The 144,179-nt window shown below is 42.1% G+C and overlaps 2 protein-coding genes across 6 annotated transcripts; both read left to right on the top strand.

Moving 5' to 3' along the window:
- The first annotated feature begins 29,523 nt into the window (after nucleotides 1-29,523).
- Spz1 (spermatogenic leucine zipper 1) lies at nucleotides 29,524-31,178 on the top strand. Its single transcript, XM_006980488.4, has one exon. The coding sequence runs from the start codon at nucleotides 29,837-29,839 to the stop codon at nucleotides 30,983-30,985; it is 1,149 nt and encodes a 382-aa protein (XP_006980550.2). The 5' UTR covers nucleotides 29,524-29,836; the 3' UTR covers nucleotides 30,986-31,178.
- Nucleotides 31,179-70,184: 39,006 nt separating this feature from the next.
- On the top strand, nucleotides 70,185-134,265 carry Zfyve16 (zinc finger FYVE-type containing 16). Of its 5 annotated transcripts, none has more exons than XM_015998998.3 (19): nucleotides 70,185-70,349; nucleotides 72,925-73,044; nucleotides 85,944-86,052; nucleotides 87,079-89,321; nucleotides 90,913-91,009; nucleotides 93,612-93,773; nucleotides 96,182-96,324; nucleotides 98,514-98,892; nucleotides 100,412-100,534; nucleotides 101,846-102,001; nucleotides 102,635-102,859; nucleotides 106,183-106,265; nucleotides 107,733-107,837; nucleotides 108,158-108,305; nucleotides 113,913-113,993; nucleotides 126,343-126,505; nucleotides 127,457-127,562; nucleotides 128,519-128,686; nucleotides 131,842-134,265. In XM_015998998.3, the coding sequence occupies exons 3-19, from the start codon at nucleotides 85,983-85,985 to the stop codon at nucleotides 132,001-132,003; spliced, it is 4,614 nt and encodes a 1,537-aa protein (XP_015854484.1). In that variant the 5' UTR covers nucleotides 70,185-70,349; nucleotides 72,925-73,044; nucleotides 85,944-85,982; the 3' UTR covers nucleotides 132,004-134,265. The 5 variants fall into 5 exon arrangements, with proteins under 5 accessions (XP_015854484.1, XP_015854483.1, XP_006980549.1 ...); XM_006980487.4 differs by having other exon boundaries at nucleotides 70,204-70,349; nucleotides 72,995-73,044; XM_015998997.3 differs by lacking the exon at nucleotides 72,925-73,044.
- Nucleotides 134,266-144,179: the final 9,914 nt, after the last annotated feature.

The following is a 144,179-nucleotide window of genomic DNA, read 5'->3' as shown; positions in this document are numbered from 1 at the left end:
CTATCTTATAGATGTACCCCATGAGGCTGAGCTCCCCATAATCTATGGTTCTCCATTCACCGTTGTGGGAATGCAAACTAGTGCAGACACTCTAAAAGTCAGTATGAAGAATCTTCAAAAGACTAAAAATAAACCTAGCACATACCCAACTACACCATCCCTTGGCATATGTCCAAAGGACTCAACATCTTACTTCACTGATACTTGTTCAGCGAGGTTCATTGCCACTCCATTCCCAATAGCTAGGAAATGGAAAAGTCTAACTGCCCTTCAACAAATGAATGGATAACGAAAATGTGGTACACATACACAATGGAATACTGTTCAGCTGTAAAGAAAAATAAGGTTGAAAATTTTTTTTCAGGGGTTCAAGGTAAGCCCCTACTGCTGAAGACACTGAACACTTAGGACACAACCTGGAAGATCTGAACCATGTTTAACCTGAAGCCTTCCTTTCCACACTCTGACTTCTACAGTGTCATAAAATACTACCTTACTGCCAAGGGAGAACCAACACTAGTCCTATCCAGCTGTGATGCCTAGGAACCACAACAATGGCCAGCGTGGCAGGATAGCCCTAAAGGTGCACTCCCGTGCTGGCAGGAACCAACAGCTGCCTGATGGGATTTAAGGCCCATTCCACAGGACGAAATAACTGCCTTCCCTGTTTTCTTCCTCTCCGATACCAACAAATTGTCCTCAAGTTCTTCCTGAATCCATTTTCAAGTTATTTTGTCAGGAAGCCTAAGAATCTGCAAGGAGGATCCTGTGTCCCCTCCGACAATTGTTGATGAATGCATTTTGCGTCCCCTGTGACAACTGTTGATTAATACATTTTGTATTCTATTTGTATTCTATGCTCGGGGAGCAAAGTATTCGGGGAAGAGCAAACCCTTTTGAAGAAATGGGTTTATGATGCAGTCACAGGGCTGGGAGGAACAATAAATGTTGGCGGCAAATCAAAATATTGGAAAGCAAAGACTGTGTAGGGCTGGGGATGTGGCTCAGTCAGTGGAGTACTTGCCCAGTATGCATGGAGCCCTGGGTTCGAGCCCCAGCACTTCATAAAACTGGACCTGGAGATGCACACCTAGAATCCCAGCACGTCAGAGGTGGAGGCAGGCGAATCAGTTCCGGGTCACGGGTCATGCTTGGCTGCATGTCACGTGTGAACTTTAGGCAAGCTTCAGCTAGTGACACTTTGTCTCAAAACAGCAACAACAAAAACTTAGGGACACTGCTGGTTTTTACAAAGACTTCTGAGAAACTTCAGAAGGAAAAGCTCCCTTAGTGGAGTTCATCCAGGAGACAAAAATCTCAACTCTAAAAAGTTAAAAATCATGCACCAAAGTTAAGCTACTGAGTATTTTTGCCTTGACTTTCATTATTTCCTTCCCTCCGCTGACTTGGAGCTTAGTTTGCACTCTTCTTCTAGTTTCTTGATGTGTGGAATATAAAGTTAGGTTGTTCACGTGATGATATTTTTATTTTTAGTGCGCGTGCGTGCGTGCGTGCGTGCGTGTGTGTGTGTGTGTGTGTGTGTGTTTGATGTGAAGGTGGCTGTGTGAGCCATGGGAGGTCAGTGCTCTCCTTCCTGTGGGTTCCGGGTTCAAACCCAGGTCATGAAGCTTGTACAGCAGGTGTCTTTACCCTCCGAGCCGCCTCAGGTTGCTGGAGAGTCTCTCTCTCCTTTGTAAAAACGGGCTCTCTTCATGTAGCCCAGCCGGACCTCCTGCATGCTCTTGGGTAGCCTGTGGTCCTGCCTCAGCTCCTGGGTGCTCACCTCGTTTTCCATGGTGTACCGCTGCAAACCTCTGTCAGCAATGCTTCAGCTACAGCACATCACTTTTGACACAGTGTGCATTCTTTTTTCTCTCCAGATTACTCTTTTTTTTTTTTTTCAATGTTAGGAATCCAGCCCAGGGCCTCCTGTTTGATAAGCTTGCTATGACTGAACTGCAGCTGCCTGGGCGTTTAAAGAAAGGCTCAGGCTGTCACTGCGGCTTCCCTCTTGGGGTCTCAGTCTTGTTAACGAATAAATTTAGAGACAGACCCGGAAGGAAGTTTGAGGGCAATTTTATTAGTGTCTGGGAGAAACAGGACAGGTCAGACAGGTTGTGAATCTCAGCAGCTGCCAGGAAGGAGACAAGGACAGAAGGAAGAGAGAAGTCGAGCCTTTTTGACTGAGGGTCCAGGACAGCCAGCCTGTTCAGAAAATGGAGGTTGGCAATCAGCTTTGTGGCAGAAAAGGCAAAGAGGCTTGAGAGAGCAAGTGAGGAAATCCAGAGTGTCAGGGAAAGCATGCTTAAGATTCGGGCCAGTGTCTGTAAAAGGACCAAGGCCGGTGGTGGTGGTGGCGCAAGCCTTTAATCCCAGCACTCAGGAGGCAGAGCCAGGCGGATCTCTGTGAGTTTGAGGCCAGCCTGGGCTACAGAGTGAGATCCAGGAAAGCCACAAAGCTACACAGAGAAACACTGCCTCGAAAAACCAAAAAAAAAAAAAAAAAAAAAGAAAGAAAGAAAGAAAGAAAGAAAGAAAGAAAGAAAGAAAAAAGAAAGAAAGAAAGAAAAAAGAAAAAGAAAAAGAAAAAGGACCAGAAACGGCAAGGGGAATGTTGACTCTTTTGACTTAGAATCAGAAAAGCAGACAGGTTTAGCAGTGCTGCTTGATGGGAGTGCTCTGAAAACAGCTACCCTGAGATAACGTTCTCTTATTGAAGGAATAAATATTCTTCCCATCAGCTTCTCCTCAGGTGAGTCAGCTTTCCTGTGAACTAGTCCCCTGTCCAGATGATCAGCAGGCCCAGCTGGAATCATTATTAAGGGAGGAGACAATGGTATATAATGTTTTCACCTTTGAAGCAGATTGGAATGCATGTCTCTATCCAAGGCCTGAAGTAGAGTTCATTCTTTTGACCAGGAGGAAGCAGTTTTCCATTCATGAGCCCAACAAGACCCTAATCCTCAGATGGGCAAAGCTGAAGCTTACTTTCTAGTGTTACCAGGGAAATGGAGGTGGGGTCCAAAGCCAACCATGAGGAAGGGGTGGATCCTTGATGGCCTCTAGGTCTGCTAATCTCTGTCACATCCCATCTTCAAGATTTGAAATCCTAAAGCCATCTGGGGCACAGTAGTCACTGTTCTCTTGCTGTGAAGAGACACCATGACTAAGGCAACTCTTATAAGAGAAAGCATTTAACTGGGGGCTGGCTTACCGTTTCAGAGATTTAGTCCATTATCATCATGGCAAGGAGCGTGGTGGAATGCAGGCAGGTGCTGGAACAGCTACACCCTGATCTGGAGGCAGAGAGAGAAACATAGAGACTGGGCTTGGCATGGCCATGGTGTCTCTTCACAGCAACAGAACAGTGACTAAGACAGCAAGCTTTAGAGGCTTCATTCCTGCTAACTTTCAGGCCTGGGGGGTGAGCACGGACAGATGGACTTAGATGTCAGTAGGGTCATCTACGTGCAGCTTGAACGGGAGTAAGAGGAGATAAAATTAAAGCGCCAGGTGAGTAAACAAGCTCCAGAGGTTGATGGCATCACTAGTAGATTTTTTAAGATTTTTACTATGGAAATCCAGAGATCCAATTCCAGAACTAGTCAAGACAAGTGTTCATTTAAGAGAAGAGGAGAGGAGAGGAGGGGAGGTGAAGGGAGGGGAGGGGAGGAAGAAGAAGAAGAAGAAGAAGAAGAAGAAGAAGAAGAAGAAGAAGAAGAAGAAGAAGAAGAAGAAGAAAGGAGAGGAGAGGAGAGGAGAGGAGAGGAGAGGAGAGGAGAGGAGAGGAGAGGAGAGGAGAGGAGAGGAGAGGAGAGGAGAGGAGAGGAAGAGAAGAGAGAAAGGGAGGGGAGGGGAGGGGAGGAAAAGAGTAAGAAACAAGAGCTCCTTCTGGTATTCCCAGCCTCTAGCCAGGACAGAACAAGGTCATTTCCAGCTCCTGACCAAGGACAAATGTCAAAACCGCTAGCTTTGAGGATCTCTGCCCCCAAACTGCATGGCCGGTTTTTATCTCCTGTTTTGGCTATGTAGTTCAAACTGGTCTTGGGTTTGCAACCCTCCTGCCTCTGCATCCTGGATCCTGGGATTGTAGGCCTGTGCCACCATGACTAGCTCTGCCTGATAGTGAGTCTAGTTTCATGTGGTCAGAAAAGGAACTTGAGATGCAATCTTCTTCTGTTTGTTGGGACTTGTTTCATGGCTCAGTATGTGATCTGTCCTGGAGAATGTTCCATGTGCATTTAAGAAGAACACGCACTTCATTCCTGTTGGACAGGGTGTTCCATATGTGTCTGTTATGTTCATTTAACCTATACTGTTAGTCAAATATTCAGTTTCTGTCTGTATGATCTATTGACTGATGAAAGTCAATACAGTAGTATTGCTAATTCTCAATTTTAAATCCTTAGACATTCTAATGTCATATACATATGTATTTACAATTGTCACATCCTCTCAATGTATTGCTCCTTTAGTATTTAATTAAAAATTTGAATTAGTATTTTGTGTGTAGGGGTGTTTTGGCTGAATTTGTCTGTACACAGTATGCATGTCTAGTGCCCTTGGAGGCCAGAAGATGATGTCAGATCCCCTGGGCCTGGAGTCATCAGACGGGTGCTGGGAATTGAACCCAGGTCCTCTGGTAGGGCAGCCAGTGCTCTGAACCACTGAGCCATCTCTCCAGGCCCTTCTTGTAACATTTTACACTAGCCTTTTGTCTCATGGAGTAGCCTGTCTTGACTAAGTGTAGTTAGTGTTCCTGTTCCTTTTGAGTACCACTTACAAGAACTCCTTTCTTCTCCTTCACTCAATCCTTGTGTGTCCTGAAGGCTGAAAATTTTGTTGGAACTCGCTTTTTAAAAATATATATTTAGAGCCGGGCGTTGGTGGTGCACGCCTTTAATCCCAGCACTCGGGAGGCAGAGCCAGGCGGATCTCTGTGAGTTCGAGGCCAGCCTGGGCTACCAAGTGAGCTCCAGGAAAGGCGCAAAGCTACACAGAGAAACCCTGTCTCGAAAAACCAAAAAAAAAAAAAATATATATATATATATATATATATATATATATATATATATATATTTAGGCACTGAGCGTCTGATTACACATTCAACTCATTTATGTTTAAAGTAATACTATTTAATAATTTTTGAAGAGGTAGAAGTCACTTACTGTAATTATTGATAGATAGGGGCTTACTGTTGTCAATTTGTTAATTATTTACAATTTTATAGCCTTTTGTCCCAACCTTACTGTCTCCCACTGTGGCTTGTCTAATTTTTGTGGTGGCTGCTCTGACTCTTTCCTTTCTGCTTTTTGTATGCCTATTACAGATTCCTTGTGATTACAAGGCTTATACAAAACAGCTAACATTCTAGTTTAGGCTTATAATGACTTCAATTGCATATAAAAACTCGGTGGTTTTACTCTCCCCATAAACATACCTTAGCATTCACAATGAACTATCTGAAAAAAGAAATTAAGAAAATCACGTCATTTTTAATATCAAGAATAATAAATAATTAGGAATATGCTTAATGAATAGGTGAAAGATCTGTGTAGAGCAAACATTATTAAAGGAAACCAAAGAAGGTAAAAAAAATCAATGGAAATTTAAAATGGATTAGAAGAATCAATTTTGTTTATATGCTACCCACATCATCTATAGGATTCAATGTAGTCCCTATCTAAATTACAACAGCAGTTTTCTCAGAAATTGAAAATACCCTAAAGTTTATGTGAAACTACAAAAGAATCTAAATGTCCAAAGCAATCTTGAGAAAGAGGAAAAACAAAGTTGGGATCATCATACAATACTACAAAGCTATTGTAGTCAGCATACTAAAGTAAACAGAGACCAATGAACGGACCAGGATAGGCATCCCAGAGATAACTCATTCCTGCGATCGACTAATCTTGGTCAGGCCACAAGAACGGGCTAAGGATAGAGGTGAGCCTGGTGGCAGCGGCGGCGGCAGCGGCCTTTAATCCCAGCACTCCGGGGGCAGAGGCAGGTGGATCTCTGAGTTTGAGTCCAGCCTGGGCTACAGAGCGAGTTCCAGGACAGGCTCCAAAGCTACACAGAGAAACAGTCTTGGGGAAAAAAAATGGATGTGAGGAAAGTCTTCAGCAAAACCAGACAGGAGTAAGGCTGACCAAACACAACAATACCAGGGCCCCATATTCTCCTGTGTGGATGCTGACTTCGTATCTTTTGTGTGTTTTGCCAGGAGTACACGTGAAGCCAGGAAACTGGAAACATGTCCAAAAAGAGGAGGGACATTCAGGGAGGAAGGACTGCTGTGGGATGACCCCTCTGTGTGCTGTGAATGTGTTTATTACCATTGGTTAATAAGGAAGCTGCTTTGGCCTATAGCAAGGCAGGATAGATCCAGGTAGGAAACCCAAGCAGAGATACAGGGAGAAGAAGGGTGGAGTCAGAGGCAGATGCCGCCGGCTGCCGGAGAAACAAGATGTACTAGAGAACAGATAACACCACAAAAATCACATGGCAAAATACAGATCGATAGAAATGGGTTAACTTAAGTTGTAATCACTAGTTAGTAATAAGCCTGTGCAATAGGCCAAATGGTTTATAATTAACATTAAACCTCTGAGTGATTATTTTAAAAGCACCTGTGGCACTGGGAGGGACAGAAAAGCCTCCATTTACAAAGGACAGAAAACACAGAAAATAAGAGTACTGAGGGAAAGGCAGAAGTTTCGGAGGGAAGTTTAAAGACTCTATGGGGCCATTGCGTATTTTGAGTTAAGTGGATCTCTGTGAGTTTGAGGCCAGCCTGGTCTACAGAGCGAGATCCCTGACAGGCACCAAGACTACACAGAGAAAAAACAAAAAACAAACAAACAAACAAACAAAGAATCTGTGGTTCTGTTCAGCTGGGACTGAAGCATCGGCCGTGAAATACAAGAGACCAGAACCACGGAAGTAAAACCTTTGCTTAGCTAGAACAGTGGATGCTGGTCAGTGGGAGCCGAAGAACCAGCTGTGATGAGGAGATTGACATCATTGAGGTGAAGTCTTCCAAGAAGTATTTCCCAGAGTCAGTGTTCCAGAGGAAACTGTGTTCCAGAGGAGGCCAAGGCTGTAGCTCACACTGGTACATGCTATAGCTCACGCTGTAGCTTCAGCAGAACTTGGTCACATGTAAGAGTCTCCCAGGTGGGACTGGCTTTGAAGGTAGAAAGGGGTCTTGGAGAACAGCTGAGTCTTGGCATTGTGAGAGGCCAGGAGAGGCCATTGGTGCAGCCTCAGTAGCAGTTGAAGGCCCAGGACTGAAGGGGTCGTGTGGAGAAGCTGGGCCTTGGCACCATGAAGAGAGCCTAGTAGAGGCTATTGGTGAAAGCGCAGCCTCGTTGGAGCCGAGACCCCAGCGTTTTGGAGATGCCAGTACCATGGATGACCACCAAGAACAGCAGCAGCAGTGGAGTGGAGCCTGCCCGAGCTTAGGAGACAGGCTGTGTGTGCTGAAGAGGGCGGAGCTGGAGAAGGGACCCAAGTCCTTCGCAGGAGCCCAGAAGATCGTGAGTGAGTCACAGACATTGGACACTGATTTAGTTACACTGTTGAGTCTGGTTTTCCTTTGTTCAGATTGTGACTGTGCCCTGGTTCTTTCCTCTTGAAGTAAAAAAGTATTTATTTTTGATTTTACATGAGCCCACAGTTGAGAGACTTTAATTTTTTTTTTTTCTAATACAGGGTCTCACTATGTAGCCCTGGCTGCGCTCACAGGCCTACCTCTGCCTCCTGAGTGCTGGAATTAAAGGGATGTGCCACCATGCCTGGTTGAGGTAATTTAAATTAAAAAAAGGATTTTGGAGTTTTACAGAGATTTGGATTTTAAAAGAGAATGTATATTTTTAGAGACAACTTTTAAAGTATTTTGTGGGGCGGGGGAGGCTACCCACCACCCCCACATTTTCCCAGAGTACTCTTGAGTGAGAGTAGCAGGAAATATTAGATAGAAGGATTTAGAGTGTGGAGATAAACAGATAGAAAATCCAGGATAGCCTTGAGAGGGCCTGGAACCGATTCCAACCAGTCCTGACAGTCTCTGCCCTAGGGTATTTATAGAAACACAAAGGAGTGGAGCAAAAGTCCTCCCCCCAGCAAAGCCAAGTGCTGACCATCTCAGACACCTGCACTCAGACCCATGGTCCTGATCATCCTCTATGCAGACCTGCTAGGTAAAGCCACGACGAACCTGAAAATGGGCTCCCACAGTGTTTGAATCTGTAAGACTATGGAACTTTTTGAGTTTGTAAAATGTTGTATATTGTGGTGTTTATATTAATGTCTGATCTTGGGGATAAACAAGAAAGGAAAGGTTGTGGCTTTCCAGTAATGTGTGTCAAGTTGACAAGGGGTCAATTGTGCTGGATAGTTTCATGTCAACCCGACACAAGCTAAAGTCATCTGAGAGGAGGAATCCTCAAATAAAAAAATGCCTCCATGAGATCAGCCTGTAGGCAAGCCTATAAGGCATTTTCTTAATTAGTGGTTGGGGGGGGGTCCAGCCCATTGTGGGTGTTGCTAGCCTGGCTTGGTGGTCCTGGGTTCTAAAAGAAAGCAGGCTGAGCAGGCCATGGGAAGCAAGCCAGTAAGCAGCACCCCTCCACGGCCTCTGCATCAGCTCCTGCATCCAGGTTCCTGTCCTGACATCCTTCAATGATGATGTGATCTTTCAGTGATGTGGAAGCATAAGCCAAATAAACCCTTTCCTCCCAAATTCGCTTTGGTCATGGTGCTTCATTCCAGCAATAGAAGCTCTAACTCAGACAATGACCAAGATAGATGTATACATATATGAAATTTAAAAGGAATTTTAAAAAAAGATTCCAGATATCCATATGAAAAAGAATGGAAGTGAACCTTTATTTTACCCCATACATAGAGATCAACCTAAAGCATGTTAAATACTTAAATGAGAAACTTGAAATGCTAAATTCCTAGAAGAGAGCTGAGCATGCAGCTCGGTGGTAGAATGCTTGCCTGTCATGCATGATGCAGGAGCACAAGAGCAAAACCTCTTAGAAGGAAAGATCCAGTTGCCAAGTATGAGCAACTCATAGTGCTCAGCTTAGGACAAGTCATCTGCATAACCCCCCCAACCCACATCCAAGGGGGGAACATCACTGAAGAGGCTGAGAAAAAAATGTAGGAAGCTAGAAGATGTGGAGGACAGCTGTGAAATGCTGTCCTCTGGACATAACATGGCTATTGGACACATGTTCCCACAGCAGCTGTGTTACCTGCACAAGATGAAAGCAAGATTATGCCAGTCAGAATTCCATCATGGGCAGAGGAGGGGCCCTCAAAGCCTCATCCTTAGCAGAAAGGCTCATGGCATTTGGAGGCTGTTGAGGGTGAATCACTCTTTTTTTGGAGACTGAGCATCTGGTAGACATCCTATGCCCTAGTGGATGGTCCCCCACCCATACACATGTGACCAACACAAACTGGGCTCAGGAAATTACTAGTAGTAGAAAGAGAACATGCAATTGGGAGGCAAATGGGTAGGGGGCACTAAAAAGAGTTGGAGGAAGTAGTAGATGGATATGATAAAAAAAGCAATATGTGCAATTTTCAAAGAATAACTAAATATCTATTATTTATTTGTTGAGACAGGATCTTACTGTGTAGCCCTGGCTGGCCTCAAACTCACAGAGATCTGTCTGCCTCTGCCTCCTGAGTGCTGGGATTAAAGGCATGCACAACTATGCCTACATTTTTAAAATAAAAAATATTTTAAAAGAAAACATCCCTAATAGATAGAAATAAACCAGATTGCAGTTAAAAAAAAAAAGAAAGCATCCCACAATCCCTCTTTGGAGTATATAGCCAAACCAAATGATTAAAAATCTCATAAAACTAAAAGCACCCCACGCTCATGGCAACACTGTTCACAACACCATGGCATGGAAACAACCTAAGATTATATGGCTCATGAAGGAATAAAGAAAATGTACACACAATGGAGTGTTATTCAGCATCAAAAGAAGTGAATCCATGCAATGTAACAGTATTGATGTAAATATAGGACATTCTGATGAGTGGAATAAGTCAGGCTTCCCAAACACAAACCCTGTACCATTTCACGTACAGGTGGAACCTGAAATTCAAACTGTCCAAACTGTGTCAGGAGATATGTACAAAACAAGACATGACAGTGCACATATGGAATCCCAACATTTGGGAGGTGGATGTAGGTCAGGAGTTCAAAGCCATCCTTGGCTATGTGGTAAGTTTGAGGCCCACCTGGGCTGGGTAATACCCTGACTCAAAAAAAATCAACAGACAAAAAAAAAAATCCCAAATCATAAAAGTTTTGGAAACCCAGTATACTGCAATGGTTCTACTGAATGTGCTATTAATTTATTTGTTACATAAAATATACTCATATCAAATCAGGTTGTATACCCAATTTTAAGTGTTGTGTGTGTGCATGCTTGTATGTATGTCGTTGCACACGTGGAGGTCAGAGGACAGCTTGAGAGAGTCAGTTCTCTTCTTCCAGTATGTGGGTCCCAGGAATTGAACTCAGGTCATCCGGCTTGGTGGCAAACTCCTTCACCTGTTGATCCATCTCACCACATAATCTTTATAGGCAAATTAAATCCATATTAAATATTTGTACTGCTCTGGGGATATAGCTCAGTTTGTACAGTTGGTAGAGTGCCTGCCTCTCATGCAGGAAGCCCCAGCAGTATGTGGTGGGACACACTTATAACCCCAGCACCCAGGAGGTGGGGGCAGGAGGCCCAGGAGTTCAAGATCATCCTCAGCGTTATGTGGAATCTGAGGCTACAGAAGACCCTGTCTCAAAACCAAACTAAACTAAACTCAATGATTATTTGCTGCTGCAGATTCTAGGCCTTATAGGCAACATTCTATTGCTTCAGCCACAGCCGTGTGTGTGTGTGTGTGTGTGTGTGTGTGTGTGTGTGTGTATACGTGCAGCATGTGCATGTGGGCACATGTGTGTGTTTAAAGAGAGACTTGAATATTTATAACAAACAGAAGACTGAAGTGAGTGCCATGAGCCAAATAGCATTGTCAGAAAATTCCAAAACATAGCAAGTACTCTCACAAAGAAAAGGGAATTCAGGTTCTGAGTTTCCGTGCCGTGCAGCTGAAGTTGCTGGCAGGTGACCAGGTTTGGAAGGTGAAGGCAGATGATGGATGTCTCACAAAAGCAGGTTTTGTTAACCGTGGCTGAAGAAGGATGAAAGGCCAGTTCCAACCCCGACTGAATGGAAGTCGAGTTGATAGCTCAGCACAGACTGGAAACAGAAGTGCAGCACAATCTCGCTCACTGTGTTAAGCCAAAACTTTGCTGGAAAATGAACACAAAACATTGGAAAGACTGATATCCTTTATAAACTGCTCAGCAGAAAGTCAACACTCTTCCAATAAAGCTCTCTCAGGAAGAATAAAAAAAAAATAGGAGAAGAAGAATCAGAAATTCCAGCTGGAGAAAAAAAAAATCCTACAAGCAGAGACTTCAGAGTGGAGGGTGAGGCACAGAAAACAGATTGTAGCCAGATTTCTCTTCCTGTTAAGCAAGGTCATCATGACAGCAGGCTGGTTCGAGCAGACTGAAAAATGGGCTCCAGCCAGTAGGAAGGTACAAGCTGCTGACCTGAGACAGACTCACATGCCTCAAAAGTCAGCACCTTCTAAAAAACACAGGGAATGCACCAAATTCCAAAAGGACCACGATAAACCTTTCTGAGAGGCTCACTGTGTCAAGGTTGCTGGTTGGCCTGGCCTTTGAAACTGGTGGAAGCCTCTGTGGTTACTGATATGGTCTCACCTGGGGGGTCTTATTGTCTTTCTGGAAAGATGGGCTGAAGTGAGCCAGTGTCCCTGCATGGTCCTATGCCTAGTCCTAGGTGGCCATTTAAATAAAGTACTCTAAACACACTATTTTCTTCTCCTCTTCTTTTTTCTCCTTCCTCCTCCTGCCTCCTCTTCCTCTACCTTATCGGATCTAAGACAGAGTCTCACACTATAGCCTGGGTTGACTCTGAACTCATGACAACTTATTTCTTATGTGAGGATGACTCATCAACAGACTTTGCTTGGTCAACTCACCAACATTTATTCATCCATACCACAAGAGGTATATAGTAAATGTCTTTTGTGAGTCATGAATTTAATAAGTTTCGGGAAACAAGACAAAATGTTGCCTCTGTGGAGTTCACACTCTAATAGAGCAGTGGTTCTCAACCTTCCTAATGCTGTGACCCTTTAACACAGTTTCTCATGTTGTGGTGACCCCCAACCATAAAATTATTTTTGTTGCTTCTTCATAACTGTAGTTTTGCTGATGTTATGAATCATAATGTAAACATCGGATGTGCAGGCTACCTGATACGTGACTTCTGTGAAAGGGTCAGTAGAACCCCCCTTAATGGATCACAACCCACATATTAAAAACTGCTATGATAGAGGAAACAAAGTAATAAACCCACCAAAGCAGTACAGGACTATAATCCCATACACTGGAAGCTGAGGCAGGAGGATCTTAAATTCATGGCCAGCCTGGGCTGTGTAGTGAGTTTCTGATAATAACAGTGATAATAATAATGAAAAGAAAAGAAATTGACAACAACTATAATTTTGATGGGATAGGGTTGGACAATAACTGTAATTTTGGTGGTATAAGGGTTGGAGAAAGCAAATGAGAAAAAATAAGCTATATTTTCATGTGTGTGAGGGGATAACATTTCTAATGTCTCTGAGATATTGGGCAAGAGGGTAATTTGGAGGGTAACCATACACTAATGTACCTTATGTCCCACCCCATCAAAGACTTGGAGCTTCAGTATAATGTTTATTATACTGTGATCTGTGGAGCCCTTACTGCAGTGTATCAGGACAGTACATTGTTATTTGCAACAGCCGGGATGCTGAATGTCCTCCAAAGTCCCATGCGGCAAAGGTTTGGGTTTAAGGAGGCGGCTACTCAGAGGTGGTGTAAAAGTCTTAGAGGGCACAGCCTAGAGGGCTAGCAGGTGGTCCTTGGATCACTAGGGATATATATATATATATATATATATATATATATTTGTATATGTGTTGTGTGCACATGTGCATGTGTGTGTGCTTGTGAGTGTGCATGCACACATGTGTATGTATGTGTGCATGCACACATGTGCATGTATGTGTGCTCACCCTCAGAAGCTAGAAGCACCTGATCCTCCTGGAGCTGCCATGTTAAACAGTAGTGAGCCCCATGACTTTTGTATAATATTAGAGGGATCGGCCTTAATATTGTACATATTCCTGTCCAGGGGCTCAGGAGAGAGACTGCAAACAGCAAGGACTATTTTGGGGAAAACAGAATCTCAGCACATTGAGCTCTTCAGTCCATTCACTTTAATTCATCTGTCATAACATCCTATTTACACAGCTTCAGTTCTGTTCTCATTCCTAGCTCCTTTCTTGCCCAATTTCTCTCTATATTTATCTACTGCTGCCTCTAAGTTCTATCTTAATTCTGCCTCATCTAGATCCTTTTCCTCTTGTTCTTACCTAGCGAATACTTCCCCATCTGACTCTTCTTCATCTTCCATCTCATCCACACATTCTCTTTGGTCAAAATCCTCCTTATCCCTCTCCATTCTCCATCTCTAAGTTCTCCCCAAGTCTCTCAGGAGTCCAGTTATAAACCCAAGCAATAGCAGTCCCCTGCTCGAGCAAGGTCACCAGGCTTGAATTCTACAGGGTCACAAAGGTAGGGAAGAATTTTCCTCAGGCAGTGACCACCAGACTTCCAGGGTCAAACGGCCGGGTGATAAGAATCACATAGAGGGGCAGTAATTGTTAATTATCAATTGCAACCCAAAAGGGAAGTGACTAATGAATTAACTAATGGCTAAATTTGGGTAATATCAAAGAAGCGGGATCTTATGTGCTCAACTATAATCTTAAACGTGATTGGTAGAAAATGTTAAGAATCTATAAGTTGCTAGGTCAATGGGAGAAAATAAAACTGTCTTCTTTTTTCCTGTGGCTCCTATCTGTCCAAGCTATCTGCTGTTTTTCTGCAGGGTGGGGGAAAGTGTGCTCAGTCGCTAGGCAACCTGTGTACAGCTAGATGCCTAGAGGGTGATAGTTAAAGGGAGATCTGGAACTAGAGGTAAGATTTGGGAAAGGAGGTAGTTAAGCTTAATTGGAACATCCACCAGGCCTTCTCAAATGAGGAGTCTGGACACTTAAGTCTGTTCTTAGAGAGTACAGAGGTGTCTCTGATAAGGTACTTTCCTCTGTCTGGGGATGGACCTGGCCGGATGCTGCCAATGAATGATAATTACAGGGAGGCTTGAACTGGGGTTCTGGCTGTGCACAGCTGTCAGTGCACAAAGTTATCTAAATATTCCTTTGGTAGAGGGGAAATGGTGCCCAATAAATGATGGAAAAGTTACAATAGCACAGAGGAAACTCATAGCATGAAACAACTGATAATCAAAAGCCAAATATCACCAAGACTCCTGGAGCCTCAGCCTGACCTCCGGAAGGCCCTTGCCTTCTTCCAGATATTAGCTTTGTCATCATCAGCTGAAATCCTACTTTGTATATTTTTGTGGCTTTCAGCACCATGATGTGTGTGCTGAGAACCAAATTATTTGGATCCTCTGGAAGAACAGTATGTTCTGTTAACTACTGAGCCATCTGTCCAGAGCCCGAAGTGGACATGTTCTTTAAATGGATCATGGGCCCTGCCCCTTCCTTTCTTGGCCTGGTGTGCTGTGTGTCCACCATTGCACTTGGCACTCGCATGAGAAACTAAGAGCAATGGCTTTTCCTGACCATCAGCTGGAACCTCTAACACCGTGAGCCACAGACTGACTCTCTCTCTCTCTCTCTCTCTCTCTCTCTCTCTCTCTCTCTCTCTCTCTCTCACAGACTCACACTCTCTTGTAGATGTAACCAACCGTCTTATTAAATAAGAAACACAGAAACAATGTAAAAGAGAGAGCCGAGAAGTCAGAGCTCAGAGCTAAAATCTCACCCTTCCTCCTGCTGTCCCAGCTTTGCGAAAAGAGACCTACTTCCTGTCGGTTCGTTTTTTTATAGTATGTTGTTCTGCCTTCTCATTGGTTGTAAACCCAAAAACATGACTGCCTCGTCACTGTCTGAATGTACAGCCCCCTAGGTCTTAAAGGCATATGTCTCCAATGCTGACTGTATCCCTGAACACACAGAGATCTTATGGGATTAAAGGCGTGTGCCACCACCGCCACACTCTTGCTATGGCTCTAATAGCTCTGACCCCCAGACAACTTTATTTATTAACATACAATCAAAATAATATTTCAGTACAATTAGATTACCACCTCTCTCTCTCTCTCTTCTCTCTCTCTCTCTCTTTTCTCTCTCTCTCTCTCTCTCTTCTCTCTCTCTCTCTCTCTCTCTCTCTCTCTCTCTCTCTCTCTCTCTCCTTTTTTTGGTTTTTAGAGACAGGGTTTCTCTGTGTAGCCCTAGCTGTCCTGGAACTTGCTCTGTAGACCAGGCTGGCTTCTAACTCAGAGATCAGTCTGCCTCTGCCTCCCAAGTGGAATTAAAGGAATTTGCCACCACTATCCAGCCTCACACATTGGACTTTCTCACTTGGTCCTCCTAAATATTCTGTGAACTAAAGACTAATGGCATTTCAGGGATGTTTTGTTGTCATTGTTCTTGTTTTGTTTTTATTTTTATTTTATTTTATTTTATGTATGAGCATTCTGCCTGCAAGTATGCCTGCATACCAGAAGAGGGCACCAGATCCCACTAGGGATGGTTGTGAGCCACCATGTGGGTGCTGGGAATTGAACTCAGAAGCTCTGGAAGAGCAGCCAGTGGTCTTAACTGCTAAGCCATCTCTCCATCCCAGTGGTGTTTCAGTTTTACCGACGAGAAACTGAGTCACAGGATAGATAAGTCACTGTCCCCAAGGCTCCAGTGTAATAAGCAACATGGCAGGCCTGAGAGCCCATTAAATTCTAAGACTGGATTGTTATCTGTTTTAAACTGATAGCATGTGAAAAGACCTCATTGTTTGTTCGATTCCTTTTGACCTCTTTAATACTATACTCAATGCTTTGGGGAAGAGAGCACTAGTTTTAAATTCTATATAGGCTCATTAACCCTACAAATTAAGGAGGAATCTGTAGGAAGTCATTTGTGAGTTTGGGAATTGAATAATCTTGCTTGCCTTTTCTTTCTATTGCTCCTTTTTTTTTTATTCTGTCTCCCTATCTCTATCTATCTACCTGTCTCTCTCTATCTCTCTTATCTATCTATCTATCTATCTATCTATCTATCTATCTATCTATCTATCTATTTTTACAGTAGGAGCCCTCCATTCACCCTCATTTAGCCTGGCTGGGAGCCTATGAAGCTAAATGAAGCTCTGATCTTAGGTTTCTTTTCCACACGGACTAAAGCAGCCATTTTGGCAGTACATTGGTAGAAGCAAGATGCCCATCACAAACAAGGCTTTCTGTTGAAGATTCTCCACTCTCTGACTACACACCCTCTGTTCTAAAAGGCAGCTTCAGATACATTTTTATGTCTACATACAGTTATGCCAAATTTGATAGGCTCTTCCCATGTCTGCTTCCTGAAAAACATCGAATCATATATATCGATTGTCTGTTTTATCTTACAAGGTTTGTATAAGACAGACAGACAGACAAAATAAGGTTTTGGGTTTTGTTGTTGCTGCTCTTGTTTTTACCCAAACCATGTCTCGGAAAAGTCAGGATGAAACGCCATTTCACAGAGAAATGGCAGAAGCAGGCAGACTTTGTTTCCAAAGACTATCTTACAGAATGTGAGTTTTATGATGTACATATGGAAATTAGACGTTCAGATTGTTCCTTGGAATATATAGAAGGTCAGGTCTAAGGTCAAGGCATGATTCCTCCCAAGGCAAACTGCCTGCAGCTACCCTGCAGAATTAAACACATGCTCCAAACACAATGGTGGAGAGACAGGAGAAGGAAGAAGGATGGAAAGAAGAAAGGAATGAATTCCATTCAAGCCCAAGGCTTAGGGCTCAGTTCTCACACTGAGTTCTTACCCATCTGTGTTTGTAAGCATCACAGTCTCCATGCTGCAGGGCCGAGGGGTGCGGTGGTGGGGGAACCCTTTAAAAGGCAGCATGACCAAAGGGAAAGGTGATGGGGGACTGGGCTCTGGTCATGGAAGGAGGACGACATTGAAGGCAGGGCTGCAGAGAGGTGCGGGAAAGAGAAAGGCTGGGATTGGTTGGATCCAGGGAGTGATGGACGTGGGAGGAAGGGGAGTGACGGACATGGGAGGAAGGAGAGTGATGGACATGGGGAGGAAGGGGAGTGATGGACATGGGGAAGGGGAGTGATGGACATGGGGAGGAAGGGGAGTGATGGACATGGGGAAGGGGAGTGATGGACATGGGAGGAAGGGGAGTGATGGACATGGGGAAGGGGAGTGATGGACATGGGGAGGAAGGAGAGTGATGGACATGGGGAAGGGGAGTGATGGACGTGGGGAGGAAGGGGAGTGATGGACATGGGAGGAAGGAGAGTGATGGACGTGGGGAAGGGGAGTGATGGACGTGGGGAGGAAGGAGAGTGATGGACGTGGGGAAGGGGAGTGATGGACATGGGGAGGAAGGGGAGTGATGGACATGGGGAGGAAGGGGAGTGATGGACATGGGAGGAAGGGGAGTGATGGACATGGGGAGGAAGGGGAGTGATGGACGTGGGGAGGAAGGGGAGTGATGGACATGGGGAGGAAGGGGAGTGATGGACATGGGAGGAAGGAGAGTGATGGACATGGGGAAGGGGAGTGATGGACGTGGGGAGGAAGGGGAGTGATGGACATGGGGAGGAAGGGGAGTGATGGACATGGGGAGGAAGAGGAATGATGGACGTGGGGAGGGGAGTGATGGACGTGGGGAGGAAGGGGAGTGATGGACATGGGAGGAAGGGGAGTGATGGACGTGGGGAAGGGGAGTGATGGACATGGGGAGGAAGGAGTGATGGACGTGGGGAAGGGGAGTGATGGACGTGGGGAGGAAGGGGAGTGATGGACATGGGAGGAAGGGGAGTGATGGACGTGGGGAGGAAGGGGAGTGATGGACATGGGGAGGAAGGGGAGTGATGGACGTGGGGAGGAAGGGGAGTGATGGACATGGGGAGGAAGGGGAGTGATGGACGTGGGGAGGAAGGGGAGTGATGGACATGGGGAGGAAGGGGAGTGATGGACGTGGGGATGAAGGGGAGTGACGGACATGGGAGGAAGGGGAGTGATGGACGTGGGGAGGAAGGGGAGTGATGGACATGGGGAGGAAGGGGAGTGATGGACGTGGGGAGGAAGGGGAGTGATGGACGTGGGGAGGAAGGGGAGTGATGGACATGGGGAGGAAGGGGAGTGATGGACGTGGGGAGGAAGGGGAGTGATGGACATGGGGAGGAAGGGGAGTGATGGACGTGGGGAGGAAGGGGAGTGATGGACATGGGGAGGAAGGGGAGTGATGGACGTGGGGAGGAAGGAGAGTGATGGACATGGGGAAGGGGAGTGATGGACGTGGGGAGGAAGGGGAGTGATGGACATGGGGAGGAAGGGGAGTGATGGACATGGGGAGGAAGGGGAGTGATGGACATGGGGAGGAAGGGGAGTGATGGACGTGGGGAAGGAGAGTGATGGACGTGGGGAGGAAGGGGAGTGATGGACGTGGGGAGGAAGGGGAGTGATGGACATGGGGAAGGGGAGTGATGGACGTGGGGAGGAAGGGGAGTGATGGACATGGGGAGGAAGGGGAGTGATGGACATGGGGAGGAAGGGGAGTGATGGACGTGGGGAGGAAGGGGAGTGATGGACATGGGGAGGAAGGAGTGATGGACGTGGGGAGGAAGGGGAGTGATGGACGTGGGGAGGAAGGGGAGTGATGGACGTGGGGAGGAAGGGGAGTGATGGACATGGGGAAGGGGAGTGATGGACGTGGGGAGGAAGGGGAGTGATGGACGTGGGGAAGGGGAGTGATGGTCGTGGGGAGGAAGGGGAGTGATGGACATGGGGAGGAAGGGGAGTGATGGACGTGGGGAAGAAGGGGAGTGATGGATGTGGGGAAGGGGAGTGATGGACATGGGGAAGGGGAGTGATGGACATGGGGAGGAAGGGGAGTGATGGACGTGGGGAAGGGGAGTGATGGTCGTGGGGAGGAAGGGGAGGATGGACGTGGGGAGGAAGGGGAGTGATGGACGTGGGGAGGAAGGGGAGTCATGGACATGGGGAGGAAGGGGAGTGAAAGACATTCCCAGGCTTCCCATTTATGAAATACTGTGGGGTCCAGCTAAGGGAGCAGAAGCCAAGGAAGACACATGGAGAAGTGGGGCAGTTTGTGACTTAGGAGCATGTGGTGACATTCCCCCTCCTCTTTTGGTTTTAGTTTTTAATAGTGCCGCACATCCAACTCAGGGCTTTGGCGTGCTAAGTGCCCTTGGGTGTTTTAAAAGTCTCATGGAAAAGCCTTGGCTAACCTCGAACTTGAGATCCTCCTTCCTCATCCTCTCAAGTGCTCGGATTATGTGTGCCCAGCCACTCCCGGTTGGTGAGGGGTTTTGAACTCCCGACTTCATGATCCTGAGTAGTTAACTGAGAACCTGTGCTGGAGGCTCGGAAGCAAGGTCTGGACCTGAACTCAAAACAGCAGCAGTTTCTCTGGAGCTGGATAAGGATCTCTGAAAAATCCACTCCACCAAACACTGGGGGAGCGAGGATCAACTTTTCTGAATTCTAGAAATGGGCCTGGAGCTTTGGGAATTCATGCAGAGTTCACTCCAGAACAGCGGAAGCAGCGCTCATGTGCTCCTACCTGCTTGTTTGCATCCTCTTTGGGCCAGCTCTTCACAAGCCTCAGAGCTGCTGCAGCTATGGAAACCCAACGTTTACTGACTACCCAATGGACAGAGCGGTCTTGGAGCTCCCCAAAATGCTACCCTTGCCCACATTTGTCCCATCTCAAACTCTCTAGGAAAGCTCCATTCCCAGGACTTGACTTTAACCTGGGAACTGACCTCCAGGCATTCACTGCAAATGGCTGGTGGCAGTTGTTAAAGCGTGAAGGCTCCTGGAAGGGGCCAAGCAAAGCGGGGGGGGGGGGGGGGGGGGGGGGCGGGGGGGGGCGGGGGGGCGTGACAGAAATCTAAGTGAAGAAGTAAGCAGCCCATCAGAAGAGCTCAGGCGTGTTTCTGAGAGTTCAGAGAGCCACACCTGCAAGGCTGCGAACAAACAAAACAAAACAAACCAACCCTAGAAGGCCTCTGGCTCCTGTGATGTGCAGCGGTATGTGAAGAGCTGGGAGCATCCTCAGCATGCGCACAGAGCTCCTGGACAAAGGTGGAGGGACATGATGGTCCAAAGCATCTTAGGAAGTCTCTGTGTGGTTACCAGCTGACCAAGCAAGGTTTTCATGGCCACCCTGGACAGAAAACACAAAGGGCAACCAACAAATAGCCACAGCAACCAACAGCAGCAACAGCAGTCACTGAGTGGGAGAGGGATTGATCTGGAGTCATCACATTATATTATTTTAAAATGTCATTAAGCCGGGCGGTGGTGGCGCACGCCTTTAATCCCAGCACTCGGGAGGCAGAGCCAGGCGGATCTCTGTGAGTTCGAGGCCAGCCTGGCTATCAGGTAAGTTCCAGGAAAGGCGCAAAGCTACACAGAGAAACCCTGTCTCGAAAAACCAAAAAATAAATAAATAAATAAATAAATAAATAAATAAATAAATAAATAAATAAATACAAATGAAAATGTCCAGTGGTGGTCCAGCCCTGTTGACCCAGCACGTGGGAGGAAGGATGCAAGAGGAGTTTGAGTTCAAGGTGAACCTGAGCCATGCAGGGAGGGAGACCTCATCTCAAGAAACAAATAAAACTCATAATTCTTTAGTACTTATTAAATGCCAGACACTGTGCTCAGTCTCATAATACCCAGGCTTATGATGCAAATAGAACCACAACCCCCACGGAACCTGTTATGAATTATTGGGGGGGGACCCCAATGGTATCCTGCATGCAGGGAAACATGCTGGGCAGATGCAGTGGCAGACTGGGCAGATGCATGCCATGCTGGCATGGCAGCAGCCAGTAATTCACAACCCAGATGTGCATCCATGTGGAAAGTTTATTACAATAGAGAAATGAAGAGAAAGATGGGAAAGAGAGAGACAGAGAGAAGAGAGAGAAGAAGAAGAGAGAGGTCACACACCTCATGGGAGGAAAAGCGGAAGGAGAGAGAAAGGAAAGGAAAGGAAAGGAAAGGAAAGGAAAGGAAAGGAAAGGAAAGGAAAGGAAAGGAAAGGAAAGGAAAGGAAAGAGGAAAGAAAGGAAAGAAGGAAAGGAAAGGAAAGGAAAGGAAAGGAAAGGAAAAGGAAAGGAAAGGAAAGGAAAGGAAAGGAAAGGAAAGGAAAGGAAAGGAAAGGGAGGAGTTTTTCCTTAGAATGAGGCTTTTATGTCAGGACACAGGAAGGTGCCAAGGGGTGGGATTTCAAGGGGTGGGTCAGAATAATAACAGAACCAATGTGGAAACTGAGGCTCTGGACGAGTAAGCAACTGGCCAAGGTTGCTGGACTAAGAAGTGGCTAAACCAGTCTTGGGTCAGGCTGGCTGCCGTTAGGGCCTGTTGTGAGCGTGTGTGTCTGAATGAGCTGGATAGAAAGTAGAGTACGCTGCTGAGGGGCGGCAGGAAAATGGAGAGCTGCCGTCTGGGTTTCTAGCAAGGAAGTCACTGAGGGACTTTTTTTTTTTTAATGCTGGGTAAGAAGGCGTGTTCTAAGAGTTTGAGGAGTGAGCCAGAAAGAAGAAGTATGAAGGGTGTTTGCAGTTTACCTGCAGAAAGGAGAGAGCTGGGGTCAGGTTTGGAGGGTGGGTGGGTGGGTGACACAGCAGGGCAGTTATTTTTGTTATTGAGAGCTTTAGTCACATGTAGGCAATACAGTCTTTTAAAAAGTCATTATTTTGTGTATGTCTCTGTGTGTGAGTGTGGTTGACATGTGGGTGTTATATACACAAGTATGTGTGCCCGTGTGTGGATGCACATGGAGGACGGAGTGGGACAATCAGGTGTCCTCCTCTGTTATTCTTTGCCTTCTTCCTTTGAGGCAGGGTCTCTCCCTGAACCCGGAGCTCATGTTTTTCAGCTAGGCTGACAGCCAGCAAACGTTATTGGTCTTCTCCCCTCCACAGTGCTGGGGCCACGGGATCACACAAAACCACATCTGACTTGTTGGGATCCAACCTCAAGTCCTCATGGTTGCGAAAGCAGCTGCCTTAACCGCTAAGGCATTTCTCCAGCATCACGAGAATACTTGAGGAGGTGAATGAGGGTGGTGTTTTGGACCTAAAGAAAAGGAAGAATCCAGGCTTGCTGGTGCGTGACCATAATCCTCATACTCAGGAGGCTGAGGCAGGAGGATTACTGAAAGTTTCAAGGCCAGTTTGGGATACAGAGTGAATACCAGGAAAGTCAGGGCTACACGGCAAGACTTCATGTCAAAGAAAGATGGAGAAAAGGAGGGAAAAAATGAAGAGGGGAGGGTTGGGGGAAGGGAAGGGGTGAGGAGTTGGAAGTCTGTGTCTATTGTCAAAAGAAGTCCTGACATCTGGAGGTGAGCTTCTAAGGTTCTTCACTTTCTTCCTCCTCTCTGGGAGGCAGCGTCTCACTCTGTAACTCAGGCTGGCTTGGAACTTGTAACCTAAGCTGGTTAAGGTTAAGACCTTGTAGCCATCCTCCTGTTTCAGTCTCCTGAGTATGGGGATTAGAAGCAAGAACCATTACATTTGACTTTACCTTCTTCTTGAAAAAAATTTTTTTTTGCTGAGTGTCCTTTTAGCTCTGGTAAATGAAGCTTGTCATTAGAAGTTAAGACTTAGGCCAGGCAGTGGTGGCGCACGTCTTTAATCCCAGCACTCGGGAGGCAGAGGCAGGCGGATCTCTGTGAGTTCAAGGCCAGCCTGGTCTACAGAGCGAGATCCAGGACAGGCACCAAAACTACTCAGAGAAACACTGTCTCAAAAAACAAAACAAAACAAAACAAAACAAAAAAGTTAAGACTTAGAATTGATGACCAAGAAACAGTGATTTAGAAGGAAAATTATTTCCATTGTTCAAACCCTCTGCTGTTCTTTCAGGGCAGCTCCAGATTCATTAGTCTTATTTTCTTTGAAGAGGGGAGTAATGGTCTTATTAATTACATAGAAGTATGCTGATGTTATGGGGCTAACAAGGCACCTTTGACATCTGTTGTCTTCAGAGTGCCCACAAAGGCCAATTATTCTGGATATTTCTGACCTCTGGCCCCCTCTCACCCTCCCCAGCCAGGTGGTCACAGAAAACAAAATTCCTCTTTCCAAAGGTGGGTCACAGAAGCGAGAATCCCATTTCCCTCAAAGCCAGCTATAAAACCTAGAAATGCTACCCTGACCTCTCCTGACTCGGTCCAACTTCGTGTACCCAAGATCTAGGGAAGCTTCAAGACAGCCCAGGAGTAATGGAAACAGACTGGCCCTGCACCCCCTGCCCTCTATACCCCAAGCCCGCTCCCAGTAGGTCACTCTCCTGCATCTAATCACGTTCCATCTGTTCTTCACAGACCCTAACATAAGAACGAAGTGGTCACTGGACTCTGGGTCTTCCTGAAAGGTCCTGTGTCAGATAAAACTGTGGAAAAATAAATCTGCTCCCCTCATCTCTCATCTCTCTCCTTCATTACCTCATCTTTTGCTATGAAAATGTTTACTGACCACCGGCAGCAGCGCACGCTTATAAGCTTAGCACTTAGGAGACAGAGGCAGGTAGACCTCTGTGAGTTCGAGGCCAGCCTGGTCTACAGAAACCCTGTCTGGGAAAACAAAAACAAACAAACAAGAGTGTTTGTTTACTGAGACCCTTCTGATGATCGAGGGGAGGAGTCACCCCATTCTGACTCAGTGTTAAAGTCGATTTTATCTGCTATAGATGTCCAATGTTTCCTGCCTCTGTGGCTGAAAGACTCATCCTTGGATCTGCTTTGGTACTTTTGCTGACTCTTAGTTGATTAGTGTGAGCTCTGTTGTTGTATTGATTCCTGCCTGCGGTCTTTCATAAAGCCACGCTGCCTTGACGACGGCAGCTTTATGGTGAGTCTTGATGTCGAGGTAATGTGAGACTTCCAACTTTAATTCTTTTCAAGACCATCAGGTTGTCCTGGGGACTTGATTTTCCTCAGCCTTTTGGGATCAGTGTGTCCATTTCTGCAGCTGAGACTTTGGTAAGGGCCGTGTTGGGTCTAGACTATTGTCACCTTAAGTAGACAGAGCCACCTTCCCATGAACATAACAAATGAGCTCTCTTATGTCAATATTTAACATCTTTCCATACTCTTATATAGCTTCCGGAGTACATGTTTTACACTTCTCTTGCTGAATTTATTCCTGAGTATTGTCAGTTGTTTTTCTTTTTCTTTTTTTAATTTAGTATGCCCTGTAAAGTTGCCTTGACTGTTTGACTAGCAAATACTGCCATGCTGAGAAAGACCTGCCAAAGCCCCTCCCTCCCCTGCAGGGAATAAAACTACCAGACCAGAACTGCTATAAAAAGACTTAAAGAATACGCGCTACAAGAGAGACATTGGGCTAACCCTTAGACAGAGATGATAGATGGACAGACAGACAACTAGAAGGAAGAAAGAAAGAAAGAAAGAAAGAAAGAAAGAAAGAAAGAAAGAAAGAAAGAAAGAAAGAGGGAGGGAGGGAGGGAGGGAGGGAGGGAGGGAGGGAGGAAGGAAGGAAGGAAGAAGAAAGAAAGAAAGAAAGAAGGAAGGAAGGAAGGAAAGAAAGAAAGAAAAGAGAGAGAGAAGGAGGGAGGGATGGAGGGAAGGAAGGAAGGGAAAGCGATGGATGGTGATAGAATATCACCATCACAGAGAGACGGTGACCCTTTTATAACAGTAGAGGGAAGTTCTGGCTCATATCTCATGTCTCATTTGTGCGCTGTCTATTTCTGAAGTGATAAGTGGGCATCTCACTATCTTGTTAAGTAGTACATTTAAAATTTTATTACATTTACTGAGTGTGTGTGTGTGGGGGGGGTATGTCTGGGTGTGTGTGTGTCTGTGTGTCTGTGTGTGAGTGTCTGTGTGTGTGTATCTCTGTGTATGCGTGTCTCTGTGTGTCTCTCTGTGTGTGCATGTGTCTGTATCTGTGTGTGTGTGTGTGTGTGTGTGTGTGTGTATCTCTGGCGTGTGGAAGTCAGAGGACAACTATCCAGAGTCAGTTCTGTCCTCCCACCATGGGAGTCCCAGCTTGGTCTCTGTACACACTGAGCCATCACACACGCCCAGGTGGTAAATTTTATACCAATAGTCAGTTGTCCTTGAGACTAGCCATTTGGGGGAGGCTCCGTGCATGGGTCATGAGGAGTTCGACTTTGAGTGTTTGATTGAGATGTCACAAGTCACTGGGCCAGACTCCAAAAGCTCAAAGTCTGTGATAATGTGTGAGCGATCTGCTTTAATTCTGGATAATGTGTGAGCAGTCTGCTTTAATTCTGGATAACATGTGAGTGATCTGCTTTAATTCTGGATAACGTGTGAGTGATCTGCTTTAATTCTGGATAACGTGTGAGTGATCTGCTTTAATTCTGGATAACGTGTGAGCGGTCTGTTTTAATTCTGGATAATGTGTGAGCAGTCTGCTTTAATTCTGGCCTCTCTTGTCTCTCTCTACACAGATTCAACTGTTGCTTCTAGAGGAAGTTTCTGCGGCTGCTTTCTCACGAATCTCTGCTGAACTGGCTCTGCATTCTACAGGCTTGTTTGCCAACAGGCTTGTCAAAGGAGCCAGTCCATGCTGAAAACTTGCTCTTCCTGTAGAACCCTCGGGTGTTTAAAATGCTCCTTCAGCCTTCTGCCCATGAAAGCTGCCTCCCCCCAGACTCAGGCAAGGCAAGGGACCCAGATACTTGTGGGTTATGACTACCTGTAACTTCGTCAAGACCTGTAGAACTGGCATCCCTGAGCCCTTAAAAATTGTGACTGTTGAGAAACCTAGACCACGGGAAACTCCCAGGGATATACAAGGGTGACCCTAGCTAAGACTCCTAGCAATGGCGGATACGGAGCCTGAACCAGCCACTTCCAGTGACCAGGCAAGGCTTCCAGTGGAAGGGACTGGGACACCAACCCAGCCACAAACCTTCAACATTCAATTTGTCCTGCCTACAAGATGTGCTGGGGGTAAAGATGACACAGAAATTGTGGCAGTGACCAGCTGATGCCTGGCCCAGCTGGAGAGCCATGCAATGAGATGGAGGATGGAGCCACACTGCTGAGGACCAGGACCCAGAGGCAGGATACTCTAGAGACCTAGGATAGAACCAACATGACCGGCAAAAAAAAAAAGCCAATGAAATGATTCCTAATGATATTCTGCTATGCTCATAGATTGGTGCCTAACCTAACTGTCAACAGAGAGGCTTCATCCAGCAACTGATGGAAACAGATGCAGAGACCCACAGCCACACATTAGGCAGAACTTGGGGAACCCTGTGGAAGACGGGGAGGAAGGATTGTAGGAACCAGTGAGGTCAAGGGCACCACAAAAAAAACTCACAGAATCAACTAACCTGGGCTCACTGGGCCTCACAGAGACTACTAACCAGGAATCCTGCGTGGGAACCTACCAAAGCCCTCTGCATAGATGTGACAGTTGTATAACTCGGTCCCCTCGTGGCACTCCTAACAGTGGGAGCGGAGGCTGTCTCTGATTCTGTTGCCTGCTTTTGGGACCCATTCCTCCTACCAGATCGTCTCATCCAACCTTAATAGGAGAAGAGGTGCCTGGTCTCTCTGCAACTTGATATACCATGGCTGGCTGACATCCATGGGAAGTCCGCCTGTATCTGAAGAGAAACGGAGGAGAAGTGGCTGGGGGTGGGGGAGAGGAGGGAGGGGAAACTTTGGTTGGGATGTAAAAACAAAAAAATAAACCAACAAAATTGGGACTGTGGATGAGAGCATTTCTGAGATTGCACACATCTGGAGGTAGTCTTCCTGCTTCTCTTCGCTTCTGTCCCTTTCTTTCTGACCCCCTCGGCCACAGTTTAGAATTTTTAGATCTATAGCACCACCTAGTGGTAAACAGAAGCCCTGGTGAGGAAAAGGTTCAGACTACATCTATCTCATATTTTTTTTAAAAAAAAAAAATTTCAATTTTCAGGTGAATTATTCTATAAAATGGCCATATACAAGCGCATGATTACATTTAAAGGCACAATATAAGTCAAGATGTTAAAATTATATCTTGCAAGAAAACTCAATGATTGAGGATGCTTGCAGAGGACCCAAATTTGGTTTCCAGCACCCACAGGGCAATGCATAACCACCTATAACTCCAGTTCCAGGGGATCTAATGCCCTACTCTGGTCTCCACATGCACAAGGCACTTAAAAAAACTAATATTTTGGGCTGGAGAGATGACTCAGTGGTTAAGAGCACTGGCTGCTCTTCCAGAGGTTCCAAGTTCAATTCTCAGTAACCACATAGTGGCTCATAACCTTCTATGATGAGATCTGGTGCCCTCTTCATATGTGCAGACATGAATTCAGGCAGAACACTGTATTCAAAATTAATAAATCTTATAAATAAATTAAAAACTGACATTTTGCACAGCATCCCTTATGAACCCAAGACTCCAACCTTAATAGTCATCACTAACAAATACTGGTTTTTTTTTTTTCTTAAGCTATTAAGAAGGCTAGAGAGGCCGGGTGGTGACGACACACGCCTTTAATCCCAGCACTTGGGAGGCAGAGGCAGGCGGATCTCTGTGAGTTTGAGGCCAGCCTGGGCTACCAAGTGAGTTCCAGGAAAGGCGCAAAGCTACACAGAGAAACCCTGTCTCGAAAAACCAAAAAAAAAAAAAAAAAAAAAAGGCTAGAGAGAGTTGGTCTCATGGCTAAGAGCACTTGCTTCTCTCATAGAAGGCTCAGATTTGTTTCCCTGTACCCATAGGATGGCTCATGGCGCCCTTGAATCCAGTTCCAGGAGGTTTGGTGCCTTCTTCAGGATCTGAGAGCACCAGGCATTCAACATGGTGCACACACATACATGCACACAAAAATTTGCATGCATAAAACAAACTATTAAACAACTATGTAAGATAAAGGTATGTTTTATTTTACTAGCTAGACTGGCGGCCAGAGAGCCCCCAAGATCCACTCATATCTACCCCCAAATTCCGGGGTATTCAGGATGTTTGTTGGATGGGGGTTGAGTGGGAGCTTCCCACTTCAGCTTTTCAGATTGAGTTGTTTCAAATATTTTAGACAAATTGTCATTTTCATCGGGTACTGTGAGTAATCACTAAGTTTTATAGCACTGATTGGGAGAGTAATAAGTTCAGAAAGCCTGTCTTACAGGTTTCTTTTTTTTTTTTTTTTAAGTCTCAATTGGAGGCCTGTTTCGGGTGAGAAGGCATGGTGTCAACGTCACAGACACCGGGAGTCAGGTGAGATGCAAGCAGCAGATGCTGCACCTTCTCACCCCCTCCCCCAAGAGGTGTCCAGACAGAGCGACCTGCAGCAGAGGCCTGGGGTAGAACGTTTACCTAGTAGACAGAAAGCCCAGGGTTTCCTTCCCTAGTAACACACACAAGGCGGGGGTTGGGGAGGGGAGAGTCTTAATTTGTAATTGTGTTGTTGACTCATTCCAATAGTCTCAACGTTCAGTAGAATATTTTTGAATGGAGGGATTTCTGATATTGGTTCCCTAAAATCACTAAAGATGGAGCTTTGGGGGTTCTGTTGCATCCTGTCTTAGTCAGTGTTCTATTACTGTGAAGATACACCATGGCCATGGCAGCTTTTATAAAGGAAAGCATTTAATTGGGGTTCGCTTACAGTTTCAGAGGTTTAGTCCATTGTCATCATGGCAGCATGCCGGCAGACATGTGCTGGAGAAGTTGCTGAGAGTTCTACCTCTGGATCAGCAGGCAGCAGGAAGAGAGGAACTCTGGACTTCTAAAGAGCTTTTTGAAACCTCAGAGCCCACCCTAGGCGACATACTTCCTCCAACAAGGCCACGCCTCCTAATCCTTTCAAATAGTGCCACTCCCTGGTGACCAAGTATTCAAATCTTTGAGCCTGGGGGGGGGGCATTCAAAACCACCAGGTATTTCTGATTCTTTGACAACAGCATCTCTCTGACAGCAGGAGCAGTAAAACCCCCTTCTATGAAAGAGTGAGGGCCTGGTGAGGTTTCTCTCAGCCATACCCTTAGTTGGGACGCTGTGGCTGAGGCTGGCACGGTGTGGTATGGTGAGGATGGGATGGGGGCGGGTAGGAAATTACTGAAATGCACTTAGAATGAAGTGCCTAGCCAAGAAGAGGGGGGCAAGGGGGTTGTAGAGATCTTATAGGAGGAGCAAGGTTGGTTGTGACGTCTGAGTTGTGGGCAGGCGTTTAAGAGGCTTCCATTGTGATGCAAAGGAAAGAGAATGTGTGGACAGGCCGGAGGGAGAATGACAGAATAAAGACCTGGTTGCTAGGGCGGCGGAATAAATACCAGAAGCCTAGCAGAAGGGAGATGGAGCCCCAGCTCCTGTTCCCCCTTCCCAACCCCTCCCCCTAGGTCCTCTGAGATGTCACCTTCTACCTGAACACCATCTCCCTGGTCCCAGTCATTAACTCCGGTCCATAATTCCTGCTTGGTGCCATCTCCTCCACGACTCGTGACGGGACGAGACTGCCATCTGTCCTTCCTGGAATTTCCAAGGTTCTCTGCTTTCCTCAGCCCCGATGTCCGACTCTGACAGTGCAGCTGAGATGCCCGCCCAGCCTCAGACTCCTAATCCTACTCCTTGTGTTAATCAAGAGCCACCGAACCCAGGGATCACCATCTCCCTCCTTGAAATTGGATCACTGCCCCCTTTCTGCTGGAGTTCCCTCCCATCACCAAAGAATAGCATCCGTCCTCTAACAAGACCAAGGACGGTACAGAAATTTAGCAATCTCTTAAGAGACGTTAGAGATGTTCTTAAAAGTATAGCAGGCTTTGAAGAGCAGACTACAGAAGTCAGGGAGTCTTTTGACGATGCCAGTGCTTCCAAGGATATGTCAGAACTTAAAGTCAGAGGTGTTGATAAGAGAAATAAAATGCGATTTAAAGATTTGATCTTTAATTTCGACGCAGAGAAAGAACAGAACACAAAGAAGCAGGAGACGATATGGAATAACCAGAGAGCTAAGAACATAATGCATACGTGTGCAAGGGATCTGTGCCATTCAGAAGGAAAGAGAGGCAGTGATGACATGCTGCTGAGCATGGAAAGAGGCCGGTACGGATCCCTTCACCTCGGTGGGAAATACGGACGAGTCAGGAACAACATGGAGCATTTATTGCAGGAAGCAGATCACTGGAGTACACAGCGTGACGAGCTCAGCGATGTAATGAAGTCGTACCCGGGATGCCCGAAAGAAAGGAGAGAATCTTTTGAAAACAATCACGTCTCTTTCCAGACGCAGTCCGACGAGGAGGAGCCGTCCTCCAAGCAGGAGCTGGAGGCGCAGGTGAAGAAGTTGAGCCACGACACCCACTCGCTGCACTTGATCGCAGCCCTGCTGCAGAATGAATGCCAGATCCTACAACAGAGGGTAGACATTCTCCGAGAGTTCCATCTCCACGAGGCGGGATCCCCGCACGAGAGGCCACTGCTGCTCTACCACGTGTACGACAGGAAAAGTCCGAAGTCCGCGGAAGCAGACAGGATGGAAGGGAACAGACAGCCCATGAGGGTGATAGAGGGCGGGATTCCTAGGAGAGAAAAGATCTTGCGGGGCTGTGATGCGTGTCTGAGTAAGAAGGCTCGGAACAACCGCTTCAACACCCGCGTGGCCAGAAAAACTCTCTTGGTGAAAAGGAGACCCATTGGCAGCAGCTTCCGGTAAGAAGCCATCAGAAGCAGAGCCAACTTCAGTCATAACTGTCATCAACCTAGGGTAGATCTCCTGTTCCAACCAAGGAAGAGGCGTAGAATAAGAGGTGCACATATTACCTCAGCAGTTAGAGGAGTTTGGACCTTAACCATTGTGTGAACGCCAACCAAGGGAAGAGTCAAATAAAAACAAGAACAAAAGGAAAGTGTGTTGTTTGTTCGATTGTTTTCTTCTTTTTCCCTTTACCCACGCCCAGGGAGGAGAGCTTCCAGAGGGAAAGGTAAGTACAATGATCTAATTGTGTTTTTTTTTTTTTTTTTTTTTATTCTGAGACAGGGTTTCTCTGTGTAACTCTAGCTGTCCTGAAACTCGCTCTGTAGACCAGACTGACCTCGAACTCGAGATTCCCCTGCCTCTGCCTCCCTAGTGTTGGGGTTAAAGGTGTGTGCCGCCGCCACCACCACCACCACCACCACCACCACCCGGCTTAATTGTGATATTTTATAGCTCATTTTCAAATCAGTGTTTAGTTTTCCTATTGTGTTTGTATGGAATATGTTGGAGTTAAGGGAGAAAATGACTATTTTAAGGAAAACAGTAGTGTTAAACCACCCTACGCAGTTGTCTCTTCATACATCTAGCTCAGGTTCTACATCCTCTGATGTTCCTCTTCTGGCCCTCAGCCTGTGCATGAGGGTACACAGGGCACCAGAAGCCTCCGGGAAGGACACCTCAACTTCTTTAGAAGGGTAGAGGTGTTTCCAGATTCTTAATTTTTGGTGCGAATAAAGTTCCCCTCATTCTTCTAAGTGGAGACAGGGGGCTCCCTGCTGGGGGAAACCAGCCCTCCAAGGAAGCAGGACCCCCTGCTGGGGGAAACCAGCCCTCCAAGGAAGCAGGACTCCCAGCTGGGGGTAACCAGCCCTCCAAGGAAGCAGGACCCCCTGCTGGGGGTAACCAGCCCTCCAAGGAAGCCAACTCCCTGCTCCAGCACAGACACAGCAGGTCACATTCTCTTCTCTCACTGAGCAAAGCCACCAGGCATCATGCACAAAGCAAACAGAAGACTGAGAGTTAAGTGACCAGCCCCCCACCCCACCCCCAGTTCCCGGGTTCATGTATATTCTAAACTTGTGCGGGAGAAACTATCAACCAGACAAACAAAACAAAAAAGTCCCTAGAAAGCATGCTCTTTTGATAAAAAGCAAGAAAAGGGATAGTGTGCCATGGTAGATATTGCTGAAAAAACCTGTTTAGATACAGCCAAATTGCATGGGAAATACCATGTCTCTGCCCCCACCCCCCATGACATCAGCAGATACTGAGTGGGAAGCCTAGACTGCGGCCTTGTCCCATGACAGTGAGGTGCAGAAGTCTAATAAGACAAATAAATAAATAATAAAAAATAAAAAAAGCCCAAACGAAGTCAAAAGGAGACAAAAAGTCTATAATATATACACATTCGTTTTGTGTTGGCCAAATACTGAGCATGAGATATTCATTAATGGCCTCTTTAGATAAATGTCCGTCTACTAGGTGCTTTTATATACATACTCCTTGAGTTTGGGGCTTTTACATGTAGCTAGTTATTTGTGACTTTTAAAAAACTGATAGTGTATGATTTACTTTCTTTTCTTTAGGTTTTTGTTTTTGTTTTTTCTTGTTTTTAAAGAAGTGGATGTACGTGCTTGTGTGCATGTGTGTGTTTTATGTGTCTGTGTGTCATACGTGTATGGGTGCCCATGGGTGCTAAAAAGAGGGCATCATATCAGTCTTGGAGTTATGGAGCTTCCCAGTCTGGGTGCTGGGACTCGCTCAGGACCTCTGGAATGGCAGCAGGCGCTCAACCTCTGAGCCATTTCTCCACCCTCAATAAATACAGTCTAGCTGCATCCAAATGCTATCTATGATGTGTTTGCTTGTTTTAGACAGGGTCTCACTAAGTAGACCAGGCTGGCCTCAAACTCAAAGAGCTCCGTCTGCCTCTGCCACTCAAGTGCTGGGACTCAAAGTGTGGACCACCATGCCTGGCTTCCGTGTTCTCTCTCTCTCTCTCTCTCTCTCTCTCTCTCTCTCTCTCTCTCTCTCTCCCTCCCTCCCTCCCTCCCTCCCTCCTTCTCTCTCTTTTTTTTTTTATAACTTTGATTGAGTCTGTGGATTCATGCATTCCATCATGCATTCCAATCCCACTTGTCTCCCTGTCCCCTCGAATCTGCCCCCCACCCTTGCAACACCCCCCCAAAAAAACAAAACCAAATTTAACAGAAAAACCAAAAACCAAACCAAACAAAAAACAAAATAATATAAAATAAGAGAAGAATCATGTCGTGGAAGCTGTACTGTGGCCTGTTGAGGCACATACTCTACCCTTTAGTCCATACATCTTTACTTGCAAGTGTTCATTGCCCTAAGTCATTGGTCTGGCTCTAGGTCTCTGGCCTCTGCTACACCATGGACAATGGGCTCTCCCTGGGGCTCCTCTTGGATATCCTGTTGTCCTGTGTTGTGGGGATCCTAAAGTTTTGGATCTGTAGGTTCATCCACTTCACATGCTCCAACAGTTCATAGATTTGGTGGATGTTGGGGTGGACCATCTCATAGCCCTGGCTCTGGGCCTGGGTGGTAGCTGGGTTGGTCAGCCCGCCAGCTTTCCCTCATCTTCACTACCCGGGCGAGCTCTCCAGCACTGCCTTGGCTAGCTCACCCAATGCAGCCTGCAGCAAGGAGCTGGGCCAGTTCTCCCGTTCTCAGGTCCTCAGATCCAGCTCACCCACACTCACACTACCAGGGCCGGCTCTACCGTTTTGCCCAGGCAAGGTGCAGGGCCCTCTCTCTCAATTGCTGTGGGGCGGGGGCATATGGCAGGGGTCAGCTGTCCTGCTCTCATGCCCCTAGGGCTGGCTCACCTGTGCCCTTCACAACAGGTCAGCTCTAGTGTGCTCTCCAGATGAGGTGGTGAGGGGTGGGGCCATCTTTCCCCAGTGCTGGGGAGGGTGGGGAGATGGGGAGGTGGGGAGGTGGTGGGCAGGTGGGGAGGTGGGGAGGTGGGGAGGTGGGGAGGTGGGGAGGTGGGGAGGTGGGCAGGTGGGGAGGTGGGCAGGTGGGGAGGTGGGAAGGTGGGCAGGTGGGGAGGTGGGCAGGTGGGGAGATGGGGAGGTGGGCAGGTGGGGAGATGGGGAGGTGGGCAGGTGGGGAGGTGGGGAGGTGGAAAAGTGGGGAGGTGGGGAGGTGGTGGGCAGGTGGGGAGGTGGGGAGGTGGTGGGCAGGTGGGGAGGTGGGGAAATGGGGAGGTGGGGAGGTGGGGAGGTGGGGAGGTAGAGGAGACAGCTCTCCTCTGAGGGGTGGAGCCAGCTCTCCTGCTGCAATATCCAGCCAGGGGCAGGGGCAGCTATCCCAGGGCCAGTGAAGGGCAGGACTGGCTCAGCACAGCATGGTTCTAATGACACCCTGTGCTAACATGGGCCATGGACATTATCACAGACCCCAGGGGCAGCAAGACCATGGACCCAGACATGGCCCTAAGCAGGTCCTGGCCCTGATGTCTCCATGGCCACAGGTGACAGCACTGGCCATCCAGATCAGTATGGCCCCAGCAGTGGTATGGTCCTCAGAGATTGACATGGTCCCAGGTGGCTGACCAGACCCCGGTCCTCCACACAGCTCTCAGTGGTAACTGGAGCCATGGACATCGACTCAGTCCCTGGCTGCTGAAGGGTCATGGACCCATACATGGCCCTCAGAAGCAACCCTGGCCTGGATGACACCATGGCCCAGGCGACAGTGCAGGCCACTCAGATCTGAGTGGCCCTGGTGGCGGCATGGACCTCAGACACGCTCATGGCCACAGGCTGCAGCCCAGACCCCGGGCATCTATGTGGTCTTTGGGGGCAACATGGACCAGGGACATCAACACAGACCCCAGCTGCGGTAGGACCATGGACTCAGGCATGGTCCTCGGCAGCAGCCTGGGCCAAGATGTCACTATGGCCCCAGGCAGCAGCACAGGACACTCAGATTGGCATGGCCTCCAGGCAGCATGGCCCTCGGATACCAACATGACCCGGGGTGGCCGCCAAGACTACAGGCCTCTGCACAGCCCTCAGTGGTGACAGAAGCCACTGGCATCAACACAGACCTCCCAGCTGCTTCAGGGTCTCTGACCTGAAGTAGCCTAGGACCGGACATCACCTTGGACTCAGGTGGCTAACAGGCCGTTCATGTCAGCCTGTTCCTCACCACCCTCCTCAGCCCATGAACCCTTCCGCCTCTCTCTGATTTCCCCCACCCTGTACTCGCTCACCATAATGGTGCCTGACCACGGGGCACCAATGATCTTAGTTGGGTCACAGGCGGCTCTTGGTTGACTCTTGCCTTTCCCAGACACAGGGCATGGCATGGAGATGTTGTTTTTCTTCTCTCGAGTACCTGGGCCTGGAAACCCTGTGTGGTGCTTGGTATGGCTGGGCCCTTGGTTGATTGTGCCCAGCCCCAACCCCAGACCAAGAAGTCCATGGGAACCATCTGTGTCCTTCACGGTTTCCTTTTTGAGACAAGGTCTCTAGCCTAGGCTAGCTTTGAACTCCCTATGTGGTCGAAGATGACTTTGAACTTCTGACTCTCCTGATTCCACTGCCTGAACACTGGGGTTACAGTGTGTGTTGTCATACTTAGCTTATGTGGGCTTGGTGCGTGCGAAGCAAACATCCTACCCACGGGGCTGCATCCCCGGGCCCACGATTTACCTTCAGTGCAAGGTTCTTGAAAGCGCTGCACTTTATGATTAGGGGCGGAAAGGAACAGTATGAAGCAGTTCTTACCCGGGAAGCCCCAGAGACTCGAGTCACAAATGGGGGCTTTTGCCCAGTGTTCTAGTTCTCCAGAACTCTGTTTTTTCCGAGTTGAATTCTGTAGACTCTTAAGATCAGAAAGAGGTTAGATTAGAATTTCAAAGCAGAACTATGACTTAGAGAACAATGTGAACTTTCAAACGTGTCAGTGTTCCACAAGGGAGGGCTGGAGCCTACCGCCAAATCGATGTTTGCGCCGCAGAGGAGTTCATTTTGCATGAGCCACGGAATAAGGCATGGTTCAACTCCCAGCACCCACATGGCAGCTCACACGTGTAACTTCAGTTCCAGGGGACTGGCACCCTCACTCAGTGTTTTTAACCTATTAGATGGGGCTAACAGTAAGTAGACCTGGGTAGCACTCAGATGAAGTTCTGATGCAGGTATGACTGGTCATGTGTTTTGGTAGAAAGCCAATGCTTTAAATTTACATAGTACATTGAATTGAAAAGCCTTAAGTTAATCAATGATGGCAATAGCCACTGTTTGGGGATGATCCAGGGCCAATCCTAATTGACAACTGTGTTTTATACAAGTATAAAACATGGACATACCTAGACAAACAAACTGCTTATTTAAAAATCTTTCTCTTAAAGCAGACACTTAAGTGGGGAGCTGTAATTTATGGAAATGAAATATTCCAAAAATGTCTCTTACATTCCAAAGGACTAAGTTATTTGTAATACTAGCTAGTTTGTAGAGAAAATGGATCTGGGTGGCACTCATCCAACTTTTGCTGGACTTCACAGCCAACGTTAATAATAAACCTTGAAATGACTTAAGGCTTACGAATGTGATCCTACTGTGTACCCAGCCTGTGTGTTTAACCTACCTTTAAGAGAACAATGTGACAGCCAGCCTTACTTGCTTTGGATTTCCTATGTAATCAACCTTTACAGCCTAAGCTAATGCACAGCTGTAATCTTAAATTATGCGCTCTCCATGCCCCTGGCCCGTAAGTAATACATGTGTATCATTTGATGAAAGCGGCAAATGCAGAGGTTAAAAGCAACCTTCTAAAATCTACCAAATGCGATGAATGCAACATTTATGGATATCGGTTGGTAAACAACCATGTCTGTAGTACCATTTGTTATCTGGGTCGGCTGGGATCAGTTGGAGTCAGTGAGTTGTAAAACTCTGTTAAAGATTTATGTAAAGTATCCCATTCCTTCCCCCATGTGATACTTTCTGTGCTGTTCAATAAAGACAGAGCAAAGCCCTTGGAGAGGGACAGACACACAGAAGACACAGACATGGACAGATTCACAGGACAGCCTCTCGGGCAGGCACAGATTCGTTCTCACGCAACAAAGGACAGAAGATGCAGGGACCATGAAGTAGAGAATTCAAATCTGGACTTGCTCTTGGTTAAATGACGAGGGGGAGCGCTTCAATTCTTCTTCCTTAGGCTGACACTGATGCATTATTGGTGACTCAGAGTTAACCATCTGTTTGTTTTATCCATATGACAACCCATGTTTTCTCTTTTCATTTGAACTTATTTTTGAGCCATTGATGTAGGCAATCTGAGTTTAGTTATTTATGTTTTTTTTCATTCAAAAGATGTTTCTAATCTCATAGATCATTTTAATATGGCTTTGTATAGATTTTTTGAGCCTAAACTCATGAATATCAGTTACTAAACTGATATTCTTTTTTTTTTTTAAGATTTATTTATTATGTATACAATGTTCTGCTTCTGCTTGCACATATCCCTTCAGACCAGAAGAGGGCACCAGATCTCATTCTAGATGGTTGTGAGCCACCATGTGGTTGCTGGGAATTGAACTCGGGAAGAACAACCAGTGCTCTTAACCTCTGAGCCATCTCTCCAGCCCCTAAACTGATATTCTTAGGAAGAAAATAGATAATACAATATTTAATCATTCTGACGCTCTTTTCTTTCGAGAGAGAGAGAGAGAGAGAGAGAGAGAGAGAGAGAGAGAGAAATAACTCAGTAAAGTACTCTGCCATAAGCATGAGGCCCTGGGTTCAATCCCAAGCACCCACATAAAAATCTAGGCCTGATGACAGAGACATGCGTGTAACCTCAGCGCTGAGGAAGCAGAGGCAGTCAGATTCCTGGAGCTTGCTGGTGAGCCAGCCTAGCCTAACCAGAATACCCCAGGGCCCAGTGAGAGACTCTGCCTCAACAATAAGGCTCCTGAAAATGGAGAGCCAAGACTGGCCGCTGACCTCCACACACATGCACAACATACACATGTACCTGCACACCTGGACACACACATGTGCACATGCACAATAAAAGAGTGTGATTTTTTATGGGATTGCATGGTGGGTGTAGGGATATGTTCACCTGTGTGTGCTTGTGTAGGGGCCAGGGGTTGACGTTAGCTATCTCTATACAGTCTACCTTAGTTTTTGAGACAATGTCTCAAGATGTCACTGAACTAGAAGCTCACCATCTTTGCTTAGACTGGTTGCCAGGAAGCCCTCAGGATCTGCCTGTCTCCACTCCCTCAGCAGCGGGATTCCAGATGCACACCATCAGGCCCAGCCTGAGTGATGTTAGAAACTCGAACTCATAGCCTCATGTTTGGAAGCAAGCATTTCCCACTGAGCTATCTCCCCAGCCATGGGAACATAAACAAATCAGTTTTAGAACTTATTAACCCCGGGGGCTGGAGAGATGGCTCAGTGGTTAAGAGCACTGACTGCTCTTCCAGAGGACCCGGGTTCAATTCCCAGCAACCACATGGTGGCTCACAACTATAGCTCAGAGGATCTGACACCTCACTCAGGCATACATGCAGGCAAAACACCAATGCACGCAAAATAAAATTTTTTAAAAATTATTTGGAAAAAAAAAACTTACCATCCTGTTCTTCCCAAGAATTCTTTGAAGTTTACACAATTATATTTCATGCTATAGTGGTATAATTAAAATATTTTATTTGATTATTTTTTTTATCTGCCATGTACAGTGAATATACTCCACTGGTAATTCTGTGGGGAAGCAGGCTGTCTCTATATTATTGGAAGGCATGCAAATCCACGTAAACTTACAGAAGGGAAAATTATCTATTTGTTGTATTTTGTAACCCAGTTTTTCTCCTTCCGAGAATTTATACTACAGATGTAGCTATTCACAGAGGAAAGAAGCAAGATGAAATTTGCAGATTGGTGCGGGTGTGTGAGGACAAGTGTCAGGGCTGAGCCTGCAAGTGTGTGGTAGCTATAGGTCTCTTATCAGTTTCCACCTTGGCTTTGGAGACAGGGTCTCTTGCTGAACCTGCAGCTCACCAGCTTGGCTAGAGTGGCGGCCCAGCAAGTGCCAGTGGTCTTTGTGTCTCTGCCTCCCCAGTGCTGAGACTATGAGGGCACACATTGTACCTGGTTTTTAATGTGGGTGCTGGGGATCCGAACTCAGGTCCTCATGGGTATGTGGCAAACACTTTACCAACAGAGCCATCTCCTCAACACCCATTGCATATTTCTTTTTCCTCCTCTTGTTGAAAATAGATTCATTTCTCACATGACGTATCCTGATGAGAGTTTTCTCCCTCTACTCGTCCCAGTTCCTTCCCTCCTTCCCACCCATCTGGATCTGCTCTCTTTCTGTCTCTCATTAGGAAAGAACGGGCTTCCAAGAGACAATAATAAGATATAACACAAGAAAATATAATAAGATAAAGCAAACACTATCACATCGGAGTTGGATGAGACAATCCAACAGAAGAAAAAGAGCCCAAGAGAAGGCATAAGAATCAGAGACCATCTCGTTCCCACACTCAGGCATCCCATAAAACCCTCACCTGGAAGCCAGGGAAGCTGTAATGTATGCACAGGGGACCTGGTGCAGACCCATGCAGGCCCTGTGCATGCCGCTTTGGTCTCTGGAGCTCAGACCATCTTTGCTCACGGTGATCTAGAGGGCCTTGTTTTCTTAGTGTCCTCCATCCTCTCTGGCTCTTACACTCTTTCTGCCTCCTCTTCTGTGGGGTTCCCTGAGATCTGAGGGGAGGGATTTGGTGGAGACATACCATCTAGGGCTGAGTGCTCCGAGATCTCTCACTCTCCGCGTTAATGTCTGGCTGTGGGCCTCTGTATTTGTTCCCAGGAGGAAGCTTCTCTGACGGTGGCTGAGCAAGGCACTGATTGTAACAGAATAGCATTAGGAGTCATTTTATCACTATGGTTTGTTGTTGTTGTTGTTGTTTGCTTGTTTTTTAGACTAGTAGTATTATTTGGTTTTACCTGGGTCCCTGGGCTAACTAGTCTCTGGTTCTTGGTCACCCAAGCAGTGCCAGGTATGGGTTCCATCTCGTGGAGTGGGCCTGAAGTCCAAGCAGATACTGGCTGGCTACTCCCTGAAGCTTGGTGCCGCCAAAAAGTATCTTTCAGGGAGGACACCATTATAGATCAAAGGGTTTGGTTTATGTTTCTCTTTTGGTGGCATGAAATTTTTCCTAAAGGAGGAAGGCACTGGAGCCAATCCAGATATTGAGTAGCATGTGACTGGTTAAATAAATCAGATTCTAAATCTAGCTACTGAATAGTGCATGATTGGTTAAATAAATCAGATTATAAATCTGGCTACTGAATAGTACATGACTGGTTAAATAAATCAGATTATAAATCCAGCTATTGACTAGCACATGACTGGTTAAATAAATCATGGATTTTTAAGTCCAGAGTGAAATACTACACTATGCAACTATAAACAAGAATGAAGAAAAACAATATGGAGGTTTCTAAAAAAGGAAGAAAGAAAGAGAAAAAAAAAAGAACAACTAAAAATAAACCCAATAAATTAAAAACATAACTGTTAGGTGCTGTATGGCAGTTTCCAAACTGAAGCATTCCCTCCAGGGGAGTAGAGGCTCAGGAGTCTCAGAAGTAAACCAAAGGTGGTCACGTATCTGGGAGATTCTCACAGCCCCTCCTCAGCATTAGGAAGAGGAATAAACACCTGCCAAAGGAGACACTGGGTAGCAGAATCGCAAAGAGGGAGTGGCCAACTGTTAACAGCTTTGGTGAATAGTCACTGTGGGGGATGGGGGCTTTTCCACGATACAGCTGCTTTTAGTTATCTATGATCCTTGGAAATAACTCTTCACCCATTCTCCTCACCCATACAGCCACAGTAACCCCAATAAAAACCCACTGACTCCCCGAGTTGGTTTTGGTGTATTGTTAGTTTGTTCCATCATGGGCTTCCTTTCTAGGGTGAAGAGACGTGTGTGTCATATTACCTCAGGAAAAAAATAAGCCTCAAAACACTATCTAATCCAGCAAGTCCACAACTGGGTACAGACCCTGAAGAATGGGAATTGGGGCCTGGCAGAAACATCTGCACTCCCAAGCATTTGCAGTGTTATTCACAACAGCCAGCACAAAAGGATCCTTGGAAACATCTGCCGATTGCCTAGTGTTGCTGCAAAGCCAATGTGGCCACGGCAGGATTGTAGATGACTTTGAAAAGAAATGTAATGCCTACAGATTCCTGCGCTAGAGGATAAATACACTGTCCAGGTAGGATAAGCAGGCACAGTGAAACCACCAGACTAGACCGCTCCAAGGGCAGAAAAACAGTTTATTGGGAGACAAACTGTCAGACCATCTCAGGAGAGTGGGGACAGAAGCTCCCTGGGAAAGCAAGTGTTGTATGATAGTCAGAAGCTGGGAGCATTTGAGCGGGCTGTTCCGGTTAATCGGGAACTAGACTTTGCCCACCGCAGTTGAACACTGGGGGCAGAGCAGGAAATAGTGGCTTCCTGCACAAACAGAAACCTGCGGTATGAGATTTCCAAGGAATGCTGAGTTTAGGTTTCTGTTTATCTCGTAAGAATCTTTCTGTTTGTCCAGTAAGCTTCCAGCTTGGGTTGGTCCCCAGTCATCACCTTAGGACATTGCCAGCAGCCCTGCACCTTCTGGTGCGAACAGGTAGATGCCGAGGAAAAGGGAGGTGTGAAGAATTGTGCTGAGTTCATGTTTCTCTCGAAGATCGGGAGCAAGGATGTGAAAACAGCTCCAGAAAATGAAAAGCATGATTTCTTTTGATCAGATGACCCCTGAGGATTTGAAAAAAGTCTTTCCAGAAACCAAATTAAACAGGAAGTGTTGAGAGACCCAGAGAAAGCTGTGGCCCTTGTATTACAAACTCCAGGTATTAAAAATAAAAATAATTATATAGTTATATTAAAGAATCCTCAGGTAAATAAGTGAGAATTTGTTATTTTCTTAGAGGCTGCACTCAATTATAGGAGGTTAGATGAAAGTTTTTTCTAGCAATATTTAAAAATAGAATGATATGAAACAAACCCATTTGTTTTTATAATTGATACATATTATAGCCAATAGCAATCTAGTAAATAATTGTATAATAAGTTTCACATGAAAACATGCAAAACCTTAAAAAGGCATATTCTACTATGGTAAATAGAATGCTATTATTAAAAGACAGTAATCAGAATTTGTTTGAAAAGTAGAACTTTATTATTGCTTATTCATAATTATTGCATGAAGGAATCTTTATTTTTATCACAAGTCAGAACTTGTTTCCAGAACTTGTTTGCTTTGTATTCAGATAAACAATGGTATACAAGTAATTTCACACCAGCTTGGTTAAAATAAAAATCAGCACAAGGTGACTTTAAACTGTGGCTCGCCCAAGAAATCTTTCCTCTTTGTCATAACAAAGAAGGACAGGATTATGGAGTATGCGCATGGAGTGATATTTTTCGGGGATAGGGGTTACACAGTGTTTGTGTTTAAACTCAACAATATAGTTTGTTATTTCTTAAAACGCATTTTGAAAAATGTTTAGCTGTCTGGCTCATTCCTAGGCAGCAGAGACTGATTTCAGCTCCCCAGGGTAGATATGTAAGGAAGCAAACGCCAGTCACGTGCTGGAGGAACTTCAGCGCAGCAGGAAACCCCAGCAGTCATTAGCAGCATATGGCAGGAATTTGAAAGACAGCCATATCCATCAGCGTCTAGCCAAGGAAACGGAACTGAGGTTTTCGAGAGAAGAAATTCAGTGTAGGGAACTTGTCCAGAGGTGCTGAGTGCAGCAGCAGAGGACTAAAAAAGGCTACTGCTCTCTCAGCCAGAGGACCAGGTAGGGAGGGGTAGAACCAGAGCAAAGGGAACTGAAAGGCAGTGGGACCCATACATAAGGCTCAAGCTTTGCCTGAGATGCCCCACACAACAGAGACAGAAAGGAGAAGTCCTGCAGGCCTCTCTGGTGGTTTGAAATATGTTTGAGACTGTAGGCCGCCAAAGGGAATGGCACTATTAGCAGGTGTGGCCTTGTTGGAGTAGGTGTGGTCTTTCTGGGGGAAGTATGTCACTGTGGAGGCAGGCTTTGAGGTCTCATATATATATATATATACTCAAACCACGCCCAGTGAGAGAGACCACTTCCTGTTGTCTTTGTGTCAAGATGTAAGAACTCTCAGCTCAGCCAGACAGTGGTGGCACATGCCTTTAATCCCAGCACTTGGGAGGCAGAGGCAGGCAGATCTTTGTGAGTTCAAGGCCAGCCTGGTCTACAGAGCGAGATGTAGGAAAGGTGCAAAGCTACACAGAGAAACCCTGTCTGGAAAAAAAAAAAAAAAAAAAAAGAACTCTCAGCTCCTTCTCCAGCACCAAGTCTGCCTGCAGGCTGCCTTGCTTCCCGCCATGACAATAATGGACTAAGCTTCTGAACTATAAACAAGCCACCACAGTGGAATGTTTTCCTTTATAAGAGTTGTCATAGTCATGGACTCTTCACAGCAACAGAAACCTTAACTAAGACAACCTCCAAACATTGTTCCTCCAGGGGTTGACATCTTAATTAGAAACTAGTTGTCAAAACTCCAGTGAAGTGCAGTTTGCTAAGTGTGAGTCAGTTCCCATTACTTTAACAAAATATCCAAGATGATCAGGTTATGGGGAGAAAAAAGTTGTTTGGCTCAAAGTTTTGGATGATTGATGGGTTGGCTCCGTTACTTTTGGGCCAATGACATATCTGTCCACTTTATGACCAGGATGCAGAAAGAGAAAGAGGAGGGATAGGGTCCTAATACACTTTCAAGGGCATGTCCCAACAGCAGGAAGACTGCCTGTTAGACTTTGTTACTATTTTAGCATCCTCAGCTGGGGACCAAGCCTTCAACACACAGAAGACACTTAACCAACGACGGAAAAGGTCGGTGTTCTCCAGTCCAGAGCAGCACAAAGAAGAGCAGAGGATGGGTCTGAGACTAAGTCAGCAAGTGGCCAGCATCACCCCAGTCGGGGTTACTCCCCATAGGTGCATTTACGCGCTTTAGGACAAAGTCGCAGAGTAGGTGATTCATAGCTTTTGCTTTTTTTCTTTAGCATCAGTTCTCCGACTCCTAGGGCTTAGAGGGTGCACAACAAAACACGGGGATCCCAAGCTTTAATTAATCAGGAAGAAAGCTCATGGGTAGTCCATCTCAGAAGAGCACTGATCAGTCAAGACAAAGTTGTGACAGGAACAAAGCACAAACACAAGTAGCGGGGTGCTGCCGGAAGCAGATACACTACATTCCTCGTGGGCAGCAGAGCAAAAGGCAACTCTAGGTCTCTTTTCTCAGGGGAAAGACAGCAGTGGCTAGTAAGCTAAGGGCTATTCGCTGGTGCTCTGACCTCTTGGGCTTTTAACTCTGCATTTGGCTCTGTGTTTCTTATTTAATAAGACAGTTCAGAATTACATCTACAAGCCACTCACCGGAATGTGCAGGACACGGAGCAGAAAAAGGACTTCAGGACCAAGGCTTTGGTTTTTGATATGCCTAATTTAAATATTTTTGTTCTTAAAGTACTTTTCAACGCCACCATTTTTGTTTATTTGTTAGATCATACAGGAGTCACAGAACTGAGACTAAGGGAATGAGTGAGGAAAGTTGACATAAGCTAACTGAAATCCCACCTTCCCTTTGTCCTCCAACTCTGAGAAAGGCAACAGCCAGGATTTGCCCACAATCTTTGCCCCAAACACAAGACACCGATTTGGTACCTTTTGGAGAAACTAAATAACTCAAGAGGTAATTCCTGCAGATAACCAGCAGTTAGAAATTTACCACAGGAATGTAAGTCCACAGCTTTCCAAAGCAATTCCTCACAAATCCACAAGCTCTGCCCATGCACACTCCCAATTCCACCAACTATGTATGAATGGACAGTTAGAAATTAGCAGATTTTGCTAAGTGGCACAATGAAATGCCCCAGAAAGACAACAAACAAGGGGATCACACCCACTCGCCATCCTGAGAATTTAGTCAAGAATTGTTGGGGGTTGGGGGCGCGGGCTGGTGACTCAGCAGATACTGGCAATTGCTGTCAAGCCTGAAAACCTGAGTTCGGCCCTACAGATTGAAGAAAACCAACTCCTGCAAATTGCCCTCTGACCTCCATACATTGCCATGGCTCACATATGCCCACACACAAACACACACATACACAAAATAAATGAAAGTGTGATTTAAAGATTAAGAATTGTTTTGGATTTGTCCCTGACGCGGAGCAAAGAGTCTTTCAGAAACAATTGGGCCATCTAAAGAAGAGTAGAGGGTTTCTTTACATAACTGAAAACTGGCTCCAATGGCCTTTAACAACTGATGAAGGAGAAGAATTGGTACCAAAATTGGCACAAACAGGTGAAATACAGGAAAAGGAAACCAGAACAAACCGGAGGGAGCTGAAAGGGGATGAGTCTGAAAGCTGAAGGCTGAAAGAGGAAGAAGTCCTCCTCCACTGATGAGTAAACCCAGTTTTTAGAGCTTTTGTCAATAAATGGAAGAACACTTAGGCCTGGTCATACTCAGTTCAAGCACTATAGTCTACAACACTTGACGCTCAACCGAGACCTACTTAATCACTGGGCATCTGAGAATAACAAAGGAGGTCACTGAAGGTCATAGCTGCAGATGGCCTGCTGTAATAATGAGATAATCTTTTCTACTTAAGAGCAGATTCGATTCTTTCTGCCCCAGGGTCCCACATAAACAGTACCAGGCTTCCTGGATGGGAAAAGAAATGACGAACATTGTGGATTATTAAAGGAAATTTCAGAGAGAAGCGGTGTCAATAGTGTTGATGAGTTCCGAGTTGAATTTTTCTACTTAATTTTCTTAGTCAACACTGGGGGAGAGGGGGGGAGGGAGAGAGAGAGAGGGAGGGAGAGAGAGAGAGAGAGAGAGAGAGAGAGAGAGAAGAGACAGAGAGACAGAGACAGAGACAGAGACAGAGACAGAGACAGAGAGAGGACTCTTACAATCTTTCTGCCTCCTTCCACAGGGTTCCCAGAGCCTTTGAGGAGTTTGATAAAAATCTCATTTAGGTCTGAGTGAGCCCAAGTCTCTCACTCTCTCCACTTTGTTCATTTGTGGGTCTCTGTGTTAATTCTCATCTAGTGTAAGAAGAAGTTTCTCTGATGAGGGCTGAATAATGCACTGATCTGTAGGTATAGCAGTATTGTCATTAGGAGCCATTTTATTGCAATGTTCCTTTAACAGCGGTAGATTTTCCTGTAGGCCTAGGACCTATCTAGTTTCAGATCTTGGCCATTTTAAGTCTCTGGTCTGGATTCTGTGTCATGGAGTAGGCTTTCCATACAACCAGAAAGTGGTCGGTTACTCTCATAACATTTGTACCACTAATGCACCAGTATATTTTGCAGGTAACTCACTATTATAGGTTGTGAGGTCTGTAGCTGATGATATTGATGATTACCTTTCTCCTCCAGTTATGTGCAGAGTGCTTTCTAGTACCATGCCTGCTGCCATGCCTCCCCCACCCTGATGGACTGTATATCCTAGAACTGTAAGTCAAACCAGCCTTTTCTTCCTTAAGTGGCTTTTATGTCACAGCAGAAGGTAACTATCACACTTCCCTGTTATTGTATCTACACAGTTACATGGTCCTGTGTTGGACATGTACTTTTTTACCTCTTAACTTGCACTTTCTCCTATGACTTCCTTTGGCTGATGAATATAAGGGGGCTTGAAAGTAAAGGCTTGAGATGAGTAATCAGGCTTGGCCTCTGATCTTCAGACCGTTTGCCAAGAGGACAACATGGAGATCAAAGGCAGATAAGAAAACCAAGGCACGTACCTGAAGCCTACCTACAGCTTGGAGCCAAGCCCAAGTGGATCTAGTCTAGAGTAGCATGAACCATAATAGACCTAAGGATGTGTGAGCAAGAAAACAAATGCTTTGTATTATAAGCTTACTGAGCTTTCAGTGGCTCCTTATGGAACATTATAGCTGTAACAGGGGGCTAATACCATATCTGTGGATGCAAAAGCTTCCCCCAATTCAAATAGTTCTTACCCTCTCAGCACATTACTTAGGGATGAGATTTTGTTTATGAAGTTCAGCTAAATGCTACAAGGTATGTTATTAAAAATGATTCCCGGGCTAGAGAGATGGCTCAGCAGTTAAGAGCACTCACTGCTGCTGCAGGGAACCTGAGCCCAAGTCTGTCTTAGTTACTTTTTACTGCTGTGATAACACACCATAACCAAAAGCAGCTTGAGGAGGAAAAGGGGTTATTTGGCCTATATATCCCAAATCACAGTCCCTTGAAGGAAGCCAAAGCAAGAATTCAAACTGGGTAGGAACCTGCAGGCAGAAGCTGATGCAAAGGCCATGGAGGAGTGCTGCTTACTGGCTTGCTCAGCCTGATTTTTTATAAAACCTAGGATCACCAGCCCGGGACCCCCACTGATCACTAATTAAGAAAATGTTGCTGGGCGGCGGTGGCGCATACCTTTAATCCCAGCACTCGGGAGGCAGAGCCAGGAGGATCTCTGTGAGTTCGAGACCAGCCTGGTCTACAGAGCGAGATCTAGGACAGCCACCAAAACTACACAGAGAAACCCTGTTTTGGGAGAGAGAGAGAGAGAGAGAGAGAGAGAGAGAGAGAGAGAGAGAGAGAGAGAGAGAGAGAGAGAATGTTCTACAGGGTTGCCTGCCTACAGCCCAATCTTATGAAAGCATTTTCTCAGCTGAGGTGTGCTGTGGGATGGTCTGTATGTCAAATTGCATGTGGCAAGGTATAGATTTATGGAAATGGATTAATTTAAGCTGTAAGAACAGTTAGCAAGAAGCCTGCCACAGCCATACAGTTTATAAGCAATATAAGTCTCTGTGTTTACTTGGTTGGGTCTGAGCGGCTGTGGGACTGGTGGGTGACAGAGATTTGTCCTGACTGTGGGCAAGGCAGGAAAACTCTAGCTACAGAGGTGTCCATAGCTCAGATGACTCTAGTTTACATCAAGTTGACATAAATTAGCCAGGTCAGAGTCCCAGTGTTCATATCAGGTGAGTCACAACCATCTGCAAATCCAGCTCCAGGGAAAATGGACGCCTTTGGCCTCTGCAGGGAACCCCCTGCCCTCGCCCCCAACACACACTTGAAAATAAAAGGATAAATAATTCTTTCTTAGATGGCAGAAATAGGTACAAATATTTCACTTGTTTTGACAGGAAATTGATATATAAATGACCATTGACTATTGATTTGAACATCAGGCTGTCTAATTTTTTTAAATCGTGTAGAAATGAAATAAGCATATAGTCAGTCTTTCCTTCTTTTCTCTTCTTTCTCTTTCTTTCTTTCTTTCTTTCTTTCTTTCTTTCTTTCTTTCTTTTCTTTTTTTTTTTTTTTTTTTTTTTTTTTTTTTTTTTAGATAGGGTCTCACTATGTAATCCTGGCTGGAACTCACTGTGTAGACTAGGCTGGCCTCAAACTCACAGAGATCTGTCTACCTCTGCCTCTGCCTCTGCCTCCTGAGTTCTGGGTTTAAAGGTGTGAGCCACCACACTTGGCTAAGCAGATAGTTTTAAGCACTGTATTATTTCTGGATTAAGCTAACTGATGGGAGAGCGTTTATTCAGCTAGTTCAAAGAAAAAATTACTTTTGAAATTTCTTTAGTGGTAGTTGATGATGATGATGACGATTTTAAAGATGGGCTCTCACATCGTAGTCCAGGGTGAGCTGAAAATCGTTACATGGCCCAGACTGCTCGTGAACTCACAGTAATCCTTCTGCCTTAGTCTCCTGAGTACTGAAATTATAGGAGTGAACCACAATACTCTGCTCTTAGGTTTTTTTATTATATTTATTCATTTTTCATGTGTATATATATATATTTATATTTTCATATATATGTATGTATGTGTATATATATGTGTGTGTGTGTGTGTGTGTGTGTATGGGTGTGTGTGTGTGTGTGTGTGTGTGTGGGTGAGTGTGTGGGTGTGTGTAGGTGTGCTATGGCGCATGTGTGGAGGTCAGTGGACAGCATCCAGGAACTGGGTTTCCCCTTCTATAATATGGGAACCAGAGATTCAGTTTAGGTTATTAGGCCTGGTGTCAAAGTACCTTTGGCCTCTAAGCCGTCCTGACAGCCTTCTTCTTAGTTTCAAATTAGCACATCTAGGTACTGGAGCAATGCCTCGGTGATTCAGAGCACTTGCTGCTCTTCCAGTGAACTAGAGCTTGGTCCTCAGCATCTCATCAGATGGCTCATAACTGCCTATAACTCCAGCTCCAGTGACTCCTACTCCCTTTCCTGGTCACCTGAACACATTTGGCATATACTCACACAAACATGCACATAAATAAAGACAAAACAAAACTTTTAAAAAGTAATTAAAGTATTCACTACTATAATAAGACGTGCTTCAATTATAATTAAATAACTTGATGAACTTATATAGTTATGATTGGCATCAGAAATGGAAGCGGTGAAGCTTCACATTAAATATTACACTTTCAGTATCAAGTATATTTTGTGTACTTATCCATCACCAGCTCAGGAAAAAAAAAAAAGTGTCAGAAGTAGAATTAGAAAAAAACAACGAGCTTTATAACCTCATCTATAGTTCATAAGATGCTTATATTTATTTGCAAGTTTTTTATTATAAAGTTTATTTTTTAAAAAACCCTCCAAGACCAACCAGTTTTGAATCCACATTTTTGGAGCACTTTCTATATTCCAGACCCTGAGCTGACCGAAGGAGAAGAGTGGCAAAAAAGTCACACAGTGACAATGTATCCGGACTCGAATACAGAGCCCCCTGGTTCTGAAGCAGAGATTGCTGACGAAGGTGCATAGGCTGACGCCAGCATTACACCACATACACACAGAAGTGTGGTTTGTAGAGGGGCTTCCAAACGATTTGAACTGTCACATTAAAAACTGGAATTACCGGGCAATGGTGGCGCACGCCTTTAATCCCAGCACTCGGGAGGCAGAGCCAGATGGATCTCTGTGAGTTCGAGACCAGCCTGGGCTACCAAGTGAGTTCCAGGAAAGGCGCAAAGCTACACAGAGAAATCTTGTCTCAAAAAAAAAAAAAAAAAAAAAAAAAAACTGGAATGAACACAGATATCCGGGTTTCAGCTTCCTCTTTTACACTTTCATTAGGGAGCTTGGGGTGTAGCTCAGTGGTGGAGCACTTACTTGCCCAGCAGGCATGAAGTCCTGGTTTTGATCCACAGCGTGGCACACATGCTTGTAATCCTAGTACATTAGGAGGCAGTAGGGTCAGAAGTTCAAGGTCCACTGGGTGGCGGTGATGCACACCTTTACATCCCAGCACTCAGAAGCAGAGGCAGATGGATCTCCGTGAGTTCGAGGCTAGCCTGGTCTACAGCTCGAGTTCCAGGACAGTCAGGGCTACACAGAGAAACCCTGTCTTGGAAAAAACAAAACAAAACAAAACAAAAAAAACTTCAAGGTCATCCTCAGCTGCTTTGTGAGTTTGAGGTCACCCTGGCCTAAATGAAACCCAGTGTCAAAGGAAACAAAATAAAACAACAACAACAACAAAGGTAGCAACTTTGGCTACAGTCTGGCAACTGCCACTCGAAGTTACATCTCGGAGGGCCCCTGAAGCAGCTGAACTTGGTTGGTTTTTTGTTTCTATGTTTACTTTCCACTGTCAGCAGTTTTCATTCCAGTTTCCCTAGTGCTGGGCCTGTCTAATCTGATGGGGTTTTGTTAACGTGGGATCTGGGGGTGTGGCCCGAGCAAACTATGGATCTGCGTTCAGGAGACCCCGGGCTGGATTCAGTCCGCCGCTGTCGCCATCTTTAATTTGCCGCAATCAGTTTGTAATTCACTTTTAGTTTTTTTTTTTTCCCCCCGAGACAGGGTTTCTCTGTGTAGCTTTGCGCCTGTCTTGGAACTCACTTGGTAGCCCAGGCTGGCCTCGAACTCACAGAGATCTGCCTGCCTCTGCCTCCCAAGTGCTGGGATTAAAGGCATTCGCCACCACCGCCCGGCTCACTTTTAGTTTGTATCAGGCCTGGTGAACATGTAATAACTTGTCCTGCCAACAGGCATTCACATTTGCAAGCTTTGCCCTAAAATCCCTGCTATTATTCTCCTACTTCCTCTCTCCCCTCCTTTGTATCTTTACAATACAGGGGCGGAGTCCCAGCGGAGGCCAGAAGTGGGTGCCAGATCCTCAGGGACCAGAGATACAGAGGCTGTGAGAGCTACCCAAGTGGGTTCTGGGACTCGAACCTGGGTCCTCTGGAAGAGCAGCTTTTGCTTTACCTTGAGCTGCTTGTCTTACCTCAGCACCAGTTACCTCACCGATTTAGTAATGGTTCAAAGGCAGTTCATTCCTCTCCGTTTTGGAGAGGTGAGCAGATTTTATGTTATCTGAAGCTTATGTAACTTAAAAGGCCTTACAAAAGAGAATTTTGATATAAGAGTGAATATTTACTTAAAATGAAAAAAAAAATAGTGTAAACTCGGTGCTAGGATTGTGAGACTTCAGCTTCATTAGCTTTGTGAGAAAACCTGAGAGGAAGATGTATGTGTGTGTGTGTGTGTGTGTGTGTGTGTAGGGCACGTGGCACTTGTATTCCTGCCGGTACACCTATGTGTGCCCACAGGTGAAGGTCAGAGGACAAGCTCTGGAGTCATTCCTTAGAAGCCGTTCGCCCGAGAAAGCTAGGTGCTGGCCGGTGAGCCCCAGTGATTTTCCATGTTCCTGCGGTCCCACCGCAGCCTCCCAAGGCTGGGATCACAGGAGTTCGCCACCACACCCTGCTGCTCTCCAGCAGTACTGGGAATCAAACTTAGGTGTCCGCGTGTGCGCAGCACTTGAGGGACTCTCTCCTCGGGCACGTGAAGATTAGGTACTTACCTTCCCATTTCACTCAAATGGCAGGATTAGTTATTCACTAATTAGGAATTTCGTCACAAAGAAAGAGAGGCGTCTTGAAGAGATACTCTGGAGTAGGTTTGATTCTGGAAATTTGTCTAAGAAAACCGCAAACCAGGATGCCCTCAGATGCTGGTGGAGTCCAGTCCACCCTTCCTCCCTTTAGAGCACGTGGCCAGGCATATCCCAGTGTGAGAACATCTGCGCCAGCTGTGCCTGCTGCCCCAGCTCCACTTCGGCATGCTTAGTGATTTGAGGCTGTTCTCTGTGGAGACACTTCCTTCCAAATTCATCCCCTCAGATACTCCAGAGTGCTCTCTGACTCTCCAGAGTTCTGCAAGACACGCTTCGATTGCTTCACATCGAGTCAGAGATTCTCCTTAATGCATGCCCGCTGTATGTTTATTGTTTACCTCTGTGTGTGCATGTGTGGGATACGCATACACGAGTTCATTAGTGAACAGGAATGTGTGTGTGTGTGTGTGTGTGTGTGCGCGCGCGCGCGCGTGCGCGCGCGCACGCGCGCGTGCGCACGCTAGACTGGCCAGAGGGTGACACTGTCTTCCTTGATAACTCTTGAACTTACTTACTGAAACAGGGTCCCTCACTTTGACCCAGAGCTCACAGATTTGACCAGTCCAGCTAGCCAGCTTGCTTCAGGAGCCAGTCTCTGCCTCCGGAGTGCTGGGATTACAGGTGATTGTCCCACCTGTCCCGCATTTCACGTGGGGATCCAAACTCAGGACCTCAGGCTTCCGTAGCAAGGACTCTTCAGCCCCCTGTATGTTTATCCTTTGTCTACAAAACCCTTTTGAAAATGTTTGACTTGTAATTCCAGCACCTTGCTCTGCCTCTGGAAGCTTTGGAGAGACTTGAATTCACACCACTTGCATAGTTTGGAAGAAAATGGCCTCCAAAGGGAATGGCACTATTGGGGTGTGTGGCTTTGTTGGAGTAGGTGTGGCCTTGTTGAAGGAAGTGTGTCACTGTGGAGGCGGACCTTGAGGTCTTTTGCTTAAGCTTCACTGAGTGTCACAGTCTCTTTCCTGTTGCCTGCAAAATGTAGGACTCTCAGCTACAACTCCAGCACCACGTTGGCCTGCATGCCGCCATGCTCTCTGTCATGAAGATAATGGATGGACTGAACCTCTGAAACTGTAATCGAGCCAGCCCAATTAAATGTTTCCTTTATAAGAGTCCTGTGTGGGAGGCCTAACCAGGAGGATCTCTATGAGTTCAAGGCCAGCCTGGGTTACAGAGCAAGACCCAGGACAGGCCAGGTCTACACAGAGAAACCCTGTCTCAAAAAACAAAAAAACAAAACAAACAAACAAACAAACAAACAAAAAAGAGTCCTGTGGTCATGGTGTCTCTTCACAGCAATGGAAACCTTAACTAAGACACCTCTCATTTCATCTTTACTATGGTCCTGTGAGGCAAGTATCACTACCCTTACTTGGTAAATAACTAATCTAGGCAAGCATGATTCGTGACATCAACATATATTTTTACCTAGCAGGGGTTAAAGCTGTTTGTGTAATACAATTATGTATGCTATGAATACAGTTATTTGCACAGTGCATATATTTGTTCTTCTCAACTTCATGTTTGAATTATCAGTAGAGGAGATAATATCTAAGTGTCTTCTCTTAAGACCTCAATGATGTGCAGAGAATTTGTTTAACAAACAGTGAACCCCTAGTTGTTTATTTTGGTTGACAGTTTAAAGGCTGAAAATTATAACCATAGCTATAATGTTACGTATATCTCTTTTGTTTTGGTTTGAGACAGGGTTTCTCTGTGTAGACCTGGCTGTCCTAAAACTCACTCTGTGGACCAGGCTGGCCTTGAACTCAGATTCCCCCTTGCTTCTGCCTTCCGAATGCTGGGATTTAAGGTGTGTGCCAGCATCACTGGCCTATGTTATTTTTTATCTTAATATGACTACATAATCTGTAGTTTACTGAGATACTTACACATTTTATAATTTTCTAGGGCTGGAGAGAGGGCTCAGCAGTTAAGAGTACTGGCTAATCTTTCAGGGGACCCGGGTTCAATTCCCAGCACCCACATGGCAGCTCCCAAATGCATGCAGGCCAGACACAAGTGCACATAAAAAAAAAATCTTAAAAATGGTTTTCCCACGCATTTTGATACATAGAAAAGAAACATTTCTGGCTAATGAAAGACAAATTAGCCACTTGCTTAGACACTGGAAGTCAAAGAGGCTGCAAACACATCAAAGAGCTAAAAGCGGGAAGAAACATTTCCATTCCCACTGTCAGAACATCTCAAAGCGCTGTGTTTTATACATGACCCTGCTTACGCAACCCACATCCCTTCTGCAGCGTTCAAACTCTTGCTATGCCAGACAAGTGCTCCACCACCGAGCCATCCCACGGCCACACATGACACATTTTCAACTCCAGAGGTTGCACTGGTTCAATCCAGGTCACTGTTTACGTTACATGCACAGGGATATTTATTAATAACAACATTTTTTCAGCCAAGCATGGTGATTTACACCTGTAATCCTAACATTTGGGAGGCAGAGTCTGGAGGATAATCATACATCCCAGCCAGTCAGAACTCCACACCGAGACCCCCAACTTGACAAACAAAACCCCATATAAAACAACAATATTAAAAACAATAGCAACCACAAAAAAAAAAAAAAACAAAAAACAAAAAACAAGATATACCACATTGTCATCAGGAGTTAATGGTTTTTGAAAAAAAGTTAGTTCACATTGGAATATAAAGGTATTTATATTAAGAGCCCCTTAAAGAAGCTTAGTTGTATGAGAACATGAGAAGTTGCCTGATTTGGGATATTTCTAAGTTTCAGGAATATTCTAATAATCAGATCTTATAGGGACACATTATATAAAACATATTGATTGGGTATCAAAATCTTTAATGATACTTAAAGGTTACATAAAGTATTTATTGGCCAACACTGTAAAACCCTATACATCATATGACTTAGAAAAAGAGCAAGAATATTTCCTGGGGTACGGGGGACAGCATACAGTTAGAAGGGCTTGCTGTGCTCCAGAAGACTCGAGTTCGAGTCTCAGCACCCATATTGGTCAGTTTACAACTATTTGTAACTTCAGCTCCAGGGCATCTGATACCCTGTTCTGGACTCCTTAAGCACTTGAACACACACACACACACACACACACACACACACACACACACACACACACACACGCATACATGAGTCAGTTAAAAATAAGTCTTATAAAAATACTCCTGAAAGCTTATCAAATGAAAATTCTAAAATTCTCTATTGAGTTATGAAAATAAGCTCAAATAGATCTCAAAAATATAAAAATCACAAGCTACATAAAGTTTCTATAGCATGGTAAATTAAGACTAAAATAGATATCCTATAAGCATATACTAACATACATAATGAATGTGTGTGCATCATCACCATTCAAGGCAAGGGGAAGGACTTTTTAATAATAGACAATAGGACAAGTGATGAGTTCTCTGGGAAATCCAAGAATGGTTGGGATGCTTATGCCCTGCCCTCCTTAGGTTTCAGACAGGAGTCAGATGATCCTGTTTGTATTTATGGACAATGACCCTGGCTTCTGGGTGGAGAATGTGTGTGTGTGTGTGTGTGTGTGTGTGTGAGAGAGAGAGAGAGAGAGAGAGAGAGAGAGAGAGAGAGAGAGAGAGAGAGAGAGAGGAGCAGAAGCTGAGAGGCCACAGCAGAGGAAGAGAAAATGGCCATTAAACCCACAACAGTGGCAGAAATGGAAAGGTGTGACGGGACATTGCAATAGACTGGATGGGAAGACAGAGGACATCAAGAATTCAGTCTTGTGAATGCTGTAAGAGATGTCTCTGATCAGCAAGTGGACTGTCATTTAGTTCAGAGTCTCGTCTTACTTTTTACAGTTTCAGCCGTGGGGATTCTGTGTGTCCCTTTAGGAGCTGCATGGGTAACATGCCTCTGACATTAAGCTTGTAAGACCAGTGGCTCCCTGAGCAAAGGGGCAAATGGTTTGGGACAAATTCCTGCCAACAGCCCCCAATTGGCTCATCCCACAAGAATAGGGGCCTCCAACTTGCACAGCTCCTCTGGCTTAACTGGGGGCCGTTCAGGGGTCAGCATTGCCCCTGAGGGACAGCCCAGTTACAGAGGCTGCTCCTGGCATTTGTGTGAGGAGGATGCATTTGTAGCTGATTTCCTCAGATTGCCTGTGAGCCCAGATCCCTGCCAGGCCCCTTCCCTGCGTCTGATCACATCCTCCTCCTGTTGGGTTGCCCCCAACTGCCTCTGTGTAGTGGTAGCAATTTCTAATGGTTTTGGTACTTACTCTCTCTTAAGTGTTATTCCTACGTGTCTTCGGCTGAGAACAACAAAAGGAAGAGATCAGACCCGAGGAGTTAACTTCGAAGGTCATGTACCACAGCTAGGATCCAAACAAATAGTTGGATTCCAGAACGAATATTTTTATCACTTACACCATAAAGCCACAGAATTTCATTTTTTTTTCTAGCTTGGGCTTCTGCCAGCCTTAGTATCAAATTGGGATATGGTTGTCATGGCAACTAAAATTCTGGTTTGATGCTTCTAATTCCTTTTATTATTATGTCAGTTATTTTATCTACAGAGATTTTTTTTTCTGAATATTTTCAATCTGCTACTTGATGAATCCACAGATGTAGGACTCTTAGATATGGAGGCCCAAGAGAAAAAATATTAAGCTGTAATAACTCACATGAAGTGCCAGGGTTGGCAGACAAGGCATGACACATTTCTATAAGGTGTGCTAGGCAGTCTCATGGAGAAAGGGGCCTCGGGATAAAACATCTGGAGAAAGTGGGAAAAGGTGGAGTAGTGCATTCAAAGCAGAGGAGAGCAAATGAACTCCCTGTACTGTAGCAAGAGTAAGCGCCTATAGTACAGGTGTGTGTGTGTGTGTGTGTGTGTGTGTGTGTGTGTGTGTGTGAACAGTCTTATTAAATAAGAAACACAGAGCCAAATGCAGAGTTAAAAGCCCAAGAGGTCAGAGCAGTAGCTAAGACCTGATACTAAAAAACCTTTCTTACCCTTCGCTGCCGCTGTCATCCTTCCCCTCAGAAAGAGGCCCACTTCCTGTGTGTCTGTCTTTTTATTGACTTTCTGTTCTGCCTTCTTATTGGTTGTAAACCCATCCACATGACCTTCTCGTCACTGCCCATCTATACAGACCTCTAGGTCTCTATGGTTGGTATTGAGATTAAAGGCACATGTCTCTATGCTGGCTGTATCCTTGAACACACAGAGATCTGCCTGTCATGTGATCAGGATTAAGGGCGTGTGCTACCACTGCCAGACTCCTGCTAAATGGCTTGCTATTAGCTCTGACCTCCAGGCAACTTTATTTATTATCATACAAATAAAATCACATTTCAGTACATATAAAATATCACCATATTTCCCCCTTTCTATTTTAATAAAAAGAAAAAGGAAAAAGTTATAATTAATATAAGAAAAACTATATACAAATGTACAATATCTATATATTATATATACAAGCAATAAATACCTAAACAATGTCTAGTCCATTTGCATTTGACAAATTCAGAGAAAATAATTCCATTATCTATCCTATTTTGGTAAGTCCAAAATGTACCTAATTCATTTTCTATCCTAACTTATATTACTAACAGAACTATCTTATAACGTCTTTCAAATTTATACACTTACTCTTTGGTGAGTTTCTTTTCTAAAATTCTTAACAAGGAAGACTATAACTATCTAAACTTTAACTATAACTATCTAATCTTCAACTCCCTCAGAGACCCAAGAAGGAAATATTACCTAAAAAAATAAAAACAGGAAGTGCATGTAAACAGCTTCCAAAAAAAAAAAAAAAAGTGAGTTGACAGAAACAGCTAGCTGCCTGGACAGTCACCTGAGGTTTCTCTGAAGTGTTGGGGCATCATCTTCAGCCTATAGATTTAGTATATCTGACAGACTCATTTGTGAAGTAGGATGTACACAAAGTCAACAGTTCAACGTCACATTTGGTGAGAGCAGTCCATGTACCAGAAACATCTGAATTCCACTAGTGTCATGTCATGATTCAGGATTTTAAATTCTGGAAAGTGTTGATTTTTTTTTTTTCTCAATTCAGCTGTCCATTCTTTGGCTTGTGTGTGACTTCATCTCCTCATCCAGTTCTTCTCCGCATCCCTTTCTTCTCAGCTTGTGGGTAGCTTCAACTCTTTTATTAAATGCCAGTCTACCATTGAGAGGTTAGACTCTGGCAGCTTAGTTACTCTTTCAAGAATAATTGTTTCAGCTGCTGTTCCACTGCACATCAGAAGCTATTGGCCCACTGCCTGTTCAGCTGCCTTCAAAGAAAAGGGCACGGTACCTTTTCCAGATTGCAAAGGCCACTTCAGGGATGGTGCCATATTGTCCTGGCCTCAGAAGATGCCTTTGATAAAGCCATAATCACACTTGTTTTGGCAAGAAACTGAATCATCTCAGCTAGTCATCTCAAAATTGCTCTGAGCAGTTGTAATCCAAAGCTGATCTGTAGATGATGTTTGTCAGCTTAGTGATATTATTATTGTCCTCGTGGAATTGTTGTTGTTGTGGGGCCCCATCTTTTTCCTGAAGACTTCAGTTGATGTTAGGCTGGCTGTGACTTCCTGCAGAAAACTGGTAAGAGACTTGAACACAAAGACATGTATAGGCAGCTAATTGAAGCCTTTTTTTTTTTTTTAGAATTAGTTAGTATTCTATATGACCATTATCTTAACAAAGTTTAAAATGTTAAAATATATATATATATATGTGTGTGTGTGTGTGTGTATATATATATATAAATCTTGTAAATTTTGATATAAAATTCATACTTTTAGGAAAAGTTTAAAGAATCAGGATAGAATCAAAGAATCGAGATTAGTAGTAATAGAATAATCCCTTAATTAATTTGGTTTTTCTCCTGTCCCATTTCAGAAGATGGCTCTTTCTTCTGGTATGATACAGGGAGTTTGCATTTTCCTTTTAACAACATGCTTGAGTTTAAAGAAGGAGAGAGCCATTCTTCAACTCCAAAGCCAGCTTTAAATTTTAATTGAACTGAGACTACAAGAAGACCAATAGTGTTAAATTTCTTTAGAAAAGAGCAGAAACAAACATTTAGGAAGACTTATGAAATTTTGTAGATGATATACCAATAGGCCATTTTACTCTTTTTTTTTCTTTCTTTTTTTTTTAAGATGTATTTATTTATCATGTATACAGAAGAGGGCACCAGATCTGATTACAGATGGTTGTGAGCCACCATGTGGTTGCTGGGAATTGAACTCAGGACCTCTGGAAGTGCAGTTGGTGCTCTTAACCTCTGAGCCATCTCTCCAGCCCCATTTTACTCTTTTTCTTGGGACAGATGATTTGTCCTTTTTCTTCAGTTGTCTCATTTGTCCAGTGTTCTTCAGATTCCTTAGCCTTCATTCTCCTAAAAGACAAAAACAAAAACCTTTCTCCAAGGCTAATTTTGGGGAGGTTCCCTTTTGGCAAGTTATATCTGATTAAATGAAAAGGCATGCGTTAATGATATAAGTTAGTTTAAATTGGATGGTCATGCTGGTTGATGAACTATCACCTCCTCTAATTAAGAGGTCTCTCTTGTTCAATCGAACCTTTATCAATTTTGATGGTATCCACAGCTTATCTTCTCCTGTAGAAACAAAAGCAAAACCTTGTCCCCAACATAACACATATCCTGGTTTCCATTCTAAGGTCAGCACATCCTTAAAGTATATAGGCTGATTTAATTCTGTAGTTTTTTTCTATTATCCAATGTCTCTCTGCAGCTGTTGTTCCTTTCTCAATAGCACTGAGAAAATTCAAAGTTAATAGAGCATTATGCAGTATATTTCTGGGGGATTTTGTTACCCTTTCTGTTTATTTAGCATATCCTTTAGAGTTCTGTTGGATCTTTCTATAACTGCTTGACCTGTAGGATTATGTGGTATACCTGTAATATGCTTTATATTGTAATAAGCAAAAAACTGTTTCATTTTACCAGAGACATATGCTGGAGCATTGTCAGTTTTGATTTGTGCAGGAATGAGTGATTACAGAATCAGCTTTTTCAGAACTCAAAGCAGTTGCCCATTGAAATCCTGAATAAGTATCAATGGTATGGTGTACATATTTCAATTTTCCAAATTCTGCAAAGTGAAACACATTTATCTGCCAGATTTCATTCCTCTGATTACCCTTTGGGTTACATCCTGCTGGTAATGGTGTCTGATTGTAAAAGGAACAAGTAGGACATTTCCTTACAATTTCCTTGGCTTGTTGCCAGGTTATGGAAAAATCCTTTTTTTAAACCTTTACTATTAACACAATGTTTTTTTTTATGAATTCTGAGGCCTCCAGCACATTTCCTATCAATAATTTATCAATCTCATCATTACCTTGTGCTAGAGGGCCTGGCAGACCCGTATGGGATCAAATGTGAGTTATATATAACTCCTGATTGTATCTTGTAACTTAATAAATAGTGAAGTTAATTCTGGCTCATAAGGGATAAATTCTGCAGTCTCAATATGTAATACCACTCTTTCAGCATACTGACAGTCAGTAACTATGTTGAGAGGTGCTATCGCCTGCGCAGCTGGAGCACGAAATCTGGCGAGGGACCCCGAGGTTAAACAGGACTCTAGACACCCAGTTTCAGTTCCTTAGGGAAGCAGCTCTCTTTATTCGAACCAACATGGGCTTATATACCCCTCCAACAGCAGGGGTCAAGGAATGGTTACTCTGTATCCAGAGGCAAGCGGGACACTGTTTTCCAAACAGGAAAAACTACAGGGGAACTGATCACCAGCACCCTCCGGAACCCAACTGCACATTTTTCACACAAACAACTTAACTGGGACAGGACAAAAAAGGGCATTTAAAATTAAGGCAGCAAACTTACTGCTGCCGACAGAGAGGTTCTGAAAAAATCCATTAATACCAACAGAATAGCATACAATTCCGATTTTTGAACTGAATTATAAGGACTTTGAACTACTTTACTTAAATTTTCTGATTTGTAATTTGCCTTTCCTTGTTTGTTTGCATCTGTATAAAATGTACAAACTCCAGATATGGGTTTTTGCCATACAATTTGAGGCAAAATCCAATCAGCTCTCTTTATAAGATAAATTCTATCCACTTTTGGGATATTTGCTGTTAATTTCTCCCAAAAAATTACTGCAAGCTCTTTGCCAAGGTTCACTTTCTGTCCATAATTTTTCAGTATCCTCCTTAGTTAAAGGTACGACAATTTCTGCTGGGTCTATTCCTGCTAATTGACGAAGCTAGCAAGATAATAATTGAATCTTTGGCTTTTGAGAACGTGAATGCAGCATGCAAGAGAATAATCAGGCCTTTAAAGGCAAGATCTGCACTCTTGGAAGACTGGATGAGCCTGAGCCTGAGCCTGAGCCAAGCTGAGCCTTAGGCTGAGGCTGAGGCTGAGGCTAAGGCTGAGGCTGAGGCTGAGGCTGAGACTGAGCCTGAACTGAGCCTGAGCCTGAGCCTGAGCTAAGCTGAGCTGAGCTGACTGGCCATTCCTTAAGGGACAGCTTGCGTGTATGTGCATCTTTTTATACACATGCCTCTGTTTTTCCTTTTGCTAGTTGAAACTGACATATGATGACTGGAAATGAGGCAGCTGCCTTGGATCTTGAGGTGGCTTTTGGAACAGCAGCCATGGCAGTAAAATAAACAAACAACTAGAGGTTCCTAAGTCTGGCTTGAACTCTGGCAGCAAAGATCCACGCCGTCTGTACGTCACTGGTATCTGGATGTCACTTCAAAAGAAAACAAACATCATTTAAGACTTGAATCTACTGATGTCTTTCATCAAATCTAACCTTTAAAAACACAGAAAAAGAAAACCACCCAAAATAGTCCCACCCTGTGATAGAAACGACAAGCTGCCACTGAACTCATAAGATGCCATGTTAACGTGGATTTCAGATCCCCAGAACCCATATAACCCTGACAGGTATGGTAGCTGCATTTCATCCCAGCACTGGGAGACTGAGGCAGTAGATCCCCAAGGCAAGCTGGCTAGATGAGCCAGAATTAGTGAGCTTAGTTAGGTTCGGTGGAAGAGCATGCCTCAAAGAAATGGAGAACAATTGTTGAAGATACCCAACGTGAACTTAAGGCCTCCATACACATAGGCCGACATGTGCAGATGCACCCACCCACCTACACACACACACACGTGCAGCCAAACACATTTGAATATGCCCACACGCCTACACACCACATATACACACAGACTTCTTTTTAGATTTAAAAAGACAGCACTCCATGTTAAAATATCAGGTCCCTATTGAAAAGGAGATTAGAAAATATGGAAAACTAGAAATAAAAGGGGCAGGGGAAAATAATCACTCCTGAATTCACCATGCAAAAAAAAAAAACACATTTCATATTTCTGTGAATTTCCTTTTAAACCTTTCTATACCTCTTTAAAACTTAGCTCTCATGTACTAAGTACTTTTGCATTAATAATCGTGTCAGGGAACGAAAAGGGTGATTCCTTTCTTGGCCATCATGGTGGGCACTTCTATAACAAAAGACAGACAATTAGCAAGTGTGCACCACCACTCCTGGTTAAAGGTCTTGATTTCTTTATGGCCAACTCCTAGACAGAACAGCAGGGAAAATTAGAGTTGCAATTCTTGCCTCTACCTCTGGCTTTTATGATTGTATTGGTTACCTTTCTATTGCTGTGATAAAACATCATGACCAAGGCAACTTACAGAAGAAAAGTTTATTTGGGCTTCTGGTTCTCGAACCTTGAAGTCCTCAAGGGTGGGGGCAGTATGGCAGCAGGCATGGCATTTGGAGCAGCGAGATGCGTGTTCACATCTTAACGGGCAAGCATGAGGCAGAGAGCGCATGCGCTGGGCATGGCACCAGGCTTTGAAACCTCCAAGCTCATCCCCAGCAAGGCCATATCTTGAAAACTCCTCAAACAGCGCCACCGACTGGGCACCAAGCATTCAAAGACACTGGGGACCTTCTTAGGCAAACCACCACAAGGCTTTTGTGATTCACCTGGGGAAATGAGATGTGACAGACAGAAGGAAGGAGAAAGTCAGACAGAAAGTTTGCTGCTGACCCGGCCTCTGAGGCCTTGCCCTTGGAAAATGTTTTCCAGGCTGTAACACTGTGTTACTCCTTTGGTGCTTCTATGACAGAATTCCTGGAGACTGGGTAATTTACAAATAACAGAACTTTATTTTCTCAGTGGGGTGCAGTAGCACATACCTGTAATCCCAACACTTGGGAAGGCTGAGGCAGGAAGATCTCAAGTTCAAGGCCTGCCTGGACTCCACAGTGAGACCCTTCCTCATATCCATAGTTCAAACCCAAACCTTACCACAAATTCTTTTTTCAATGATATTTTATTTAACACTGCATTTCATGTGTTAGGTTTCTTCTTCATTTTAATTAATGAAGGAAGTCACAAAAAATTTTTGATTGGCCATAGTGAGAAGCTGTCTAAAGACAAGATGCTAGCAAGTTCAGTGTTTGGTGAAGGCCTACTTCTCAGAAGTGGTGCAATCTTGATGTACTTCCATGGTGGAAGGAAGAAGAGAAGAAACTCAAGCATTAAAAAGCAATGTGTGTGTGTATAGGCTAACTTTACCCAGGAGAGATCTGTCTTCATGACTTACTCATATTATGAAGATCCTGCTTCTTAATGCTGTTTAAATTACAACACACACACACACACACACACACACACACACACACACACACACTTTTGCCATACTAATGTACACAGTACCCATCAACAGATGAATGGATCTATAGAAAATGGATGCCTACGGGTCACTGGAATAACTCAGTGAATAAAAGCGTCTCCCACCGAGCCTGATAACCTGAATCTCATCTGTGGAATCCACATGTGGGAACAGAGAGCTGGCTGCACAAGTTGTTCTCTGACCCACACATGCACGCCATGACATGTACACATACTTACACATGCACAAAAGTACACAAAATAAATAAACGTAATAAAAAGTTTTAAAGGCAAATGGATGTATAGAAAGTGTGGTACATTGACAAGATGGGAATTTTAGCATAGAAAAAGAACAAAATTATGTCACTTTCAGAAAAATTCATGGAACTAAAGATTAACATGTTAAGCTCAAAAAAGCGAGACTCAGAAATAAATATTACATATTTTCTCTGGTGTCCAAAGACTAGGTTAAAAAAATACACATGAAAATAGAGGAACTCTTTGGTGAGAGGAAGGGAGCCAATGGAAAGAGGTGAGAGGCAGATGGGGGGGGGGAGCAGTGAGAGGATAAATACCATCCAAAGAACTGTACACATGCACGAAGATGTCTTAAATGAAACATTATGCTATACAGCTAATCTATGCTAATAAGTGAATGGGGTGCTGACCATTGTGACCTGACTGTTACAGGGCAATGAACAGCTTTCTGATTGGATCTGAGACTGTACTGGCACTGTCATACTGCTGGGAAGTCCATGGTTTAGGAAGTCACAAGCCCTAGGATAGAACCTGCTACTCTAATTTTGCAAAGTGGCTATGCTGTCCAATTGCCTTGTAAATATTTACGTCCATAGTCATTGACTAGTGTGCTTTCCACTTGAGCCAGAGAAGCTTCTCTTTGCAGCAGGCAACAGCTGATGCTGAAACGCACAAGAGTCGAAGGGCAGAGAATAAGAGCCTGAGGGCTCAGCTCTAAGTGAGATATTTTTCTCACTCTCTACCACCACTACCGAGATTCAGGGGACATTGAAGAGGAGGGGAAAAGAATGTAAGAGCTAGATGATGGTGAGGGACACTTGAAATGCACACTTCTGGCACAGCATGGCTGTTGCCCTCATGATCTCACACCAGCTCTCCACCTGTGCAAGACTAGTACAAAATCAATCCCACCAAACTTCTGGCATGGATTGGGAAGGTGCTGCCCAGCCCCATCTCTTACCGAGGAGTTATTGGTAATTGGGTGCTGCTTGGGATAGAGAATCATGCTTATTTGAAAGTGTGGCCACAGGTAGATTTCCCATATTCCAATGGGTGCCCCTGCACCCATATATATCCAGGAAACACTAATTGAACTTAATGATATGGGTTTTTTTTGTGTGTGTGTGTTTGTGTGTGTGTGTGTGTGTGTGTGTGTGTGTGTGTGTGTGCGCGTGTTTTGTTTTGAGACAAGTTTTCTCTTGTATAACAGCTCTGGAAATCTTGGAACTTGCTTTGTAGACTAGGCTGGCCTCTAACTCACAGAGATCTGCCTGCCTCTGCCCCCTGAATGCTGGATTAAAGGTGTGCACCACCACCTGGAGTATTATTTTCTAAAAGAGAATATAGAATTGGGAGGGGCCATGTAGGAAGTGGTGCTTAGAGTTGGCTAGAGAAAGTTGGGATGGATTTTTATCAGGTTTCATTGAATATACATGTATGAAATTCTCAAGAATAAAGACAAATTGATATTATAAAAAATCAGAAACAGTTCATAGGGCATTCCAAAACTAACAAATAAAATAGTATGTTTCTAAGGTTCAGTTAAAAAAAAAAAGAATAATATTCTGGGTGGTGGTGGTACACAGCTTTAATCCCAGTACTTGGGAGGCAGAGGCAGGCGGATCTCCAAGTTTGAGACGAGCCTGATCTACATATTGAGTTCCAGGACAGGCAGGGATACACAGAGAAACCCTGTCTCAGAGAAAAGGAATGGCTTTGGCAGTAATATTAACGTAGAATTTAGCTCTCCCTGCCCTACCCCAATACAAATTTTCCATTTGTCTCCCACATGATTATGCTGGTAAATAAAAGAATGGCAGGAGTAGATTGTGAACTTTCTTCTGGGTTGAAGTCATGAATCAGTCATGTTTGTAATTCTTCTAACTCCTATAATAATGTACTGCTCAGAGAAAACCCCTGAGAGCAAACAAAAGGGATACAAAGTACACTGGCATTTGTATGGGAAAGGCCTTTAAGTTTTTAATAGCATGTGTGCGTTCCTTATTATTCTGGAAGCCACAAGTTAACAAAGCCGTCAGTGTTGAACTCAATGCTACAGAACAGCACGACTTAGCAAACAAACACAGCTCCATGTTACAAAACAGCTGAAGCCACAAAGTAACATCGCTACATTTTATTAAAAAATTGTTAACAATGTAACTGTAAGGATTTGGTCCTTAATTACGTCATCAACCCTTTGCGGGCTTCCCAGCCTAAAAAGCGGGTGGGCCCTCTGTGGGCTCTCTGTCCCCTCTCTTTCCGCTACTCCCCCCTTCGTCGACGACCCCCCCCCGTGTCTCTCTCTGTCTCTGTCTCTCTCTCCCCCCACCCCAATAAAACTCTAAAAAGGTAACCATGGCTATGATTCTTTTAATCAGCATGCTCCTCCGCCGGCATGGCCACCACCGGTGACCAGCCACGAGGGGCAGTGCCGTGGCATAACCAACAGTAACAATCTATTATAAAATGTTTTTGTTTTATTTAAGTAGTTCTGGGCCCCAAATCACTATTTTAAAAAAATCTAAGGTATATGCCAAATCATTTGTTTTAGTTTACTTAGTACATATGTAAGAACTGAGGAGACTAAGTTATCTAAATAAGCTGTCATTTAATAAAGTAGTTAAAGAAACCACTTTAATAAAAACACATCAGAATCCAAAGAAACCCATACAAATTTCTTTTCTTTGTCATTTAAAAAGCCCTGCCCAAGTTGGGTGTAGTGGTACATACCAGGAATCCTAGCACTTGGGTGTAGTTGGTTCTTTTTCACTCTTTGCTCTTTGGGGGCCTGGCACCCAGCTTCCAAATAAATACACAGAGTCTTATTCTTACTTATGAATACCTGGCCTTAGCTTGGCTTGTTTCTAGCCAGCTTTTCTTAAATTATCCTATCTTTTGCCTCTGGGCTTTTCTCTTTCTACCTTTCTTCACTTCTTACTCCACAGCTTGCTGTGTGGCTGGGTGGCTGGCCCCTAGAGATCTCTTTTTCTCCTTTTCTCGCTCCTAGATCTCTTCTCCTCTATTATGTCTGCCTGCCAGTCCTGCCTATCCTTTCTCCTGCCTTGCTATTGGCCGTTCAGTTCTTTATTAGACCATCAGGTGTTTTAGACAGATACAGTAACACAGCTTCACAGAGTTAAAACAAATGCAACATAAAGAATGCAACACATCTTTGCATCATTAAATATTCCACAGCATGAACAAATGTAACATATCTTCAACTAATATTCCACAACACTTAGGAGGCTGAGGCAGAATGATACAGTTAGTCCAGACTACATAGTGTGAACTTGTCAAAACATAAACAAATCATTCAATCAATAAATAGATAATAAGATCACTGAGGTATTTTCCAGTGAGTCTGTCATTGATGGGAAATACAGTATAATCATGGTATGCAAGCAAGTATTTGTGTTGCTGTGAAAAGCATGGATGTTTTTTATAAAATTTATCAGCAAATTCTCATGTTATTCTTATTCATTTCTTTGTCATTGATTTTGAAACACATTCAAAAGCCATTTTGGATGTTTGAATTGTCTTGTAGGTGTCATAATTATAACTTCCCTTCAAGAACTGAAAAGCTGTTTTCCCAATAGCTAATGCTAAATCCTAGTGAGTGTGTAAAGAAAAGCAGGTTGTTAACAGGGCGTGTGCCCTTCAGTGTGCTGGAAAGATAAAGTCCTTTACAGGTAAGCGCGGCTGGGCACAGCTGAGCATTTCCAACACAGGGAGGATTCCAGAGCTCTAGACTTCTTCACAGATGAGCCAAACTGTTTATCCTATGGAATGCTTGTCTCACTTAAAAGGTAAGGGATAAAAAGCAGTAGGTGGTCAATAAATGACAACTATTTGTAAAGCATTCTTGACAATGAGTGACTGTGCCCGTGCCTCCTGGGATGAATCTGCAGGTGTGAACTGTCACTCTGTGTGTGCTCTGTAAACAGCTATTGTAGACCTTTCTCTCCTTAACAGCTTGTGTATTGCTGCTTGGTTCAAAGTTTAGTCTGCACTGGTGAAGAAACTCTCTGAACTTAGATCTGTGCTTGTAGTCACCAGAGAAACAGGGACTATTGACCAGGAATTAGAAGCATTGGTTTTAAACCACTTGCTAGTTAAATTAACCCTGGCACTATTGACATTTTAGATCAGGCATTGAAAAACAAACAACAACAAGAAGACGAACCAAAACAAAACAAGAAATCCAGGTCTTTCTGATGTGGCAGTCACATAGATTAGCTGTCAAGACTTGTTCTAGGTTAGGAGAGACAACCTTTTAAATGTTTACTTTCTTTTATGTGTATGTTTGTTTTGCCTGCATATATGTGTCACTGGTGTCCCCAGGGTGTTGGCTTCCCCAGAACTGGAGTTAGACTGTTTGATATGAGCAGCCATGTGAGTGATGAACATTGAATCTGGGTCCTCTGAGAAGAGATCACAGTGATCTCTGATGAGCCATCTCTCCAGCCCCAGAAAGTCAGTTTTTAAATATGTTTGAAGGCTGTTGATGGGCCATAATCATAGGGCACTGGCTTATGAATAGAATCCAACTCACAGAATGATCAAAGCCACCAGGAACAGCGATGATTCATTTGAGTTCCATGTTTAATTGTGCTATGTGGATATCTCATGCTATGTATTATTTCTATCATGGTCTGACTAAAGAGTGTATAAACCTAGCAATTTCTGTCACACAGCTAATAAGTCATAGGACTAGAATCCAAATTCAGGTAGTGAAACGGGGAAAAGGGAATGGGGGCTGTATTCTTAGTTTCAGTGATCAAGAACACACTCCTAATCCTAAGAGTGAGGCAGGAGAGAAAGATAGGAGAAATGATGGGGACCTGGGAGGGGACGCATCCTGGCCCATGAGTTTCTGAAGTCCTCCTGTGTTCACCTCCCTCCTTACAGGTGTGCCTGGGGATTAAACTTGAGCTACTGCACCTGGCTACTAACCAGGTTCTGAGCAGTCAAACTTAGCTGTCAGACTTGCATGACACTTAAATGCATCGAACCATCTCATTAGTCCTTTTTGCCAACTAAAAAGCCATGGTAAGTATTTTTACATACAAATATTTTTGTTCTAAAGTACTTCTTTATATTTTCAAATGGGAAATCATTTAATTAGGTCATATGAAATTTATAAGGTCCTTGATAGGATTTGACAACTTTCAAAAGACCTACTTTACATCCGAATTTGTTTTAACTTATATCCACACTAGGGTATGAGAGTATCCACATCATTTTCATCAGAATTCATCCACAAGTTAAGCAAATTAGTAAATCGTATTTATAGGGAATACACTACTTATGTCTTTATTATTGAGTTTGAACATGAATAAATGTGGTAGACATTTATGCAATTTTGTGAATTGCTGTGCACACACTATTAAGGGCTGGTGTTTTATTTATTTTTAAATGTCTTATTTAAATTATTCTTAAAATCAATTAGGTAATGTAAGCAAATCATCTCTTATGCATTCATTCTCTGTCATAAAACATATAAATCATTTCACGTAACCAAAAGTTTTGCTCTTGAGCTATAATCACACAGTTCCATCTCAGAACCAAAACTGGAGACTCAGAATCTCTGAAGGATCACAAACTACAGTTGCAAATTGCTGATTGAGGGTGTGAAGTCTCCGAGCACAAATCACAGCGATGACACTTGCAATCTTGACCGCCTAGGCGCGCCAGCTGACCCCGAGCAGGTCTGGATCCCAGTTTTCTCTTCTCTCGCTTTGAACTTTAGAAAACTTGGGATCGAAAACGACGAAGGCTGAAACGGACAACGCGCGAGTGGCGTTCCGCTTCTCCTTCACACCAGTTAGCTGGCTTCTGGTTTTTTTTAAGACAGCAGCTGCTCTAGAGGCCACAGCCGGATGGCAATGCAGAAGTACAGCCAGAAGGGCAGGGCGGGGTCGGCGGCGCCGGCCCGTCCACTCTGACGCGGGGACAGGCCTTTGGGAGCTGCCGGGGGTGAGGCACGATGTGCGCCGCTGGCCTGGCCGGTGCAAACCGGAGCTCCGCAGCAGCTAAAACTTCCCTGTGGCAAGCTCCCAGCTGGAGGCAGAGGCGCTCAGCCATTTCCGGCGCGCCAGCTCGGACCCGAGCAGCGCGCCTGCGCAGAGGCCTCCCCTCCCGGAGGGGGCGTGGCAGCTGGGAGGCTTCTCTGCGCCTGCGCGCCGCTCCGCTGGGTCGGCAGGGGACGGGCTGTGTGGGTCGGCGTCGCGCAGTCCCGGGCGTCGTGGCCGGGTCGCTCTTCACGCCTCACTGCGGCGTCGCGTCGAGTCCCCGGGAGCTCGGCGGGGTGTGGGGAGGTAAGAGCCCCGGAGCCGCCGCCGGCCTCTCCTCAGCGTGCTGCGGGCGGAGGGGCGGGGTGGCCGCGGGGGCGCCGGGCTCCGACGGCCGGGCCTTGCCTTCCTCCGGGACCCGCTGGCCGCCCTGGGCGCTGTGCAGCCGGGATCCCCGACCCCACCGCAGGCCCGGCCCGGAGCGCACTGGGGCCCGCGAGTCCGCCGCCTCCGGCGCAGGGATGCCCCAGGGTCCGCTCCCGCTGCCTTTTCCTTCCGTGCCTCTGAAGAGATGACCTGACTTTTAGCCGTTAACCTGTTTGTACGACCGTGATTGCAAATTGTTACATTCCAGACCCATGTTCTTTGATTGGACGGAAAGCCGGCCGGTGAATTTAATATTAAGTTCATCTTTTTAGTCAAAGAAGGATTGAGTGATGTCATGTCATCGGGTTCCGTCATCTACTCAGCTGAGTTTGGCGTTTCTTGAGTTGGCAAAAGTTTAATGGTTTGCATTCAGTAGAGCTCTGATTTCTCACGTAACTTCTTTTTCTCTCTCTTGGATATTAAACTACGTATTTAGTGGTAAGCCATTTTAAAATTACGGCAAGGAATACGGAATGATCAGCTGCTTAACATTTTGACATTTTTCTTTGTTCTTTTTGCACCCCCCCCCCAGTGCATTTTAAACTTAAGGATCAGGATGCTTGCCCTTCCAATGGTTTTAAAAGCCTTACACACATACCGATTACCTTTCCACTATACACATAATATATGAGCAAAAGCCTCTTTGGAAGTAGCTGCCTCACAGATAAAACTAAATTCCTTTTATCCCCAATCATAATACTGTGTTGCACATAGTCCCTCTATGATTGAGGATAATGACAATTGCAAAATATTGAGAAAAAAATAATTGCTAATGCAGTATAATTACATTTTGGAAAGTAAAACTCAGAAAATTTTTTGTTCATATATTCACTTAAAAATAGTATTATAATGAATCATGGTGGATCATGACTAATCCCAGCCAGTAACAGTGTGCAGGCAGGAGGATTGAGCTACAAACCAGCCTGGTGTACACAGTAAATTGCTGTCTCAAAAATAAGGCTAGATAAAAGGAAAAACATTGTACTTGCTGAGTATCTCAATTGAAAATCGGCTATCTTTCCAAAACTAAGTTTAGTGAGCAGGATGGTCTTGTTTTACCTGGAAGCAAGTTACTTTAGTGTCTGCCGTGGTAGAAGACAGCCCAGTTCTTGTGTTTCTCAGTTCATCCTGGTGTGCTGGCTTGTTTAGCTCACGAAGAAAATCTCTCTTTGTAGTCACATGGTTAGAAAAGAGGACACCTGGATGACACTACTTTTAAGTGTTCTCAGCAAAGCATGAGAAAAGTGATTCAACAATTCTTCTATTAAATAGTCTATTCTCTTGTGTGTCTCACTTACAAACTTTGCAACATTCAAAGGTCCTTACGTTCTTGTGCACAGGTGCTGATGCTTTTCTGGAGGTTGAATTACTAGGTCATAGACTAAGCTCCCCCCCCCCCCTTTTATTTGGACAGACATAGAAATTAACTTGGATGGTTTTCATAATTTTCTGTTGTGTTCCCATGTCATTTGTTTGAATTATTCCCACCTAACAATTGGTAAAGTATCTGCATATTTTTCAGTAGTTTTGGGTTATTTTCTTGAATTTAAAGAGAGAATTGGGATTCCCCCAGACTATTTCTTCATGTTGTTCCATTGTTTGCCTGAGAGGCCATATCATTTGCTCTCAGTAGCGGTTGAGATTCTTTCTTAGAACTCACACCTCACCAACGTCAAGTTCTTTATTATATTAAAAAAAAAACACAAAACTTTGTTTCAACTTAGTAAGCAACCAATGGTGTTTTTAAGCCCTAATTATTTAATGTACATTGAACATTTTTTCATAATCGTATTATTGTCTTTCCATATAATTTATTTTACCCACTTGCAGTCTAGTGTCCAAATGCCTTTCTAGCATATTTTTATTAATAATTTTTATATTGTAAGATTGCATTATATCTTTTTTGTTTTGTTTCATTTTGGTTTGGTTTGGTTTTTTCGAGACAGGGTTTCTCTGTGTAGTTTTGGTGCTTGTCTTGGATCTCGCTCTGTAGACCAGGCTGGCCTGGAACTCACAGAGATCCACCTGCCTCTGCCTCCCGAGTGCTGGGATTAAAGGCATGGGCCACCACTACCCAGTGCATTATATTATTTTTTAAGGAAAATAAATTTTATCTTTTTCTACCCTGTTTACAAAAGTACATGCCTTTTTCTTCTTTAAAAATAAACCATAGAGATAAACGCTTTAGCTCTTAAAGGCTTACGTAAATACCTGCGCTGGATTTAGTTTGGTATTTGCCCCTCCATATTTTCTCCTTTGCTAATACTACCTTAACAAGTTATTTGTAGAGATGATTTTATATTGCGGAGTTTTGTGATTTTCTGTCATTCAGCACTGCATATTGGATATTTTCTACAGAAGTATGTGTAACCCAGGGCATAGTTTGGTACAGCAGGTTTGGGGGATCACTAGTTGTCTAATGTCAGACTCCTATCCTCTTGTATTCTTTTCCTAGGTCACTTCCTTTAACAGCTTTGTGTTGCCAACTTCCAAATCGTTATCTCAGACTCTTCTCTGCATTCCAGGTCCTTACATTCAGCAGCCTCTTGGACATCTCCCCCAGGATGTTCTCAAGGTACTTCACACAGTAGTGCAGAAGTGTTCCCTCCTCCCACTCCGCTTGAGTTGCCTGTGATGGTCAGTGTACTTCGTTGGTCTACGTGGTCCCCCGCAGTGGGAACCTGTTGAGTTCCAGCCTTCTCCTTTGTTTCAGTCTCCAAAGTTCTGTTTCTTTTCATCTTCACCCATCTCTGCTCATGTCCTCATCATCTCTCACCTTAGCAATTTTAGGTTTCATTATTGTTTTATTTTCTTATTAATCTTTTCTGTTGCTACCAATTTTTTTAAAACAATGAAGAGACTTTTAAAGCCAGTTTTTAAAAGTGAATATTATAAAAATGTGTTTGGAAATCTGAGAGTATATAAATGGCCAAGTTAGTAAAAATATCTCAAGTCATCGTTGGGCTGGCAAGATGGCCCAGTGGGTCAAGTTTCATGCAGCCAAAGCCTGACAACCTGAGGCGTTTGCTCCCAGAACACACATGATGGAAGGACAGAATTATTTGCTTCTGAACATTTTCTTCTGACCTCCACACCCATGCAAATAAATAAAGAAAAGCAAACAAATAATGCTCTTCTCACGTAAGAAGATTTACAGTCTTGTCAGTGCTTCTACAAATAAACTTTAAAATCTAGAGTGTATCGTACATTTTGTTTGTTTCTTCTATTTTTAATAGATTGCTAGACCGTAAGTACCTTCTGTTTGGTTGCAATGAGAAAATCCACAGCTTAGTAGCCCTTCATGTTAAAAGGTCTCAATGTAAAGTATTGCATTGTCATACCTTTTACAGATTGTTGGATTGTATTGTTTCCTGTATTTTTGGCACTTCAAACAATATAATGCTCAGCAGTGTGTCGCTGTGTTGAGATGCTCTGTAGATGTTCTTTAATGGATCCTTTGCGTGGGAAACTGATTTTAGAACTTTTGGTGATTGTTTGTTTGTTTTTTGTTTTTTAAGAAAGTGTTTCTCTGTGTAGCCCTGGCTGTCCTGGAACTGATTCTGTAGACCAGACTGGCCTTGAACTCAGAAATCCACCTACCTCTGCCTCCTGGGTGTTGGGATCAAAAGGCATGCACCACCACTGCCCGGCTGGCAATAGTACATTTTCAGTACATTCTGTATCAAGAATTCCTATACTCTTTTAAATATGTATGTATTTATTCATTTACGTTGGTTTTGTGAGAGACTGTCTTAATGTGTAGTGCTGGCTGGCCTAGAATTTGCTATGTAGATCAGATTGGCTGGTCTTGAACTTATGTGATCCTCCTGTCTCTGCTTCCTGAGTGCTGGGATTACAAGTGTATGTCACTACTCCTGGTCTACTTTTTTTTTTTAACCATTATATTTAATTTCAATTTTTAAATTTTTGTCAAAGGGATAATTAGCATGATGCATATACCTTTAATCCTAATACTCAAGAAGCAGAGGCGGGCAGATTTCTACAAGTCAAGGCCAGCCTGGTCTATATAGTGAGATTTTGTCTCCAAAGGGGGTGGAGTAACCATAATCTACATAAAGATTTAAATGATACTAAAGATTTATGGTGAAAAACCCAGTTACTCTTTCTTGCTCTCCTTACCCAGAATCCTACTCACCAGAGAAACCTATCTTAGTCTAGGCTCCCTATGTGAATCATAGAACATAGAAAGTGGTTTCAGTAACTATTTTTCAATTCTCCCAGGGATAATACAAAGACTAATACTTTAAATGCTTAAGAATGAAGTTAATTGGTTACTAGCTCCAGATGTCTTAGGGCAGTAAAGACTAATTCTCTCACAAAACTGAGACAGGCTGCTTCAGTGCCAATGAGTTCACTTTTTTAAACCAGATGTTTAAGTAGCATATTTAGCCGTGTACTTACTTCCCTTCCTTCCTCGTACCTACTGTGTTCTAGTTTGGGTACCGTTTTGTATCCTAGTCGTAGGAGTTAGATCTGCTGCTTCTACCTTCTCTGTAAACTCGCAGTGTACATGATTTCCCCTGGGGTTCTCAAGCTAGTTACATGTTAACTTTGAGTTACTTTGTGTTTGTATCATTATGTAATTACTGCTTTCCTAGAGTTACAAGTGACCTTGGTTTTTTTGTATCTACCTCTCATGCATCTTTATGAATATGTTTTACATCTTTTTGTTTTGTTTTGTTTTTCAAGACAAGGTTTTTCTGTGTAATCCTGGTTGTCCTGGAACTCAAGGATCTGCCTGTCTGTGCTTCCTGAGTTCTGGGACTAAAGGCATGCACCACCACACCTGGCCCATATGTTTTTTAATGTGTATGTAGTTTGTAGTCTTTGGGATTTTAACCCCTCAGACAAGATATGCTATTCACTTCTGAGTAGGTTCAAATGTATACAATAATGTCTGCTTTGCAGTATCTCTTATTGGATGTGTGGCACCTAGCTTCTACTTCTGGTCCTACAATGTAGCAGTTTTCCCGGGCTATCATCTTATGATCTTGTATGAATTCTGTTTGTCTCCCTCTGATAGGGAATAGTTTGTTTCCTAGATTCAAGTTTTTATCTTCTTTGGAGTCTGCATGGTCTTTGTAGAACACATCTTTCAGTATGTCTAAACAATATTTCCACCACCACACGTGATTAACGGCTTCATTTGTTACTTTTAGAGTTTTAGAGACATGGCCCCAATGTTTCTTTGCTCTGTTGTTACTATTGGGAAGTGTAATGCCAGAATGATGGCCAATTCTGTTACTTTTCTCTGGAAACTTATATTTACTCAACAGCATACCTTCTAAGATGGGTATTGATAAAGACACTGAATATTGGGCTAGAAAGATGGCTCATCAGTTAAGAGCACTGGCTGCTCTTTAAGAGGACCTGGGTTCAATTCCCAGCACATGTATGGCTCACAGCCATCTATAACTCCAATTCCAGGGGATCTGACACCTCTTCAGGTATTCATGTGGTCCACAGACATACATGTAGGCAAATCACCTGTACACATAAAATGACAAAAAAAAAAAAAAATTGGGGGAAAAGACACAATATATGAGAGAACAAAATACTAGGCCCTATCCTATCCTGGATGTTGAATTCCCAGGGGAAAATTACTCCAGATGGTAACAGTAAATGAAATAATTTATATAACGCCCTATAAGGACATAAAGTAAGTAGTTGCTTTAGGAACTAGAAGAAGAGTCCCGTGCTTGTGTTCCTTTCAGTCTTAAACACTTACTTGGAAAAGTCAGTACCTTTCCTTTTCCCTGCTTTCCCTGCAATAGTGTCGTTCATACATCTGCAGTAAGTTTTGACTCTTGTTGCGTTCAGCATTTCATTCTGTGATCCCTGACCTTAAAAGTCTTTTGTTTTTTTGTCAGGATCTTACACTGTAGCCCTGGCCTGGAACTTACTGTATAGCCTAGACAGACCTTGAACATGCAGCAATCCTCCTGATGTAGATTCCCAAATGCTGGGATTATAGGCATGAGTCACCATGCCTAGCTAGTAACTTTTTTCATCATCTGCATTGAGATGTATTCTTTGTGGTGTAAAGTTCTATGGGTGTTTTCAAGTGCTTTTTCTCTTGGTTTGCCATTACAGTATCATACAGGTAGCTTTATTCCAGGAAACATCTACTGTATTCTTCAGCCCTCTCCAGCCCTCCTGAGTTCCAAACCATTGGCAATCACTGGCATGTTCATTTTCTCTATAGTTTTACTTTTCCAGAGTGACATGTAATTGGATCATAGAGTAAATATAGATTCTTCTATTTAGCAATTTGTCTTTAGAGATCATTTCTGTGTTCTTGTGGCTTGGTTAATACATTTCACTAAATAATAATATGCACATGGTTTATTTATCTCTGTGGCCATCAAAGACACATGGTTGTGGTTGCTTCCACCTTTGGCAGTTGTGATGAGGTCACCCTCATACGTTCTCTTCCAAATGGTGATGTACACCTGTAACATGAGCACTGGAGAAATAGAGGCAGGAGGGTCAGAAGTTCATGGTCATCTTTGGGTGTAGGAATTAAAGGCATTCTGGCTAGATGAGACCCTGTCAAAAATCTAAATAAGTAAAAACAATTTAAAAAGAGCAAAACACATATAAATACAACACAATGCATGTATGAGTGCCAGTCAGGTGGTCTGTACCTATGACCCCAGCACTCCTCAGTTTTTATTTTTCTTCTATTTCTTATTTAGGATAAATTGGTTTTTCAATATACTTTCCCAAATTGGAAGTTTAAACTGTTGATTTCAAGTTTTGTTTCTTTTTAATACATTTAATCCTGTCAGTATGTCTGAGGAAGGAACTGTTTCTGCTGAGTCCCCAGCCTCTAAGATTCCTGCTGTTGACTTTTATGATCAGCTGTTGTCCCCATATGTTCCTCCTCAGGGTATGTGTTCCTGTTTCATAATTGCGTAGATGCTTCTTTCTCTCAGAATGTGTTTTGGTGTTTTCTTATCTCCTGCATTGTTTCTTCCTCCAAATCCCTTTCATTGGCTTAGCACCTGTGTTTTGTGTATATTTCTGTGTCTAGTCTATAATATAGTGATATATTTGACAGTGGAAACAAGTGCTAATGGGCTTTGTTGAATTGGGATGTCATGTGTTGTTATTGAAAATACTTCTGAAATATACCTTAGTTTAAGCTTGGTGTGAGCATAATTGTTGTAACTTTGAAATGACCTTTTCTGTCTGGCTGCTCTTTGGAGTATAGTTGTTTTCCTGTAATGTGCTTAAAAGTATGAATTTCTGTTTATTATTATTGTGATATGATGTATTTTTATCTGTTAAATTTTTCATGAATTCTGAAAAAATTCCTGGCATTGCCTTCAAAAGAAATTTTCCCATATTCTTTTCCCCTTATGGAACTCTTATTCTCATTCTATTGTTGGTTTTCTAAATTTCTATTTTATATTTATCTCTTCCTCATTTTCTGCTTTTATATATATATATATATATATATATATTTTTTTTTTTGTGCTCTCCACTTCTGAATCACTGGTAGCCTTAGTTCCTGTCTTTTGATCATAATTAGTTCTTAAAAAATCTTATCTCACTCCTGTTCATTCTCTATTCCAGGCAACATTTGAATGTTTTTAATTATCATATCCTTTTGTTTATATGTATTCTTACAAAATTTGAATTGCTTTATTGTGCTTTACAAAAATGATAGTTGGCAACACTTTAGAAGTTTTTTTTTTTTTAAACTAGTCATTCACCATAGACAGCTTGAAGAAGTTAGTCTTCTATTTTCTGGATTAATTTATATAGTTGCTTTTTTAAAATGTCATTTAGCTGTCCTTAGATGACTGAATTTCCTGCAAACATAAGTTAGTTTTCAGGTTTGGTTAGATTCAGGCTCGTGTTCTGTGTGATGGTGTTCTTCCACATTATTGATGGTAAAAACTGATCACGGAATTGCAATGTGTTGACCTAACCCTACATCATGAACATCAGACTTTTCCTCTAAAGTTTTAACATTCATTGGTAACAATTGCTTAGCCAATTTATTGCATTAGGAGCTACAAAAATATATTTTTTTTAAAGTTTAAATCCTTCTGCACATATTTACTGGAATTCTTACCTAAAGAATGTTCTCTTGGTAACTACTGTATTATCTGGAAGTCTATTCTGTAAATAAGTGAAAGATAAATTCTCTGCTAATTTTCCTTAATTCATTACTTTTCAGAGTAATAGTACTCTAGCAGCCCTCCAGTAGGTGGGCTTCTTGGGTTTTGAGCTTAATGTTATTATGATTGCTTGGTTTTTAAGTGTGTTCGATTTGTTTTCCTTTCTGTGTGTTCTTCATTGTTCTGGTGTTCACTTATCCCACTGAAGTGAGAAGGAGCCCCTTGACTGTGGGGCATTTACCCACCACCCCCACAGCTTCCCAGAGTTTTCTTGAGTGCGAGCAGCAGGAAATATTAGATAGAAGGATTTATAGCGGAGAATGTTGCGGAGATAAACAGATAGAAAATAAAGGATAGCCTCGAGAGGGCCTGGAACCTATTCCAACGGGCCCCGACTGTCTCTGGTCCAGGGTTTTTATAGAGACGCCAAGGGGTGGAGTAAAAGACCTCCTCCCCCAGCACAGCCAAGTGCAGGCCATCTCAGACACCTGCACTCAGGCCCGTGGTCCTAATCATCCTCTATTCGGACCTGCTGGGTCAAGCCACGAGGAACCCCAGAATGGGCTCCCACAGGTCCCCCCTTCTTAATATATAAAAAAAAATAACTATTAATGGCTTACAGCAATCTCCATAGCTGTTACACCTCCCAGTATGGGAGTAGAGGATGATATAGATGGCATTTCTCTTTTGAATTAGGTCCAAGGTGACCACAGCAGTCTTAGCTGCCTCAAGCCCTTTCTAAACCAAAACTCTTAAGGCAACTACAAACTTAAAGAATCCCTTAGCTTCATCATTACCATTAACAGGTTAACATAAATATTGCTATACATAGTCACAATTCTCTCAATCTTACAACTCAAAGCAAACTCTTAACAGAACCATTAGAATTAGCATATATGGTGCTATATATAGTTAACAATTTTCTCCGTCTTACAACTTTAACTCACTCATTTGAATTTTCTTGTTAACAGAACAGAGGAAAAACTTCGATGTATTCACATCAAACTTAAACATTTTCTTAACTCCACAAAACCAGGGTGCATTAATATCAATAGGTTTCTGCGAACATAATTCAATCTCATAACTCCTCCTTTTCTTTATAATTTTTTAAACAAAGTCTCAAACCTAGTTAGAGGAACCCAAACTTATCTGTTTGAACCGTTCCATTTGTAACATAAAACCAGTTCCACAAGTAATTTCATTTTTACATAAACAGTTTCACAAAACAACTCATAAATCACCAGTTAATAAAGCATATACGCATACACAAAATTGCATCTTGATTCTAAGTAGAAATACATTTCTTCATTTAAACAGTTTCATTTTTTAACCCAATTCCAGAAAACCGTTCCTAGGTCATTACTATAAGTAAGCTCAAAATTGTCCCATTGCAATGAAATCTCTATTGTTCATTTCATTTAAGTACCAAAATTCAAATGATAAATATTGGTACTAGCCTTCCAAATTTGAAGAAATCCATAACCAAAATGTTTTTGTAATTTTATCTCATTTTAAGTTCAAAAAGTTCAAACAAGAAATAAATTCTGGTATCAGGCTTTCACTTCCAAATATGAAGAGACGTTTTTCAACCAAAACTTTTTGCAGTTAATTTTTGTTCAAACAAGCGTCTCTGCAACTTTTGTTCTCAAAGACAGACCTTTTTAGTATAGTAATATTTTAAACCGCACCATTTTTGCTGTTAGCTCAGGTTTTTCTGTGCTGCGTTGATATTCCATGGATCTCAGCCGCGGATGCCTTGTGCTGGTTCCGGCGTCTGCCATTCTTAGCTTCTTAGCGGCTTCTGGAGCTTTTGAAACCATTCAGACTGCCTACTTTGCAGTCTACTAGGACACTATCTCCTATGTCTCAGGTGTTTTCACCATTTACATTAATAGACTCACACTTAACATTTACATACACTTTTTCGCAAACTCACATATAACATTTTTTTGCCTTGCAAAGCATTTAGACTCATATTCAACATTTACACGTTTTTACAAACTCACATAACATATTAACATCTACTTATTTATACTTTAAGGAAACTATAGAACTACTTTAGCAAATATATTTCCTATTAATTCTTATATACTTATATTCATTCCATCTTATTTCTTAAACTTACATTTACAATTAGCATCTTACAAGCTTATTACTACATGTCTTAAGACTACCTTAGCTACTTCTTGCAAGCTTATATTCTTAAAGGAACTCTATAGATCTATTTTACAAACTTATATAGGCTATCATTAGCATATATCTAACTTAGCAAACACCTAAAGATTTCTTAACAGATCTAACAAGACAGAATTTTTACAAACTCACATATCTTATTTTCATTTTTCTACTTCTTACTCTTAATTATTATCACTATCTCTATTATAAAGATTCTCTTAACTAGACAGGAAGTACGTACATCATTTCTAAAGTTTACAGTTTATAGTTAGCTTTGTTATAAAGCACTGGGATTTAGTGAGTGTTGTCATTATAGAGTTGTGATACTTGTTGCTAGGGGATTGTAACATTCTCAGGACGACGCCACACTCCAAAGTTGCCAGTTCTCTCAGCCGTTCCGGACTGGCAGAGATGCACTGTCAGCAGTAGACAATTTTTATCTAGAGGCTGTCCCTTCACCCAAATTTATAGTAGCTCCCCTAAATGCCTCAATTCAGACAAATGTTTCTATTACAGCAGCACTTTTGGTTTGCTCTACTGAAAAACTTCACTTTATTAGCTTTAACTACTAATGTTATTAGCAGCGGTGATATTTAGCATTGATTTCTTATAAGGAACTTTCAGGTAAAGCAACTCTTTTGTAAGACAGCTAGATTTTTCTGAAGTTTGTTTCCCATCTATAAAGCAGTCATTTCTTTTTTGAATGCCTGTTTCTTTGTCTCCTTATTAGATTTGCAAAGGAATTACTCATTGCAGGCAGTTTGTTCAAAAGGCAAAAAATGTTTTTAATTTCAACAAGTTTTTTCATTTCTAAGACAAAGTTCAGTGTATAAACTGCTTTCCCTTGTTTTAAGGATTTTAAAGTGGCTTGTTTGCTCTTAAAGGTAGCTTTTTTGTCATCCAATTACCGTAAAAACTTTGCACAGCTATTAGGGTCAATAAGGCATTTTACCAACAGAGCCCCAAACCGCGAAGCACCTAGTTCCGTATCCTTTCAATTTTTCATTGGAACTGACACTTAAACTCTTAGATGATTTTCCTCCTTATTCTTTTTAAAGGCTGTATTTTAAGTTTACCATGAATGTATTTTTGAGCTGACAAAAGTGTTTCAGGGCAATGTCGCCATCATTAGCGGAAAAACTACCTTTCCCAGAATGCATTTCCCTTATATCAGTCCATAATAATATCAGTCCCATATCAGTCCCTTATATCATTTCCCATATTTCTTGTCGTGTTTGAGAGTCAACTGGTTCTCTTTTACCAGACTTGCTTACAAATTCTTGCCCGGGAGGTTTGAACAAAGTTTTTTTGCTTTTGCAACGGGAGATTTGAACAAGCATTTTACATTTTCAGCTATGGCACATTGGGAGGTTTCTGGTCTCTCCTCAGCTGGCTTCAACAGGTGTCTCTCCTTCATCAGACACTGGCCCCGGATCAGAACCACACCTGCCTCGTTAGCCGGCATTGAGGCTGGCATTTCTGATAGCAACTTTCCTCGGGGCTTGTGCTTGCCTTAGCCAGTCAGTGAAAAACAAGATCATTTGCAACAGAGCTTTTCCATAGCTCCTTCAGAGATTTTCTCCCACTGATCTTATTCTCTTTTTGTTTATTCCTTACCCCCCAGATGCAGAGCTTCAGGTATCTGTCTGCAGCTCTGTACCTCTGCTAGCTGCCTTTGGAGGTAGGGGCTTTTTTTTCTCCCCCGGAATCTGCCTCAAATTCTAGCAGCTTTTTCAGGTCACATTTTCTGGGGAGGATTATGTCCCTTCTGGTTCTTCAGAGTCTTTCTCCCAGACAGTTCCCAGTTTGGTCTCAGTTCATCCCCTCTACCCAAGAAACGGTTTCCAACAATAGAGAGGCGGCTTTCCCTGCTACTGAAGGTAGGGGCTTTTGTCCGTTTCTATTTTTCGGGGTCTGAGGTTTGTGTTCATAAATCAAGCTTAGCAAGGGAGGTTTTCGCCATTTCTAAACTCCCATTAGGACAGGTGCTTTGCCTCATCAGGCCTTCACCTAGCCCAGTCCCCCAGTGAGTTGTTTGCTTGTCTGGGTGCTCAGGACAGAGCTTATGCCAGAGGCAATCACCCCTCAGGGCTACACTCCCTCATCTCATCAGGAGTCAGTTGAAACAAAGCTTTTCTCAAAGAGGTGCTTTCTCTGACAGAAAAGCTTTACTCCTGGATAGTTCTGTTCTGCCCTGGCTGGGCTCTTTCCCCAGACAGCGTTCTGACTCGGCAGCACGACTGCTTCAGACACAGTTCAGCTTTACTGTTTTTCCAGAAAGGTCCTTTCTCTAATAGGAAAGCTTTTTCTCAGATTTCTTTTTGCAGCTGTAGACCTATCAACCCGGGACTTGTAGGAAAGCGGGCAACTGTGCCGTTCCCACCGGCTTTAGCTTTGTTTGTTCATTAGCAATCTTCCCCTGGATCCTGCACCTTCCTGCCTCAGCTGTGTGCTCCAGGAAGTTTACAACTGCAGGAACCCTAGTATCCCCGAAATGCACTCCAACTCAGAGACGCTGGTCAGTCACCTCTGGGTTTTTGGTCAGAAGCGAGGATACAATGCTAACAGTTTGCATTGCTTCAGGGGATCTTTGCATTAGGAAGATTAGGAGCACCTTTTCATTCTGAAATGCTCACTCAGAAACAAAGCACTTGATGCCTCAGCTCCGCTGTAACTGAAAAGCTTGGCTTTTTTGCTTTTCTCAGGTAAAGTTTCCTGCCTCTTTGGGCTCTCTGTAGCTCTTTACCCACACTCTCCCAAGCGTTTCCCTCAGGGTACTCTGACCCACTGTCTTTTACTAGCTTGAAGAGACAGAGCTTTGAAGGGGTTTTTAGAAACTTGTTCCTGCCTCCTGCACTGCAGGGAGGATTGTTAAAGCTTGAAAGAGAATTTAGGTTTTGCTGTCTTAAGAGGTTTGTTGTTTTCCCTTAGAGCTAATCACAGGTGGTCCCCATACTAATATCTTCAGGTGATTCTAATTTTTGTCCTTCTGAAAGTTCTGAAAGGCTTTAGTTTTTAAGTTTTTTAAGAGCTTTTGAGAAAGATTAAGGCTTTTTAGAGAGTTTTTCCCCCCAAATTTTCCAAGAAAAGCTTTAGAGTTTAAGAGAAAGATTTTTTCCCCCCCAGGAGAAAGACCAACTTTTCCCAAAACTTCCCAACTTTAAACTTTGACTTCTTACACCCCCATTTTTGCCTCAGGGAGAAATTACTTTCTCCTGCCGCTTGGACTTGGCATTTCAGCTGTCCCCAGGTCAAAAGCTTCCATAGGAAACTTTTTCTTCCCCATAAGCTCAAAGAAGAGCTTTTTTACTACCCGAAAAGCCCAAAGAAAGATTTTTTCCCCAGTTTGCTTTCAAAGCCCCCAAAGTTAGAAAATTGAGTTTTTCTGTCTAGTTGCCTTACTTATTTTTTCCTACACAATCTTATACTTCTAAGTTTTTCCTAAACTATATTACTACCCTATATCTTATACTTATCACAGATAGAAATTGAGAAAGGGATAGAAGATAGAAAATTTTGACAGAAGAGAATTTCGCTGCAGCATCGGACATCCTTCCAGTCCGCTTTCCTTTTCTCTCGAGGATAAAACCCCCGCCTCACCAAAAATATATATATATAAAAATATATATATTCCATAACACCGGCATGCCTTTCCACTGGCAGGGCTAACTCAGCACTTTCACCAAAAACTCTGTAATAAAACTATTATTTTCCTTTATCTTTAGTCCCTATTACTTTGTCTTAAGTCCCTGTTCATTTGTCTTTAGTCCCCCCTTTTTTTGTCCCTTTTTTTCTTTAGTCCCTTTTTTCCCCTTTTTTTAGTCCCTTTTTTCCCCTTTCTTTAGTCCCTTTTTTCCCCCTTTCTTTAGTCCCTTTTTTTTCCCTTCTTTAGTCCCTTTTTTTCTTTAGTCCCTTTTTAGTCCCTGTTCATGGCGCCATTCTGTGGGGCATTTACCCACCACCCCCACAGCTTCCCAGAGTTTTCTTGAGTGCGAGCAGCAGGAAATATTAGATAGAAGGATTTATAGCGGAGAATGTTGCGGAGATAAACAGATAGAAAATAAAGGATAGCCTCGAGAGGGCCTGGAACCTATTCCAACGGGCCCCGACTGTCTCTGGTCCAGGGTTTTTATAGAGACGCCAAGGGGTGGAGTAAAAGACCTCCTCCCCCAGCACAGCCAAGTGCAGGCCATCTCAGACACCTGCACTCAGGCCCGTGGTCCTAATCATCCTCTATTCGGACCTGCTGGGTCAAGCCACGAGGAACCCCAGAATGGGCTCCCACACTTGACTCGGGTTCTTTCCTTCTGGTGTTGGTCATGGTAGATTCTTGCCATGTCTCCAGCTCATTTGGTTTCTGCCTCAGCTACTCACAGATCTTTTCCTAAAGCTAACTTTAGTTTCCTGTGCTATATTTTTGTTTGTATATAGTATACTTTATATTACTTTCAATATTTAAGTATTTGTAGTCTTTCATTGTGAATTATTCTTTGACTTGTGAGTTACTTAGATAAGTGTTTTAAAGTTCATAATACTGAACTGGAGAGAAAGGTCAATGAGAAAGAGTGCATGCTATGCAGGATTAGGACGTGAGTTTGAAGTTATAGTGGCCATGGTAAAGGCAGGCATGGCTATGTATACCTGGAACCCCAGCATTGTGGGACAGGTAGATCCTGAGCTTCCAGTTCAGTGAGGAGAGTGTGACAGAGGGAGATACGCATTATCCTCCTCTGGTCTCCAACTGCATACTTCTGTGTACATATCACACACACTCATGGTACCCCCATGCAGGAGCTTGTGTGTGCAGATGTTGTATTGTCGTTTGCATGCAGAGAGCATTTTCTACCTGTGTTATGGAAAAGAAGTACTGTTTAATTTTAATTACTTATTTAGGTTTTTCAAGACAGAGTTTCTCTGTGTAGGAGTCCTGGATGTCCTGGATCTCACTCTGTAGACCAGGCTGGCCTGGAACTCACAGAGATCCACCTGGCTCTGCCTCCCAAGTGCTGGGGTTAAAGGCGTGCGCCATCACACCTAGTTTTAATTTTATTTTGTTTCTGCTTTGATAGTTGTATTGGTGCAGAATAGATAGCATAATATTTGTATGATAGAAAATTAAATATAATGTTGTACTTTTATTTTCTAGACACACAAGAATTAAATTCTGAGTAAGTCCACAAGTAGGATGGACAGTTACTTTCAAGCAGCTGTCAGTGACTTGGACAAACTTCTTGATGATTTTGAGCAGAACCCAGGTTTGTTGGTTTTTCTACTTTGCCAGTAGAATCTTAAAATGTCCTTTCAACAGAATTTGATTTCAATCTAAAAAGTTTGCCTTATTTCATTGTGACATATTAATTTATTCTTATACCAGTAGGATCAATAACCAGAAATACAAGTTACTGTGTAGATACAAACTTAGAAGAAAATGTTTATGAGGAAGACAAAAGCCATTTGATAGAGCTCTGTAAGTTGAGCTGTCATCACTGTAAGATATGGCCTTTCCTCAGAATGAAGTTAGGATTGGGAGGGCTGTCCTAGCTCGATTTCTATTCCTGTGATAAACACTGTGACCAAAAGCGACTTGAGGAGGAGAGGGTTGATTTCAGCTTACAGTATACAGTCCACCATGAAGGGAAATCAGGAATTGAAGCGGGGCCCATGGAGGACTGCTTAATGGCTTGTTTCGCATGGCTTGCACCTTGCTTTTTTATACAACCTTTCTAGAACCACCTGGCCAAGAGTAGCACCACCCACAGTGGGCTGGCCCTCTCACATCAACCATTAATCAAGATAATGCTTCACAGACCTGCCTACAGGCCATATGGTGGAAGCATTTTCTTTTTCTTTTTTGTTTTTTGAGACAGGGTTTCTCTGTGAAGCAGTCCTGGCTGTCCTGGAGCTCGCTCTGTAGACTAGAGTGGCCTCAAACTCACAGAGATCCTCCTGCCTCAGCCTTCCGAGTGCTGGCAGGAGGCATTTTCTTAATTGCGGTTCCTCTTCTCAGATGACTAGCTTGTGTCAGGTTTACAAAACACCCCTCAGGACAACGGCAGAACAGAAGCAGCTAAAGCTATGGTAGCTCATCGGCTCTTTGGTTTGGTTTACAGTGTAGCTGAGTTATTATAGTGTTTCTGTTGTCTCAGGACAACTGCATTAAGTAAAAACTAGAGCAGTTCAGAGCAAATTAAAGGGTGATTGCAAGTTCTAGAAAACGTGTCTTCGTAATGTTTATTTGATTTGGGCCTTCTGAATAACTTGGTGTTTCTACTTTTCATTAGATAAGCAGGATTATCTCCAAGATGCACAGGATGTCTATGCTTCTAACCACTGCTCAGTTTCTTCAGAGTCGGCCTCTCCACAGCTGGCTTTGCTACTGCCAAAGGACCAAAGATGCATTGGCAGTTGTGTCTCATCAGAAAGGTGCTGTGAGACAAGTGAGACTTTCCTCAGTGAGAAAACACATGAGGGGTTAACTTGTAGACAGAATGAAAAAAATGTAGCAGGACTTGACCTTCTTTCTTCTGTGGATGCTAGTACTTCAGATGAAGTCCAGCCTTCGTGTCTGAGGAGATGTAGTAAACCTGTCTGTGACCTGATAAGTGACATGGGTAACTTAGAACATGCCACCAGTAGTGAAGAAGACATTGAACAGTTGTTGCCGGATGACGCTAAGGCTAGTGTCACTGCTTTGATCGCACCGGACTCGCCTTCGGTTTCAGATGCTCCCCCTGTCCCTTCAGCACACCGTGGTAGTGATGCCGCTGGAGAAGGAGAGAATGGCATCAACTCCGGCCTGCAGAGCAGAGGCAGTGGGAGTGAAGAATTGGGTGTACAAGTAGACACAGCACTTTCTGAGTCTTGTAAGTATAGTGGAACAGAAAATTTAAAGGACGAAAAGAGTTCTAATGAATTAGGAACAATTGATTTTGACATGTCGTCTGCTTTGACTGAACAAAGTTCTGAAGCGTCTACCACCAAAGATGACCCACAGTACAAGGGGCTTCCTTGTGCGTTTTTAAAAGGTGATGGCTGCTTGGCAGAAGAGAGAGTAGGTGTGGCAGTCACAAATACAGAGTCTTCCAAAGAAGGAGGTAACACAAATGCTATGCCTTGCAGTCGTCCAAAGAATGAAGGGATATGCCTAAGTGACACAGATTCAAAAGATGAAAATTTCAACTTACCTGACCCTTCCTCTCAGGAAAATAGAACTGCTGTGTTCAAGAAACAGTCTGTAAAAGAAGACTCAAGAAATTTAGACCTTAAAGATAATAATGATAGAGTCCAGGTGTCCTCTTCATCTTTACATGTTTCCAGGGAAGCGGCACCCTCTCCACTGTCCTGTCTTTCATCGTCTGGGTTTTTGTGTGGACCGTTAACTGACAATAACGTGCGTGGTGATTTTTTACCTCCCGATGAGTCTGAGGATCAGGAAGGTGATGTAATGACCACACATGAAGAAATACAGAAGAGCGCTGTTTTAGATGGGGAACTCTTGAGGGAGACAGAGCTTTTGAAAAGGGAAAAGTGTAAGAACATATTTCTTCAGCCAGTAAATGAAAAGAAAGCGGATGGAAAGGTTGAACCTGAAGAGATGGTAATCAGTGGTGAATCTTTGGAGTACCCTGAGGATACCAGCTCTAATGTAGCTGCAGAGTCTCAAATGGCACTCTGTGCTTCTAATGCCCCAGAGTCTCCTGACGGATGGGAAGGTCTGACTTTTGCCAGTGGTGACATGGACGGGCAGGAGTTAGATTACTTTAATATCGATGAGAGCAGGAGAAGTGGCACGCTGATTAGTGATGCGGAGCTTGATGCTTTCCTGAGGGAACAGTGTCCTCAGAACACAAGGTCTTCTGAAGACACTGTAAATGATCTGCACTCTCATATGAACCAGGTGGATACGAAAGGATTAAATGATGAAAATGCTGGTGACACATATTTTAATGCTGAAGCAGGAGCTGCATGTGAAAATGGAGGGGATGTGATTTGTGAAGCAATTGCTAAAGAAAACACAGTAGAAAATGGTGTTCGTTCCGTAGGAGAAAGCACAGTTCCAACTGAAAGAGGGTTACCTACCAGTCAGTCTGACATGGTGAAGGAATTGCTGGTCCCCAGTATTAACACCCAGGCTGTTGGAGGGGCCAGACCTAAGCAGCCGCTTAGCCTTCCATCAGGAACAAGGAGTTCAAAGGAGCTGAATAGGCCAGATGTTCCAGATGTGCCAGAAAGTGAGGCAAGCACAGCAAATGCTATTACTGCATCCACTTGCTCTGCCGACCAGATACCTGATGCTCAGGTTAGCTTCAATTCCAATTACATTGACATAGAAAGCAATTTTGAAGGTGGATCCAGTTTTGTAACTGCAAAGGAGTCTCTGCCTGAAAACATTTGCAAAGAAGGCTTGGTTTTGGGCCAGAAACAACCGACTTGGGTTCCTGATTCAGAAGCTCCAAACTGTATGAACTGCCAAGTCAAATTCACTTTTACAAAACGGCGACACCACTGCCGAGCATGTGGGAAAGTAAGTTATACAAACGTTGGCTTTTTATTCTTCTTTCCTGGTCCTGCAGACTAAAACTAGGTCCTCTCTCATCAGGCAAATTGTGAGTCCCTTCTCTATCTTGTTAGAGCAGTGGTTCTCAACCCTCCTGATACTGTGACCCTGTAATACAGTTCCTCGTGCTGTGGTGACCCCCAACCATAAAATCGTTTTGTTGCTACTTCATAACTGCAATTTTGCTTCTGTTATGAATCATCATGTAGATACCTGATAAGCAGGATATCTGATATGTGACCCCAAAGAGCCAAAACTTGTAGGTTGGGAGCTGCTGCTCCCCTTTGCCCTTAAATACTTTATTTTAAGACTACTTTGCAGCCAGTTTCCTGATCACTGCCTAGGAAAATACTAGAGAGCCAGCTGGCTTATATAGAATACCACACCTGACCTTGTTTGTGTTCTTATTGATGATAAAGATACTGTCTATAAACTCTAAGGAAATTGTCTTTAAAAACTGGTGTGCGGGGTTGGGGATTTAGCTCAGTGGTAGAGCACTTGCCTAGCAAGCACAAGGCCCTGGGTTCAGTCCTCAGCTCCAGAAAAAAACAAAACAAAACAAAAAAAACCCCAAAAAACAAAACAAAACAAAACAAAAACTGGTGTGCTTTTTATTTAGCACTTTTCAGTAATATGTTGGTTTTGGATCAGACTATTACATCTTAGCAAAATAATGTCCTACTTATGAAAAACAGATCTGTGTAAAGCTGTAGGCAAGCTCATTATCACTAAGGTATATATTTAGCTGCTACAGGAAGCTTTTTAAATCATAGACATATTTATTAAAGTTTTTATTGCCTTTCAGTTAACATAATTGATTCAAAAAATATTTCCTTATCACAGACATGATTATAAATTATAAAATAGCCCTTATATTAGAGTTCTCTAGAAAAACAGTTAGTGTATATATGTGTGTATATATATATATATAATGTATATATGTATATGGATAAATATATATGTATGTGTGTAATTCTACAGGGATGTATTAGATTTGATGATAGGAGGCTCATTAGTCCAGCAGTGGTTATCTGATGTATAGGGCAGATAGTGCAGTTGTTGCCTTGTTCAAGACACTGGAAGCCTCTGAGAAAAGTGATGTGGGGGCCTGGACTTCCTGGAGACTCTCCCTGAGAGTCGCCAGCATGGCTGAAGAGGTTGGAGTCTGTTGTCCATGAACGAAGGCAGCAGCAGTGGACTCAGCAGGAGTGCAGCTTGTCCCCACTGCCTTTCTCCTCCACCCTTGCCCTTGCCAGGCTCTAGTCTGTTGGGCTGTGCTGCTCAAGTCCCGAGCATGTCTTTCCCTAGTTGTTACTCCACGTGCCAGTCTTGTCTGTAAATACCCTCCCAGACATACCCAGAACTCCTAGACATCTCTCATTCCCCCTAATAGTGACAGTCAAGATTAACTGTCAAAGAACATTAAATAATTCTGTTTATGATTATGATAATTAGAAAAAGGAATCCTATAATAAAGAAAGTAGGTTTTGAGCTCCTGTCCCCCTGTTCTAATAAATATACTTGAGACAAAAATAAATTTAGTATTTTATTTTTATAGGTATTTTGTGGTGTCTGCTGTAATAGGAAATGTAAGCTTCAGTATCTAGAAAAGGAAGCAAGAGTGTGTGTAATCTGCTATGAGACTATTAATAAAGGTGAGTATTGACCTGACATATCTTCTAACACTAACTGATCTATGTTAAGAGTAACTGGATTGTGACAAAGATAACTTCTTTATTTTCTTAAGGCAGGGACTAGTGTTGACTTACTGGCTTAGGTGGGACATCCCAAGGCTTGGTTTCTCTTTTTGTTCCACTCTCACAATTAATACTACCAGTCTGGAAAGGAAGTGTTCAGGTTCTGGAGTGGCAGTTGATTACCTTTTAACAGGTACTGAGTTCCTATGTGCTGCATTCCATCCGCCTGCTGGTTCATCCTCACTGTCCTCCTCATCTTAGTGGAAACGTGTGCACAAGTAGTTTCCTTATTGGTGCTCGGTACTGTAGTTAATCTATAAGGCAAGGTAGTAGTTGTCATCCTTAGACAATTGCCTGGAATGAGAATGAAAGATAAGGTATTATGTATGATTTGATAACCATAGGACCACCATGCTGTTTGCACATTTTGGTCCCATCTTTTTCCATCCTTGCTTTTAGAACGTTACATGTGTATGCTTCCCATTGTTCCTTGGCTCTCTAGCTAGTTTCCATTTTCAGCAGTGGTCTTGGTGGTCTTCTTTGAGTTTCCACAGGGTGTGTGTGTGTGTGTATGTATGTGTGTGTGTGTGTGTGTGTGTGTGTGTGTGTATGTGATGCTGTGCTTTCATCCCTAGATACATGTCTGTTCTTTTGAGTAGTTCGTGCATTTTCAAAGATTTTGTAGATCATTTAATTCCCAGAGAAAATTACTTGAACCTTTTTGAGCAGGCCTATGAACTAGCTCCTGTTAGCCAGCCAGCAGAATAAATACCTGATAATAATTTGTTTTTCTCTTTTGAATGAAGATAAATTTTTTCAGCAATTCTCCAAAAAGCTCTGATGTGAGTCTGTTAGCCCGAGGTAAGCTGTTCTACTCCCTGATGTTGACCTATGCTCTGGAAGATAATAGAATATAATTTAAAAAAATATTTCTATGTTATCGCCATTGTTTATGAAGAAGCTACATGCTTATAATTGTTTTTCTTCTTGCAGTGTGTCTGTAGCCTAGAAGACAGCTGCCAGGGCTATTAACCCAAGCAGTGTGCTAGAATTCACATTTTAGAGCAAGTTCCCACGTAAAATTTTCTGCTTAAAAGCCAGGAACATTTGAGTTGGCAGGTCAGATTTTGAGAAGAGACATTCTGACAATAGAGTCCAAGAGAGAGAGAGAGAGATGCTCATTAAAGAGACTTAGTAGAATACTAAGATAAAATTTTGGTCTATTAAAGATAGAACATAGAGGAATGGAAATGTAGCTCAATGGTAGAGTGCTTGCCTAGCATGTTCAAGACCATGAGTTTAATTCCCATCAAATACACACACACACACACACACACACACACACACACACACATATGCACACACACATATGCACACACACACAAATGTGTTGTGGGATGGATTTATTTAGATACCTGTTTTTATTCTGTTTCAATATCTGACATTGTTTCATTTAGGGAGCTATTAATGGTTATGTATTACAAGAAAATGTCAACCATAGACTAGAAAATGATGGAAATGATCATTCCAGCAATGTTATCAGATAAGAAAAAGATGATTCCAAGGTTGTGGATGAATTCAATGAAGGAATGGAAGGAAAGATTGGGTAGAGATTGTGGACAGTGAGAAAGCTGCTGAGATTGTGTAAGTTTTAGCAGCATGTGAATGCTGTCAGGTCGATTTGGGATCTAGAGTGTAAACCTGTGTGCATGTTACTAGTTAGTGAAGCATTTCCAAGAGTCCTCTCATTTAGTGATAGTAAGGAAGGGTTGTAGCAGTGATAGCTGCTGTAGGCATTCAGTTTGGAGAGGGGCTGAAGATACCATTGCTAGTACTGCTTTGTTTTGTTTTTAAATCATTCAGTGATATTCAGATAGTATTCTGTATTCTGGAGCTCCAGCTGAGAACAAAATAGATGTCCTCTTGATACGGAATTTTTGAATAAAGGGATAGTAAACAGAGAAGCCATCAGATGGAAATAATACCCTAAGCTTAAAGCTAAAATGTACAGATAGACAGGAACATATCAGTGACCATGATAATGCTTTATGATAATATATGTGGCTAGGAACTTGAAAGAAATAGACTATATATGTGTGAGAACCTGTAGAGAGAACAATCTGGGCAGAGGGAAGAATAGACAGCCCATGCTATACTTGCTTAACTTGAAGAACGAGGAGGTGGAGGTCACTGGCTCGTGGTGAGTCAGTGGGTTGTACTGAGATGAGGCTAGGAATGTAGAGCCTATAGGACCTGTCATTCAGACAACTTAGAGTTTAGCTCCAATTAGAAAGCCGTGAAGGATTTAAACCAAGTATTAAGGAAGTAATTATTTAGGTCTTAAAGAATCACTCTGGAGTAATCTAACTTATCAAAGTGGAATGCTGCCAGCTAAAGAAAGGAGCCTGTTCTAGTCACTCGGACATCTTTATCAAGACCACTTTCTCTTGATTGGACATTTATTTCTTTCTCCTTACAACTTGGAAAATCAAATATTTATTGTAGCTTACCTGGAAGTTTAAAACCATGAGTTTTTAATACTATTCTTTCCCCTTTATAGCTCAGGCATTTGAAAGGATGATGAGTCCAGGTGGTTCTTGTCTTAAGTCTAATCATTCTAATGATTGTGCCACCACCCAGCCACTTCAGGAGACCCACACATCCAGTATTCCTTCTCCTACAACTTTGCCCATCTCAGCATTGAAACAACCAAATGTTGAAGGTAACCAGAGTAAACTGTGTGGTTTACACCTAGGATAAATTATTCACATAGAAATGCTCTAGTAGTCAGGGTCTAGACCGGAAAGAGAAACCAGTTAAGAGTCAGGAGGGATTTATACAGGGAATTGGTTAAACATGTATGTTGGAGACGGAAACATGCTCAGGAGTCTCATAGGCAAATAACTGCAGGAAGCAGCTGCCACCACCACTAGGGTTGGTGAGTGGAAGGGGAGAAGGCAACAGTGGCACTCGGAGAGGGTCACCTGGTGGTGCTTAGCTCTTAGACCTTGGGGTTGGGAGCTAAAGCACCTTGACTGAAGCTGTGACCTCTGGAAAATGCCGTATGACAAGTACTGAAAGCATCAAGGGTTTTTTTTTATGGCTTGTGCCCTGGCAGCTGAGGCAGAGTTCCAGATTTGATGTTTGCAGTGATGAAAAGTCATGGGATATGCAACATTGCTGCTGCTGCACCTGCTGCTGCAGGGATCCTGCAACAAGCTGGTGGCGCTAAAAGAGTCCCTGCCCATCGCACATTTGTCCCCAGCATCATCCCATCACAGCTAGTTAGCAAGCAGACAGAGGCGAGGGTTTGTACTTCCACACTTCCAGCAGAAGAGCGCAGTAAGGTACAGAGAAGCTTGGGTTCGAGGGATAACAAGTCAATAACTTTCTTTAAAAACTTCCCTTTAGTTGTATATTTTACCACAATAACAAGCTAGTATTTATTTATTGTCTTTAGTTTTTAAGACTCAAGCTAGTCTCAAGGTTCTGAACTCAAGTAACCTTCCATGAGTCATTGGTTACAGACATGCACTACCACAAAATCTATTTTAAACCTTTGAATTATCTGCTATTCTAGCTGGGGCTGTTTTCAATCTCATATAGGGCCAGTATATATTGGCAGACATTTATTTTGGAAGCAAAAGCTGTGACATTTTAGAAAATACCTGTCAATATCAATTAAAGATAAATTTGATTTAAATCTGACATTGGGGGATTAGATTATCACTCATAATCATATTTGGACAGAGATGTAGTTATGAAATTGTGTATTTAATGCTAAAGATAATAAATTTATGTCAAAAATGATTGGTATATTCTTGAATCAACAACCTAAATTCTTACCAGACTGTTGTAAATGTAAGAAAGGTACCCACCCTTGTTGCAAACACGTACACATAATCCCAACTTTTTCCATGTTTTCACCATTTTGAAAAGTAGACATGAAACTACCTGTGCTTTTATATTGTTCTAAAATCATTTGAATTTAATTCTCTTAACCTTTCTGTCTGGATACTTTCTAACAACAACAAAAAACAAATTTTCCTGCTTATAAATAGACATTCCCCCTAGATTTGAGAGGATACAGTAATGAGTATTAGTAAGGTTTATGGCCTGTATTCTAAGAGCTACAGTGTTAGTGTTTGCATATCAGGTGAAAACACAAACAGATCTCTTGAATTCGTAAGTGATCCACTTTCCTCTTCTTCCCACCTTGGTTCAGACTGACTTCTTTCTGCCAGCTGTATCATTTCCTTGGCTTGTCTGTTGTGCTCTGGTCTCTACTTTTCACCCCTGCACCTTATTCAGCCCTTAAGTTGTATTTGGTCACTGCTTGCTACGGTTTGGATGTGACATGACCCCAAAGACATTGTGTTGTGGGTGTGGTCCCCGGTCCATTGTTCAGATGTCAGGCTTTAGCACAGTGGTTAGGTTTCTAGGGTTCTGAGCTAATGGTGAGTTCATCTATGATGGCTTCTTGTCTGATGACCTTAGGAGAGGTGGTGGGACTAGAAGGTGGGCCTTAGCTGGAGGATGTAGAGCACTGGGGACATCCCTGGAAAGAATGTGTCTTGTCTTTTCCTTGTTTTGTGTCTTTCTCTGCTTCCTGGCCACCATGAGGTGAGCTGCTCTGCTCTGCTCTGCTTTATCTTCTCCACCATGGTGTACTACCTTGTCACAAGCCTATGAAAATAGAGCTCAGCCACCTCAGACTAAAACCTCTGAAACTATGACTCAAAAGCTTCCCATGAAGTCATCTTCTCGGTGGTTTGTTCTGTCACTGGACAGCTGACTTAGTGTGCTACTCCAGACACTTGACCTCAGTAGTAGAGCCTTATGTCTTCCCCACTGTCCAGAAGGTATACTAGTTCTCCTTCCTTTCCGAGCAGGTGACTCCCGTGGCCACAGCTGGTCTAGCGCCCTTTCTTGGTGTGAATTAGATAGGCGTGGGCTTTGCTTAAGGGACATGGATTATGGAAGCCATTTTCCCTAGGATTCTGCAGCCCCACGAATATAGGACTTGCCATGAATAGCAGAAGGATTCTGAAAACATTAACTGACCTGTTTGGAATTGTGTTACTGCAGTATTGCCAATCTAAAACAATTCACCTTTTCACCTCTTTTTAGGACCATGCTCTAAAGAACAGAAGAGAGTATGGTTTGCAGATGGCATACTGCCTAACGGTGAGGTTGCCGATACAACGAAACTATCATCTGGAAATAAAAAATGTCCCGATGACTTTAGTCCCATCTGTCCTGATGTACCCACAGTAAGGAATCTAAATCACTTCTGTTACATGAAGTTTTATTCTGTAGATAATTCCTCATGTGCTTGTTAGTGTGCTTATCCTTTGATGCCTTGAGTTTGCCTAGAGATGTGTGTGCATATTTTGTGTCTTGTGCTTCCCTTATAGCACTTTTCAAACTGCATTATTTATGAGTTGAAGGTTGTGGGAACTGTTGATGGAGCAGGCTGTCAGCGTCATTTTTCCAATAGCTCACAATGACCATTAGCATTTTTTTTAGTAGGAAAGTGTTTTGAATACTTTTCTTTAGATATTGTTCTTACACACTTAGTAGATTATGCTACAATGTAAACATATCTTTTAGGTAATCACACTTGCTTTACTATGGAACCTCGATTCTTTAAATCTGAGATATGCTTGGATTAATGTTGTTAATAGATTTTAAATTTGACCCTTTAAGATACTTACTTTAGCCGGGCGGTGGTGGCGCACGCCTTTAATCCCAGCACTCGGGAGGCAGAGCCAGGCGGATCTCTGTGAGTTCGAGGCCAGCCTGGGCTACCAAGTGAGCTCCAGGAAAGGCGCAAAGCTACACAGAGAAACCCTGTCTCGAAAAACCAAAAAAAAAAAAAAAAAAAAAAAAGATACTTACTTTAATTTTAGTTTATATGTATGTGTGTCTATCTGTGTGGGTATGCACATGTATGTACAGGCACCCACAGAGGCCAGAAGAGGGCACTGGATTCTCTGAAGCTGGAGCTACAGGTGCTTTTGAGCCTGCAGTGTGGGTCTAGTAATCAGACTCTGGTCCTGCAGGAACAGCACGCACTCTGACCTGCCGGCCCTCTCTCCAGCCCCACTGTTCCCTTCTTAATACTCGTTTCTGGCAGTGATTCTCAATTTTTAACAGAGATCTCAGAACCTCTTCATAAGCTTTAAATGTTACAGAGAACCCCAAAGGTTATGTGATGTAGGTTATATGTATTTGTAATTACTGTTTTTAAAACTAAGGGAAAACTAAAATATTTATTAATTAAAAATAATAAACTGGCCGGGCGGTGGTGGCGCACGCCTTTAATCCCAGCACTCGGGAGGCAGAGCCAGGAGGATCTCTGTGAGTTCGAGGCCAGCCTGGGCTACCAAGTGAGCTCCAGGAAAGGCGCAAAGCTACACAGAGAAACCCTGTCTCGAAAAACCAAAAAAAAAAAAAAAAAAAAAAAAATAATAAACTTAGCTGGGTGGTGGTGGTGCACGCCTTTAATCCCAGCACTTGGGAGGCACAGGCAAGCGGATCTCTGTGAGTTCGAGGCCAGCCTGGGCTACCAAGTGAGTTCCAGAAAAGGCACAAAGCTACACAGAGAAACCCTGTCTCGTAAAAACCAAAAAAAATAAATAAATAAACTTGTTTTATAAACTGTATACTATATAAGCCAATAGGAGACACTATTTTAAGAAAAGGAATATTTTAAAAACCAGATCACTTCAGTAGAGAGTGGCATTGTTCAGCAGTCCCTGAACTGAATTTTGAGACGCATAATTTACTTTAGATTGATATGATCTTAATGGTTTCCAGCATTCAAGAAAGTATTTGTTGGTGATATCTCTGCTTCCATTTGCACGCTGTACCAGGTGTGAGTAGAAGGCAGGTAGTGTATACTGTCTGCAAGTGAAAGCTCTTGAGCAGCCAGGAGTGGCTACCGAAGGGCACATACCTTAGCTAGCACCGCTCTCAGTCTTGTTCCAACAGAATGGAAGCTGCAGACAGACTACATATCACTAACGTCCATGACTTCCTAATACTTACTCTGCATGGTCTCAAAGAGGAAGAGGCTCCAGTGAGGATGACCGGCAGCAGCGTTTTCTGGGTGGTTGCTCTTGCGGACTCAACACTCTACTTCCCAGCCGCTCCTCTGCTGCCCTCCTTTTTCTTCTCCCCTACCTTCCAGGCTGTTTTGATGGTTACAAGAAGGAGGGAATGTTAGCTGAGCTAAGCTGGTCACTGTGTAACGGGGCACAGCCATTAACCACCCCTGGTGCTCCTGAACTCAGGGAAGTTGGAGGGTCACTATCTCTTGGAAACTCAACTTTAGAAGACTTTAGGAGCCTATATTGGTTTCTTTTATTTTTATTAAAACATGTTTGGTTATAGAGGTCAACATTTCACTCTTGAACAGAGAAGATGGACTGATTTATTTTCTCCCCCTATTTTACAGATTATAAATAGAGTGGATCATACCCATTCTACTAGAGTGGAAAAACCAAACAATGAAATAGGAGATATTCTAAGAACTGAGATAACTCCGAGTCCTGGTTCTCATGTTGCACCCGTGGAAAAACTGCCTCTGGGCACAGGCACTGAAGGCCTGCCCATGCTTGGCCCTTTCGCACTAGAAGATGATGTTTTCATGGACAGCGAGGAGCCGCCTACTCCTCTTGTTGTGCCCGCTCACCCTGGTTTGCCTATTGCCAGTGTCTCAGACTACAGGTTACTGTGTGGCATCGCCACACATGTCTGCACCAAGATTAGTCTTCTACCCGAAGATGAGGTTGGTCTGCCTCCCCTTCTGGCTACATCTGGAGAAGAGGGATCAGGTAGGATAGTGGCTCCCTCGAATTGAAAAGGAATCCTTGGTTTTGGTCTTTCGAGAAAAGGTCTGTGGCTGCCATGAAATTTGCTGTGTAGACCAGGCCTGTGAGAGGACAGGTGTGAGCTACCATATCCACCCTGGGGGGACAATAACCTTTTAAGAGAACATACTAATTTTGTCTTTAGTGTAAGAAATGCATTTTAAACATTTTTGTTATGATATATAAAAGGAGTGATAACTTTAGTTTATAGAAAGTCTTTTTTTTTTTTTTGGTTTTTCGAGACAGGGTTCCTCTGTGTAGCTTTGCGCCTCTCCTGGGACTCACTTGGTAGCCCAGGCTGGCCTCGAACTCACAGAGATCCACCTGGCTCTGCCTCCCGAGTGCTGGGATTAAAGGTGCGCGCCACCACCGCCCGGCTAGAAAGTCTTATTTATACAAAACAAATAGAAAACTATTTGAACTTTTGAATCATTTATTGCATGTGGGTCTCTGACGTGGAGTGAATTAAAGTATAATACAATGGGGCAGTGTTTCTGTATGGGGTTTTAACTCTAGCTTTTGTGTTTTATTTCTTTAAGAAGCGTGGTTTCCAAAGAAAGAGCATTAAATTCAATGACAAACTAGGGATTTTAGGTCACCATTTGCTCCTTACTTCACGTGTGACTTTAAACATCTTAGTTAAGCTCATTGGGTCTCCATTTTCCTTGTAAAAAGAGAAAAGAGATGAGCTGAGATACTGTAGCTAACTCCCACCTCAGAGTCACTCCCTACGGTAGATGCCTGCTGCCTCAAGCATTACTTTACATCTGAAACATAGGTGTGTGGGTTGTTGTTTGCTTGTTAATGTAAAGAAATGATGCTTGCTATTGTCGTGTTGCCTTTAAGAGACATTTTGTGAGCTTACCTCGAGAGACAAAAGTGTTTTAAGCTCTGTTCTTGGAATATCGTGTATGTTTTCTGGTTGGTTGTCAAGTTTTGTATTGCTCTGACTACCTCTCACTGATACCATGGCAGCAAGCATCATCTGAAACTTGAGCATAGACTCTCTTCAGAATTAGAATCCACTTGAATGTCTGTGTGATGTGTGTGAGTGCTGGTGTATGGCACAGCATGTGTGTGGAGGTCTGAGGATAACTTGGTTGGGTAAAGCTGTCTCCTTCCACCATGGGTTCTAGGGGATCCAACTTGGATGGCCAAGAAATGTAACCCTCTAAGCCACTTTGCAGGCCCTAGAATCCATTTTTGATAAAAGTGTTTTTTTTTAAACTTGAAAAACATACAAATATATAAATAAATGGTAATTGAATGTATATATATATTCATATATTTTAGTTATAGCTATTTGTTCTATGTTAGTAGGTAGGAAGGTAAAAATGAGTATGTAATTATGAAACAGTGGTAATTGGTTGCAAGAAACATGTTTTTGTTTACATTTGATCAGTCTATTACAGATTTAAACATATTTTATTGCAAGCATATTTGAGAGGATATTTATCCTGATTAATATATTTCTGTCATTTAGTGCCTGTAATACATGAACACCCATCTCATGAGCAGATCATTTTGCTTCTTGAAGGTGAAGGATTTCCTCCTGCCACATTTATTCTAAATGCTAACCTACTTGTGAATGTCAAGTTAGTATTTTGTAAGTAGAGATTCATATTTCTGATTGTTTTGAAATAAAGATATATAAAGTAATTATATCTTCATGTTACATTTTGATTGACAATAGTGAAAAAGAAACAGGATTGATTTTTTTCAGCCAAATGTGACTATATACAATTCTAGATATAACAATGATTGGCCTCAGACTTGAGGTTCTCCTGTCTTTACCTCTGGAGTGCTGGGATCACAGGCATGCTCAGCTCAGTTGAGGTGTTTTTGTTTTTTTCATTTGCCTTCTCCCTCTCCATCCTCCCCTACCTGCCCCTCTCCCTCTCTCCCTCTCCATCCTCCCCTATCTGCCCCTCTCCCTCTCTCCCTCTCCATCCTCCCCTATCTGCCCCTCTCCCTCTCTCCCTCTCCATCCTCCCCTACCTGCCCCTCTCCCTCTCTCCCTCTCCATCCTCCCCTACCTGCCCCTCTCCCTCTCTCCCTCTCCATCCTCCCCTACCTGCCCCTCTCCCTCTCTCCCTCTCCATCCTCCCCTATCTGCCCCTCTCCCTCTCTCCCTCTCCATCCTCCCCTACCTGCCGCTCTCCCTCTCTCCCTCTCCATCCTCCCCTACCTGCCCCTCTCCTCTCCCTCTCTATCCTCTCCTACCTCCCTGTGGTCTCTCCCTCTCTCCCATGGTTATTCAGCCTAGGGCATCGTGTGTGGGAGCTAAGCATTCTGCTGCTCTGCGGCCACCCCAGCCCAGCTGAAGTGCATTAGGATGCTTACTGTAAACGTGCCTGTTAGCTCTCATCCTTTTAGATGAATTCAACTATGGGAAATGGAGTTATGATTTGGTAGCAATGAAGACTTTTTCCTCTTTTCTTTTTCTTTTCTTTCTTTTTGACAAAGAGACTCAATACATATTCTTGGCTGGCCTGGAACTCACTCTGTAGATCAGGCAGGCCTCAGACTTGGGGCAGTCTGCCTTCCTCTGTTTCTCAAATGCTGGGCCACCACATTGAAGGAATTTTTAAAGTCAATGATGTGACCTAATTAAAGTCAATTAAGGAAATAAATCTTCCTCAATAATAAATAATCTTTACTACTCAGTTGTTTTCCCTCGCTGAAACAAATGCAATTCTTTCTAGCATTTTAGTGCATCTTTTACAGAGTTAGAGTTTCTTACTGCTATTACTTGACGCCTACAATAATCTTTGGGCTTTTCTTACATGAATCCTAAACGCTTAAAGTTTTTATCATAGAATTTAAAAAATTTGATAAATTGTGATTTACTCAAGAACAATGTTTAGTTTTTAAATAAAAAATTGACATTTATAGTTGTATACCATTATTCCTCAAGATGCCTCAGATAAATACTGGTACTTCTCAACCAATGGATTGCATGGCTTGGGACAGGCAGAAATTATTATCCTGTTGCTATGTTTGCCAAATGAGGATACAGTTCCTAAGGACATCTTTAGACTGTTCATCACCATATACAAGGATGCTTTAAAAGGTATACTATTTTATTTTAAACTGCTGAGACTAGGGGATGGATAAAGTAGTTAAAGGCATTTATATTTCAGCCATGCTAATTGTACTGAAGATTTATTTTGTGAAGAAATTGATGGTTTCTACAAAGAGCTTAATCACCATTAATTTCCTTAAATCTAGAATTTTATGTGATGAAAGTCTCCACATAGACATGTGGAAATACTTTTGCCTCCTTGATTTTTTTAATGTATCTATATACTTATCATCTGTACTAGATGTGGGGGATGATTTTTCTTATTGCCATGCACAAAGGAGAAAAACAATTAAAACTAGAAGCATTTTCAAATTTTTGTTACAGTCCCCAACCCAATCTCCAGGAGTGGCTTGGCTCTGTGCACAGTGTGCACCAGATTCTTCTCTCCCTCGCCTTCTTTTTAATGTGTTTGTAGTGCCATGTATGGAACCTAGGGCCAGAGAGCTGTACTCCAGTCCAAACAGAGAGGCTTCTTTACAAGTAGAAATACAAAAACAAAACAAAACGAAAGTATATTGCTTTACTTAAGAAAATTTATATTGGGACATTCAGACTCAGAATGCTTTATCAAAATAATAATATAGCAACTTAAAATATTTTTATTAATGATATTATTTCCAGGAAAGTACATTGAAAACTTGGACAATCTGACCTTTACTGAGAGTTTTCTCAATAGCAAGGATCACGGAGGGTTCCTGTTTATTACACCTACTTTTCAGAAACTTGACGATCTCCCAGTACCAAGGAGTCCTTTTCTCTGTGGCATTCTCATCCAGAAACTTGAGATTCCTTGGGCAAAGGTTTTTCCTATGCGCTTAATGTTGAGACTGGGAGCAGAATACAAAGGTAAGTTTGAAAATAATAGATGTCATATATTAAGATATACTGATGATGAAGCAATAAATTCAGGGAAATTATTTAAATTTTTTTTTTTTCTCGAGATAAGGTTTCTCTGTGTAGCTTTGGTGCCTTTCCTGGAACTCACTCTGTAGCCCAGGCTGGCCTCAAACTCACAGAGATCTGCCTGCATCTGCCTCCCTCATGCTGGGGTTAAAGGTGTGTGCCACCACTGCCCAGCTTTAAGTAATTTTTACTAGATTAGTAGAACTGCTTTTGATTTGGTGGATTTTTAATTTCCAAGACAACCTGGTTGTATCAAGCTTGTGTGACAAAGTTGATGTATCATGAACTTTCAGGATGCTCATAAATTGTATAATTTACCTTAAAATTAAAATTTAAAATTTTTTTGAGATGGGGTCTCATGAAGTGGAGGCCACTTTCAGCCCTTAGACTTACATGAAGCTGATAATGACCTTGAACTCCTGCTCCTCCTGCTTTACTCCTCAAGTGCTGAAACTACAGGCATGCACCACCATGCTTGGTTTTACTTTTCTATTTCAAAAGAAAACACTGTTCTTTACGTTATTACTTTTGTTAAAGTTTTCTTAAAACCATGTATTATTGAGTTCTGGTTTAACTGAGTATTAGACAAATGAGTGTGTGTTTGTGTCGGCCCATGTGTTGTTGTTCCCCCCCCTCCTGTCCCCTTGCTGGTGTAGTTAGGAGTTGATGACTTTAAGAGATGGTGGGTTAGAGGTGGTGGTTGCCATTTCCCTAAGTTTTACCTTCTTCACTTGATTTTTATATTCCTAATGGTTAGCTAATTATTCAAAAGTGCTATAGAATGTATCACCTAGATACATGCTTGTGTGTGTATTTACATGCCTGCTTTTGACACAGCTGAAGATGCTAACACTATTGTAATGGTCAGACGTGTGTGTGTGTGTGTGTGTGTGTGTGTGTGTGTGTGTGTGTGTGTATTTGTAATTTCAAAATTGTTTCTAATGTTAACTTTAAACATTCCTCTGCACCTTTATTCCTGGCTTTTTAAAGAAGTAATTTTTGTTAATCAGCAGCATATTGTTTGTATCTAACTGTGATGTATGTGATTTAAATAATTGAGTAGGTATTATATTGGAGACAGTTTAGTGTTGGGAAAAATAAAAGTTATTTCTGCTTTGTGGAGGCCCACAAAGGTTTCCTAGTGAGATCTGAGCTTGCTTTACCCAGCAGGGCTGCATTAGAGGATTGTTTGACCATGTGCATGGTTACTAGGTGATTGGAAGGGTCTACACTTGGCTGAGCTAGGGGGAGGTCTTTTGCTCCTCCTCTTGGCATTCCTATAAATAGTCCTTTAGAAGAGACAGGAGGGGCTGGTGGATAAGGATCTGGGCCCCCCTGAGGCAGTCCTGTGTTTTCTCTTTTGCCTCTATCCTTTTATCTAGATGTTTCTCACTTTACCCTCCACAAGAGTACCCTGGGGGAAAAATGTGGGAGCTGCTCTCCCACACTATTTCAGAATAGGCAGTTCTGAAAGATAATTCATTTTAATCCCCTGACAAACTATTAAATTCTGACTTTGATCATAGGCATTCCTTATTATTTAAGATTTAAACATTTGATTCTATTATGAAAAAAGTTAACTTTAATCTCAGATTTTGTGTGTAATTCTAAGAATTGACAGCATTTTACTCTGAGCCACTGTTTTCTTCATCCATCCCAATGTTTTGTTGCTGATAATAACATTTGAGTGCTGTCTTTATTGAAGATTAGGCAATATACTAGTTGACCGTCAGTCATTATGGGTTATATGACCTGTAGGATTGGCCAGTAGTTTGGCCAGTAGCACCTAAAAATAAGACTGGTTTTCTTACAGTGATGTTTAGAAAACTATGTGGTAACATGAAGAATTTCTCAAAAGGTCACAGCATTGAAACTGCAAAGCTGTGTAATAGTGGTGGGAAGAGTCATCAATGGAGATTAACTAGCCTCAACAATGTTCTGTATTTGTTATATTCTACTAGACCTTAGATAGACTGACACTGAAGTTAATGGTACTCATGCCTGTTTAGATATGACTCAGATTTTTCAACGGAATATATATGTGGTAAATTTAATAACAAAAGTTAAAGTCCCAAGATTAAGGATGAAAATAGCTTTCTCAGATCATCAAACATCATTAATGATAAGACTGTAACACTGATAGCATGACATTCTAAGCCATAGCCTGTTCAGTGTCTTAAATAAAATTACCTCTAACCATTTACAGGGATGTGCCTCACTCATGAAAAGATGAGGTTAAAAACCCCGTATTTCTATTAATCACATCCTTTATAGTTTTCATGTCTTTTAACACTAATTGTGCTTTTTCCAGTCTAGACCTTCTGTTGTCCAAATAACCTAGGAGTTCTTTTTGAAAATTACAAAATGTGTTTGTACTAGCAAGAATGTGCTGCTCCGACTCAAGGTTATAAAATAGGTAGTGCCAGATGTGCATTGTTCCTTAGAAGTTGAGGGAAGAGTATTTGTATAGTAGATATCAGAAAGATTAGATGCTTATCTCAAAAACAGAGCACTTAAAGTCAAAAGTGCATCAGGTTTTTGTCATCATAGAAATAGTCTACTTCTTTTTGCAGCTTCAGGGTCTTTCTGTGTTGGTAGCAGGCATCTTCTCTTTAGTTCTGTATATATAGTGCACCCTAATGAGAGAGTAGACATTCGACAAGGCCCTTGTCATCATGACCTAAGGACTATAAAAATATATTACCATTTTTGAATTACCACAATTTAATATTGACTGTAAATATCTTTAAAGTCTCTATTTTGGAGAACTAGGTTTATAGTTCAGTGGTATAGTTCTGACGTAGTGTGTACAAAGCCCTGAATTCAGTCCCCAACACCACAGCAGGAAACATCAGAATGCCAAATTTTTTCTATTTCTCTTTAAATTAGAAAAATTTTATATGAGTCAAAGCAGGTATTGTAATTTTTCTCCATTGGAATTTTATGAAAGCAAAATAAAACATTAAATGCTTTGGAATCAGAAAAGTCTAGTTTCAAATCTTTTTCCACAGTTAAGTGAACAAGTTTATTTTTGTCTCAATTTTCTTATCTGTATGTAAGTGTAGATAGCCTTGTTGTAGATTTAAATAAGGCAGTCCATGAAAGGTTACCAGTTAGTGTAGTACCTAGCAGATGCATGGGCATCTTTATTTCTCTCTGATTACTGACTGAGTGTTATTTATATGTACTGTTTGTTTGAAATTAAAAATAAACTTAGGACTTTCTGTTATTGTTGATAGTAACCAATTATTCTTTTTTATGTGCAGCATATCCTGCTCCTCTAACAAGTGTCAGAGGCAGAAAACCTCTTTTTGGAGAAATAGGACACACTATTATGAACTTACTTGTTGTAAGTAACTGAACTATTGTGTTGTTTTAAGTTCTGTTTCTTTAAACTCTTATTTAGTATATTTCACCTCATTTTATTGTCCATTTTAATTTGGAGTATTTGGCATTTGAAAACTCATTTATAATAAATCCTAAACCACTTCACATAAGTGAGCTCTGCTTCATTTTAGAATACAGTGTCTCCTGATTTATGTGTCCCTGATTCTGACTGCCCTTTGCTTAGCTCTGCTGTTGTTCTTATGTCCTGGGGTAATGGGAGACTTCTTCACAAACCTTGGAAATTGACAAAGCCTTGGTCAAAGTGTTAGTAATGTAAACCAGCTTTGTGATTTTGAACAAATTATGACCTTGGTGTCTTCATTTGTAGTAGAAAAGCCTAGATAGCATGATATCTGAGGCTCCTTTCTACCCATAACTTTTGTCATTTTGTATTTACTTATTAATATATGAAGATATTTAGTAAACCTACTTTCAATTTCCCATCTACAGCTAGCTTGAAGGCTCTTAGTTTCTGTTACTTTTTCAAAATACAGGAGATAATCTTATAAAGAGAATGGTTTACTGTTGCTATGACTTCAGAAGATTTAGTCCAGAGTCACTTGACTCTGTTGTTTTAAGCATGTGGCAGCATCATGAGGGAGTACTTGATAGAAGAAGCCACTTATCTTATAGTGCCTGGGAAGCAAAGGAAGAAACTGGAAGGGGCTTAAATCCTACCACTCTCTACAAAGGCATGCCTCTAGAATCCTACTGTTCTCTACAAAGGCATGCCTCTAGAATCCTACTGTTCTCTACAAAGGCATGCCTCTAGAATCCTACTGTTCTCTACAAGGGCATGCCTCTAGAATCCTACTGTTCTCTACAAAGGCATGCCTCTAGAATCCTACTGTTCTCTACAAAGGCATGCCTCTAGAATCCTACTGTTCTCTACAAAGGCATGCCTCTAGAATCCTACTGTTCTCTACAGAGGCATGCCTCTAGAATCCTACTGTTCTCTACAGAGGCATGCCTCTAGAATCCTACTGTTCTCTACAGAGGCATGCCTCTAGAATCCTACTGTTCTCTACAAAGGCATGCCTCTAGAATCCTAGGCCTCACCTTCTAGATCCTCCACCCCTCCCAGTAGCACCATGAGCTGTGAACAAGCCTTTAACATATGAGCCTTTGGGCACACTTATGAAGATAAGTTTGCTATTTGGGGAGAGCTGTAAAAGGAAAGGAGAGCGGTCTCCAAATACCATCGACTTCTTTGTGAGAATAGTCTTTGTTACCTTTGAGTAGTAGTTGGAAGGATTAGTTTATGGGTTGTTTTTTTTCTTTTATATGGGTGTTATGTTTTTCTAGTTGGGGCTGTTTCTGGATAGCATTTTGATAGGACTGTGTCAGAAGACTTACACTCCAGGTACTGACTGAAATGTTTCATGGATGGGTAAATAAATGTTGATGGAACTGTGATCATTTTATGTAGGATCTTCGAAATTACCAGTATACATTGCATAACGTCGATCAGCTGTTGATTCATATGGAAATGGGGAAAAGCTGTATAAAAATACCTCGGAAAAAGTACAGTGATGTAAGTGTACTTGCTCTATCCAGATCTAAAGACAGTTGAGCAGAGGAGGAGGAGTTCCGGAGCCTGGATTTTGTTGTTGTTTTGAATGAAGATATATATATTTTATAATGACAACATGTTTTAAATTTTTAGAATTGGTTTGTTAATAGAGAATTTGTTTGATCCAGTTTTTTCAACATTTTTCTTTATTATCTATTAATTGAGATTTTATTTTCCTCATTTTTTTTTTTTGTCACATTACCAATGAAGTTGATCAATAATACAACTTCTAGACTAGGCATAAAAGTTGATTTTAACAAATGTGGTGTTTTTTTCCTCAGGTAATGAAGGTAATAAACTCTTCTAATGAGCATGTCATCAGCATTGGCGCTAGTTTTAGTACAGAAGCAGATTCTCATCTGGTATGTGTACAAAGTGATGGAGTTTATCAAACTCAGGCCAATAGTGCCACTGGCCAGCCAAGAAAAGGTAATTTATGAAGCCCCACTTAAGAGATCCCTCCAAAAAGAAATCGATACCTTAGCCTATTTCCTGAATTAATGATGGACTGGTATGCTTAACATTGCAGCTTTATAAACAATAATTGAAAAAATGGCTTCTCTTTTGTGTTTTGATTTCTGGCTGCATTAGAAGAGGCAAAGATTTGGAAGTCTTTTCTTTAGTAGGTCCCATGGTGTGAGGTCTTCTTTTCCACAGTTTCTCATTTGTTCAGTCTCTGCTCAGCTCCTGTTATTTGGGAGGACACAAGGTAGACGGGTGGGGTGGGTTGGGGTGGGGTGGGGTGGGAGTGAGACATGATCCTCAGCTCTGGCTGCTGCCTTCCCAGACTTGCAGTGGAGGGCTGACAAACTGAAAGTTCGTGGTTCATAAGTTTAACACATTGTCACGGGATAGCATTCAAATAGCCTGATGCCCTCACTGCTAACAATCTTTTCTTCCAGTTGTAAAGATAATGTTCTGAAAAGCAGTGAAGGAGTAGGGGCTGGAGGGATGGCTCAGCAGTTAAGACTGTGCAGTGCTCTTAAGTTTGATCCTCAGCGTCCACATGCTCACAAACACCTGTAACTACAACTCCAGCGGATCTCATGCCCTCTTTTGGCAACTACATTCATGTGTATATATGCCCCCCCCATATACCTAATTAAATATAAAAATAAACCTTTTAGGGCTGGAGAGAGACCTCATCAGTTAAGAGCATGTACTGCTCTTACAGAGGATCCAGTTTGGTTCCCAGTACCCATGTCAGGCACTTATAACTGCCTGTAACTCCAGCTTCAGGGTGTCTCATGCCCTCTTCTGGACTCTGAGGGTACCTGTATCACACATAACACACACACACACACACACACACACACACACACACACACACACAGGACAAAATAAGGCCATTGTTGACATTTTACTGTATTTTTTTTTTCCTTTTTTGAGACAGGGTTTCTCTGTGTAGTTTTGGTGGCTGTCCTGGAACTTGCTCAGTAGACCAGGCTGGCCTCAAACTCAGAGATCTGCCTGCCTCTGCCTCCCAACTGCTTGAATTAAAGGTGTGCACCACCACCACCTGGCTATTTTTTTTGTTTAATACATGGGTTGAATAGATAATTTCCTACTTTGCTTTTTTATTTACCGTTAACTGACATTTTTGTCATTAAAATGTAAGAAATGTGTGTGTGTGTGTGTGTGTGTGTGTATGTGTGTGTATGGAAGTCAGAGATTGATATAGATGTTTTCAACTCTTGTTACCTTAGTTTTCTAGCTAGGGTCTCACTGAGCCTGAGCTTCCAGTTCACTTAGATTTCCTTGTAGTAGTAGTTTCTCATCAGCCTACAGCCTCCCTTCCATCTTGAACCTCCTGTTTCCTCTCCATGTGTTCTGGCATCCCTTGTGTGCCTAGATTCCTCCTCCTCTTCCTTTCTGTCCCTGAAAATCCTGCCTTTACATCCTGCCTAGCAAATTGTCCATTCAGCTTTTTATTACACTAGTCACAGCAATACACAGTGTACAAATATCCCACAACATTCCTCCTTTTTGTCTAAATAAAAAGGTTTTAACTCTTAACATAGTAAAACAGTAAGAACAAGAATTATCACAATGTTTAGTCATTTACATTTGGCAAATTTGGAGAAAGTACTTTATTATCTATTCTATTTTAGTGAATTCAAAGTTTTATACCTAAACCATTTTCTATTATAACTTGTATTTTCATCCTAAAAAACATCTTTTTAGACCTTAAAACATCTTCTTAGATAAACAACTTTTTATGTTTCTTAACCTTACAAACTTCACATCACTTATGCATGTTTCTTTTTTGAATTTAGTATCAAGCAAAACTGTAACTATAACTATCTAGTCTTAACCCCATTGAAAACCCAAGAAGGATATAATATTACCTGATTGATCAGTAAGAGCAGAGCAAGCAACTTCTAAAACTACAGAAATAACAGAGATAGCTGGCTGCCTGGACAGTAACCCAAGGTTCCTCTGTAACGTTGGGGCAACCATTCTTGGCCTACAGGCCTAGAATATCTGATAGACTTTTATGTGAAGCAGGAATTTTGAAGGACTGCCCTACTTTGTCTTGGCAAAGTTTGGTACTTGTTTTCTTTTGTATTCTGATTGTCCAGTTTGGACAACATACTGTCAGCAGTCGAGGTAAGGGTAGTTTCTTACCCAGTGGCTAACTTTACCATAATGAAAGCAAATTCCATATGGAGGTTCTTTGATGCCCATCATCCTTTTTGAAGTAGATTGGTACTGCCAGGAGCAGATGTGTCTGTCTCACTGTCATGAAAAGCCTTATGTTATTAAAACATTTTAAATGCCATATTTTGTAGGACTTTGAAGTGTTTGAAGACCATCTATTTAAAAATATATCTCTGTTTGACCTTGAAAACATAACTAACATGACTACAAGTTTGATTGTTACATATGACTAACTACTAACCTGCATTTCTTAATTATCTTAAACAGTTTGTAATAATAGCCTTTAAGGACTAGAACTTTACATTATATTTTTAGATGAGCTATATAGGTGCAATACCTTAAACAAGAGTAGAAACATATATAACAAAAATAACCTTAAATTTGTATCACTATGCAAAAATCCATACCAATGTAAAATATTTAAGACTAGTAGTTGCTTTTTTAGTTTAAAAGTAGATTTAGCAGGTGGATCTTTGTGAGTCTGAGGCCAGCCTGGGCTACAGGAAAGGCTCCAAAGCTACACAGAGAAACCCTGTCTCAAAAAAAAAAAAAAGTAGATTCAATAATCTACCCTTATATCCTATCATTCTTATATCCCTCTTTTTCTTTTCAGAATGAGATCTCTGAATCTAACCTCCTTTACTTAGTTTTTTTTTCCTGCCCATGACCAGTAACAACTTGAAACCAACCCCCCTAAACGATGACAAACATCCATAACCCACTGAATGTCTAAAAACCACCCACCCCACCTCTTGGAAATGTGGGCTTCATGTTCTCCAGACTACGTCTTGTTGTTTGAGGGTGACAACATCTTTAGGGGACCCTAAGAAAATTGGGATAATTGTCATGTCCTGGGAGAGCTAGCCACATTATTTTTTTGTTTAGTCTTTATGTGATGGGAAAGTGTAGAGTTCATCTGAAGTCTTGGCTGGAGTAGTCTGTGAGGCTGGACCATCTCATCCAATTGTTCTGGATGCAGAATCTTGAAGAAACTGCAAGAGAGGCTGGATCACTTGGGCTACTTTATTGGTGTCTGGTGCTTTTTTCCTGAAAACACACAAACTTTTTTTTTTTTTTTTTTTTTTTTTTTTTTTTATGGTTTTTTGAGACAGGGTTTCTCTATGTAGCTTTGCGCCTTTCCTGGAACTCACTTGGTAGCCCAGGCTGGCCTCGAATTCACAGAGATCCGCCTGCCTCTGCCTCCCAAGTGCTGGGATTAAAGGCGTGCGCCACCACTGCCCGGCCTAAAACACACAAACTTTTAAAGGTACATATATCTACATTAACACAAGTATGGAATATACAGTGTACACAAGTCAGCTGAATGTGATTTTTTTGGTTTTATATTTGAGCAGGTAAAAGGCATCTGTCAACTTTATAAGTCCATCTGGACTGCATAATCAAACTGTAATATAAATATCCATGCCGTATGAAAGGATGGCATGTAATAAGTCATGAGGACTCTGTAGCCAACAAGATTTATCCTATCTCATCTAGTCTCAGAGCTGTTCCCATGCAGATGGATCAGCATATATGTTACCTGTCTTGTAGTCTTTTCTGTCTTTCTCCCTCATGTCTGTAGGCAAGATCTTCAGGAGGTCTCCCATGGGCAAATCTGATCTCTATTTACTTTGAAGGAATCCATAGATTTTCATTTCCTCTAGAAATAAAAGCATAAACTCTCCCACAACATAACACATTTTTTGACTTCCATTCTGAAGCCAAGACATCTCTAAAGTATATGGGCTGATTTAATTTAGCAGTCACTTTCGTAATCCAGTGTCTCTCAGCAGATGCCATTCTGTTGTTCATTAGCATTTAAAAATTTTAAAATTAACAAAGTACCATAAAAGCCAAACTCCCTATATTATAATATTTTCATCTTTTTTGTATTACTTTACTCTCTTTAAAGACTTTACTATTTTTAAACTATTATTTTATGACTGTCTGTACCCATCTTTTTTCGTCAGCACCTAAGCACCTTATAAAGTATATTGTACCTTTTTAGATTTTTTATAATCTGGACTTGGCTTTCTCCACTTTTGCAGCCATTCTCTGAGGCAAGCCTTAGAGGACCAGTCTCTCCGCAGCATGGCTCCCTTACTTAGATCACACTGACTGGATGGTTCAAGCCTACAGGCAGCAGCTAGGAGCTGAAGGCTGGGAACCTGAACTCAGGTTCCCCTTCCTGTATAGCAAGGACTTCAGTGACTAAACCATCTTCATGGCCCTAAAATTAGGGAGTTTTAAGTATTTATTTGTTAACAGGGACATATATATGTGGTAAGATTCAGACTATTTGTATTTATATTGTGGTAGAAAAGGTATTCTCTTAACCATTTAGCCATCCTCTTACAGAGCAACAAACCAGTTTACTTTCTTATACATCTCTCCAGAGACTTCAAGCAAGCATACACTCAAGACATGTCTTTCTCCCACTTTTTCAGATAACTTGTAACACATTTCATTGTGCACCTTGCTTTGTTATTTTTAATACTTTTTGGAGATTATTCTATGTTAGTAAAGAACTTGGATGTCTCTGTAACTTCCCATTTGTAATTGTCTATCATTTAATTGTCTCTTACTGTCATTAATGACTATCATTCCTCAGTTGCTTATAAAAATGCTGTTATGAATAACCTTATATGCATACTTTTTTTGTTTCTAGAGGTGAAATTAGTGTCCAAGGTTATATTTGTTTTTTCCTTTCTCTGCTTTTTATTTGTATGTGGTGTTGATGTTTATATGCATGCATGTTGTTGCATGTCTTTAGGTGCACATGTATAAATGTGCATGTGGAGACCGGAGTTTGGTTTTCGGATCATCTTCCATTGCTCTTCCACTGTATTCACTGAGGCAGGGTCTCTCAGTAGAACTCAGAGCTTGTTGATACGGCTAGTCTTGCTAGCCAGCTGGTCTGAGGAGTCCATCTCTTCATGCCTTCAAAAGCTGGAATTCAGGCAGACTACCACACTCACCCAGGATTTACATGGGTTCTAGAGATCTTAACACTGGTCCTGATGCTTGTAGAGGAAAGCACTTTTAACCGTTCTCCCTAGCCCCTAAGTTACATTCATTTTTAACTTTAATTGTCAGGTGAGGACTCCACAGAGACTTACACATTTTGTGTTCACCTGCAGTAAATCTGATTCATGACACCCTCATTAACAAAAGCGCCAACATTTCAAATAATACACTAGTTTATCACTAGATATAAACACTATTTATATAATATTTTAATCTTTTTTATTGTATTTCTAATGTATTATAAGCATAAAATTTATCGAATACTTAAAATGTGCAAGCTTGCCATTTTGAGTAATAAATATAGCATAAGATGAACAGATTAAAATATAACTTATTATTCATTATCAGTGACAGGAGCGAGTTTCGTGGTATTCAACGGTGCTCTGAAAACATCTTCAGGATTTCTTGCCAAGTCCAGCATAGTTGAAGGTAAGACCTTCATCTTTGATTGTTTTAATGTAAAGTCATTTTTCCTTTACCTTTGAGAAATATATTTGTCAGGTGTAGTGGCACCTAGGAGGCAGGAGGCAGAGGTGGGTGGATTTCTATGAATTAGAGGCCATCCTGGGCTACATAGTGAGACCTTGCCTCAAAAACCAAATCAAACCAAAACTAGCCAACCAACCAAAGATTATATTTGATGCTTACAAAAGAACATGTAAGTTGTTAAGAACAGTCAGTACCACAGACCTCTGAAATAATCCCCTAGGCAAGAACTAGAGCATGACAGCATTGGGTCCATGTAGGCTTCCTCCTCCTGCTCTCCTCAAGAGCGAGCTGCTAGACTGACTGCTGTACGCATTATTCTCTTACCTGAGTATATTTACAGAATACGTTACCTAGCTATGCCTACTAAGAATGAGTTACATATATCAGCACCTTGTTTATGTTTTTGGTTTATGCATATTCTGCAGCTGTAATGTGTTCGACTTCAGTGCTATTAAAGATTTTGTACATATGTGGTAATTTGTTCATCTGACCATGAACATCTAGGTTGTTTCTTGTTTCTGTTATTACAAACAGTAGTGCTAATATATATCTAAGATTGGAATTCCTGAGTTAGTTAGATTGGTAAATGTTCAGTTTCCCAGAGTTTTTTCAAATTGTTTTGCAAAGTGATTGTACCAATCCTTATTACCATGCGGCTGTTAACTTTCTCAGTAGTGTACATGGTATTATTAGTCTACTTAACTTGTTAATCTTTTATATGTTTCTGAATATGGTCATTATTATAAGCATATTTCTTATTTATTAGCAAATAGAATGTTTTATTTCATACTTATAGAACACATGTTATTTGTGAGATACTTATTTACAACTGTTGCCTATTTTCTTTTTTTTTTTTTTTTTTTTTTTTTTTTTTGGTTTTTCGAGACAGGGTTTCTCTGCATAGCTTTGCGCCTTTCCTGGAGCTCACTTGGTAGCCCAGGCTGGCCTCGAACTCACAGAGATCCGCCTGGCTCTGCCTCCCGAGTGCTGGGATTAAAGGTGTGCGCCACCACCGCCCGGCCTGTTGCCTATTTTCTATTGGTTGTTTTTTTTTTTTTTTTAACTTTTGTAGTTTGTATGTGATATTTTGTAGAGCCCCCCTCCTTCATGTTTAACAGATAATAATTGTTCATATTTGTGTAGAGGATACTTTGATAATTTGGATCATATATAGAATGTATAGTGGTCAAATCAGGGTAATTACTGTTTTCATCTATTTAAACTGTTGTTATTTCTTTGGCTTGACAGACTTCAGATTCCTCCGCAAGTTCTTTATAAAGTGTAAATTTTGAATTTTAGTTGCTTTCTGAAGGTGCAGCATTCTTGATATGTAGCTGTATTGTGGTAACCATCATCCAGTCTCTTCCTGTCCTATTTCTGCCTCCCTAACTTGCAGGCGCCACCATCTTATTCTTTGTATGAAAGTAGCTCTATTGTAGTGTCTGTACATACATAGTACCTAATGTATGGCTGAGACAAAGTGAGGTTTGCTCTCTGTGGTGTGCCCTTAGTCTGCTGTCTGGCCTCCAGTTCCATCTGGTGCTGTAAGTGACAGGATTTCAGTTCTTCATCTGGCTGAATTATTAATATTCCAGGATGTCTTTATACCATGGTTTTTATTCATCCTTTTGATAAATACTTTGGTTGATTTAATATTGTGGCTGTTAAGAATAATGCTACAATGAGAGGATATGGAAGTATCTTTTTTTCTCCTCTGTTTTTATTGTTTCTTTTGGTGGGGAACATCAGAGGGTATTCAGATATAGAGTCTTGCTATTTTAGTCTAGCTTGGGCTCACTATGTAGCTCTGGCTGAGCTCAAATTCTCAACCCTCCTGCCTGTGCCTCCTGAGTGCTAGGGTTAGACCTTAACCATCATGCCTAACTTATCTCTGATTAATTATTTAATTTCATTTGAGGCACCCCCATTAGGTGAATAGTTGGATCATAAGGTATTGTAATTTGGCTTGTTGAGGAACTCCTGTACTGTTTTCCGTAATGACTGCACTAATGCTTACAGTCCTGTCAGCAGTGTATAAGGCTCTACTTTCTCTGGTTAGGAATGTAGCTCAGGACTAGAGCACTGGCCTGCCATGTGCTGAAGCCCTGGCTAGTTCCTAGGACCACAAAATAAATGAGTAAATGAATGACTAAATGCGTAAGTAAATGGACAAGTTCCCACTTCTCTACTTCCTTTATATCGTTTATTTTACTATATAGTTGTGGGGCGTTTACCCACCACCCCCACAGCTTCCCAGAGTTTTCTTGAGTGCGAGCAGCAGGAAATATTAGATAGAAGGATTTATAGCGGAGAATCTTGTGGAGATAAACAGATAGAAAATAAAGGATAGCCTCGAGAGGGCCTGGAACCTATTCCAACGGGCCCCGACTGTCTCTGGTCCAGGGTTTTTATAGAGACGCCAAGGGGTGGAGCAAAAGACCTCCTCCCCCAACACAGCCAAGTGCAGGCCTTCTCAGACACCTGCACTCAGGCCCGTGGTCCTGATCATCCTCTATTCGGACCTGCTGGGTAAAGCCATGAGGAACCCCAGAACGGGCTCCCACAGGTCCCCCCTTCTTAATATATAAAAAAATAATTAATGGCTTTCAGCAATCTCCATAGCTGTTACACCTCCCAGTATGGGAGTAGAGGATGATATAAATGGCATTTATCTTTTGAATTAGGTCCAAGGTGACCACAGCAGTCTTAGCTGCCTCAAGCCCTTTCTAAACCAAACTCTTAAGGCGACTACAAACTTAAAGAATCCCTTAGCTTCATCATTGCCATTAACAGGTTAACATAAATATTGCTATACATAGTCACAATTCTCTCAATCTCAAAGCAAACTCTTAACAGAACCATTAGAATTAGCATATATGGTGCTATATATAGTTAACAATTTTCTCTGTCTTACAACTTTAACTCAGTCATTTGAATTTTCTTGTTAATAGAACATAGGAAAAACTTCGATGTATTCTCAAACTTAAACATTTCCTCAATTCCACAAAGCCAGGGTGCATTAATATCAATAGGTTTCTGCGAACATAATTCAATCTCATAGCTCCTCCTTTTCTTTATAATTTTTAAGCAAAATCTCAAGCCTAGTTAGAAAACCCAAACTTTTCTGTTTAAACAGTTCCATTTGTAACACAAAACCAGTTCCATAAGTAATTCCATTTTTACATAAACAGTTCCACAAAACAATTCATAAATTGCCAGTTAATAAAGCATATATGCATACACAAAATTGCATCTCGATTCTAAGTAGAAATACATTTCTTCATTTAAACAGTTCCATTTTTAACCCAATTCCAGAAAACTGTTCCTAGGTCATTACTATAAGTAAGCTCAAAATTGTCCCATTGCAATGAAATCTCTATTGTTCATTTCATTTAAGTACCAAAATTCAAATGATAAATATTGGTACTAGCCTTCCAAATTTGAAGAAATCCATAACCAAAATGTTTTTGTAATTTTATCTCATTTTAAGTTCAAAAAGTTCAAACAAGAAATAAATTCTGGTATCAGGCTTTCACTTCCAAATATGAAGAGACGTTTTTCAACCAAGACTTTTTGCAGTTAACAATTTTAGTTCAAACAAGCGTCTCTGCAACTTTTGTTCTCACAGACAGACCTTTTTAGTTATAGTAGTATTTTAAACCGCACCCTTTTTGCTGTTAGCTCAGGTTTTTCTGTGCTGCATTGATATTTCACGGATCTCAGCTGCGGATGACTTGTGCTGGTTCTGGCGTTCGTCATTCTTAGCTTCTTAGCGGCTTCTGGAGCTTTTGAAACCATTCAGACTGCCTACTTTGCAGTCTACTAGGACACTATCTCCTGTGTCTCAGGTGTTTTCACCATATACATTAAGAATAGACTCACACTTAACATTTACATACACTTTTTCACAAACTCACATATAACATTTTTTGCCTTGCAAAGCATTTAGACTCATATTCAACATTTACACGTTTTTACAAACTCACATGCAACATAATAACATCTACTTATTTATACTTTAAGGAAACTATAGAACTACTTTAGCAAATATATTTCTTATTAATTCTTATATACTTATATTCATTCCATCTTATTTCTTTTTTAAACTTACATTTACAACTAGCATCTTACAAGTTTATTACTACATGTCTTAAGACTACCTTAGATACTTCTTACAAGCTTATATTCTTAAAGGAACTCTATAGATCTATTTTACAAACTTATATAGGCTACCATTAGCATGTATCTAACTTAGCAAACACCTAAAGATTTCTTAACACAGATATAACAAGACAGAATTTTTACAAACTCACATATCTTATATTCGTCTTTCTACTTCTTACTCTTAATTATTATCACCATCTCTATCAGAAAGATTTTCTTAACTAGACAGGAAGTACGTACATCACTTCTAAAGTTTACAGTTTATAGTTAACTTTGTTATAAAGCACTGGGATTTAGTGAGTGTTGTCATTAGAGTTGTGATACTTGTTGCTAGGGGATTGTAACATTTTCGGGACAAAGCCACATCCCAAAGTTGCGAGTTCTCTCAGCAGTTCCGGACAGGCAGAGATGCACTGTCAGCGGTAGACAGTTTTTAACTAGAGGCTGTCCCTTCACCCAAATTCATAATAGCTCCCCTAAATGCCTCAATTCAGACAAACGTTTCTATTACAGCAGTACTTTTGGTATGCTCTGTAGCTAGAGTTTTCCTGCCTTGCCCACAGTCAGCACAAATCTTTGTCACCCGCCAGTCCCACAGCCGCTCAGACCCAACCAAGTAAACACAGAGACTTATATTGCATACAAACTGTATGGCCGTGGCAGGCTTCTTGCTAACTGTTCTTATAGCTTAAATTAATCCATTTCCATAAATCTATACCTTGCCACGTGGCTGGTGGCTTACCGGCATCTTCACATGCTGCTGGTCATGGCGGCGGCTGCAGTGTCTCTCTGCCTCAGCCTTCCGCTTCCCAGAATTCTCCTCTCTCCTTGTCCCACCTACTTCCTGCCTGGCCACTGGCCAACCAGTGTTTTATTTATTGACCAATCAGAGCAATTTGACATACAGACCGTCCCACAGCACTTCCCCTTTCTTTTTTTTAAAAGGAAGGTTTTAACTTTTACGCATCTCCAAAGTCAGCTTGGTATATTTGGGAATTTGGGCGTAGCTTCTCTTACTACTTCCTGCTGGAGGGGGGCGCTGTATCTTATGGGGACACAAAGAAAATTTTAGGATCATGGAGTAGTCCGTGAGACCGTATTGTCTGAGCCAGTTGCCTTGAAACGATTCTGGATGTTGGATCATCTGGGCCATGGTGTCATCAGAGACCTTTCAGGTGGTCTTGGCTGGTCAAACCTGATGTATCTTAATCTGGAACAAATCCATAGCCTCTGGCTTTCTGTAGAAACAAAAACAGAGCCTCCTTTCCAAAGCAACATATCCTTATATCCAAATTTTGAAGTCAAGGTACCTTTAAAATACACATTTTTGCATAACCCAACAGCTTTTGCAATCAAATGTTTTTCTTCAGTTACAAATATCAAAGAGAACATAATCCAGATTCTCTGTGTGGTAGCCATCTTTACATGGCTTATTTTTTATATTACCTTGAGCCTATTGCTTAAACTGCAGCCTTTTAAGCTTGAAACGGCGCTGCGGCTGCTGGCTCCGCCCACTTCAGCTTCCCAACATGGCGGTGGTACGTTTTCCACCAGCTCTGGGAGCCATCAACTCTCGGAAATAGTGGGTCTATGCTTCTTATCAAAGCAGCGTGTAGCCCAGAAACCTCTTTTTGTTTTGTACTAGCAAAAGCTAAATCCACCATGCAGCTTAATGTGCCACTTGCAGAGGCCTCATTCCCGCCATACTGCAGATCGAGCTCACACGCCAGGAACCCGCCAGGAACTCAAACCGGCAGCTGCTGCTCATTTGAGAGAGACAATTAGGAAGCTGTTTTTAGCTCCGTTTTAGAATCTTTTCTCAGGTTTTAGGTAGAAACTCTTGCCCCACGTTGGGCGCCAGATGTAGATGTAACCAACCGTCTTATTAAATAAGAAACACAGAAACAATGTAAAAGAGAAAGCCAAGAAGTCAGAGCTCAGAGCTAAAATCTCACCCTTCCTCCTGCTGTCCCAGCTTCGCGAAAAAAGACCTACTTCCTGTCGGTTCGTATTTTTAAAGTATGTTGTTCTGCCTTCTCATTGGTTGTAAACCCAAACACATGACTGCCTCGTCACTGTCTGAATGTACAGCCCCCTAGGTCTTAAAGGCATATGTCTCCAATGCTGGCTGTATCCCTGAACACACAGAGATCTTATGGGATTAAAGGCGTGTGCCACCACCGCCACACTCTTGCTATGGCTCTAATAGCTCTGACCCTGAACACACAGATATCTATGGGATTAAAGGCGTGTGCCACCACCGCCACACTCTTGCTATGGCTCTAATAGCTCTGACCCCCAGACAACTTTATTTATTAACATACAATCAAATTAATATTTCAGTACAAATCAAAATAATATTTCAATACAATTAGATTACCACCACAATGCTCTTCTGAAAAACTTCACTTCACGCTGAGGGTGAAATTATCTTATTTAGTTGCTGTAAAGCTCTTCACCAATACTGCACAGTTATTAGGTGGTATCTTAAGGATTTTAAAGTGACTCGTTTGCTCTTATAGGTAGCTTTTTTGTCATCCAATTACCGTAAAAACTTTGCACAGCTATTAGGGTAAATAAGGCATTTTACCAATGGAGCCCCAAACCGCGAAGCACCTAGTTCCATATCCTTTCAATTTTTCTTTGGAACTGACACTTAAACCCTTAGACGACTTTTCCCTTTTTTTAAAGGCTGTATTTTAATTTTAGAGCTGACAAAAGTATTTCAGGGCAATGTCGCCATCTTTAGCGGAAAAACTACCTTTCCCAGAATGCATTTCCCTTATATCAGTCCATACTATCAGTCCCATATATCAGTCCCTTATATCATTTCCCATATTTCTTGTCGTGTTTGAGAGTCAACTGGTTCTCTTTTACCAGACTTGCTTACAAATTCTTGCCCGGGAGGTTTGAACAAAGTCTCTTGCTTTTGCAACGGGAGATTTGAACAAGCATTTTACATTTTCAGCAATGGCACATTGGGAGGTTTCTGGTCTCTCAGCTGGCTTTAACAGGTGTCTCTCCTTCATCAGACACTGGCCCCCGAATCAGAACCACACCTGCCTCGTTAGCGCACATTGAGGCTGGCATTTCTGATAGCAACTTTCCTCGGGGCTTGTGTTTGTTTTAGCCAGTCAGTGAAAAACAAGATCATTTACAACAGCTTTTCCATAGCTCCTTCAGAGATTTTCTCCCACTGATTTATCTCATTTTGCTTGTTCCTTCCCCCCCAGGTGCAGAGCTTCAGGTATCTGAGGCTCTGTTCCTCTGCTAGCTGCCTTTGGAGGTAGGGGCTTTTTCTCTCCCCCTGAATCTGCCTCCAATTCTAGCAGCTTTGTCAGGTCATACATTTCCTGGGGAGGATTATGTCCCTTCTCTGTTTCTTCAGAGTCTTTCTCCCAGACAGTTCCCAGTTTGGTCTCAGTTTATCCCCTCTACCCCAGAAACGGTTTCCGACACTAGAGCGGCGGCTTTCCCTGCTACTGAAGGTAGGGGCTTTTGTCCGTTTCTATTTTTCGGGGTCTGAGGTTTGTGTTCATAAATCAAGCTTAGCAAGGGAGGTTTTCGCCATCTCTAAACTCCCATTAGGACAGGTGTTTTGCCTCATCAGGTCTTCACCTGGCCCAGTCCCCCAGTGGGTTGTATTTGCTTGTCTGGGTGCTCAAGGACAGAGCTTATGCCAGAGGCAATCACCCCTCAGGGCTACACTCCCTCATCTCAGGGAGTCAGTTGAAACAAAGCTTTTCTCAAGGAGGTGCTTTCTCTGACAGAAAAGAAAGCTTTACTCCTGGAGAGTTCTGTTCTGCCCTGGCTGGGCTCTTTCCCCAGACAGCGTTCTGACTCGGCAGCACGACTTCTTCAGACCCAGTTCAGCTTTACTGTTTTCCCAGAAAGGTCCTTTCTCTGATAGGAAAGCTTTTTCTCAGGTTTCTTTTTGTAGTTGTGGACCTTTCAACCCGGGACTTGTAGGAAAGTGGACAACTGTGCCGTTCCCACCGGCTTTAGCTTTGTTCATTAGCAATCTTCCCCTGGGTCCTGCACCTTCCTGCCTCAGCTCTGTGCTCCAGGAAGTTTACAATGCAGGAACCCTAGTATCCCCGAAATGCACTCCAACTCAGAGACGCTGGCCAGTCACCTCTGGGTTTTTGGTCACAAGCGAGGATACAATGCTAACAGTTTGCATTGCTTCAGGGGATCTTTGCATTAGGGCGATTAGGAGCACCTTTTCATTCTGAAATGCTCACTCAAAACCTTGCTGCCTCAGCTCAGCTGTAACTGTGAAGCTTGACTATTTTGCTTTTCTCAGGTCAAGTTTCCTGCCCTTTTTGGGCTCTCTGTAGCTCGTCACCCACACTCTCCCCAAGCGTTTCCCTCAGGGTACTCTGACCCACTGTCTTTTACTAGCTTGAAGAGACAGAGCTTAGAAGGGGTTTTTAGAAACTTGTTCCTGCCTCCTGCATTGCAGGGAGGATTGTTAAAGCTTGAGAGAACTTAGAGAGGTTTTGCTGTCTTAAGTTTGTTGTTTTCCCTTAGAGCTAATCACAGGTGGTCCCCATAATAGTATCTTCAGGTGATTCTACTCTCCTCTTTCTGAGAGAGGTTAGAGGCTTTAGTTTTTAAGTTTCTTAAGAGAGAAAGATTAAGGCTTTTAAGAGATTTTTTTCCCCCAAATTTTTCAAGAAAAGCTTTATAGTTTGAGAAAGGTTCCCCCCCCCCCAGGAGCAAGACCAACATTTCCCAAAACTTCCCAACTTTAAACTTTGATTTCTTACACCCCCATTTTTGCCTCAGGGAGAAATTACTTTCTCCTGCCGCTTGGACTTAGCATTTCAGCTGTCCCCAGGTCAAAAGCTTCCATAGGAAACTTTTTCTTCCCCATAAGCTCAAAGAAGAGCTTTTTTACTACCCGAAAAGCCCAAAGAAAGATTTTTTCCCCAGTTTGCTTTCAAAGCCCCCAAAGTTAGAAAATTGAGTTTTTCTGTCTAGTTGCCTTACTTATTTTTTCCTACACAATCTTATACTTTTAAGTTTTTCCTAACTATATTACTACCCTATACCTTATAATTATTTTTCACAGATAGAAATTGAGAAAGGGATAGAAGATAGAAAATTTTGACAGAAGAGAATTTCGCTGCAGCATCGGACATCCTTCCAGTCCGCTTTCCTTTTCTCTCGAGGATAAAACGCCTGCCTTACCAAAAAATATATATAAAAATATATATATTCCATAACACCGGCATGCCTTTCCACTGGCAGGGCTGACTCAGCACTTTCACCAAAAACTCTGTATTAAAACTATTATTTTCATTTATCTTTAGTCCCTATTACTTTGTCTTTAGTCCCTGTTCATTTGTCTTTAGTCCCCCCTTTTTTTGTCCCTTTTTTTCTTTAGTCCCTTTTTTCCCTTTTTCTTTAGTCCCCTTTTTTTTTTTTTTAGTCCCCTTTTTTCTTTAGTCCCTTTTTTTCTTTAGTCCCTGTTCACGGCGCCATTCTGTGGGGCGTTTACCCACCACCCCCACAGCTTCCCAGAGTTTTCTTGAGTGCGAGCAGCAGGAAATATTAGATAGAAGGATTTATAGCGGAGAATCTTGTGGAGATAAACAGATAGAAAATAAAGGATAGCCTCGAGAGGGCCTGGAACCTATTCCAACGGGCCCCGACTGTCTCTGGTCCAGGGTTTTTATAGAGACGCCAAGGGGTGGAGCAAAAGACCTCCTCCCCCAACACAGCCAAGTGCAGGCCTTCTCAGACACCTGCACTCAGGCCCGTGGTCCTGATCATCCTCTATTCGGACCTGCTGGGTAAAGCCATGAGGAACCCCAGAACGGGCTCCCACATATAGTGAAGATTTATTTATTTTTATTTTATATGTATTGGTGTTTTGCTTGCATGCATGTCTGTCCACCACAGGCACACAGTGTCCATGGAGGCCAGGAGAGGATATAGGATACTCTGGAGCTGGAGTTACAGGGGTTTGTGAACAGCCATGTGGGTGCTGAGATTTGAAACTGGGTCCTCTGGAAGAGCACTCAGTGCTCTATGTCTTGGGTCTCTGGTACCAAGAGCATTTGTTTTCTTTTTTTGTGTTTTTTTTTTATTATTATTATAACCATTCTGACTGGAATGAGAAAATTTGGTGGTTTTGATTTGCATTTCACTGTGATGCTTAATATTTTTTCCCAACTATTTCTTGGACATGTAAAACTTCTTTGAAGAAATGTCTTCAGATCATTTGTGAATTTACTAGCCAGATTTTGATTTTGTGAGACAAAGCCTCTGTAGTCCAGGCTAGCCTCAAAATTATTATTCCTCCCACATCTGCCTCCAGAGTTCTGGGACTAAGTGCCCCCATAACCAGGAGCTGGATTGGTTGTTGTTACTGTTTTCACTTTTTTTTTTTTTTTTTTTTTAAGCAAACTAACCCAGTCTCAAACTGTTGAGATTTTTCAGTTTCCATTAGCTCCTAGTCAGAAAACATTTGATTTACCAATGTTTTCTCCTGATCTTCATGTTTCAGTCTGCATTCTTCTTTCCTTTGTCGTACAGGAGAGGCTTCATTTGATGTACATTTTGTTATTTATGCTTTGGGTTCATCTTTTTACATTTATTTTCTTTTTCTGCCCCTTGAGTACTAGGATTACGGGCATGACCCCCACAGCCAGCTGTGCTTTCATTTCTTATGAGAGAGAATATCTGTCTATGCATAAGGTTTAAATAATTTCCCCTGTGTTCATTCCAGTAGATTCGTATTTTCAGGGCTTGCATTTGTCCTTTGGTTCATTTTGAGAAGATTTTGTACATGGCGAGAGTCAGGGCCGTAGTGTTCAGTCTTCTTATGCTGAGTGGATCATCATTCGATAGCACCAGTTATTGCAACTTTTTCTACAGTAACTGTTTTGGCACCTTTGTTGAAAATCAAGTGGCTTAAATGGCTGGATTTATTTTTAGGTTTTCTATTCTGCTCTGTTGGTGTGTGTGTGTGTGTGTATGGGTGTGTATGGGTGTAGTGGTTAATGTTCATATTGAGAGATATTTTATTTTTAAGCTATTCTGCGTCTTTTGTGCTTTCCTGAGAGTTTTAGGGTTGGGAATTTGTTTTCCTTTCAGATGAAGGCCCTTGATATTTAGATGGAAATTATTTTGAGTATGCAGTTGTTCTAGATAGCATCAATGTTTTGGCCATATCAGTCCTTCTAATTTGTGAACATGACCGTGTCTCCATTTCCTGTGTCTTTATATCTTTCATTGGCGTTTTGTCATTATCACTGTAGAAGTCATCTGGTTTCTCCATTAAATTTATTCCTTTTTGTTGTTATGAGAGATTGCTGTCTTGATTTCTTTGTAAGCATGCTTGTGTGTGTGTAACATATAGATATATACATACATATATATATATATACATACATATATATATGCGTGCTCCTTATTTTGTATCTTGATTTTGTATTCAGTTTTTCCTGATTTTTGCCAGACTCCTACAAACTGTAAACAGGAACAATTTGACTCCGTCTTCCCTGTGTGATGCCCCTTCTTGTTCCCCCCAACATAGTGTCTGGGTAACTACAGTGGGGTGTAGAGCAGTGAAAGGGGGCATTCTTGTTTTTCCTTCATCCTAAGGAAACAGGCTCCACTTTCCCCCTTTCATTGTGATGCTACCATGGGTTTGCGCTATATTGCCTTTTTTGTTTTAAGGCATGTTCCTTCTAAACCTAATTTATTGAGGTTTTTTATTTTCATGAACAGATGTTGAATTTTACCCAGTGTTTTCTTCTGCAAGATGATTGATGCATGGTTTTTGTCCTTCAGTTGATGTAATATTTATTGATTTGCACATGTCAAGTCATCTTTGTATCCTAGAATAAACCCTACTTAACCATGATGTGTGATGTTTTTGTTGTGCTATTAGTAAGAAGCATAACTTACTGTCTTGGCATAACCTCAAACATAATTCTTAACTGTATGAAATAATTTTATTTTCCTAGTGAAAAACAAACATTTAAATGATTAACGGAGGATATTTAAAACTTGTATCTTTCCCCAAACATATTTTAATAGTAAATTCTGCTACTTGGCACACATACTGAAATTTGGCAAACTCAGTATGAAGTATGACTTTGATTTCTAGACGGCTTAATGGTACAAATAACTCCAGAGACCATGGACGGCTTACGGCTGGCTTTACGAGAGCAAAAGGACTTTAAGATTCCTTGTGGGAAAGTGGATGCCGTAGACCTGAGAGAGTATGTGGACATCTGTTGGGTGGATTCGGAAGAAAAGAAGAATAAAGGGTAGGAATTTCTTGTTCTAAAATGTAATTGATTTGATGGGGGGTGGTAAAAACATCTTTTTAATACCACGAAATATTTTTTAATGAATACAGAATTAGGCATTAATTTAAATATTTCTATTCCAACTAATACAGTCTTTTTTTTTTTTTTTCAAACATGTAAGTAACCAGATTCATACATTTTCTTGGGTAGGAAGCTATAATGAATAGTCACATTGGGGAGGGCTGATATTAAAACATCAGTTAGGTAGTTTTCTACCAGGGCTAAGAAAAGGCAGAATGCCTTTCCTGATAGATGGTACACATTTTTGCCAAGTTAATAAGGGTTTCCTTTTGATTATTGACTTCTGTGAATTCCCTGTTAGCGTAAGCTAGACTTGACGATGTATGTGTTAGAGGCCTCATCGGTTACCAGTGCTAGTCATCTTCTCAGTTGTCCACACCCTCTCATTTCTGGAGATGGGTATGGGTTCTAGGACAGAGAAGAAGGAAGGGATTCCAAAATAGTCTTGCCATGTACCCCAGGCTGGACTTGAACTCAGTATGTAGTGTGGGATGGTCTTAAACTTGAAATTTTCCTGCTTGGGCCTCCTGAGTGCTAGGGCTAAAGCCTGTGGTGCTGGGGATCAGTCTCAGAGCTGTCTGTCAAATGAGTTACATCCCAACCTCAGAAAATAGTGTTTAATTTGTGAGATACTTTTCTGTTAAGAAACTAAAGTATTTTAGACCTGGGTCTGAATTGGACATATTAAAAAGGAGATATAATTACTAAATACAAATAATCACACAATCAAGGAATCATGATAGATGATTATTTATATACAATTGAGATATTTTTTTGCTGCTTTAAATGTAAAACTTTGATTTTCTCATCTCATTTTCCAAATTCAGTAATTAATTTCATAGACAGCACTGTGATATTAGTTATATTGTATTCTACTTTATTATGCAGTGTTATCAGTTCAGTAGACGGAATATCATTAGAAGGATTTCCAAGTGAGAAAATAAAACTGGAAGCAGATTTTGAAACTGAAGAGAAGACTGTGAGATGTACTGAGGTATGGAGAAAGGTCTCTTTCCTTCACATGCTGTGCTTGGATAGTCTGTGTGAGAGTGTGCCCGTGTATATGTGTGTGTGTGTGTGTTTCTTGGAAATACTGCATACTCAGTCTATGAATATCTAGATACAGATAGTCTGTGTGAGAGTGTGCCCGTGTGTGTGTGTGTGCCCGTGTGTGTGTGTGTGTGTGTGTGCCCGTGTGTGTGTGTGTGTGTGTGTGTGTGTGTGTGTGTGTGTGTGTGTTTTACTTGGAAATACTGCACACTCAGTCTATGAATATCTAGATACAGTTTATTATACATTCCACTCTCCACACTGAAACAGATTTCCATCCAGAATCTCTCACACCCAGATTTGAATTTGCATAGACTTATTTTAAGCCCTCATCTTGATAGTACTTCTTGACAGCTAATAGTTACACTTTATACTGTTATTGGCTAGATTATTTTTGTTACAATACAAGATTTTATTGACAGCCACTTATAATTGTCACTCATGTGAAAACCATTTTTGCACATTCAGTGTTTTATAAGATCAGAGACTGAAGTTCCAGAAGCACAGCCTCCCAGCCTGGTGGTCCGAGTCCTCAGGGCACTTTGGTAACCTCATGTGTGCAGAGTGAACAGACTGTAGAGGATACAACAAGTATAGATCATAGTGTCTCTGTCTGATCTCATTCCATACAGATGTTCTTGTGTATGGGCTCTGAACTGAGTTAACAAGGATTGCATTGAGACAAGTCAACTTTGGGCAAAATAGCTGAGCCATTCCCATATTGTGTAGTCTTTGCGTTTAAATTTTTATTTATCATACAGATTCAGGCTGTAGACGTAGAATGCTCTCAACCAGTGATTTCAAAGCTCTAATGTTGGGATTTTATTAAAGTTGAAAGCAATAATTGTTGCCTTCTTAGTCATAATCATGATTTCTTTTCTAATTTAACTGATTTTTCAGGTGTTCTACTTCCTAAAGGACCAAGACATGTCTGTCTTAGCAGCTAGTTACCAGTTTGCGAAAGAAATAGCCACGGCTTGTAGTGCCGCTCTGTGCCCTCACCTGAGAACGCTGAAGAGTAACAGAATGAACAGAATTGGACTCAGAGTTTCCATCGACACTGATATGGTAAGGTGTATTTTGTGATGCATCTTTGGAATTTCTATTTATATAAACCTGTTTCTGTGTGGGGCATGTGTGCCATGGGGCAGATGTGAAAGAGTCAGTTCTCTCCTTCTGTGGGTGAGTTCTGGGGTGACGCTCAGACTTCAGGCCTCTAACTGCCTGCTCCGGAAATTGATACAATTTAAATTAAAGTATCAAGATTTTTATTTAACCTATTGAGAAAAGGGGGTCTCCTGGGGTTTTTGTTTTTTGTTGGTGGTAGGGTTGTTGTTGTTGTGTGTGTGTGTGTGTGTGTGTGTGTGTGTGTGTGTGTGTGTGTGTTTTGCTGGTAATGGAACCCAAGGTCTTACTGCTAGACATGTATTCTACCCTCTCATCCTGAGCCAGAAATTGCACACACTTCACATGTATTATTACCTTTGTTAATCTCTAACTCAAGTCCGGCTTCTTTGTAAAAGGTCCAAAAGTGACAATTTTGGGTATTGTAGGCTGTAGGGTTTCTCCCACAATTCACTTCTTATTGTGGGAAGCTTCTACTGTGACTGAGTGAGTGTGGCTGTGATCCAGTGGATTTTGTTTCACTCAGCATGGTAACCTGCTGACCAGTGTGCTGGTCTGTAATTGTCCTGTGACAGGCTTTGGAATTTATTCTAATTAGATGTACATGACTCAAAATTTTAAAAATCTAAAAGTACACACATGCACGCATACACCATTTCATTAAATGTTTCCAAGGAGTAGCAGTCAAGCTGTATAATATGGAATTGGTGGGCCTTGGAGATGTCAAGTCTAGACTACAAAGTAAATGCTTCCTAGCAGAGCTAGGCTATAGCTCTGGAAAGATCTCCTTTTACCCTTAACTCTAAAACACTTCTTCATCTTCAGACTCTCCTTAATTACTGCTCCCTCATCAGGCAATTAGTACTATATACTTCTTGTGATTGTGCATGTACAAGCAAGTGTGTATGTGTGTGTAATAAAACCTCTATCACTCCTCTTCAGATGTTTTATTTGCCATGCTTTTTTAATATATCAGAAATTATATATTAGTACCTATTCTTTTGAAGATTTGTGATTGCTCTATCTGTATATATGCCTTTATGCCAGAAGAGGGCATCAGATCCCACTAGAGATGGCTGTGAGCCACCATGTGGTTGCTGGGCATTGAATTCAGGATCTGCACAAGAGCAGCACCAGTGTTCTTAACCACTGAGCCATCTCTCCAGCCCTAGTACATATCCTTTTTAATGATTGTATAATAGTCATATTTGATTAAATAAGTGGATGACAATTAATTAGGTATTATTTAGTATATTTTGATTGAAATTTAGTTTGACAGTATTTTGCTTTTGCATAAGTGTAAATATAACCAAAAAAAAAAAAACCCGAGTTCCTAGATGTATAGTGGCCAGATCCAAGTATGCACTCAATGGATATCAACATATTGCCCCAAATAGGAAGTGAGAGCTTGAACCCAGGTCTCCTATATGCAAGGCAGATGTTCCATCTTAGAGCTGGTTTTTTTTTTTTTTTTTAAGCCCTTTTTTTATTTCAAGGCAGTCTCTGACCTTGAACTCACCCTGTAGCCCAGGTAAACCTTGCACTTGGTTGGGATCATCTTGCCTCCACCTCCCGAGTAGCTGGATTACAGGCCTGTTTCCACCAGGCCTGGCTTGTGTCAGCATTTCTGAGACAGTTCCTTAGTCACACCCTGTACTTCAGCAGTGTATCATCAAATCCAGGCCTGTGCTTGCCCGGCAAGTGCTCTGCTACTGTGCTGTATCTCAAGGCCAACTGAACACTTGCACTGTGACAGCGTGATAGGTGCAGTGTGGTGCCGTGTTCCCTTAGTACACGTCTCTACTGGCAGTGGATGTGCTCTTCTTACCTGGGAAAAGAATGTCCAGTGCGGGTGGGGACTGAGCTCAGTGGTAGAGCACTTGCAAGCGCAAGGCCCTGGGTTCAGTCCTCAGCTCCAAAAAAAAAAAAAGAATGTCTAGTGCTTACCTGTTGATTTTGTAACTCTTCCAAAACATTCAGTAGCAATTTTCAAGGCAGATTCTTCTTTAGAATCTGGTTTTCTAAACGGGGGTTCATACATTATTTGCTTCTCCAGCAAGATGTGTTATACTCATGCTTCCTACTGGAAAGAGAAGTTTTGTTTTCATTACTTTATTGTAAGACCCCTTTTCACTGAAACTCCTGATGAGTATTGGTTGAATAAGCACTGTTTTCTTTTATAGTTAAATATATAAAAATAGAAATTTCAGCCAGGTGGTGGTGGCGCATGCCTTTAATCCCAGCACTCGGGAGGCAGAGCCAGGCGGATCTCTGTGAGTTTGAGGCCAGCCTGGGCTACCAAGTGAGTTCCAAGACAGGCGCAAAGCTACACAGAGAAACCCTGTCTCGAAAAACCAAAAAAAAAAAAAAAAAAAAAAAAAAAAAAAAAAAAAAAAAATTAGAAATTTCATCAGTGGTTTTAAATCTTAAGTAGTACTGCAGGGCTTGGGAGATGACTCAATAGGTAAGTCATTCTGCACAGACATGAGGGCCCGAGTTTGGATCCCTAGCACCTACATCAAAGCTGGGATGATGGTCCATGCCTGTAACCCTAGTGCTGTGGGGACAGAAACAGGAAGATCCCGAGGCTTGCTGTTCAGCCAGTCTAGTTGAAACAGTGAGACCCTGTGTAAATGAAGTGGAGAGCCACAGGGGAAGATACCCAAAGTCAACCTCCTGACCCGACTTAGGACACACACGGGTGAATGCAGCTGCACACACACACACACACACACACACACACACACTTGCACATACGTCTCACATGAAACATAGCATTGCGACCATTTGAAACATGGTTAAGTTGATTTTTCAATTCACTTTTAATTCAATTTAAGTTACATTGCTAATTATTAAAAAAGCTTCAGACATCTTCTTATGTATTTAATTGAAAGGAAATCTAAGGTATAAAGCAATGAAAATATTTATAATTTATATAGTAAAGAGATAAAAGAAATGGAAGAATATACCTTTGAAAATAACATTATTTTACTAACATCCTTAAGCTGAATATTCAAAATATTCTGTGTATTCATCTACTGAGCAACACAAGAGGGCTAATTTTCTAGGATTATCTTATCAAGATTTCTTTTTTCCAGGTGGAATTTCAGGCAGGCTGTGAAGGCCAACTTCTGCCTCAGCGCTACCTAAATGATCTCGATAGTGCCCTGATACCTGTGATCCACGGTGGGACCTCCAACTCTAGTGTGCCCTTAGAAATAGAGTTAGCATTTTTCATTTTAGAAAACCTTTTTGAGTGAAAGAATGTGCTGTGCTGTATGTTGTAAACTTATCTGTTAAAATGAATCCCAGCACTAAAACGGAAATGTTACAAACACTAAATGTTTGATTGAAATATGTAATTTTGCTTTTTAGGCAGGAATGATTTTTCCAAATCATTAGCACAATATATTAAATATCTAAAAATTTAAGGAATCCACCATTTTTATAGCTTTATGTTTATTATAAGAACTACGAAGAAAAATAGTTCTTCTAACTTAAAATTTATAGTATTTACTGTGTAACTTAAATGTTAAGCCAAAGTATCTGCACTTAGTTATACCTCTTCATGCCAAGATGCTTTTGATGAAGGAGATGCCTGCTTCGTGTGTATGCTAGTGAGGACACTGGCTTCCAACTTTGAAATGTATTCAGTAGTGAAGGCCAGTTTCAAGAGCGGAGCCGTCCAGGTCTCTGAATAAAGCTGGTGACTTATTGGTATAATTGGAATGCAGACCTACCTCCATGATTAGATCAACCATTTGATTAAACTTAGAATTTTGCCTTTATTTCTTCTCAAATTATATATATATATCATTTTTTCCTGATTAAAATAATTGTGGGTGCTTCAGAATTTTGTGCTTCTCTATTTAAGTCTGTTGTTTCCATAGCAACATATGGTTTGAAATGTGTTTTATAAATCTTTGCTAATATATAAATAGGTAATATTTTTGTATCACAGTGCATCACTTTCTCCTTCTTTACAAAGTACACCACTGACTGTGTCTCACACTCTGCAGATGATGACAGGCCAGTTGCCCCGTGAAGTAGTCATTGTGTAGCAATAACTGAAGCCTGAACCAGGTTTCTGTTACTCCTGTGGTGATTCTTAGGAATTTCGTAATTGACACCAATGTATGAAGTATAATTTAACAAACTTGTTACTTTTGCATATTTTTAATTCTTTCTATGGCAGTTATTTTTATAATGGGATGTTTAACATAAAGTTAAAGATTGTGATAGAGCTTTCTTGCTTAATTCAAACAGAAAGAGAAAAGATAAAATGTGTCATTTAACTTATATAAAATGTAATCATTGTTTTGATGCCTTTTTATTATGTGGAGTATATTTTTTATATCAAAAACACTCACTGTATATACCAAGAAAAAGAAACCACACTAAATAGCCCTGTTTTAAGAAGGATATTTGTAAAGCCTTGCAACTTAGAGATCCAGTCACTCACGTCTGTAACTCAGGAGCTAAGGTCTTAGGACCAGAGCTTTCCTCTGAATCACAGTTGGACCAGCCAAAGACATATTTGAGAATAATATCCACAAACAATGCCAAGTGTTACAGATAGTAAATAAAATGGCAACATACAACTACAACATCTGTTGCAATGATGTAATATAAAGATAATATAAAGATGACTGCTTGTCAAGCTCATTTTGTCTTCTTTACACGATGTGCTTTTTTCGAGTATATTATATACTTCCTTTGTGGTGTAACTGCATAATTTATGAATATTGAATTTACCAAATATTGGAAGGCTTTTCTGTAATGAAGTAACTTTGAATTTGTTTTCAAAGTGTCTGCAACCAGTGAAAATTAGAATTCTAGCCTTAATGTTAGAGGCACATTTTACAGCACTCTTTGGAGATGGATTTCTCTAAGTGCATCTGCCACCCGCTTGGTCAGAGTCTTCACATTGGCACTTACTTGAAATTTTAGTAAAGAAATCAGATGGCTCCTATAGTCAGTCTACAGCATCTGTTTGTGGTCTTAAGACTTAACACAACTCAGTTTCTCTGCATTTTGAAAAATGAAGTGAAATAATATCTTGCTTTATGCATCTATTGAACAAGCTGTATGTGCTGCTTATAAAAAAATACCATATTAGGTTTCATCGGTTAAAAAATAAGTCATTTCTTTTTTGGAACTAGATGTGTGAAACAGATAATTAACATATAGGAACATTTTAATTGCTGCAGAGGAGAAATGACTTTTAAGTGGGTGCAGGGAGCAGAATGGAGGATGCCCATGTCTACTCAAGAGGAGCTTGCAGCATAGGGGACATTTGGGCTGGAAATCTGAAGCATCCAGAATGCTGTGGAGAGACTGCATATTGCACCTTATAATTGAATAAGTCTTCCTCAGATGGTTGTGTAGGTTCCTGGCAGCCCAGGTTTCTGTATTATTTCATAAAATAATGCACAGAAGTTTTTTAATAGGAAGAATAATTTTGATAATGTGATTCAAGTTTTAAAAGACTGTCTTGAAATAAAACAGAAACTTCTGACTCATTCTAGGTTTTATCTATTTTGTTGAGTGACTTTATGTTTGACAATGTATACAATATACACAGTTCAGCAAAAGGAAACATGAAAACTTAGCAGTGTTGATCTCGCCCCCCACCTGCACGTTTCCCCATTCTCCACCACGTCCTCTCAACAGGTGGTCATCTTCTTCTTGTGTACCATTCCAGGGTACAGAGATCATAACAGCAATGCCTTATTCTGTTTCTTCAGGTGCACAATATATTGTAGTTACTGTGTTGTGCAAGAGAACCCGTGAATTTATTTCTCCTACCTGAAATTTCGTGTCCTGACCAGCATCTCCCCAGCGTCTCCCTTTCCTCTGCCAACTCTGCCCCTCCAGCCCCAGCCCCCAGCATCTGTCTTTCTGTCTGCGTTCTGCATTCTTAGGTTCCACACAGAAGTGAGGTCAGGCACATTGCTCTTCCTCTGCCTGCCTGCCTGCCTTCACCTGACGCCTGTCAGTGTCCTCCTTGTTAGAGATGACGGATCTCCTGTGTGAGCCCTGAACTCCGGGAGGGCCTGGGCCACATTTTCTGTGTCCAGTCATCTGTTGGTGGACCTCAGTGGTATCCTGTCTTGCTTTTGTGAATAACACTTCGGTGAGCACAGGGCACAGCTGCTTGTTTGACAGTGACTTCCTTTCAAACAACCCAGTATCAGGGTTAGTTCTTCATTTTACCAGATCATCCACACATTTTCCATAGTGACATTTCTTACATGAAGTGTAGCACATTAAGCATAGATTTACCACAGCAGTTACTTGGGAGATGTGGCTTTATATTTAGGACCATAAAGGTTTCATTGCTTCTGTCAGAACAGTTTTTACTCAGTAACTAGTAAAGAGCATCTTAGTTGCAGAAAAGAACAAAAATCCATTACAGATCTAGCCTGTGTTCTTAGGAGTGCTCTCCTCACAACAGTTTTATTACACACCTGCATGGTTATTTTTATTTGAATAATTTTTTTTCTGCTGGACACTATGCCTTACCATCTAAGTTTATCTTTTTCCACTTAATTGATACATTAGTCTTTGCACATTTTTTGTTAATGTATATTAACTGTAAAAACCAGTGATTGGCTTGTTTTTAAGACAAGGTATCACGAGAAGAGGAAAATACAAAGTCTAGCTGTGTGGCCTAGGCTGCCCTCCAACTCGGATCTTCCTGCCTCCATCTCAGTCTCCCACGTGCTGGAATTACAGGTGTGAATTACAGACCCAGAAAAAGAATAGATTTCACTGTGACATTTTCATGAATGCATGTAAAGTACTTTGGTAATAGTCATCTCCATTACTCTCTCTTACTTTTTGCACTCCAGGATTTTTGGTAGTTTATGGTATGTAATTCCATATGAATACCTTTGGGGGAAGTATTTTTTGCATTTATAGGAACAAAATTCAACTTTATTTCCATGATTATACAGATAAGTATAGTTGAAGTGCTCCAATAAAGGTTCTTTTAAAAAACAATGTCAAGCCTCTGTCAATTATTAATCTTAAGATTAAAAATAATCTTAAGTAGCTGTCTTGGAAAACACAGATATTTACATTATGATTCACAACAGCAGCAGAGTTACAGTTATGAGGTGGCAGCGAAAGTAACTGGATGGCTGGGGTCAGCGCACACGAGGAGCTGTGTTTCAGGGTGCGGCGTTAGGGAAGTTGGGACGCACTGCTCTGGAGGTGCCTCCTGCTTCCCCACTGCCTGCCTTCCTCCCTCACGCAGCCCCTGCCGACCCACTGGGTAATGACAGTTTCTCTCTCCTTGTCTGTCTGTATCCGTGCTTCTCGACCTTCCTAATGCTGTGACCATCTAATAAATTTACTCATGTTTAGTGACCTCCAGCCATAAAATCATTTTTGTTGCTACTTCATAACTGTAATTTTGTTGCTGTTGTGAGTCATAATGTTGATATCTGATATCTGACCTCTGAAAAGGTCCTGATCCACATGTTGAAAACCACTGTTCTGTCCAGTATTTAGTGTAGGGGGAACCAGGTGCAGGCTTTGGCTGCTGCTCAGGCACACCTGTTGAGGAACTGAAGCTTCCTGATAACACAGCTTGAATGGAAAGTGGGTCCTAGCCCAGTCAAGCCTTTAAACCAGCCTCACAAGCAGCGTGGATTCACTTCACCTTCCAAGACCCGCCCCTGGGAAGCTCCTGATTCCTGACCCTGACAGGGTCAAACCAGCCCATACAGGCTTCTGCTTTAAGCTTAGGCTTTGTGGCGACTAGTATTAAATGACCAAAACATACTAATGTTTCCAGCAGTCAATAAAAAGAGCTAAAAACAGCCGGGCGGTGGTGGCGCACGCCTTTAATCCCAGCACTCGGGAGGCAGAAGCAGGCGGATCTCTGTGAGTTTGAGGCCAGCCTGGGCTACCAAGTGAGTTCCAGGAAAGGCGCAAAAGCTACAAAGAGAAACCCTGTCTCAAAAAAAAAAAAAAAAAAAAAAAAAAAAAAAAAAAAAGAGCTAAAAACTTTCCTGGTAAAATTAGACATTTCAAGATTGATGGCGTCGTTGCCACAAGTAGTATGCGCTAAATGCAAAGAGTGCACAGATATGCAGATATGAAAAGCTGTGTTTCTGGAGATGCATGCATGCTAGGATCCATGTTTGTGCTGAAAACAAAGCTGATTAAAATGCAACTTCATCCTAAAACATCACAGACAATTCGAGAAGGGATGCCCAGTTACAAGATAAAAGCTAGTAGGTGCCTACTGGGACAACCACCCATACGTATGGGAACAGAAATCAGAGCTCAGGCTCCACATAAGGTGGTACACATAACCGAAGGCCCTTGCTTGAGTAGGCAAACACCACAGGTGGGAAAACCTAAGGGGAACAGCTAAGTTTGGGATTGCCCAAATCATCCAAAAACCCCTTCTATAGAATGTGCCGCCAAGTGCCAGGAAAAGTAAAATGTAAAAACTGTCCGTTGACAGTCTCAGCCGAGCAGCTGGAGGAGGCTACAATTTGAATTAAAACATATCTACTAACAGTGAAAAATAAGTAGACACACAAGGAAGCTATGTTGCAGTAACCAAGAATAAATAAGAACAATCATAGAGTAGATGTGTTAACTAAAGTTAAGGGGTGGGGGAGTGTGGGGCGTTTACCCACCACCCCCACAATTCCCCAGAGTTTTCTTGAGTGCAATCAGCAGGAAATATTAGATAGAAGGATTTATAGCGGAGATAAACAGAAAATAGAGGATAGCCTCGAGAGGGCCTGGAACCTATTCCAACGGGCCCCGACTGTCTCTGGCCCAGGGTTTTTATAGAGACGCCAAGGGGTGGACCAAAAGACTTCCTCCCCCAGCACAGCCAAGTGCAGACCATCTCAGACACCTGCACTCAGGCCCGTGGTCCTGATCATCCTCTATTCAGACCTGCTGGGTAACGCCATGAGGAACCCGAGAACGGGCTCCCACAGGTCCTCCCCCCCTTCTTAATATATAAAAAAATAATTATTAATGGCTTACAGCAATCTCCATAGCTGTTACACCTCCCAGTATGGGAGTAGAGGATGATATAGAAGGCATTTCTCTTTTGAATTAGGTCCAAGGTGACCACAGCAGTCTTAGCTGCCTCAAGCCCTTTCTAAACCAAAAACTCTTAAGGCAACTACAAACTTAAATCATCCCTTAGCTTCATCATTACCATTAACAGGTTAACAAATATTGCTATACATAGTCACAATTCTCTCAATTTTACAACTCAAAGCAAACTCTTAACAGAACCATTTGGATTAGCATATATGGTGCTATATATAGTTAACAATTTTCTCTGTCTTACAACTTTAACTCAATCATTTGAATTTTCCTGTTAACAAAACATAGGAAAAACTTCGATGTATTCACATCAAACTTAAACATTTCTTTAACTCCACAAAACAAGGGTGCATTAATATCAATAGGTTTCTGCGAACATAATTCAATCTCATAACTCCTCCTTTTCTTTATAATTTTTAAACAAAAACTCAAACCTAGTTAGAGGAACCCAAACTTATACAATTCCTACAAACCCATATTGAAAAGCAATATTTTCAATCTAACCATTAACACTTTGAAAACTTTTAGCAAAACATCCAAAAGCAGTTTCTTAATAAAACTCTTTACACAATTTAAAAGTAGTCTCTTAGTATACCCCATTTGCATTTCTTACTAACAAAACATGACATTAATCCACTCAAACAACAATTTAAATTAAATAGACTAAGGAATATTAACTCTTCCTTTTCTTTATAATTTTAAGCAAAATCTCAAGCCTAGTTAGAAAACCCAAACTTTTCTGTTTAAACAGTTCCATTTGTAACACAAAACCAGTTCCATAAGTAATTCCATTTTTACATAAACAGTTCCACAAAACAATTCATAAATCACCAGTTAATAAAGCATATATGCATATACAAAACTGCATCTTGATTCTAGGTAGAAATAAATTTCTTCATTTAAACAGTTCCATTTTTAACCCAATTCCAGAAAACCGTTCCTAGGTCATTACTCAAAACAGTCCCATTGCAATGAAATCTCTATTGTTTATTTCATTTAAGTCTTAAAATTCAAATGATAAATTCTGGTACTAGCCTTCCAAATATGAGAAAATCATAACCAAAATCTTTTTGTAATTTTATCTCATTTTTAAGTTCAAAAAGTTCAAACAAGAAAAATTCTGATATCAGGCTTTCACTTCCAAATATGAAGAGACGTTTTTCAACCAAAACTTTTTGCAATTAATAATTTTTGTTCAAATAAGCGTCTTTGCAACTTTTGTTCTCACTAACAGACCTTTTTAGTTATAGTAATATTTTAAACCGCAACGTTTTTGCTGTTAGCTCAGGTTTTTCTGTGCTGCGTTGATATTCCACGGATCTTAGCTGCGGATGCCTTGTGCTGGTTCTGGCATCTGCCATTCTTAGCTTCTTAGCGGCTTCTGGAGCTTTTGAAACCATTCAGACTGCCTACTTTGCAGCCTACTAGGACACTACCTGTGTCTCAGGTGTTTTCACCATATACATTAAGAATAGACTCACACTTAACATTTACACTTTACAAACTCACATATAACATTTTTTTTTGCCTTGCAAAGCATTTAGACTCACATTCAACATTTACATTTTTTCAAACTCACATATAACGTATTAACATCTACTTATTTATACTCCTTAAGGAAACTATAGAACTACTTTAGAAAATATATTTCTTATTACTTCTTATACACAACTAGTATCTTTACTTCTTACAAGCCTATTACTACATGTCTTAAGACTACCTTAGCTACTTCTTGCAAGCTTATATTCTTAAAGGAATTCTTTAGATCTATTTTACAAACTTATATAGGCTACCATTAGCATATATCTAACTTAGCAAACACCTAAAGATTTCTTAACACAGATCTAACAAGACAGAATTTTTACAGACTCACATATCTTATTTTCGTCTTTCTACTTCTTACTCTTAATTATTATCATCATCTCTATTAGAAAGATTCTCTTAACTAGACAGGAAATACGTACATCATTTCTAAAGTTTAGAGTTTATAGTCAGCTTTGTTAATAAAGCACTGGGATTTAGTGAGTGTTGTCATTATAGAGTTGTGATACTTGTTGCTAGGGGATTGTAACATTCTCAGGACTAAGCCACACCCCAAAGTTGCCGAGTTCTCTCGACCTTTCCGAACCGGCAGAGATGCACTGTCAGCGGTAAACGGTTTTTAACTAGAGGCTGTCCCTTCACCCAAATTCATAATAGTTCCCTAAGAACTTCAATTCAAACAAACGTTTCTATCACAGCAGTACTTTTGGTTTGCTCTACTGAAAAACTTCACTTCTCGCTTAGGGTGAAATTACCGTATTTAGCTGCTGTAAAGCTCTTCGCTAATACTGCACAGCTATTAGGTGATATAAAGTATATTTCTAAAGGAGCTAGTAAAGCCAAAAACAGCACAGCTCCGAACTCTTATTTCCTCACTATTTGCATTAACCAGTGACAAAACCTCAGAAACACTAATTGAGCCACTTTCATTCTGGTTCCTTTATAGGAACCTCATTGGAGCTGACCTTCCTTAGTTCCACGCTCCTTACCAGACGCTCCGGTAACCACCAAGCTTCATTCTCCTCTTGTGAAAAAACACAAACATGTCCTCAACCCTATATTAACACAGGATCAGGAACCTTCCATAATCCTGAGCAGGGATCTTTCCATTTCACTTGAGTTTCAGGATTTAGTATTTTCATTTCATTAGCTTTAACTCCTGATGTTATTAGCAGTGGTGATATTTAGCATTGATTTCTTATAAGGAACTTTCAGGTGAAGCAACTCTTTTGTAAGACAGCTAAGATTTTTCTGAAGTTTGTTTCCCATCTATAAAGCAGTCATTTCTTTTTTGAATGCCTGTTTCCTTGTCTCCTTATTAGATTTGCAAAGGAATTACTCATTGCAGGCAGTTTGTTCAAAAGGCAAAGAACTTTTTTAATTTCAACATAAGTTTCTTCATATCTAAGACAACATTCAGTGTATAAACTGCTTTCCCTTGTTTTAAGGATTTTAAAGTGGCTTGTTTGCTCTTATAGGTAGCTTTTTGTCATCCAACTACCGTAAGAATTTTGCACAGCTATTAGGGTAAATAAGGCATTTTACCAACGGAGCCCCAAACCGCGAAGCACCTAGTTCTGTATCCTTTCAATTTTTCATTGGAACTGACATTTAGACGATTTTTCTCCTTACTCTTTTAAAAGCTGTATTTTAAGTTTACCATGAACGTATTTTTGAGCTGACAAAAGTGTTTCAGGACAATGTCGCCATCTTTAGCAGAAAAACTACCTTTCCCAGAATGCATTTCCCTTATATCAGTCCCTTATACCAGTCCCATATCAGTCCCTTATATCATTTCCCATATTTCTTATCAGGTTTGAGAGTCAACTGGTTCTCTTTTACCAGACTTGCTTACAAATTCTTGCCCGGGAGGTTTGAACAAAGCATTTTGCTTTTGCAACTGGAGATTTGAACAAGCATTTTACATTTTCAGCTATGGCACATTGGGAGAGTTCTATTCTCTCCTCAGCTGGCTTCAACAGGTGTCTCTCCTTCATTTGACACTGGCCCCAATCAGAACCACACCTGCCTCGTTAGCCTGCACCGAGGCTGGCATTTCTGATAGCAACTTTGCTCGGGCCTTGTGCTTGCCTTAGCCAGTCAGTGAAAAACAAGATCATGTACCATAGCTCCTTCAGAAAGATTTTCTCCCACTGATTTATCTCATTTTGCTTGTTTGTTCCTCTCCTCCCCCCCCCCCCCAAGATGCAGAGCTTCAGCTATCTGTCTGCGGCTCTGTACCTCTGCTAGCTGCCTTTGGAGGTAGGGGCTTTTTGTTTCTCCCCCCGAATCTGCCTCAAACTCTAGCAGCTTTGTCAGGTCATGCATTTTCTGGGGAGAAATCTGTCCTCTCTGTTTCTTCAGAGTCTTTCTCCCTGACAGTATCCAGTTTGGTCTCAGTTTATCTCCTCTACCCCAGAAACAGTTTCCGACACTAGAGCGGCGGCTTTCCCTGCTACTGAAGGGGGTCTGTGTGGTTTGCGTACAGACTGAAAATCTAACAAGGGAGGTTTTCGCCATTTCTAAACTCCCATTAGGACATGTGTTTTGCCTCATCAGGCCTTCACCTGGCCCAGTCCCCAGTGGGTTGTGTTTGCTTGTCCGGGTGCTCAAGGACAGAGCTTATGCCAGAGGCAATCACCCCTCAGGGCTACACTCCCTCATCTCAGGGAGTCAGTTGAAACAAAGCTTTTCTCAAAGAGATGCTTTCTCTGATAGAAAAGAAAGCTTTACTCCTGGACAGTTCTGTTCTGCCCTGGCTGGGCTCTTTCCCCAGACAGCGTTCTGACTCAGCAGCACGACTGCTTCAGACACAGTTCAGCTTTATTGTTTTCCCAGAAAGGTCCTTACTCTGATAGGAAGCTTTTTCTCAGATTTCTTTTTGCAGTTGTGGACCTATCAACCCGGGACTTGTAGGAAAGTGGACAACTGTGCCGTTCCCACCGGCTTTAGCTTTGTTTGTTCATTAGCAATCTTCCCCTGGGTCCTGCACCTTCCTGCCTCAGCTCTGTGCTCCAGGAAGTTTACAACTGCAGGAACCCTAGTGTCCCCGAAATGCACTCCAACTCAGAGACGCTGGCCAGTCGCCTCTGGGTTTTTGCTCAGAAGCGAAGATACAATGCTAACAGTTTGCATTGCTTCAGGGGACCTTTGCATTAAGACGATTAGGAGCACCTTTTCATTCTGAAATGCTCAGACAAAACCTTTGATGCCTCAGCTTGGCTGTAACTGAAAAGCCTGTTTTTTCTGCTTTTCTTAGGCAAAATTTCCTGGCCTTTGGGGCTCTCTATAGCTCTTAACCCTTGCTCTCCCCAAGCGTTTCCCTCAGGGTATTCTGACCCACTGTCTTTTACTAGCTTGAAGAGACAGAGCTTAGAAGAGGTTTTTAGAAACTTGTTCCTGCCCCCTGCATTGCAGGGAGGATTTTTAAAGCTTGAAAGAACTTAGAGAGGTTTTGCTGTCTTAAATTTGTTGTTTTCCCTTAGAGCTAATCACAGGTGGTCCCCATACTAATATCTTCAGGTGATTCTAATTTTTGTCCTTCTGAGAAAAAGTTCTGAAAGGCTTTAGTTTTTAAGTTTAAGAGAGCTTTTGAGAAAGATTAAGGCTTTTTAGAGAGTTTTTCCCCCCAAATTTTCCAAGAAAAGCTTTATAGTTTAAGAGAAAGATTTTTTTCCCCCAGGAGAAAGACCAACTTTTCCCAAAACTTCCCAACTTTAAACTTTGACTTCTTACACCCCCATTTTTGCCTCAGGGAGAAATCACTTTCTCCTGCCGCTTGGACTTAACATTTTGTCCCCAGGTCAAAAGCTTCCATAGGAAACTTTTTCTTCCCCATAAGCTCAAAGAAGAGCTTTTTTACTACCCGTAAAGCCCAAAGAAAGATTTTTTTCCCCAGTTTGCTTTCATAGCTCCCAAAGTGAGAAAACTGAAGAGTTTTCCTGTCTAGTTACCTTACTTATTTTTTCCTACACAATCTTACACTTCTAAGTTTTTCCTAAACTATATTACTACCCTATACCTTATACTTATTTTTCACAGATAGAAATTGAGAAAGGGATAGAAGATAGAAAATTTTGACAGAAGAGAATTTCGTTGCAGCATTGGACATCCTTCCAGTCCGCTTTCCTTTTCTCTCGAGGATAAAACCCCTGCCTCCCCAAAAAATATATATAAAAAATATATATTTTTCATAACACTGGCATGCCTTTCCACTGGCAGGGCTGAAAGCACTTTACCAAAAACTCTGTAATAAAACTATTATTTTCCTTTATCTTTAGTCCCTATTACTTTGTCTTTAGTCCCTGTTCATTAGTCTTTAGTCCGCCCTTTTTTTTGTTCCCCCTTTTTTTCTTTAGTCCCTTTTTTTCCTTTTTCTTTAGTCCCTGTTCATGGCGCCATTCTGTGGGGTGTTTACCCACCACCCCCACAGTTCCCCAGAGTTTTCTTGAGTGCAATCAGCAGGAAATATTAGATAGAAGAATTTATAGCAGAGATAAACAGATAGAAAATAAAGGATAGCCTTGAGAGGGCCTGGAACCTATTCCAACGGGCCCCGACTGTCTCTGCCCCAGGGTTTTTATAGAGACACCAAGGGGTGGAGCAAAAGACCTCCTCCCCCAGCACAGCCAAGTGCAGGCCATCTCAGACACCTGCACTCAGGCCCGTGGTCCTGATCATCCTCTATGCGGACCTGCTGGGTAAAGCCGGGAGGAGGAACCCGAGAACGGGCTCTCACAGGGGAGCCACAGCTATGTTAAAAAGATTCTGCAAGGCTGAGGTAAGAACAGGTTGTGGAGCGGTG

This window comes from Peromyscus maniculatus, chromosome 15, assembly GCF_049852395.1.
Source record: "Peromyscus maniculatus bairdii isolate BWxNUB_F1_BW_parent chromosome 15, HU_Pman_BW_mat_3.1, whole genome shotgun sequence".
Taxonomy (NCBI): Eukaryota; Metazoa; Chordata; class Mammalia; order Rodentia; family Cricetidae; genus Peromyscus; species Peromyscus maniculatus.
The sequence above is the reverse complement of the archived record's forward strand: the minus strand, read 5'-3'. Positions and strand labels throughout refer to the sequence as shown.

Coding starts and splice junctions, on each gene's coding strand:
- Spz1 (XM_006980488.4), top strand. CDS start 29,837: ATGTCCGACTCTGACAGTGCAGCTGAGATGCCCGCCCAGCCTCAGACT.
- Zfyve16 (XM_015998997.3), top strand. CDS start 85,983: ATGGACAGTTACTTTCAAGCAGCTGTCAGTGACTTGGACAAACTTCTT. Junction 107,838..108,157: donor CTCGGAAAAAGTACAGTGAT/GTAAGTGTACTT, acceptor TTTTTTCCTCAG/GTAATGAAGGTAATAAACTC. Junction 108,306..113,912: donor CACTGGCCAGCCAAGAAAAG/GTAATTTATGAA, acceptor ATTCATTATCAG/TGACAGGAGCGAGTTTCGTG.